The sequence below is a fragment of the Mesoplodon bidens genome (assembly GCF_964165515.1).
Source record: "Mesoplodon bidens genome assembly, chromosome: 7".
Lineage (NCBI taxonomy): Eukaryota > Metazoa > Chordata > Mammalia > Artiodactyla > Ziphiidae > Mesoplodon > Mesoplodon bidens.
Window position 1 is genome coordinate 106,097,941 of NC_138164.1, and position 141,486 is coordinate 106,239,426.

At 50.0% G+C, this 141,486-nt stretch overlaps 4 protein-coding genes across 9 annotated transcripts; 3 read left to right on the plus strand and 1 right to left on the minus strand.

Moving 5' to 3' along the window:
* Positions 1–9,372: 9,372 nt before the first annotated feature.
* TMEM109 (transmembrane protein 109) lies at positions 9,373–17,813 on the plus strand. 2 transcript variants are annotated; one of them, XM_081238664.1, is made up of 4 exons: positions 9,373–9,529; positions 14,557–14,801; positions 15,709–15,811; positions 16,232–17,813. In XM_081238664.1, the coding sequence occupies exons 2-4, from the start codon at positions 14,565–14,567 to the stop codon at positions 16,621–16,623; spliced, it is 732 nt and encodes a 243-aa protein (XP_081094790.1). In that variant the 5' UTR covers positions 9,373–9,529; positions 14,557–14,564; the 3' UTR covers positions 16,624–17,813. The 2 variants fall into 2 exon arrangements, with proteins under 2 accessions (XP_081094790.1, XP_081094789.1); XM_081238663.1 differs by lacking the exon at positions 9,373–9,529 and adding an exon at positions 9,536–9,724.
* Positions 17,814–18,731: 918 nt separating this feature from the next.
* TMEM132A (transmembrane protein 132A) lies at positions 18,732–31,144 on the plus strand. 2 transcript variants are annotated; one of them, XM_081240358.1, is made up of 11 exons: positions 18,732–19,109; positions 21,566–21,780; positions 21,975–22,193; positions 22,953–23,284; positions 24,974–25,123; positions 26,191–26,389; positions 26,474–26,617; positions 27,689–27,891; positions 28,634–28,910; positions 29,257–29,448; positions 29,867–31,144. In XM_081240358.1, the coding sequence occupies exons 1-11, from the start codon at positions 19,010–19,012 to the stop codon at positions 30,908–30,910; spliced, it is 3,075 nt and encodes a 1,024-aa protein (XP_081096484.1). In that variant the 5' UTR covers positions 18,732–19,009; the 3' UTR covers positions 30,911–31,144. The 2 variants fall into 2 exon arrangements, with proteins under 2 accessions (XP_081096484.1, XP_081096485.1); XM_081240359.1 differs by having other exon boundaries at positions 18,735–19,109; positions 26,194–26,389; positions 29,867–31,143.
* A 58-nt stretch (positions 31,145–31,202) lies between these two features.
* SLC15A3 (solute carrier family 15 member 3) lies at positions 31,203–42,961 on the minus strand (the record flags this gene model as incomplete). Its single annotated transcript, XM_081240360.1, has 8 exons — positions 31,203–31,362; positions 31,842–31,997; positions 32,778–32,936; positions 34,391–34,559; positions 35,286–35,396; positions 36,848–36,995; positions 38,923–39,212; positions 42,404–42,961. 8 exons carry the CDS (start codon positions 42,959–42,961, stop codon positions 31,208–31,210), a joined length of 1,746 nt encoding a protein of 581 aa, XP_081096486.1. The 3' UTR covers positions 31,203–31,207.
* A 17,607-nt stretch (positions 42,962–60,568) lies between these two features.
* On the plus strand, positions 60,569–101,276 carry CD6 (CD6 molecule). 4 transcript variants are annotated; one of them, XM_081241407.1, is made up of 13 exons: positions 60,569–60,723; positions 89,066–89,134; positions 90,080–90,430; positions 91,070–91,381; positions 92,124–92,426; positions 93,601–93,666; positions 96,138–96,278; positions 96,633–96,731; positions 97,815–97,937; positions 99,620–99,691; positions 99,910–100,170; positions 100,462–100,566; positions 101,070–101,276. In XM_081241407.1, exons 1-13 carry the CDS (start codon positions 60,663–60,665, stop codon positions 101,132–101,134), a joined length of 2,028 nt encoding a protein of 675 aa, XP_081097533.1. In that variant the 5' UTR covers positions 60,569–60,662; the 3' UTR covers positions 101,135–101,276. The 4 variants fall into 4 exon arrangements, with proteins under 4 accessions (XP_081097533.1, XP_081097530.1, XP_081097531.1 ...); XM_081241404.1 differs by lacking the exon at positions 92,124–92,426; XM_081241405.1 differs by lacking the exon at positions 92,124–92,426 and having other exon boundaries at positions 100,465–100,566.
* The last annotated feature ends 40,210 nt before the right edge of the window (positions 101,277–141,486 follow it).

The following is a 141,486-nucleotide window of genomic DNA, read 5'->3' on the forward strand; positions in this document are numbered from 1 at the left end:
GCCCAGCCGCTCCGCGGCATGTGGGATCCTCCCGGACCGGGGCACGAACCCGTGTCCCCTACTTCGGCAGGCGTACACTCAACCACTGCGCCACCACGGAAGCCCACGGGATACGCTTTGAAAGACCCAGTGAAGAAGGCGCAGATGCAGATGGGTAGAGAAACTAACACTGGCCAAGAAACTGTCCTGGTCTTGCCTCTGCTACCAATTTGCTGTGTGATTTTGGGCAAGTCCTCACCTTCTGCTCATCCACACTGGCCTTTTAAGTCCTCAAACTTACCCACTCTGGCTGGTTCCAGTTGTTTGCCCAGAACACTTTCCTCAACTCCCTCTCTTTTTTCCCTCCCCGCCCATCCGCTCCAAAGTAAACTCAATCACACCTTAAATGGTACTTCCTCTGGAGCATCTTTCTTGACCCCCGACTGAATTTTAGTCACGGCACCCTGTAATTCTCCCCTGAGCCACTCTGGATAACTATAATCATTTAATTATTTAATTATGTACAAGTATCTGTTTGCCGTCTGGGTTCTCCGCTAGACCGTAAAGTCCGTGATGGCAGAAGCCATGATTGTTCCGGTCACATTTGTTTCTCAGGGTCTAACACGGTGCCCGACACAGAGCAGGAACCTCGTAACTATTGTTGGTTGAATGACAGGCTGCGTGACAGGCCAGGCATCTTAAGTACTTGGATGTGGTAGGAAATGAAATGGATCCGTTTAGAGGGGACCTTGAACCAGAGGTGGTTAGACTTGATTGGGTTCACAGCCGGACAGCAGATCAGCTGTGGAGTGATAACCACATTTCCAGAAGATTCCTCTGGAAGACTTAACTGGATGGGTTGGAGGGGGAGAGAGAAAGACCCAATAATTCATTTGTTGGACAAATCTATTGAGTATCCACTATGTGCTAGTCAGGCTCTGTACTTGATATTGGGGATAGCACTCTGAGCAAACCCAGAGGTGTCCCTGTGCTGGGGAGCTTATGGCTGTGACAGAAGATGGAGGAAACGGGGAGTCATTTCAAGGCTTTAGAGTTTCAAAACAAGCCCCTCAGGGAATAGAAAGGATTCAGGGCAATTGATTTTGGAGTAACTATTACAGGTGAGAACGTGATCTCAGGTTCCTCCCCACTACCCCCAGTCTCAATCTCCCCACGAAGGAGATAAAGATTACCTAAGGCTGGGAAGGAAAGAGGTGGGAGAATGGGCTATATGCATAGCTGTCAGTGGGTTCTTGAGACTGGAACTCTATGCCCTGCTTCCCCAGGCCAAGGCTGCTGCTCCTTGGGAAGCAAAGGTACACATTGGTCAATAACCCAGAAGCTCCATTTCCCAGGTAGATTTAGTTGCAACCTGTGTGGACAACTGACAGAGGATTAACCAGGACAATGCAGCTCAAACAACTAAGAGGATTGGGTGAATTCTTCCCCTCCACCCTTTGGCCCTATGTTAATTTTCCAAAAGGTGTGTACAACCTGTAAAACAAGGGTGGGGAGAACGCTGAACTGTCTAAGAGTGTTCTTACCACTCAGATGGAAAAGAGAGTTGAAAAGAAATTAACTTGTCATAAGAAAAAAAAAAGTTATATTTCCTGCACAGGAAAATCCAAGTGACATGAGATTGGTAGTCCTACAAATCAAAAACGACCTCACAAGCAAATGTGAAGTCGCAACTGTGAGAAAGAATGGAAGGTGTTGCCCAGGATGCTACCAGAGCCTGTTCTGGAAGAAAGAGACCCTTAGCCAAGGCAGGAAGTGATGAAGGTCCAGAGGAAGATGGATGTGCCTGAGAAACATCTGAAGGAAAGAAACAATCTGACATGGGGACAGACCGATTGCTACTCATGTGTAGTCTGTGTGCAACAAAGAATGTCACTTATCATCCAGTCCTATAAGGATTAAATCATTAGCCACTATAATCGCAGCCCTACAGTACACCCTGAAAGGAATTCAGGACAAAGAACATGATGAGGCACGCTGTGCTTTGGAAAAATGCACAAAAAAGGCCCTTAGATGTAACAGGAGAATTTTTTTGACCCCAATTCTTGCATCTTCCTATACTTTAGAAAAGCACTAAAATCATGAACTGAGAGGGACTTCCCTGGTGGTCCAGTGGTTAAGAGTCCACGCTCCCAATGCAGAGGGCCTGGGTTAAATCCCTGGTCAGGGAACTAGATCTCGCATGCCGCAACTAAAGATCCCACATGCCACAACAAAGATCCTGCACACGGCATCCCCTGTGCTGCAACTAAGATCCAGTGCAGCCAAACTAATAATTAATTAAAATGAAATCCCAAACATTAAAAAAAAAAATCATGAACAGAGATACCTGTTCCTCGTGACTAGCAGTAACCTTCTACTGAGATGTCAGATACTCCTTGGCCAAAATCACACATATACTGGCCTCTCCCCCTACCTCTTTGGAGCAGTTCCTCAGAGCTATTGGAGAGGCTGTCTCCCGGGCTACAGTCCTCAGTAAGACAATGCATAAAACTCAACTCACAGCTCGTATGTTGTGCACTTTTTTGTCAGTTGACAGTTTTGGTGACCATGAGGGGAGAAACCCAGAGCAGACTTCTCTCCTTTGTCTAAACTCTAGGATGATCCAGACCCTTGGTACCAGCAAGGGCCCCTTGTGCCTGTCTGCCTCCTTGGTGTGTCCAGATGAATTTAGCTGAGTCTCTCCTAAGCTCAGATCTCTCATCTTGGTTGACAATCCTGAGTTTAATTCAGAGTTTGTTAAACTCCTTGGTATGAGTAGCGGGTTATCCTTCAACTTAGGTTCAAGAAGAGGTGCCTTATTACCCAGTTGAGAGGCACTGGGAAGATTTTGCTCAGTTGTTGAAAGACACTGACTGAGGAGTCTTTCAGTGTGATTGGACTGGGTGACTGGGGGGGAGGCTGACCTGATGTCTTTCCTCAAATCAGCTTCAAAAACTTTAACAGGGTTTGTCAGAATAAAAGTGAAGATAGCATATGAGAGCTTTCAGCTCCAAAGATAAGAGACATAGCTCCTCCCAGCTGGTTTCAGCTTTCTCAGGCAACTGAGAAAGTTATGGGAGAGGGGGAGGTGAGTCCTCATACCGTACCGCAGTCCCATAGGGAAACCCACTCATTAATTTATGTTATTTTTTTCTATAGATTTTTGGGGTCTTTTTTGTTCTTTGTTGTTTTTATTTTTTTAAATTTTGGCCACACTTTCTAGCATGCAGGATCTTAGTTCCCTGACCAGGGATTGAACCCGTGGCCCCTTCAGTGGAAGCACGGAGTCTTAACCACTGGACCGCCAGGGAAGTCTCCCACTCATTAATTTAAAAAGTCACTCATCCAGGGATGCACACATAAGGATTGGCCGCACCTGCGGGGGTTTTAGATTGCTGTAAGGAGAAACCGAGACAGGTAAAAGAGCTGAAATGACTCTAAGGTGACACCTTAGAGGAATTAAGCTCACAAACAGCACATGGGCCCACGATACAGTTTTCAGTAGTAATTTTATCCTGACAAACCAACTTTAAAATGTGGAATCGAGTTTCCCAAAAAGAAGGAAAGAGGAGCATCAAACAGCCAACCTCCAACTAACACCAGAGTCAGGTTCATGTATTTACAGAACTTATACTTTTGCAAGTACTTACTTAATTGGGAACTAAAGGAAATCCCACCCTGAAATGGCCAGGATGGAGCTCTTTTAACATTCCAAACCTGGTTTTTGCATTCTTAGAGAAATCGGTTTGATAAAACATCTTTTCAAAATTCTGAACCTAACAGAACAAAAGTCCTTCTAGGAGGAGCTTGCATTTCTCTCCCTGTGCCTTTGAGATGTAAATGTTCTACCAGGGCTCTCAGGAACTCTCATCTATCTAGACAGTCTCTAATTCCTGAGACTGGAGGGGAAAAAATGGAAAAGAGGCCTTTTTAAACTAAAGCAGGTAAACAACTTATTTAAATAGGAAAGCACATGTTTTTAGAAATTATAAATAGAGTTAATAAGTTTAAATAGAGTTAATAAGTTTGCCATTCTACAGAATGCTAATTAAGAGACAGTTCATAATTGCTTACTTCTTAGCTTTTACTAGAAATTAAGGTTTTTAAAGGTTAAAGAATGTAATTAAAATATATAATTAAAACTTCCAAAAATTAATAAGGAAAAAATATTTGTGTGCAAAGGAAAAAGAAGGTTTAAGGAATGGAAATGAATTTTGTTAAGGGAAAAGGAAGTAATTTTGTCCTAAAAAGAAGTTAAAGAGAGAGAGAGAGAGAGAGAGAAAGGGAAAGCATAGGACAAAATCTGAAGGTATAAAAGTTATAGAAGGTTATCTAGGAAAAGAGTTTTGTATGTGATAAGGACTGGTGAAGATTGGAATGAATTTAATTGGTTGAATGAGTTTTAATATTAAAAATAAGCTGGTACACAATTAGAATTTGGTTTTCTCTCTCTGTTAAGAGGGGCAAAGTTTTCTTGGAATATTGATCTGCTTTCGATAGCAGAATGTAAAGTTTCTCTACCTTTTAAACAATCTGTTGCAATTTTTTGTATTTGCCTTTGAAATCTTCTATTGTCACTTGATTAAGTGAATAAATATTGTTTCACAGTGACTGATGATCCTATTTGACCAAGTGTTTTGAAATCTTTTGATATCTTTGACAAACTTCCGTGTGTGCATCATGGGGTGTCTTACCAGGGAACTCCCGAAGTTCTTTTGACTTCTAGCTAAATTTGGGATACTTCAGAGAATACTAAAACATCTCAAGGAAAGAGATTAAACTAATATCTAACATAATATTTGGTATGTTTTGTGTGTTTTTTTTATTTTTAAATTTTATTTTATTTTTATACAGCAGGTTCTTATTAGTTATCTATTTTATACATATTAGTGTATATATGTCAATCCCAACTATTTGGTATGTTAAATTACAGGGGAAGCATTGTCAACCTTCTTAGGTTATAGTTTATGGGTAATTGTTATTAACATAAATGTTCTAGAAATTATATGAAATTTGAATGTAGATATAATGTTACATTATAACATTAATAATGTTATCAGTCATAATATGTTACCAGTCATAATTCTAGTTATTATTTCAATATTCTATGTCACAAAAATAACTAAATTTCTCTGACAATTGCATTGTAATCAGGTCTTTAACTATGCCTTTTAAAGTCTCTTGTCATTTATAGATAATTACTGTTTTGCTCTGATGCTTTTGCAAAAATGCTTCATTTTCAAGAAGATTCATAGAAAGGACTTTCTGATAAGTACAGGTTTCTGATAACTTTCAGATTATACTGCTGAATTGGGTAAGAAATTAAAGAATTCGAATGGAAAACCTGACGGCTTCATAAAACTATGAAGTATCAAGATCAACAAGCGTGACTTTTTGTCTGAAATATTATTGACTTTTAATCTTTGTTTTCCAGATATATGCAAACCTTTCCCCTTAAGCTGTGACTTACAGCAATTTGGTAAATTATACCTGTGTAAGCAGAACTGAAACATTTATCTTTTCTCTCTACCTGATCCCTCCAGAATTTGGAAACTCTTAGTATTCTTATTTTCATGGCAATATGGTTATTTGCATAAGTTCAATAAGAATCTACTCTCCTTATAACAGCACACAATTGGAAACATTCGTTATACTATCAAGGCTTTGATTGGAATGTCATAATAGAGAGAGATGTGCATAGGCTCAGATATGACCAGACAGCTTTAAGGAACCAAGATTGACTTTATGGAGCCATAAATCCCTTGAAAAAACAGTCTGGTATCTTGCATACAGGGTCCCCAACAGCCTTATGAGGTGAATAAAGAAAGCCACTTCCTGGCAGATGCAAGGGCCTCAAGAAGAAAGAGATTCACCCAAATTTATAGGTATTCCAAACAGAATCTGATGGCAAGTCCTTGGCATGTCTTTCCTGGCCTTGAGAGGACTTTTAAAGTTCAAATCTGAGATTCCTTATGAAAAGTTCCAACAAAGCCAATTTAAAACAGCATATATGATCAATTATACTTATGTAAATAATCAGGCCAGGTTTATTGAAACCAGACTCATTTTGCAAGCAAATTAGTCTTAATTTGGCTATATTTGGTAGAGATGAGGGTGGTTTTGGAGATAAGAATTATGTTTCAGTAATATACCTTTGTGGATATTAAGTTCTAGTGCTGTTAGTTGTCTTTGAGTTTTGGTATTTACTGCCGAAGACTCACTTCCTAGATGGCTCCTTTTTACTAAGTTGCATTATTGTAAGGTTTAATTGAACTATTAGAAGGACATTCTAATCTTGTTTCTGAAGCTTACCCTAGTTATGTTTGGATGAAGATCAGATGCCCCATGACCTGCAACAAGGAGATTGTGCATACTGGAAAAGACATCATTTAAAGAACTCTCTCCAACCTAGACGAAAGGATCCTTATCAGGTACTCTTAACTAGCCTATGTGCAGTGAAACTGAAGGGAATTGACTCTTGGATTCATTATCTCCCACTTTAAAAAGGACCTCTGTACCAGACTGGTCTATAGAGAGGACTGCTGACCTCAACATCAACTTAAAACGACACTCAGAGGAGAAACTACACCCACACCAGAAAAAAAAAGACAACACCAGAAGTAGACAGCTATTCCAAGATTCTGGGCCTGACCTGTGTGATCATTTATAATGTTTTCTTGGTTTCTACAACTGGTACATAAGTCCTATGCAGAGTTTAAACATCAATCCAGTTGTTGGGTTTATGGTCAATTACCTATGTCCAGTACTTCTGGTTTACCTTGGTGGATTTCTCCACTCCAAGGCTCTGATTGAATGACCCTTAGGAAATTTTTTCTAGAAGAAAGAAGTTATAGTTCCATTCAGGCCACTATTGATATTACTAGATGAGACCCCCTCACTTGGCCAATCAATCATACCTGCTCTGACCCTGGCCATAAAATACAATTTTTTTTTTAAAGGTTACTCACTCAAGCTCAATCGGAACAATGAGCTAAATTTCAGTCAAAAACCATAACCTCCTGCTTATTGGGAGAGACTGTCCCTCAATTATGGGATGGATTTATGTGGTTAACGCCAGGCTACAGTCATTTAAATTTAAAAGCCCCCTTATGTTGGGAACAATTAAATTATACTAAGGATAATCAGATTAATAACATTGGGAAATTGGGCTGAGTACCTTATGAACAATGTCACAATTTATCATTACCCTTAAATATAGTGACTGGTATGGAACAGACTGGGTCAGATGACCAGGGGCTGCAGCTAATGAAAGTTCTTAGTTTAAATTCCTACTTCAGACTTTATTAATGCTGCTAGCTATACTACTTGTACTCCGCCTATTCTACAAGATTGTTATTTCTTGTATTACCCAATGTGTAATTGAGCCTCCAACAAAAATAATGATGACTAAGCAACTTGAAACAGTTGACCAAATACATAGTTCTATAAAAAATTAAAATGATGGTAACAGTGTAACTCTAGATATGGGAAGAAGTAACAAGAGAGAATCATTTCCTGAACCATAACAGACTAGTAATACAGGTGGTTCAGATACTTCTATGGCTACAGTTAACAGGGTCTAGTCCAGTAATTTCACATTAGGCGGCATATCCACGAAATCCTCGCCTGACCTAGAAATAAGCCTTACTGGCCCCATGGGACAAATTGGTTATGAAATGCCTCCCAAACTTTGGTTAAATTTATGACCACAGGGGGGCACTGTAAAACAAGGAATGCTACTCACCATCCAGTTCCACTAGTCTACTAAAGATTAGTCTGCTAGTCCTTAGCCACTGTACTTGTGGAACTACAGTACACCCTGAAGGGAATTCAGGGTGAAGAACAGGATGATCTACTCTGTGCTTTGAGAAAACAGGTAAAACAGGCCCTTAGATAGTTAGACATGACAGGAAAATTTTTTATGAACCTAAATTCTTGCATCTTCCCATACTTAGAAAAGCCCTAAAATCATGAACTGAGATACCTGTTCCTCATGGCTAGCGGTAACCTTCTGCTGAGACGTATGCTGGATTGCACATACCCTTTAGCCAAAGTCACAGATACACTGGCCTCTCCCACTACCTCTTGGGATCAATTCCTCAGAGCTATGGAAGGCTGAATTAGACAGCTGATTCAGGGAGGGAGGGAAAAAAGAGTTCTATTTTAGAGTGTTGAGTTTCAGAAACTGTTTTAACATCAAAGGGGAGCCTGCCTATGGCAGCCAATGTGATAAAAGCATTTGGACAGCTACTTGGATGTTTTTAAAAACATGTCATCCCCCTTACTTCATTGAATCGCCACACCTACTGTGCATTGAAGAGGTATTTTTAGGACTTTCTAGTACTTTATACAGTTAAAAAACAAAATTCAACCCAGTAAATTTCCAAGATCTAATTGGCTATAAAAGATTCATGAATCAGGCAGCATGCCATCTCTCCAGAGGGCTACAGTAAGGGAAGGGTTTTTAAAGGCAGGACATGGAAGTCATAAACAGAAAAAAGGAGATTATTTTAGGCATAGGTAACCTATCCATGGGGAATGGAAGGGGTCTATATAGCAGATTATCTCATCTTCCTTTGGGGGCAATAGAGAGCCCATGTGACAGATTGCCTCATTGGTGCTGACGAAAAAATTCCTGACTGACTAGTTAAGACTACATTTCTGGGGGAGGTTGAAAGTTCAACTAGGTCAGGTATTAATCCCCAGTTTGGGGGCTTGTCCTAGCAATAAGTGACTCCATTTCGAGCCTATAGTTTTCTTTCTAACAATAGCAAAGTTGAAACAAGGAGATCCAGAGAGATGAAGTGACCTGCTAGAATCACAAAGCAGACCAAAGATCACTTCATTCCAAATCCCCTGGCGTTCCCCCTCATAATGCTGCCTTTAAAAATATATATATAGAAATGGGTCTGGGAGTCGGTTCCCTTCCCTTTCTAAAATTCGGAGAATATTTAGGAGCCATCTGCAGAGTTTGGGTGTGGAAATGCTCTCAGAAGGAAAGGATGCATTTTCCCCGTTGTGCGCCTCTTACTGCTCCTCTAACACCCTTTCCCTTTGTGCCTTTTTAGCGCGAAAAGTTTCTCAAAAGACCAGGTGCTCTGAGGCGCCTCTAGAACTACATTTCCCACAATGCCACAGGAGGCACTACGTAGCTGGAGAACTACATTCCCCGAAATGCCAAGGGGATTTTTAGAGGCGGATAAGCTTCCACTCCAAATTCAAGATCCAGTTTACCCACTCTATAGCCCAGATATAGTCACCTCTTTCCCCTTTCCTGCCAGAGACTTCCGTTCCCAGCTCGAACTTCCGACCCCATTCTTTCCGTGGGAGTGCTTGGGGAAAAAAAGGTAATCAGAGGGTAGGGCGCATGCGCTGACCGGCACGAGGTTTGGGCTGTGAGGAAGGCCGGCCGGTCCTTGGGCGCATCCCGCCTCGCGCGTGCGCAGACGATAAACCAACGCCCCAGTATTGAGGCGCGGCTTTAGTGGCGCGGCTTTAGTGGCGCGTTTTAGTGAAGTTGCACGTGAAGAACAGCTGTGGCCGGAGCCCGGTGAGTGCGACCCGAGACCAGGGCTCCGGGCCTGTACCCGGGACTGGGTTGCGGCGGCGGCCGCTACAGGCGGGACCAGGGCGGAGCCGCGAGGCCTGGCGAGCACCAGTGGAGAGGGCTCCGACGTTGCGCGGCGGGGAGACTAGCTGGGGACTCGGATCCTCGTTGCTATGCAACAGGGGGCGTCGTTAGTAGGTAACAGGGGAGGCGCGCGTTTCCGTGGAGAAGAGTTCCCAGCGCTGCTCCGAGGTCCGGTCAAGGCCGGGTGGCTGTCAGGCTGGGGGACGAGGCCAGCGCTGACCCCTTCGCCCCCGACTCCCGCCCACGGCCCAGCCTGCCGGGGCCCCGCTCCGAGCCCTTTGGGGTACCCCGAACCCCTGGGCCGCGCCGCATCCCTTGCCGGTGACGCCACCCAGCAAGCTTGGCAGGGGACACGCGGTTCGAAATAGCACATGCATGCCACTGACACCCTGTCTCGGGGAGGATGGGTCCGGGGGGAAGGCGTCGTGCGCCTGGGAGGCTGCCCCTTTGCCCGTCGCCCGGTCCCCAAACAGTTGCTGGGCAGCAGCAGCTGTCAGAGGTTTAGCGGGGGCTGCCCCACCTGCTGGGACGCTCACTTCATTCTTCTCAGGGGCAGCTTCACCCGGTCTAGCAGCTTCCTTTCCACGCAGCTGTGCTTTTCGGGTGGCCGCTGCATATTTGGATCAACTTTAAAATAGCCTCCTCTCCGCACCTCTCCATGGCTCTCCATTGCCGCCCTCACCGCTTCTTGGCGGGCTTCTAATACTCATTTAACAAGCATTTATTAGTCATTGTTCTGTGCTAGGCGCTGGGGATTCCAAGAAAAGTTAAGTCTGACGAGGAGGTGCTCAAAGTCTAATGGGGGAGCCAGGCATAGAAACTGGTCAATGATGCTGCAATGCAATGAGTGATATATTGGCAATTTGTGTACTGCAACGTTCCTATAGATGTTTACAGTTTACAAAGTTCTTGCAGAAACATGTTAACTCCTTGCAATAACTCGTAACCTTGCTTAACCCCATTTTACATTTGAGGAGACTGACACTCAGACAGGTTAAGTAATAAGACAGAAGCTTTTAGTGTGTGGCAGAATTGAGCCTGGGACGGAAGCAAGTCTAGAGTCCTCTGCCCACTGCTGCACTCTGGGGGCTTTGCCCAAGTAGACTTTTCCCTGCTGATCATTTGTGGCAGCTGTCCCATTATGCATCAGAAATCCCCGGGGAGCTCTAAAAGCAAACGCCTGAGCCCGTCTCTGGGGAGGGTCGGAGTAAGGAAGCCCCGGGGTGGGGTGGGGCAGACCCTCTAGCTTAAACCGGCTCAGGCCCTTCTCATGGGCAACCAGAGTCGAGAACCGCTGCTCCAAAGGAGCAAGTCCCACAATGATGGTGGAGAACCGCTGCTCCAAAGGGGCAAGTCCCTCAATGATGGGGAAATCAGAGCCGGCAGAGGGTACTAAGTCAGCTGACCCTCCTGCCACGTCGTGATTCACAGCGCAAGAGGAAGCTACCGGGAGGAAGGAGCCTTGGCAGGGGGTGTGGGGACCCCCCCACCCCGCCCTCTTAGCAAACCACAGCTAAACATATGTGGTTCCTCACTACCATAGTTCAATGAAGCAGTTTCCCCGGCTCAGCCCATCCCTTCCTGAGCCCCGTTGCAGCTGCCTGAACAAAAGCGGCGGGTCTAGTCCCAATTTTTTGCTGTCCTGAACCTCATACATGGTTCTACCTCATGTAGAACCATGATGTGTGAGCCCAGCAGGTGGGTCATCTTCTGGTGGGTGGTCTCCTCGTGGGAGTCTGGATAGTCCTGTAACTTTGTGATTGTTGATTTGGGGACAGAACTTTAAGCACCTTGAGGGCAGGGACCATGTCTTACTGAGGCAGAGTGGAGGTGTGGAAGGAGCAAAAGGGCAAGGTTTAGATCCTGGGTTCTGGAGTCAAGTCCCAGTACCGATGTGTGTACTTTAACAAGTCACTTGATCTCTCCAAGCCATTGTTTTCTGAGTAAAATGTGGAGAGTAGCAGTATCTTATACGATTGTTATAGGAGTTAAATGAGATGGTGAAAGAACAAGCACTTTGTAAATTATAAAGCAACACACACACTATGCACATCACACGCACTGTACACACCACACACACACAATTTGTTGTGGTTGTTGAGTGCCTGCTATTTTTCTGAGGTCAGGCATTGCAGGAGGTGAAGACGTTTAAGACATCCTTCCTCTCAGAGCTCAAGACTGCTTCGGCTCCTGACTACCATGGCTTCTCTTTATTAAAAGTATTTGATCGGGCTGAAGTGAGGAGGCGTAATGGTGGTGGGTTAGACTCTCGCTGCAGAAGAAATGAGAAAGATGTTGTAAAGCAGAAACTAACACACCATTGTAAAGCAATTATACTCCAATAAAAATGTTAAAAAAAAATGAGAAAGAATCCTGTTAAAGAAAACAATTGGATGAAAGGGACGAGCCAGTAATCTGCTCTCTTATCTGCAAAGGGCACACTCCAGAATCCTGTTAGATTTGGTTTCCGGTGCCCTTTGGAAGGTCAGCTGGCACTGCAATGCCAGCCTCCCCATGGAGAGTTTATTTCAAGGTCCCCCAGCTCCCCTCGACTGGAGCAAATGGCCGCCTGAAAGTCGAGGCTGGCAAAGAACGCAGAAGTCTGCTAAGGGGGCAGCAGCTCATGTCACCCTGACCTTCCAGAAAGGAGGAGACGACATCTGATCCCTCCTGGTGGAGGTCCTTGGATGTAGAATCCAACCCAAGATAGCAACCCTGCTCTTTATGTCCCCAGTGTGGTCATGACCCAGATAGACCAGGAACTGACCTATGCTTTCCTCATCTCTGACCACTGGCAGGCAGGAACCATCTGGTTCTTGATCTGTGCCAAAAAGAGTAGAAGGCTTCCCAGCCTGAGGTCGTTCCCTATGAACTGCATGTCTTGCAGCCCTGCTTTACCTACAGGCCTCAGGAGGGACTTAGAGCAGCTGTTTGTGGGCCAGAAAGGGCCCCGAGTGTGATATTTTTATAACCCCTTCTTGGACCCCGCTCCTTCCCACTAAACAAGAATAGGAATATCTTCTCTTCGCTCTCCTCCATCCTGATGGCTCCAGATTTCTGGCCAACTCCCGGAGTGCCCTGGTAACTATAAAAACTTCAAACACCTGGCTGCTCCTACCTCAGGGACATGGCTTAGCCTCTCTGCTCATCAGGTCTGAATCACAGAAACACCCTGGAGCTGCAGGTTCATTTCTGAGCCTGGAAGAGAGCGGGATTTGCTGGTGCCATTTGACTTTTCTCAGGCGTGGTGGCAAATAGAAGTTGGAACTGAAAACGTTTTTCTTGGCCGAACCCTCGCGTACTTCAATGAGTCGATACTTCTTGGGTCTTAATTTGCCTACAGTATCACATTACAGATGAGATCAGAGCACAAAGTGGTTAAGTGAATTGTCACCAGTAATTCATGGAGTGGATTGGTAGATGTCAAGTCTGTTTTAGCTCATGAATAATCTATTGTAGGACTTTCCAAATCACTTCTGAGACTGAAGTTGGAGAGGATACAACACAGTGCTGTGTGTGAGCGGGTCTGATGTCAGATGCACCTGGATTCAAATCCTGGCTCTCCCGCTTACTACTTATCCTCCCTCAGTTTCTTCATCAGGAAAATGGGGGATAAGAACAATACCTGACTGATGGGTTGTTGTGAGGATTAAATGAGATAGGTGGTGCATGGTTAACTTTCTGTTAATAATAATAATATCTTTCTGTAAAAGTTGTGCTTTAACTTCTTGCCTACGTTAGGGGCTGGGGAGTTGAGCTCATCTCTGTATCAGTGGGTCTCAACTTTGCACAGTGGAATCCCCTGGGGCGCTTTTGCAGGTCGAAGCCCAGGCCACACCCAGATGGTGATATCAGAAGCTCGGGGCTTGGGGCAGAGGTATCAGAACTTCGTGAAGCTTCCAGGTGGTTCCAATGAGCAACCACCTTCACTTCTGCATTTTGGAAGCAGAAGTTTGGGTTTAACGCCTGGCCTTTCTCCTTGGGCAAATGCTTAACTCCTAAGTCTCAGTTTCTTCTCCTCTCTCCCCTTAGCGGTGAGGAGCATAACACCCACCTCATGTGATGGTCCTGCAGAGCGAATGGCCTATGTACAGGGGGTTCTTATTTGAGCACCTAACTGAGCACTTTTCTTTACATCGTTACATAGCGATAATCCTATTCGAGTGCTATTTTTTAAGGTTTTTAAAAATATAAATATCAGCTTTATCTTAAGTAGATTATAACCTCCTTGAGGACAAAGCTGTATAGTCTTTTTCTTTTTAATAAATTTATTTATGTATTTGTTTGTTTTTATTTTTGGCTGCGTTTGGGTCTTTGTTGCTGCGCGCAGGCTTTCTCTAGTTGCGGCGAGCGGGGGCTACTCTTTGTTGCGGTGCCAGGGCTTCTCATTGTGGTGGCTTCTCTTGATGCAGAGCACAGGCTCTAGGCACACGGACTTCAGTGCTTGTGGCTCGTGGGCTCTAGAGCGCAGGCTCAGTAGTTGTGGCGCACAGGCTTAGTTGCTCCGCGGCATGTGGGATCCTTCCGGACCAGGGCTTGAACCCGTGTCCCCTGCATTGGCAGGTGGATTCTTAACCACTGCGCCGCCAGGGAAGCCCAAAGCCATATAGTCTTATAATTTTTTTTTTTTTTAATGCCCAAAGCACCTAAGACACAAAGGCAGGCCTTCGGGTTTTTAGAACTGGAATAAGCCTTAAAGAGATCTTCTCATCCACCTGAAGGCATTGACTGATACTTGCTGGCTAGTTAACATGCAAGTGGTAAAGAACGTGAGAGAGGAACCCGTGAATGAGACGGTTGTGCCCGGCTTAAGTTGAAGTCCGAGTTCTGCCTCTGTCAGCTAACAGGGAGGGGCGGAGGGGGGTGCTGGGGCCCGTCATGCTCGGGACAGTGGGTTTCTCGGCCAGTTCGGGTCCTCTGCTCACGCCATGCTTCTTCTCTGGCAGACTCAGCCATGGCAGGCTCAGGCAGCACTTCACCGTGGGGCAAGCATCTGTTCAAAGCCGTCCTGATGTTCCTAGTGGCCCTCGTCCTCCTCCACTCAGCGTCATCCCAGTCCCATCGAGACTTCGTGTCACCAGGCCAGCAGAAGAAGGAGGCCCCAGTTGATCTCCTGAGCCAGATCGGTCGATCTGTGCGGGAAACCTTGGATGACTGGATTGGGCCAGAAACCACGCACCTAGCTTCTGAGGTAAGGAAGATGTTCCCTGCTGTGGCTACGCGCATTGAGGACAGGGGAGCCATTGTTCATGGCCGCCCGCCTCGGCTCCGCATCCTCTGTGTATCCCAATCCCTGGGGCAGAGCCCCCAGTTCCACAGAATGAAGCCAGACAGCCCCGGCCTTTTGCACTCTCATTGTTTCATTCCTACCCCAGGGCCTTTAGCTCCACCCCCAGCTTTGCCTTTTTCCTGCCCTTTCTTGCCAGAAAGGCTGGGAAAAGAGCCATCTTTATCAACCTATGTCACCGGTGACTATAGAGTCTGGCTTTGGTCTAAATCTGACCTAAAGTCTTAAATTGGCAAAATATCAAGACCTGAGTTCATTCTTTCACCTTTAGAGGTGGCGGTGAGGATGACTCAGGGTTCTTAGGCAGGGCTGTCTCTTCTACCTAATGGCGTCCCAAGCATGCTGGTGCATACTTTTGATAGGTCGTACTAAACGGCTGAAACAATCATTTATAAAATGCATAATATAGAAGAGCTGATTGACTTCTTTTTCACTGAAACATCCTAGCCCTCCACCGATGTTACTTCACACACCTTCATGATTCCCTGGGAGGCTAGGAGGACCCCAATTTTACAGGGTGATTACTCCAGGGATTGGATGATCCCCCCCACATGCCCACGTTCACCCACTACTACCACCAAAGTATTCCAGCACATCAGTTGAACTAGGGCCCAAGTGTCCTGGGTTCCAGTTCAGACAGGAAGGAGAAATGGCCCGCCGTCCATCCCCATGCACTGGAAGGTGGCTGTGGAAGGGACCCCTCAGCCAGGCTGAGAAGCAGGTGGAGATGTTCGTGGGCAGCGGTGGTGAGACTCAGAAGAGAAGAGCATCATTAATCATGGCCTCAACTCATGCCCTGCTCTTTCCACAGACCTTGGCTCAGGTGATCTGGGCAATCTCATCGGCCATCTCTGTGGCCTTCTTCACTCTGTCTGGGATTGCCGCACAGCTGCTGAATGCCTTGGGGCTAGAAGGTGAGTGGCAGAGACCTGGTTAGGTCAGCTGGAGCTTAGCCTGTCCCTTCCTGTTTGTGGGAATTTATCTTTTCAGGGTCTAGACCTTTCCCTGGCTGTTCAGCATCTCCCAGGTCTCCCCAGAGACGAGCATAAGAGCGGGCTGCTAACTGCCGCATCATGCTAAGCCATAACATCTCATCTAACTGTCACCCACAGCCCAGAGATTTACTCCCATTTCATAGATGCAGCAGGCTCAACCAAGGGAAGTAGTCTACCCACAGTCAGCTGGGACCGGAGCTGAGATTTAAGCTCCGTGACCCCGTGGGAAAGGATTTTTCCTTGGCACGGGGGTTTGGCCCCTCCCCCTTTTGGTTCTTGACCAACCCTCTCCTTTCACGGCACCAGGTTGGCTGATTCTGTGACTCTCTCCCCTTCCAGGAGATCACCTCACCCAGGGCCTGAAGCTCAGCCCCGGCCAAGTCCAGACCTTCCTGATGTGGGGAGCGGGGGCCCTGGTTGCCTATTGGCTGCTGTCCCTGCTCCTTGGCTTGGTCTTGGCCTTGCTGGGGCGGATCCTGTGGGGCCTGAAGCTTGCCCTCTTCCTGGCCGCTTTTGTGGCCCTGGTGAGGTCAGTGCCCGACCCTTCCACCCGGGCCTTGCTCCTCCTGGCCTTGCTGACGCTCTACGCCCTGCTGAGCCGGCTCACTGGCACACGGGCCTCCGGAGCCCAGCTGGAGGCCAAGGTGCGGGGGCTGGAGCGCCAGGTGGAGGAGCTGCGCTGGCGGCAGAGGCGAGCGGCCAAGGGGCCCCGGAGCGTGGAGGAGGAGTGAGAGGGACCCCGGACGCTGCCACCTTCGTCATACCAAAGAGCCGAGCTGCTTCCGGGTCGCACAGCCCTCCTCCCAGCCCCCTGCCCCTTTCTTGTTCTGTCTCCGAACCCTGTCTCTGCACCAGCCCCCTTAGCCGAGAGAGGGAGAGAAAGACCATCCTCCCCCGCTGGTCCTCAGGGGCCCTGTCCTCTGTGGTTCTCTGTCTGGGGTTGGTTCTCCTCACCCTTTCTCTGCTCCCACCTGTCTCAGCCAGGGGAAGGTGGGGGTCCTCCCGCCAGCTTCTGCATCTCCTCTCAGCAGACACCTCTGATCACTTCCAGTGGCTTCCCATGACTCAGCTGCTGCCTTGCCTTCCTCCGACGCTCTTGCTCTCCTGTCCTTCTCTAGCTCCTCCCCTGCCAAGTCCCCAGCTTCCCTCCTGTTTGTCTTCTCCTTCTAGCCCTGTACTCCAACCAGACCACAGTCCCTCAAGGCATGCTCCCGTCCCCTTCATTGCCCAGCGTGGGGAAGAGGCAGGGCATTTGGGGCCTGAGGGGAAGGGAAGTGGGGAAGTTCCCGCCTGGGGCCCAGGCCGGGATGTACATTGAATCTGTTACAAGTGCCTTAATCCGAGCCAGCAGGGCCCTCTGCTTGCCCGCTGCCGTACTGTATGTAGGAAACTGCCCTGTAGCTGCTTTGTGTCAAGAGGAAAGTGGTTCCCCTCAGAATCTTGATTTTCCTTCAGCCAGAGCAAAAGATGACTGCTTCGTAGGCTTGTGCCTGCAAGCAGGACCCTGCAGTGGCCATGAGATCCCCTGTGGGGATTTCAGAGACCCTGAAGGAGGAAGGAGGGTTCATCTTCCTGTCTGCGCAGCTCCGGGCGGTTCTCCATCTCTCTCTCCATCACTGCCACCAGGGAGCTCGCTGATCAGTCGCCTAGGAGGAGCGCAGAGCAGACGGCAGAGATGCACCTCACAGCCCCTTCCCTTCTCGTGCTCTGCAGCTGCACGCTCCCCACCAGGGCGCTCATTCTTCCTTCGAGGCTTTGGTGGAGGTGGGTGGCCTCTGCCAGGCCCCACACGTGATGTGAAGAGTAGAGAAATGCCCAGTTCTTACTGTTGAGGTTGGATATGGAATCACAGCTGCAGTGAAATATATTTTTATCAGCGCTTGGTTGGTTTTAAATAAAGTGCACGCTATTTTATTATCTAGTTCCGGATCAGATGTATTTGCTCGAAGTCTGGCTTGCTTTGATTGCTCCCTCTCCAGCTAAACAAACCCATTTCTGTGGAGCTGCTCAGCTTTCACGACTTCTCCCTGCAGGTGTCAGGTAGTGTGAAGCTGGGAGAAAGGGAGGGAGTGCGAAAGGAGGCTGGTACCAGGCACCCTTCCCTCCGGGGTGTGAGGAGTGAGGAGGGCACACGCCCCCATTACCAGACTTCCAGGAACTGACCAGCTCTGGCAATAGTGTGCTTGTGGGGGATGGGGAGGAGGGTACCTCCTCCAGCCCTGTGTGCAGGAGTGGCGAAGGCTGGCCCGCAGCCAGAGAGAGGCTTGCCTGCCCTCCCAGCTTCCCCACCAGACAGGAGTTTCTGCGTCGCGGACCCGGCCCATAGATTGGATCAGGCATTTCGGGGAGGGGCCTGGGTGTGGTTTTTCCTTTTTACGCCGCCCAGGAAAGGCTAACGTGCAGCCAGGTGCCCCGCTCTGGACCTTCCCCAACGCTGCCTGGCGGGCAAGTCTGCGCTGAGAGGCCGGACCTGGGAGGCAGGCCTTCCCTCAGCAAAGAGAGCAGCCCTCCCTCTTCATAGACCCACAGGCTTCTCCCAGGGATGGGGCTGCCTGCATCTGGGGCTCTTCTTCTGTCAGACCAGTTGTCACCTGGCCCTACTGGCCCCTCTCATCCCCTCTCCACCCCGAGCTCGGTTCTCTACATCCCCCCCCACCCCGAATTCTGGTTCTGGTTCAAGTGTCAGATGCCTTTATAGGAGAGCTGCTTGTGGGGTGGGGGTGAGGCAGAGGAGGTGCTTTTTCCTTATTGGTCAGGAGCTTCCGAAAGGGAGCGAACCGAACACGTCATCGTGTCCCTTTTGGCAGAGGCAAGTCAGTCCCTGGGGAAGTGGCCTTCTGCCCGACCTCTAGCACAGGGGCGCTTGGGGCTTTGGCATCCGTAGGGCACTAGGACCCGGCGTGGCTGAGGGACAGCCCGTGAGCCGCGTTCGCTCCCTCCCACCCTCCTGCTCCAGCTCTAGCTCCCGCTCCATTGTCTGGGAACTGCAGCCGCGGGGCGGGCGGGCCCGGGGATTGGCGGGCGGCGGGGACCCAGCCGGCCCGGTAGGGCTGGGAGATGCCGGGAGGACCCCGGCCACCTGAACCGCCCGCCTAGTCCCGGCCTTGCGTGGGAAGGATGAACGTCTGGATGGCGGGGCGCGTGGCAGCGGCTCCCCGGGGGCCCTGCGGCCCCTGGCTCTGCCTGCTGGTGGCCCTCGTCCTGGACGTCGTGAGAGGTCAGCGGCAGGGGAGGGGCGGGGCGGGGCGAGGGGCAGCCGGGCCCGAGCAGAGGCCGAGCGCGAGGGATGCTCGGGAGCCGGGAGCCCGCGAGTTCTGGGACTAAACCCCGAGCCGGGTCGCCCCGCAGCGTGCCCTGAGGGTTGGAGAGGTCTTACCCCAGGGATCTGGCCCCCAGCCTCGCGCCTCTGGCTTTCCTCACTTGCATAGCCTGGCCACTTCTTCCTGACCCAAGGCCAGCGGGGTCCCCGGGCTCTCACCGTCTTCCCCCCATCCTCGCCGTGTCCCCGCACCTTCCACGAGTTTCCCCTCCAGTCGCGACGTCTAACCTGCTGCCCCCTGTCCCGCACGCACCAGCTCCCTAATCTGCGGTACAGAGAGCTGTAGCCCCGTGGCTCCTAGCCTCCTTCCCTCAACCATCAACCCAGCCCCCACGGAACGGGAAGCAGCCCCTTTGCCCAGGACCTGCGAGATCCGCAGCCGCCTTCTCCCTGCCCCAAGGAGCTCTTTGACCTTGGAATTACTTCATCGGTGCCTTCCTGAGTATGGGGATCACTGGAGGAAGGGGCAGCGCCTCCCCTGTGCCCCTGCGTGGGAGACAGACTGCCCTTGTCGTGGGCTGAGGCTGCTAGGTGGATGATGCCACAGAGAGCGAGGCATTCTCTGCCCCCTCCCCCCACTAGAGAGCTGAGCTCTGAGTGATGCGAGTCCGTGGGAGTCAGGCCACAGAGCATGTTGTAATTATCCAGGCAGTGGAGTATGGAGTAGGAGAAGGACCAGAAGCCAGGGTCTGCCCCCAGGGAGCCATAGTCACTCACCTGTTACACTTGGGGGTGGGGGGCGCGGGGAGTGGAGCTTCTCAGCCACATGCTCCTTGCTGGGGAGGGTCCAGAAGGAGGTTGAAACCGTCAAGTCCCCCAGCCCAGCAGTGGGGCTGAGAGCGAACTGGCTCTAGGGCTGCTTTCAGCCACCTGCTCCCCTCCCCAGGGGACCCAGCAGGAGCCCTAATAACCCCTCACACAGAGAGAAGAGGAAAGCCTTGTCACATCTATTATGCAGCAGCAATAATCCCTCCTCCAGACAGCGCACCATAGTTTACAAAGCCCTCCCCTGTCCACTGTGTCACTAAATGCTCGCTCGTTCTACAGGTGAGGAAACTGAGGCTCCAGGATGTTACATGACTGACCCAAGCCTAATTGAGGAAGAGTTAGGACGTAAACACACGTCTCCAGGCTCCCAGAACATCCTCTCCAGGGATGGGGGATGCTGGGATGAGTAAGACATGGCCCCCAGCCGACAGACAGGAAGATGACTAATTCAGGGGTGCAGAAGACTGAGGGGACTGGTGGGAGGGCAAGCAATCAAGAGGGGCTTCCTGAAGAAGGAGGTGACAATGACTCTTGACCCTGAAGGAGGAGGGAGGCGCTGCCCAGCAGAGGAGGAGAGACCCACACTCTAGGGAATGAAGCCTACAGGGTGCACGGTGGAAAGCAGCCCAGGGTGGAGAGAGTTGGAGGGTGGAGAGACAGGGTGTGTAATGGTTGGTGCCTGGGCTCTGACTCCCAGCTCCATCACGTTCCTGCTGTGGGACCCCAGGAAAGTCCCTGAACCTCTCAGCTTCATTTTCTACAACCATAAAATGGGATTAATATTAATAGAACCTAGTTCTTAGAGCTACTACAAAACCCGAAAGAGTTAATACATGTAAAGTATTTAAAATAGTAGCCAACATATAGCTTGCTGTCAAAAAGTGTTAGCTATTATTTTTAGGGCTAACTAATAGTCAGTTGATACAAACCAAATATGGTCTTAGGGGTCCTTTGCCCTTCTGACTGTTGGTTGAATACTTTGACTCTCTCCCCAGGCTTATGGTTCCCGCCCCCCTCCCCCATCCTAGACTTGCACTCCAATACCCAGTTGGGATGGGGTAGAAAGGAGCAAGTTCGGGAAACCAGTGCAGAGTTGCCATGGTGATGATGCAGAGCGAGGGGGGATGGATGCCCAGCCAAGTCTGGCCAAGGATCCAGGGGCTGAGAAAGGGTCTCTACTTCTACAAAGCTCACCTCATCACCATCTTTTACTACATAGACCCTGTCTTGGGAGGTCTGTACCCCACAAATGCCTTGGTGTCAGAGGCAGGTAGATAGGGGGCAGGAATGGGGGAGGAGGAGACATTGAGAAGGTTCTGCTGGCCTGAGGAAGGCCTGGGTCTGTGGAAGGCAGAAGAAGGAATGACTCAGAAGCTGGCAGTCAGTCCTGGATGTAGATTCAAATCCTGGTCCCAGTTACCTCATCTGTGAAATGGGGAGACTCCCCCTGACACCCTGGGAAGATGGGACATTTACAACCCTTTTCTTCCACCATCGCCCACCACTGCTGTGCCCCGGGACAAAGCTGAGTTCAGCCCCTGCCTGCTCTAAAGCTGTCACTATCCCTCCCCCTTCTCCCTCTTCAGTGGACTGTGACCAGGACCCCCTGGACCCAGTCTACCTGCCGGCGGCCCTGGAGCTCCTGGATGCCCCCGAGCACTTCCGTGTGCAGCAGGTGGGCCACTATCCACCTGCCAACTCCTCTCTGGGCTCCCGATCTGAGACCTTTCTGCTCCTGCAGCCCTGGCCCAGGGCCCAGCCATTTCTCCGGGCCTCCTACCCACCCTTCGCCACTCAGCAGGTAAGGAGGGGCCACCAGAGTCTCCTGGGCTAACCGGACTCAGAGCCAAGGTCTGCTGTGTGTGGCTCAGCCCTAGCTGTGCTCCCCATTTTCCAGAAGGGGAAAAGGAGGCCCATAAAGGCTCTCTCCTGCCAGCCTGAGTTTTTGCTTCTCCCCACCCCTTGCTTTGTTGAGCACCCCCGTTCTCCCTCCAGGTGGTCCCCCCTCGGGTCACTGAGCCACACCAACGGCCAGTCCCTTGGGACGTGCGGGCCGTGTCAGTGGAAGTGGCTGTGACTCCAGCGGAGCCCCACGCCCGCGTCCTCTTCCATCTCAAAGGGCAGGATTGGCCCCCGGGGCCTGGCAGCCTGCCTTGTGCCCGGCTCCACGCCACACACCCTGCAGGCACTGCTCACCAAGCCTGCCGCTTCCAGGTGAGTGGGAGGGCCCCACCTGGGCTGGCCCTGCTGCTGTGTCCGCCAGAGGGTGGTCCCGGAGTAGGGAAGAGACGGCTCACCACTCCTGGGAGGTTTGGAGGTTATGGACCACCTAACTCCATTCCTGCTCTGCTGGCTTTTGCGGGTCCCTCTTATTTAGGACCCCCTTAAGGAGTTCAGTCCATTGCACGTGACTTTGGGCAAGTAACGTAACCTCTCTGAGGCTCAGTTTCCTCATCAGTAAAATGGGATAATAACAATTTTTACCGCATATTGAGTTGGAATAAAGAATAAATGAGATGGGTGCAAGAATAGCTTTTGGCACAATGCCTGGCACAAGAGCAGTCCCTCAGTGAGTGTTGTATTATTGTTAGCATTACCTTTATTATTGCAATTTCTGCTCTTTTGCAGTCTAAAACAGGATTCCACTGGAGAGAGGTGTTCTGTGGGCTGTGGGATTCTGAGAAGCCTGAGGATTCTGAGTGGTCATCAGGGCGGTCCTGGAGCATGATTAGGGGCAGGCGTTGGGGTTGGTTCCCTCTGGAATGAGACTGTTCCCAAAGGTAGAAGAACGGCCAGTGGACGCGTTCTGAGACCTAGCCTCAGTCGCGTTGCCAGTTGGCTATGTCACGTGGCATGCGCCTGTGGCCCGTGCTGGCCCTGCTCTCATGGACCCCTGCAGCTCTGGGTTTCCCGCCCTAGGTCCTGGGACTCCCCTCCCCCGCCACGCTGACCATGGCCGTTGTGTCTTTGCAGCCATCCCTGGGCGCCTGTGTAGTGGAGCTGGAGTTCCCCTCCCACTGGTTCTCCCAGGGCTCGGCCACACGGGCCGAGCTGGCCTACACACTGGAGCCGGCAGCCGAGGGCCCTGGGGGCTGCGGCCCCGGCGGGGAGGAGGACCCCGGAGAGCAGGCCCTCCCAGTGGGCGATGTGGAGCTGCGCCCCGCGGACCCCCCACAGTACCAAGAGGTGCCCCTGGATGAGGCAGTGACTCTGCGGGTGCCTGACATGCCCGTGCGGCCCGGCCAGCTCTTCAGTGCCACCCTCCTGCTTCAACACAATTTCACAGCCAGCGTCCTGACCCTGCGGTGAGCACCGGGCCCCTGGGGGCGGGTCAGAGGCCGGAACCTCTGCAGGAAGACTGCACAGGTACCTCTTCCTCTTGGGGTCTTTAGTGGAATCTTTGACCTCTGCAAAACATGGGTCCGCCATACCCACTCCAGGCCAAGCACTGTGATTGCCCTGGCAGCAGGCAGGACCCGGCGATTGGGCACAGCCCTGAACTTGGAATCAGAAGGAGGAAGCTCCCCTCCCCTGGCACTTCCCTGAGACTCCTTTGTCCAGTGGGCTAATAACGTTGCCCACAGGGCAGTTGCAGCTCCAGGGAGGGGAAATGGGAGAGGGCTTAAAAACTGGAAAGTGCAGTGCCTGGGAGTGGTTAATGCTCGGACGCCCGGCAGAGGTATTTGCCCTAGTCCCATTCATCTGCATCTTTTCCCTCTTGCCACCCTCACCATGGGTCCTTAGCCTTTGGACAGAGCTGGCTCATCCCTGTAGGAAGGCCCTCCTTTTGTGTCCCTTTCTTCAGGAAGTGCCCCACCCCCAGCCGTCCCCCACCCCAATCTTTTTTTTTTTTTTAATGTATTTATTTATTTTTGGCTGCGTTGGGTCTTCGTTGCTGCGCGCAGGCTTTCTCTAGTTGTGGCGAGCGGGGGCTTCTCTTCGTTGCGGTGCGCGGGCTTCTCATTGCGGTGGCTTCTCGTTGCGGAGCACAGACTCTAGGGGCGCGGGCTTCGGTAGTTGTGGTGCGTAGGCTCAGTAGTTGTGGCTCACGGGGCTCTAGAGCGCAGGCTCAGTAGTTGTGACACACGGGCTTAGTTGCTCCGTGGCACACGGGATCTTCCCAGACCAGGGCTCGAACCTGTGTCCCTGCATTGGCAGGCGGATTCTTAACCACTGCGCCGCCAGGGAAGTCCCCCCCACCCCAATCTTACTACTGCCAAGGATTTGCAGAGCGTGACTTGCCTATCCCATAATCGGGTTTGTGTGTGTCCCATCCCTGTGTCTCACAGGTGCCCGTCGCATCTCCCTGTCTCTCACGCCCTCCTCTCTCACTCGTATCATCGTTAGACATCTTAAAATATGTCAAGCCCTGTGTCTCCACTCTGGACCTTCAGAAAAGACCAAGGCCCCGTCCCCCTCTGGCACTAGGGACCCCTAGTGGTAGGGAAGGGGACTGGATGGGCATGGACTGGATTATATGCTCTGATGAAGGTACAAAGTGCTGCAGGGGCTGGGGTTAGGGGGCGTGGAGGCAGGGGAGATTCGTCCTGCCACAGGGAGAGCTTTCTAAAGGAAATGGTATCTGTGTTGCTGGAGTCTTGAAGAATGAGCAGGTGAAGAAAGGAGGGGCAGACCAGGCTGAAGGCACAGCCTGAGCAAAGGCTTAGAGGCACAAAGGGCACCGTGCTCGTGTACTTTGGGTGCAGCTAAAGCTACGAGTGTGTGGAGAGATGTCACAGCCAAAGAAGAAACTGGACCAGACCCCAGAGGGCCTCGGATGCCAGGCTAAGACTTGACCTTGTGGGCAGTGGGGAGTCATAAGTGGTCTTCGAATGGGGGAGAGCTGTGTGGCGGGACCTGCAACGAGATGAGGTCCTTCTGGGTCAGAGGATGGCGAGGAGGAGATTCAACCTGGAGTCCCTTATCTTCCCGCTCTGATCCAGTCCACACTTCAGCACCCCCCTGACACACTGGACCTGTGTCCCCTTCCCCAGGATCAAAGTAAAGAAGGGGCTGCATGTGACAGCTGCCCGCCCAGCCCAGCCAGCCCTCTGGACTGCCAAGCTGGACCGCTTCAAGGGCTCCAAGCATCATACCACGCTCATCACCTGCCACAAGGACAGGCCCGCGGGGCCAGACTCCAGGTGGGTACTTCCCTCCCACGAGGGGTAGAGCGGGGAGGGATGGTACTAGAGTGCTAGTGGGCAGATTTAGGGGGCCCGAGGGGAGGGGGCTGCCGGCCCCCATATTCCCATGTAGGCAGGCACAAGAGCAGACTCCTTCGAGGAAGCAGCACAAAGCAGATATATCTTTTGTTCATTCAGCTACTATTTATCCATCCCCAGGTACGTGCCAGGTACAGTTGAGTGTCTGTGAGTCTTATTCCAGGTGATGACAATCTATCCTGGCCACCCAGTCACAACCCTCACTGCTGCTACCCTGCCTCCCACTACCAGCAAATGGGTCCCTTTTTCCTGGCCATTAATATTCCCCCAAAAGCCCAGTTGCAGTTCTTAACACTTATGAACTCTTCTTATTCATGCCCTGAGTCTGGGTCAAGGCCATGCGCTTTGTAGCCCCTGTTTGAATCCTAGTTCTGACACTTTTTGGATAAATAACTTGGGCAAGCCAGTTAAGCACACCCCTGCCCTACCCCACCAGAACCTCTGTTTCCTCACTTGTGAAATGGGGATAATGATGCATCCCTTAGGGTTTGTGAAAATAAAGTACCACCCAGCAAGCATCTAGGCTGGTTCCTGGCACATAGTAGGTGCTCGATCAAAGGAAACCGTGAGGTTATTTATTATTCAAGGTGTCAAGTGCCAGTTCTGGGACTGGGAAGTGAATCTTCCTACTTGGTAGAAATTGACATTGGTGCTTCGTGCCACCCCAATGGCTGTGGGAGACAGAGGCCTGAGTGCAGGGGGCCCAGGAAGGCAGGAGAACCAGCAAGCATTCTAGGGGTTGGTAGAGTGGCTCCATGGATCTTGAGCGGATAAGAACTTGGGCTCTGGAGCCAGGATGCTTGGGTTTAATCCCAGCCCTACCACTTTTCGCTGTGTGACCTTGGGCAAGTTACATAACCTCCAGACCTCAGTTTCCTCATCTGTAAAATGGGGATCATCGTAGGACCTACCTCACAAATACAGGAAAGTGCTCACAACAGTGCCTGGCCGCTCTCAAGCACTCAGATTCTCTCTCTTCTGGCCAGCAGCCCCCTTGAACTGTCCGAGTTCCTGTGGGTGGACTTTTTGGTGGAGAATGGCACTAGTGGGGGCGTGGCGGTCACTCGCCCTGTCACATGGCAGCTGGAGTACCCAGGCCAGGCCCCCGAAGCAGAGAAGGACAAAATGGTGTGGGAGATCCTGGTGTCGGAGCGGGACATAAGAGCCCTCATCCCACTGGCCAAGGTAAGGGGTCCCCAGCTCTTCCCAGCCAGGCTGGGGGCCAAGTGAGGTGAAGAGCTCGGGGCTGAGCTCCTCCTGCACCCCCAGGCTGAGGAGCTGGTGAACACGGCGCCGTTGACTGGAGTGCCGCGGCACGTCCCTGTGCGCCTTGTCACCGTGGACAGTGGCGGAGCTCTGGTGGAGGTGACAGAGCACATCGGCTGCGAGTCAGCCAACACTCAGGTCCTGCAGGTGAGTGGCACGTATGCGTTTGTGTACGCGTGGCGCCCACAGCGTTCCTCCTTCCCCACTCAGGTCCCCAAGGGAACAGCTTCTTCTTGACACCAGTAACCTCATGAGGGGAACCACAGCTTTGGTCCCACCAACCCCCTCCAGAGTCAAGTGGGAGCTGTGCAACCCCCAAACCCCCAGCTTAGGCACTTTCACGTCCTTACTGCACTGGCAAATGAACTGATGTGGGAGAGTTAAGAGCGTGTACTTTATGGTGGGAAAGTTTTCATTTGAAACCCATCTTTGTTATCAGCTAGCTGCGTGATTGTGGACAAGTCTCAACTTCTCTGAGCCTCCGTTTCCTAAGCTTTAAAATGGGAATCTATTTTAGGGATGTTGTAAGAATTAAAAGCACTCTAAGACAGTATCCAGCAGAGAGCAGGGGCTGAACGGCAGCTACTGCTGTTATAATCATAATACAATATAATCATTATCGAATGGTAGAAGTAATGACAACTATTATTACTGGAGCCTCATAATGACCCATGAGGTTAAAAAAAAGGCAGGGCAACATTCCCCATTTTGAATTCCCCTAAGAGGGGAAGCCCAGAGCCTGCATTTCCTAAATTCTGGCCGCCTGAGTGGAGGTGTCTTTGGCTACCTGTGCCAGCACTCTGCCTCTGTGTAAGTGGTTCCTACCTGAGAGGGTTCACGGATGGATAGGTCTGCCTTGCCCTCAGCCTCTGCCTACCCACCCGTACCTGGTGGCTCCAGCACCAAAGCCAGAGGCCAGCACTAACGAGGAGCCAGAGTTGTGGATTCAAACCCTCCTCTGCCAGGAGAAAGATTTTCTCCTGTGCAAATAGCCGGTTCCCCCAACTGAGCCCCAGGTGAACTCAGGGAAGGGCCGTTCCTGCCAGGGGAATGGATCTTGGCCGCATGGGGAAATCTTAATCTGAGGACACGCATTACAGAAAAATACAGAATGAATTTCAACCGTACCCCTTTCTTATGGTATGGGGTCAAGGGATGCCCCTCGGTCCATACCTGTCCCGGGTGGCTGAGCCCACCCCGTCCTCTGCCCTCCCACAGGTGTCCGAGGCCTGTGACGCTGTGTTTGTGGCTGGCAAGGAGAGCCGGGGTGCTCGGGGGGTGCGGGTGGACTTCTGGTGGCGCCGGCTGCGGGCCTCGCTGCGGCTGACCGTGTGGGCCCCGCTGCTGCCCCTGCGCATCGAACTCACCGACACCACCCTCGAGCAGGTCCGAGGCTGGAGGGTACCTGGCCCAGCGGAAGGGTAGGTGGAGCCCTGGGGAAGCTGGCAGGCCTTGGCAAAGTCGCTCTGGGACTGAGGGTGCAGGGGACGCCGCCATAAGCCCGAGCTGGGGTCTGAAACACTGCCCCATTGCCTGCGGTTCCTTCTCCCCCTGCCCGCCCATCGTCACCCAGCTTCTGACCGCTGTTTGTGATTGCCGACCTCCACTCCTCCTTCCCTGCCTTATTTCTCTGTAGTACGTATCACTTTCTAACATACCACGTGATCTGATTAGTCTTGTTTGTGGTCTGACTACCCTCCACACTCCTCCCCTAGAATGTAAGCCCATGAAGGAAGGGATTTTGTCTATTTGGTTCCCTGCTGTGTCCTCAAAGCCTAAGATGGCACTCAGTAAATATTGAGGGGATCCCACCAGAGCGCAAGGACAAGGTGGCCTCAGGCCTCTGGAATCTGAGCTCCCAGGCCCTCCAGAGAGTGGGCACCATGGGTCTCCCCCATAAGAGAGGGTCTCGTCACGCATAGCCAGAGTTCCAATTAGGAGTAAGAGGAGGGCGAGAGCGGCTCGATGCATAGGCAAAGGCACCACTGGGGCGCGGCGCCGGCGGGTGGGAGGACCTGACTTGACCACCGAGGTGCGGCTGCGAGCGGGGCTTGGGGAACGTGCGCCCGCTAGGAGCCGGGGGCCTCCCTTGGGCGGGGCCCTCGGCCGGCTAGGGGCGGGGCCCGCGCTGACGCCCCGCCCCCGGGCCGCCGGTCCCCGCAGGGTGCTGGAGCCCGAGGCGGCAGGGGCGGAGGAGGCCGAGCGGCGCGTCCGCGGCTGCCGCCTGCAGTACCAGCGCGCCGGCGTGCGCTTCCTCGTCCCTTTCGCGGCCCACCCGCTGGACGGCGGCCGCCGCCTCACCCACCTGCTCGGCCCGGACTGGCTGCTGGACGTGTCCCACCTCGTGGCGCCGCATGCCCGCGTGCAGGACCCGAGTGTCGCCTCGCTGGAGGGAGGCCGCGTCCTGGTGGGCCGGGAGCCCGGTGTCACCTCCATCGAGGTGAGCAGACGGCCTGAAAAGGGTGTAGGTGGCTCCCATAATGTTAATGGGCAGGTGTGAAGAGTGTCGGGAGGCCCAGGGTGTACCTGGGGAGGTAGGAACCTAGGGGGGTTGGGGATTGGGCCAGAATAGGGCGGCCCGTGTAACGGGGGAAGTCCTCGAAGTATGAAGGGCTGGGGTTGGGTATGTGGGAGCCAGGTCTTGAGGTGCCAAGGGTAGGAAAGCAGCCTGTGCAGATGTTGGGAGCACAAACCAGATCCCTTTGTAAGGGTGCTGGGCTCTCAGAGGGCGGAGGCTGTCTGCGTACGAGCACCGCCCCCCACTTCCAACTCCCTCTCACCCTCAGGTGCGCTCCCCACTGTCTGACTCCATCCTGGGGGAGCAGGTGCTGGCTGTGACGGATGACAAGGTCTCGGTGCTGGAGCTGCGGGTGCAGCCAGTGATGGGCATCTCACTTGCCCTAAGCCGGGGCACTGCCCACCCCGGGGAGGTCACAGCCACGTGCTGGGCACAGTCAGCCCTTCCTGCCCCAAAGCAGGTGACAGCTGGGGGGTCAGGGGGCTGAGGTCAACATCTCCAGCTGGGGGTTGATAACAGGGGGATGGGAGGTACCTCCACCCTTCACCTTAGGGTTTTCAGGATGAGGAGTGACTCCCTGTAAGGTAGTGAGCTCTCTGTGGCTGGAGGTGATCAAGCAGTGGCTGGCTGGAGTGTGGCAGTGGGAGGTTATTAGATGGCTCTAAACTGAGGACCCTCCCGATGACTCACACCCCGGGGCCGAGTAGAAGGCAGGTGATTGACGCATGTCCCCTCTCTCCCTGTGTTTTGTCCCTCTGCCTGTGTCTGTTTTCTCTCTGGTCTCTCCTCCTCCGTGTGGCCTGTCTCTGTGGGAGTGGTCTCTGTGTGCATGCGTGCGTGCCCTCGCGTGTCTCTGCCTGTGTCTGTGTGCCCGACAGGAGGTGGCCCTCTCCCTATGGCTGTCCTTCTCTGACCACACCCTGGCCCCCGCTGAGCTCTACAACCACCGTGACCTGGGACTGTCCGTCTTGGCCGAGGAGCCCGGCGCTGTGCTGCCAGCCTATGAGCGGGGTGCCCAACTCGGGGTGGTGGTGAGTGGGGTGGGCGTCAAGGGGCTGCCCCTGCATGTGGCTCTGCACCCGCCTGAGCCCTGCCGCCGGGGCCGCCACCGTGTGCCCCTGGCCTCTGGCACCGCCTGGCTAGGGCTGCCCCCCGCTCCCACCCCAGCCCCTGCCCTCCCATCCAGCCCCGCTCAGGGCTCAGCGGCCCCAGAGGCCAGCGTGGGTGGAGAACGGCGGGCGGCAGGCAGTGGGGGGGGCAGCGGGGAGGGGAGGCGCAAGTTTGAGGAGGCAGAGGAGGAGGAGGCCCGGAAGGAGAAGGCAGAAGCTAGGGAGGAGGCGGAGGAAGACGAGGAGATGGTCCCCGCCCCACAGCGGGTCACCGAACTAGAGCTGGGCATGTACGCCCTGCTGGGCATCTTCTGTCTGGCCATCCTCATCTTCCTGGTCAACGGTGTGGTCTTCATGCTGCGCTACCAGCGCAAGGAGCCCCCCGACGGTGCTGGCGCCCCTGCCGCCCCCCAGCCCCACAACTGGGTCTGGCTGGGCACCGACCAGGAGGACCTGAGCCGCCAGCTGGACCGCCAGTCCCCTGGCCTGCCCAAGGGGGAGGGGGGCTGCCCCTGCGAGAGTGGGGGAGGAGGGGAGGCCCCGACCCTGGCCCAGGCCCCTGCCGGGGGCACCACCAGCTCCTCGAGCACCCTGGCCAGGAAGGAAGCCGGGGGGCGGCGGAAGCGAGTAGAGTTTGTGACGTTTGCGCCAGCACCCCCAGCCCAGCTGCCCGAGGAGTCCGGGGGGGCCCCTGCCGTGCAGTCCATCCTGGTGGCAGGCGAGGAGGACATCCGTTGGGTGTGTGAGGACATGGGGCTGAAGGACCCCGAGGAGCTGCGCAGCTACATGGAGCGGATCCGGGGCAGCTCCTGACCCTCCCCGGCCTGCCTGGCCTGGCGCCGTCCGCCTCTAGCCTGGGCAGCCTCCTGCTCATCCTCTGGTGCTTGTTGATGCGAGTCCCCTGCCTGGTCCCTCGCAAGGACTCCCACCCAGGCCCCCTCTGCCCTGCCCCTTGTCGTGGACCATGGTCGTGAGGAAGGGCTCATGGCCCATATTTATGAGAACCATTTCATCCTAATGTTGGGTACAGAATAAACTGAGAAGGAAACCCCAGCTGGGCCTGCGGCTGTCTGTTGGGGGAGAGAGGCAAGCGGGGAGTGGGAGCCGTGTTCAGCCACTGCCCCTCCTGGGACAGCTTTGGGAGGCTGGGCCCTGGGCCACCCTCTCATAGCGACTAGCGATCCCGATATACAGCAAGGCTGTGGCAGCCTGAATGCCGGCCAGCAGGAAGAAATAGAGGTCCATCCGGCATTTGTTGATGTTCCCTGGGGAAAGGAGGGGTTGGCATTCGGGTCAGGGCAGGGCTCCCCCAGCGCTGGCAGCTGAAGCCAAAGCGGGCAGTGGGTGAGGTCTGAAAACAAGGGCAGATAGCCCACTAGCATCGGGCTGCCCTAGGTGTCTCCTGTGGCATCTACAAGGCCCTGGTAGCTAGCTGTTCTTTCAGGGTCTTAAAACATAAGTACCACAGAGAGAGGTGACTCTTAGCCAGAAGGGCAGAGTTCCGGAAGCAGGAAGGTGCCTTGGAGGTCTGCTGAGTTCACTGATTCCTTTTGGACGGTTAGGGTACCTGAGGCTCAGGACAGGACCGTGCTGTGGGCGCTGGGCCAGGTTTGGGCGAGAGCCCTGTTCTGAGTCTAGCATGCCATTTCCATCTGCCTGGGGTCAAAGCACTTGGCAGTTGCCATCACCTTTCCAAGTCGCCCTCCACCCATGTCCCATTCCCGGGGAGGCCCCCCACACTCACCAAAATCCTCCGGGCAGTGCAGCCAGCCCCCCGGCAGTGACAGTAGTGCCACCAGGCTGGAGCCTAACAGCGAGCCCACCCCAGACAGGCAGAAGAAGATGCCCATCATGGCGCCCTGCATGGACCGCGGGGCCTCTGAGTACGCAAACTCCAGGCCTGCGGAGAGGGAGGAAGGACGACCCACGGGGCTGGTGGAGGAGCAGAGCCTGCTGGGCCACGGCCCTCCCCTCCCCCAGCCAGGCCTCCCTCCTGGCTTCCCCTGGGTGACCCCTTGCCTCTGCCCTGCTCATCCGCCCTGAACACCTCCACCTGGATGCTCCCACACTGCTCTGTCTCCCCTCTTCCCCCTCCTCCTGGGTCTCCCATTTCAGTGACAGAAGCCCCGTCCTCATCCTCTCTCTCTCCCACCCTCTCTACCCACCTTCAGCATCATCATCAAATCATTTTGATTCAACCTCAGAAATCTCCCAGTGTCTCCCCCGCCCCATTCCCTCTGCCCTGGGCCACATGGACAAAGGGAAGACAGAGAGGACCCCCTTTGCCCAGAGGCCTTGGAGAGGGCCTCATGGCGGAGAGGGCAGTTAGACTGGGAATTGAAGGGGAAATGGGAGTTCACTTCCAATCTGGGAAATGGGAAGGCAGAGGGAACAGCAACCGCAAAGTCACAGAGGGTGGGGGACATGGCACCAGGGGGACTGTGGGGGAAGGCGGTATGGGAAATGTCTTATTCACCTCTAATCCCCACTGCCTATCGCAGTGCCTGGCACAAACCAGTGCTGATAAGTCCCCACGGGGTGACTGCAGCCCCGCTCAGAAAACCCTGCCTTCCTCCATGCAGACAAGCTCCAGAGGCTGTGCCCGTGAGCCCTCTGACTTCGAGGCACCACCAGGCAGAGCCCCTCACCTATGCGAGAGCAGGGGAGGGGTCCAGGATACCTGGGATGCTGGCAAAAATCTCACTGATCCCGATGAGCAGGTACTGAGGGGTCTGCCACCAGATGGACAGTGGTGCTGCATAATATGTGTTCTGCCCAATCTGCTGGGACACCGTCTGGTTGTGACTGATGTACTCTAAACGCTCCATCTCCAGGACTCCTGGTGGTGGGGAGAGGGGCTACAGTCAGGCCCACTGCAGGCAGCTTAGCCCATGACAGAGCTTGGCATGTAGTGGGTATTCACTAAGCAGCCAGTCATCAACTAGGCAGCATGTAAGGAAAAGAACACTGGCCCTCCATCTCTTCCCTTTTTGCCTTGGCTGCTAGGAAGCTCAGAACTAGGTTTTGCACTCAATAACCGTAACAGCTCTCGTTAATTGAGAGCCTGTTATAGGCGAGGCATTTAATATGCATTCTTGTAAGTAAGAAAGAGAAATTTAGGTTAAGCAATCAGCCCTGGTAAGTGACTGGGGCTGTATTTGCACCCCAACGTGTCTGGTTTCAAAGCCAGCCCCATTCCCATGATATCACATGACTCCTCTACTGCAGCATCAAGTATTACAAAAGCGTTTCTAACCTGGCTTTCAAGTATAGTTTATCTCCTTCCCCTTCATTGCTTAGGAGACAGCTGTGCTCTAGTGGAATGAACACCAGATATGGACTTAGGTGACTTAGGTTCCAATCCTGGTCCTGCCACTGGCTAGCTGTGTGATCTTGGGCCAATCACTTAACCTCTCTGAGACCCAGTTCCCTTATGCAAGAAGTAGGAATAAAAATCCCAGGATTATTGTGAGGATGAAATAGGACAAAATGCACTAAAGCATGTAGCTGAAAAAGAATCTAGTTTGGTTTTCATACTTGCAAGACAATACTACTTATTGAGCTTTAATTCCTCTGGCTCCTACTTGTGTTCCAGGCATGGTGCTGGGTGCTTTACCGACTTCATCTTGTTTAATCCTCACAACAGTCCTGCTAGACCACATTCCGTGAGGGTAGAGCCTGGCCTCTGCACAGGGTCTGAATGAGTCACTCTCCCCATTTTAAAGATGAAGCTCAAAGACACTGAGTAACTTCAGGATCATTAAGTCACAAAGTGAAAAGGGCTGAGGTTTGTGCAGTAGCATGCAAGGCTTCTTTACCAGAGCTTCTTTCTTATGAGTGGCTTCCAATCCTTTTGAAATGGAAGAGGGAAGAGCATAAATAATAGATACTTTTTGAAAAATGTCCCCCAACTGCTAAATGGCTGTGTGTCTTTGGAAAATGCATTCAACACATTTTTTGAGCACCCATGTGCATCATTCATAGTGAATAAAAAAGAAAAAAATCCCCTGCCTTCAGAAAGCTTACATCCCCCTAGGGAAAATCTTTTTTCCTCTCTTGGCCTGAGTTTCCTCATCTGTCAAAATGAGGGGAGGCTGGACTCAAGGAGGAGGGTCTCTTTCAGCTCACATCTTCCAGAAGCCAAGACTGGCACCCACGGGTGGAGGGTGTACTTGGCCCAGGCCCACAGCTTCAGCATCAGCCCCTGGTGGATCCAGCCTCCCCCCCAGCCCCAGACAAAGGCCAGACAAAGGCCAGCCCCCTCCCCAAGGCCCTCCACTGAGACCGACATACCTGCCACAATGACCGAGGTGAAACCAAAGAACATCCCCAGCGCCATCTTCTGCAGAGCCGAGGGAAGCAGCTTGCAGCGCAGCAGTAAAGGATCGAGCAGGTGGTCCTTCACAGGCACCAGGATCAGCAACACCACGACATTGGCCAGGAGGAGCCAGGCTTCTGGGATCTGGGAAAGAAGGAACCAAGAGAGGCAGGTTAGCAGAGCGGAAGGAGCTCTGGGCTGGAGTCCGGAGACCTGGACTCCATCCAGACTGTCCCTGGGTGACCCAGAGTCAGTCCTTTCCCCTCCTCTGAATACACACTCCTCGGCTGTGTAACTAGGGGATGGATTAGATCAGGGATGGCAAATAGGTTCCTTTGACTTCTGTCAGTTGGTAGTGGCTGCCTGGAATGTTCATGAGCTCAGCATGAAAGAATGCCATGATCGATTAATGATGTCTGCCATGGGCAAGGAAAGGAGGTCTAGTAGCAGATAGGTCATTTATCTGCCAGCTCTGAAGATCTTTGATTTTAAGAGTCTCTGAAATGCCAAGGAACTGGTTTGGAAAGTCCTGGTGAAAGGCAGAGATCTGAGCATCCAGGAGTCCCACAGAGGGAGGGAGCAAGGTAGAGTTGAGAATGCCCCAAATGTGTCTGATCTGAGGGCCTGGTGCAAACTGGGCAGTGAGGCCCGCATCAGAGCAGCAGGGGGTGGGAGTGAAGCTGACCTGAAGTCTTGTATGCACTTGAGCCTTTTGGCAGGATGTCTGGGCCTCCAGGTGCGTTTCCTGTATCCTGAGGATGCCATGCCGCTGGAGGACGGGAGTGTGGCGGCAGCTTCGTTTCCTCCTTTTCTTAGAGGAAGCCCCCAGCCCGGCCTGAAGTGGGGGCTGATCACACGTGTGTCTCTCACCTTGTAGCCACCGCTCTGGGCCCTCAGAGCCGCAGATCTGTTGGCAGGGTAGTCTGGGAAGATGTCCGGGATTTGGAGGTGAAGACCTTGCAGGACGTAGGTGGACTGCATCTGCCGAGAGAGCTGGAGGTGAGGCTGGAACAGAGATGGCCCCCTCACCTCCATCCCAGGATGCTCCCTGCTCCAAGGCAGGCATTCCTCCGCAGTAGCACAGGGCAGCTGGGCAGTTGTCCCCTCGCCCAGCTTCAGGGGGCAAGTGACCTTCCCACCCTCCTCCCTCCCCGGGAGTTTCCTTTGCTCTGTTCCCAGGCCTGAGGGCTGTGAGTGCAGCTTTGCTCCAGAGCCCAGGCCCAGCTGGTCTGGCTCACATTCTTGTCTCCAGGGCCTGGCACGGAGTAAGCGTGGATAAACATTTGTTGACACAGGCAAGATAATGCATGGCTGTCCCCGCAGGGAGTGCTCATCTGACACTGAGGCCAAGCTGAGCCCCACAGGTTGACACAACTGGGGACTGTGTAGGCACTGACCCACCAGAATGGCCCTGGACAGCAGCAGGGGCAGGCTTCAGGGGTCCCCGCCATACCGGCCGTTATCCCATTAGTTGCTGTATGAGGGAGGGGGCTCTGGGAGAATCCTGCAGGAGGGCCTGGGGTCAGAGGAGGGCACTTGGGTTGCTCAGGGCAGCAGCTGTATGCGGACTGGTATGGAAGGATGTCAGTATTCTGACAACTGGTACGACTAGGGATCAACCATGCACACACATGTCCTATCATAGACACCTTCTGCCTCTGTGCCACCCCCAAGTAGCAGGCTGGCCCTGCATGACCCTCACCCCCTGCAGCTCGCAACAAGGTTCCTGCAGAGCATGTGTGGGAGGCAGTGACCTTGTGGACTGGGGATTAGAGGCTGGGGTTAGGCTGCTGCCCACCCTCCACACACCCGCACACACATTCACTGCAGTAACCTTCCCCTTGGGGAGCGGGCGGGAAGCAGCGGTTTTCAAACCTGGCTGAGCGTCAGCATCATCTGAGAAGTTTATTACACTAGAGACTCCTCCAGCAATTCTCTTTCAGTAGTCTGCGGTGGGACCTGGGAATCTGTATTTTTTAAAAGCTCTGCAGGGGATTCTGAGGCGCGGTCAGGGTGGGGAACCACTGTTGCAAAACACTCGAGGGACTGAGCTTGCCCCTAACTTGCTGTGGGGCCTCGGGCAACTGACACACCTTCTCTGGACCTCCGTTGCCAAGCCGGAGAATCTGAATGCTGCAGAACTGTTAGAGCCTCTAGTCTAACAGGAAACTGAGGCCCGGAGAGATGGGGTGACTTATTCAGTCACTGGGCCTCAGGCCCGTCTCCAGAGTTCCTTGTGCTCTACCACCCAGAGTGTAATTACTGGGACGGCTTAGCGCCAGGCACCACCCCAGCTGCTACGTGGCAGCAATTCACTTTGTGAGTCGCCCCCCCACCCTTTCCACATACCCTGAGCATCTACCGTGAGAGATGAGACCAGTGAGGGGCCTGGGGAGCCAGTCCCCCCAGAGAGAAAGGGCAGGGGTGCTGACCTGGAAGTATACCATCCAGTAGGGCACCAAGGTCACCATGACGGGCAAGATCTTCACCAGCACCTGGAAGTTGGCGATGTCCTCCTGGGGGGAAGGGCCAGGCTGGGGAGACCTCTGGTCAGGCAGCAGCTGGGCACCTCGAGGGTCTCTGAGGGGCCATAGAGGCAGCAGATAAAATGGCTGCTACCGTCACCACCACCATGGCCGCCTTCCCACCTCCCCCATCACCCCCTACTTTAATCCCACTCCCCTATCACCAGCTATCGCAGACATCATCTCAGAAATCGCCACCCTCATGTCCTCCACTCCACCATCGGCATCCCTTTCACCGTCATCACCATCATCACCAATGCCAGCATGCCTATCATCGCCATAAATACGGTCATCACCATCACCAAAGCCATCCCCTCCATGGAGTTCTCATTCTATGACCGTTATTTTTTCTGTGCTGGCACTGCCACTGTCAATACTATCACTGTCATCCCTGTGGCAGAGTTGGCGATCAAGACCCATTCCATCCTAGAGCTGTGGCCTCTCGGGTCCTGGGGGACGTAAGACCAGAGGCTGTGACGAGCAGAGTCTTGGGGGATTTTTTGGCTTGTAGGGTTGATGTGCCATGGGAACCAGGGAAGCCCCAGTCCGTGCCTGACTCAGAGAGAGAGGCTGTCACAATTTGAGACACCCCAGTCCCCCCAGCGCGCTCTCCAAGTCCATCCTCCTCAACAGGCGACATGGGAGCCCTCTCCCTACAGAACAAGGGATGGAGAGGAAGGGGTGGAGGGAACATTGTTAGGAGACAGGAAAGATCAACCTTTACCCTTTACCCTTTGCCCTTTGTCCTGAGAGGCTTCTAATCCCTACTTGCCCAAGAGCCTTGCCTCATCCTTTGAGATTCCAAAAGGGACGATACCGGTGTGGTGTGACAGCCACCATCAGCTTCTCCCCTACCCAGTTTGTGATGTTGCTCTTCCACTAACAGGTGGATTTTAGCTGCCCTGCCCTTGAATCTGAGCTGGGCTGTGGCTGTACTGACCAACAGAATGAGGAGGCAGTGATGCTTTGGGACTCCAAACCTCCAAAAGGCCTTCAAGGGACCGACAGCTTCCACTTCTTGCCCTCTGGAACATTCCCTCTTGGAATGCTCCCTCCTCTCGCAGCCCAGACACCTTGCCGGGAGAGGCTCCAGCCACCTGGGGGGCAAGGCCACACGAAGCGGAGCCGAGGTGTCCTCGTTGACAGCCAACATCGACTGCCGGCCAGGAAAGTGAGCCGTCTTGGATGTTCTAGCCCTCTCAAGTCCTCAGTGACTGCAGCCCCCCGTGATATCATAAGAAGCAGGACTGTCCAGCTGAGCCCAGTTATCCACAGGATTTTGAGGGGTAAAAAAAAGGTGGTTGCTTAAGCCACTACGTTCTGGGGTAGTTAGTTAGGCAGCAATGGACCATTCAAACAAAACCTTACAGCGATGCACCAGGTTGGGGAAAAGCATGTTCTATACCTTTTCCATCTAGATCCCACTGACAGGAGCTGTAACTGGGTCCAAGGTCTGGAGACAGGTTTGCTTAGCATAAGTAGTCAATTAACTCAGGGAAGAGAGGGGCAAAAGGAAGCCATTGTACACATGCAAGGCCATTCAGAACCTTCCTCCCTTGAATGCCAGCTAATGGGAAAGGGAGCCCGTTTGGCTGACATCTTAGCCTTTCTTATACTTAATATCCAGGTAGCGTAGACTGCTATCCCGACAACCTTCACTGGTAGATCATCTTCGTAACCACCACTCTACTGCCATGGTTATCACCATTGCCAGCGTTTATCTTCATTGTCGCTAATTACACCATCATCCCTATCTTTATCACCAGCGTCACTGTCAAGACCACTAACATCCTCATACTTTCTACAGTTAGTCCACTGCCAATACCACCACCATCACCCTGACCTCTGTCAACATCCTCAGTCATGGCTGGCAGCTCTAGCCCACTGGGGAGCTGGTCATCATAAAGGGCTACCACTGGAGCTGATCCAGAATGCCTTTAAACTGGATCATGTGGCCCCTTCACCCAGAGCCCTCCCCTTACCTGGCAGAGTGTCGGCGCCACCACCTGGGACAGCAGTTTTGGAGAGCAAGTTTGAGCATGGAGGACACTTGGCTGCCTGTGGGGGGCTTGGTAATGAAGCTGGGGGTGGCGAAGAGGAAGATGAAGAAGGCCAGGCCCACACAGCCCACGATGATGCTGTAGCCCAGCAGGAAGTTGATGTTCTGTTGGATAAAAGCCACCACCAGCAAGGACAGCACGGCACCCACATTAATGCTCCAATAAAACCAGTTGAAGAAGCGGCGGTTGGCATGGCGTCCAAGATCCATCACCTGCCAGGCAAGGGTGAGAGTGAGGGCCAAGGAGGTGTGAGGGCACCCTGCCGTGTGCCTGTACCCCCTCTCCCACAGAGACACTTCTTGGATCAGTGGGTGGGTGTTCTGGCACTTTCCTCATCCTGATCACTAAATAGATGCTCAATAATATTTGTTGAATGAATGAATAAACCCTTTTCTTGGGCGTCACCTGTTAATGATCAGGACATTTTGACACAGCTGTTTCTTCCTGCCCTTGGCACACATTGCTTTTTCTTTTTCTTTTTTTTTTTTGCGGTACGCGGGCCTCTCACTGTTGTGGCCTCTCCCGTTGCGGAGCACAGGCTCCGGACGCGCAGGCTCAGCGGCCATGGCTCACGGGCCCAGCCACTCCGCGGCATGTGGGATCTTCCCAGACTGGGGCACGAACCCGTGTCCCCTGCATCGGCAGGCGGACTCTCAATCACTGCACCACCACAGAAGCCCACACATTGCTTTTTTATTGTCACTAACTAGTACACACAACAGATGTCTCTGGTGCCACTTTGTTCATTTCTAGCTGATTTATCCCTTTGTCTTTGAGTAATCCATACTGTGCATCAGCTTCATAGTCAGAAAAAAGCCAGTCAAGGTCTCAGGTCTGTTCCACATTATTAAATATGATTTGTGCAGATTACTGAAAGAACAGTTAGAAGTCTAATTGAAAATTTCCTCTGCAGTTTGAAGATGCAAATGGAGTTTTCCATTGTGCTCCCACCACAACTTGCCTCCCAGTCAGACAAAGTTGGCATAATCAGGGAAAGCAGAAGTGGTCCCAGACACGGCCCCAAGAGCGGGTTCTGGCCTGGTGAAAAAAAAAAAATTTGGGCCCCCCAGCAAGGGCAGTAGGGCTGAAAATCTTTACCCAGGATTTGGATCAATCTGCAACAGCCAGGCCCCAGGCCCCCTTCCGGTCTGCTGGCTTGGATCAACTGCACTGGCTGCCCATACCTCTCCTAGACCCTGGTCCCAGATTCTGACTCAGCAGGTCTGGGTCAGGGCCCGGGCATCTGTACTTTTTAAAAGCAGTGATGTCTGGAGGTCACCTCTCTAGATAAATGATTCTGTACCCCATCACCATTTCAGTAACTCCCCAAATCTCAGAATCCATTATTCTCCTTCCACCCAGAGATACATATATCCATTAGTTAAGATTTTATCAAGCTTTAATTTCTGTAGTTGCATTAGGAAAAAGGTAACCAGGTAGTTTGTTCATTTTCCAAGTGTAAAATTTTAGTCCACACAGGTGCGCTTAAAACTGCATCCCCTTGGAGATTCTGAGGGGTCCTCTTGGGGATGAGGAGGGAGGGGCCTGTCCACTCACTGAGAATTCTCACTCACTGAAAATCCTTGCTGTAGACTTTCGAGCAGAAAATTGAATAAGTCCCATTATGAGCAGGCACTCCATTTATTAATTGGATATAAATGAATATGACAATTGCAACTCTAAGGGGAAGACCAGGCAGCCCATTCAGGATATAAATGAGCTCTCCCAAAATGAGCAGCCACTTTGTCGAGAATGATGGATGGCCCTTTCTGAAATCAGCAAGTGTGTTAAACACTCAGGTCCTGGGTATGGCTGTCTGCCAGATGGTGCCACCCCCTCCCACCTGCACTCCCCATCTGACTGCCCCCCCCCCCGAATTCTGCAGCAGCCCCCTCACTGCTCTGGTGTGCCCACTCGAGTTACCCCCATCCACTGCCTACCCTGTAACCAGAGCCATTTTAAAGAACTCAAACCTAATCTAATGATGTCCATCCCTGCCTCAAATCATTTTAGTGTTTCTGAACTGTCCTAGGGATCAGGCCAGACCCCCAGGCAGCCTTCCAGCCTGGCCTGGCCCCACCCAGAGTCCATGCTACCTAGTGGCCAAGCCTCTGAGAGACCAATTCTGCCACTAAGAGGAGGGACAGACAGGAGGCAGTAGATGGCTGAGGCCCTCTGGAGGTCAATGGAGTCAAGGGCACCTGTGGGTGGAGTGGGATGTCAATGAAAGAGCAGAATTAAGGGAAGATGAGAGATTCTCACTGGCAGATATTGGGGGTCTCCTGGTCTGCAGGAAGGTCAGTGGTGGCTGAGAAATGGACAGGGCTGTCCTGGGGGCACTGACTCCCCCATCATCAAAGGAATCCAAACAGGCTGGATGAGTCACTCCTTGGTAAGGACTCTGGAGATTGTGTTGGATGCTGGATTGTGGATGCCACTGGATGCAATATTCCTTCCAAAATGTCCCCTTTCTGATTGTAATACATGCAATTAAAGAACATTTTAAAGCAATTAGGACAAAAGTACAACTAGTCCAGTGGCACCTGATCACACTACTGTCAGAATTTTTTCCAGTTTCCCCCTTTTGTTGACACCTGCTCTTTTCACATGGCTGTACTCATATTCTGTATTCAATTTTGCATTGCTTTTGCTCATTAACACTGTATGTGGTTTTGCTCAAGTCACGTTACATATTTTAAAAAATTACTGTCTAATAGCCCACTGAGTAGAGCTATCAAAATATAGCCATGACATATATGACACAGTATTTACTCATTCATTTAACAAATATCTACTGAATTTCTCCTATGTGCCGTGTTCTGTCCAAAAGGGTACAGAAAAAGGCGCAGAGGTTAAGATATTGGCCCGAGTGCCTCTGGCTGGTGAGTGGCAGAGATGGGATCTGAGCACGTGGGCCTGACTCAACCTCTGGCACAGCTGGCAGGAAGAGGCTCCCGCCTGCCTCTAGATCCGTACAACACACAGAGATGGGGCCCAAGGTGTGGGGCCTGAAGTGCAGCTACCCTTACCCTGCTCTTCGACCTGCTGTCTATGAGGCCTCAGCCAGGCTGATAAACGTCCTGAAACTTCAGTGTCCTACTCCGTAAAATGGACATAAAAATACTACCTACCTTCTAAGTAGTTAAGAGGATGAAATGAGTTAAAACACTGAAAGTGGCGCATAGTCCAAGGCCAACCATGGTTATCACTATTGTTGCCATCGTTTTTGTTGTAGGGGTCCGCACCCCCAAACCCCCAACCCCACAGCTTCTTTCAAATAAAGAAACTGGGCCCGGAGAGGGGTCACGCTGGCTGGCAGCCAGGGCCTCTTGACTCCCGGGTCCATCGCTTTCCCTCCGCACGCCCCGGGCCTCCCGACGGGGCGGGCCCTCTTGCTACTCACCTGGTCGGCACCGAAGGAGGTGAGGTTGCTCCTGACGGAGCTGGCGGCCAGGGCGAGCAGCAGCAACACCGCGTAGAGGGTGGGGGCGCAGTAGGGGGTGGGCGAGGTGTGCAGGCAGCCGGGCGAGGGGCAGGCGGGCCCCAGCGGGAGGGAGAGCATCTCGCCGCAGAAGGAGCTGCGGCCGTCGGGGAAGGCGGTAGCGGCCAGCAGGCCGGAGGCGGCCAGGTAGAGCAGCAGGCTGAGCGCGATGGCGCGGTAGCGGCCCAGGTATACGTCGGCCAGCCAGCCGCCCACGGGCGCCAGCAGGTAGGAGGCGCCCAGGAAGACCAGCGCGGCGCGGGACGCCTGCTCGCCCGCCCAGTGGAAGTCGGCGCTGTTCAGGTAGAGCACCAGGTTGCCCGCGACGCCGAAGAAGGCGGCGCGCTCCAGCATCTCCACGAGCAGCACCGCGGCCGCCGCCGCCCGCCACCACCGTCGGGGCTCCCGCGGCCTGCGCTCCAGCAGCGGCCGGCGCTCCCCGGACTCTCGCGGCTCCACTCGGGCGCGCGACCCGGGCATCCTGGGTCCCCGCTGCGCTTCTCAGACCCCGCCCTGTCCGCAGCCCTCCGGCCCTCCCCCGCGGCCTCCCTCTTCTCGTCTCCTCCCTTCCCTCCTTTCTCACCCCTTTTGGTCCCCGTCCCTCTCCCTTTTCCCCTCTGCTCCCCTGTCCCCTCTCCCTGTCTTTCTCGCCCCCTGGGGCCTCTGGGGCTACCCGGATTCTACTTCCCGTTCTTAACAGTTGTCCCCTCCCCTGGTGACACCTGGCCCACACTCCGGAGACAAGGGTCCTCCCACCGCCCCGCTGTCTCCTCCACCTCCTCCCCTTCCCGAGACTGCCTCCCCTGCCGCCCCTCCCAGGCCCTCTCCCTTCGGGCTCAGCCTCTGTCCAGCTCTCTGCTCCTTGAGAAACTCTGGGAGCCCCTAGCTTCCCCTTTCGCTGCTTCTGTGACCAGGCTGCTGCATCACATGGTGTTCTGGGGTGTTTAGGAGAAGCGAAAGTCTGGGTCACAGGAACCCTGCCAGGCCAGCTTTCTAAAAACCTCCCTCCCCGCCCCCATTACCGCCCCCCCCCACCCACCAGCTCTGCCTACTTTTCCATCTTTCACTTTCGTTTCTCTCCTGGATCCCACTTCTGCTGCATCCTCTTCCAGTCACAAACCAAAGCTAGAGTGATAAGACCGGAAACGCCAGATGCATCATTTGGTTCTACCCGCCCACTTCGTGGATCCGGAGACTGAGGCCCAGTGGAGGCGGGGAAGGGAGGTCCGGGGATGACTGGTTCATGGTGGCTGAACTAGGGGTAAACCACTGCTCGGGCTCCTGAGAGACACAGGAAGCTCTCAAATGCAATTCAGATTGTGCAAATGCTATCATGAGGAAGGAAGTGGGGGCACCTTCAAGAAGCTTGTGGCGCCATAGAGGGCCCACAAGTAAGTCGAGATTGAGAGAGGCTGACCTCAGACTAAATCAAAATCAGGCCTTAGCCCTCCCCTCCTCAGAGCTCTGCAGTGCACTTGGGTTAAGGGCCAGCCTTCACCCTGACCTAAAAGCCCCACGGCATCTGGTCCCTGTCCTCCTCCAACATCACGCAGCCCCACGTCCACTCAGGTCCAGCCACACTGACCTACTTTCTCTGTTCCTCTCACATACTGAGCCCCTTCCTGCTTCAGGACCTTGGTCTCTGCTGTTACCTCTGCCAGAACTGCTTTTCCTCCACATCTTGGCATGGGTGGCCTTTTCTCTTTATTTAGATTTCAGCTGGAATGTCTCCTCTCCATGGAGACCTTCCCTGGTATCTTATCTAAGCAGTTGCCTACTGGATTCTCAGCATCCTCTCTCTGTTTTAATGTCTTCGGAGCACATAATACTTGTTCAATTACCAGTTATCACCTCCAGTGGAATAGAAGTGTCATTGGATCAAGGAACTTGTTGAACTTTTTTTTAAGACTATATTTTTTTAGAGCAGTTTTAGGTTTATAAGAATATCAGGAGGATGGTACAGAGATTTCTCATACGCACCCCGCCCTGCCCCACACATGCATAGCCTCCCCCCTTATCAACATCACTCACCAGAATAGATACTTTTTTTTTTTTTTTTTTTACCAAGGGTGAATCTACATTGACACATCATAATCACCCGAAGTCCATAGCTACCTTAGTGTTCATTCTTGGTGTTGTATGTTCTGTGGGTTCGGACGAATGTATAATGACATGTATCCATCATTACAGTATCATACAGAGTATTTTCACTGCCTTAAAATTCCTCTGTGCTTTGCCTATTCATTCCCCCACCCTCCCATCCCCCGGCAACCACTGATCTTTTTATTGTCTCCATAGTTTTGCCTTTTCCAGAATGTCATAGAGTTGGAATCATAAAGTACGTAGCCTTTTCAGATTGGCTTCTTTTGCTTAGGATTATACATTCAAGATGCCTCTATGCCTTTTCATGGCTTGATAGCTCATTTCTTTTTAGCACTGAATAATACTCCATTGTCTGATAGACCACAGTTTATTTATCTATTCACCTACTGAAGGATACCTTGGTTGCTCCCAAGGTTTGGCAATTATGAATAAAGCTGCTATAAACATCTGTGTGCAGGTTTTTGTGTGGACGTGCGTTTTCAGATCCTTTGGGTAAATATCAGGGAGTGTGATTGCTGGATCAGATGTCCAGCTGTTCCAGCACTATTTGTAGAAGAGGTTTGTGTAACTTTTCACTGTTTTAACCTAATGACTGCCCAGTGCTTGGCAAATAGTAGGTGCTCAATAAACTTTTGGTTGAATAAATAAATGAAAGACTATCCCAAGCCAAGATTTGTAAGAATAGCATCAGGAAGGCTAAAAGCTAAAATAAATGGAGTCTTGCAAAAGCTGTAGATACCACCAAAATCTGGGTTGTTAAAATTTTCTATCGGGTAAGAAGCCAAGCTGTGATGGATGGGACAAGCCCATGCAAGGGCAGGGGTAATGCAGGGTGATGGAGAGACAGCAGAGCTCTCCACCCTGGATTCTGTTTCAGTCACGTCAGTCAGGGACAGTGCTGTGGATGAGGTGGGCAGAGACTGGAGTCTCCCAGTCCCTCCCAGATACTTGGACTAATCTGCCTCTACCTCTAATTGGTAGAAGCTCAGGATCACGAGGGCGTGGTGACGAACTGCACATCTCATTTAGACTCCACTCTGCCCTCTCTTGACAAGGTCACTAAGGTGGCAGAGGTGACAAATGCCATCCCAGAGAGCTGGGCCTTGCCAATGAGAGTGGTGACCTGCCACCAGTGACCTTTATGGGGTGGTGAACGAAAGGAAAGGTCCTAATAACAATGTAGCCAGCGGAGATAAACCAGGAGAGGAAAGCAGCCAAAAAAATAATAAGTGCAGTTTCTTCCTTGTTAACCAGTCTCCGTCCCCGGAGGTGTGTGGTGACCAGGAACTAAGGCGGGGTGACTGGCAAAAGTCCTGGAGACCTGGTTTGTTGGGTAGGGGCGATTTGTGTCCTGCAGACAGCAGAAGTAATGTTCTGGAGGTACTTGTGACTACCACCCAGGCACGAGTTGACATCGATTACCCATGTAATGGGCTAGAGAGCAGACTTTTAGTCTGAGGAGACCCAGAGCCGGTGGCCCATGACCGTGACCCATAAACATATGTGGTTTGGCCCAAACAGCCTTTGGCCCCATGGTGTGTAATTTTAGTTCTTGTTTTGTTTTTTAATTTAAAAAAATGTTTAAGTTATGTCCTTAAAAATTCAGAAATGTTCACATGAAAATCAGGCTTTCTGGCTGCTCTGGAAATTGGGGATGGTCTGCAACTCTACCCCGGTCTAGGGAGGCCATCACTGAATCACTGAAGTGGCTCTGCAGATGTCGCAGTCGGAGGCTGGTGAAGGAGCCTTTTCACATACACACCGAGCGGCAGCTACTGGTGAACGTGAGAAAGGCAAGGACGGCACTGTCTGCAAGCTGGGGATGTTTGGTGGCAGTGGCTTCACCCAGGTCCTCCTGACAACCTCTGCCAGGCCAGGTGAGAGACGCCAGGTTGTGGGAAGTCCCAAAGTGGGGTTTGCCTAACTTCTTAGCCCTCCAGCCCCACCTTCTAAAACCCAGCACAATTACTTTATGTGGTCGAAAAAAGGAAGCGGTGACACCTAGATCTAACTTCTAGCTTTGCAGGTACGGTTTCTTAGCAACGCCCCAGTGCTGTCCTGCTACATCACCTGCAGGTGATACAGACCCCGGTAAGCATCATATATGCACAGCCTCACTGCAACTCTGTAAGGATGACCAGGATGCAGCCCCTGAAGTGGAGCCAATTTTGTCTCCCAGGCCCACCCAAGGCCTGCCACACACGTGCAGGACAATTTGGGTTTTTCTTATACTGGGCCAACCTATTCCCTGTACCTGTAGGGGATCCTGGGTTAGAGGATAGGTAGGAATCAAAAACAGAGCTGGCTGAAAGCATAGCAGCGGTGGAGTGAGGAGGGGCGGATGAGAAGGAAGGACAGCGACAGCCCGGGGCAGTTCCTGGACAGCTGTGCAGGTGTCCACCCAAGGCAGCTTCCTATGCCAGGGGTGGCCAATCCCAACACATCCTGGGGTGTAGCAGGCGCACCAGGAATGGCATGTAACCTGCAGCTGACATGTCTGTGTAGGACTCACATTCTCCACGAGGTGGGTAGCAGCACACGGAAGACCCTAGTTCCTAGTTGGGTTGTTGTAGGACAAGGTTGAAAACTGCTGGTTTATTCCATTCCCATGACCATCAGGAGAGCCAGGGTCCTTTAAAGGAAAGGAACAGAGTGGACGCCTTTCCAAGGCAATGAATGAAAGCAAGACATTCCCAGGGCTGAAGGTCTGGCATGGCTGCGGACTGGCCTGTGGAAGGCCGTGGCCCCCAGGGGGCAGATGGCAGGAGGGGATGCGTCCTCGCATTGTCTTCCTGTCCCCTTAGCACCCATGAGTGTGAACATCCATGGATTGGGGTTTGGGTGGGGCGGCAACACATGGCAGATGACAGTTGTTACGTATTATTTCCTTTTACTAAATGTCCATTCTCAACCTTTTACAAAACTGATGGGCCAGCAAGCCTGCTCCTCTTTCAGAATTTCCAAGGGTCCTGCCCCCAAGTCCCAGTGATTTTGCCAGACAACCCTGTCTCATCTCCACCCACCTCTCTCTGTCCCGTGGCACTTGGCCCATTCAGGCTGCGTCCTTCCGTGCCTGGACCACTGCAGCGATGCCTTCTAGTTCATGGTCAGCATTGCAGTTAGTGTGCTCGAAACCCTGCAAGGGCTCCTCCCACCCCCTGCCAACTCCTGAGTCTCATCCCTCGCAGCTCCCTCTCCACAGCCCCTGCCCCCACTCTGCCTTCAGCTTCCAGTCCTGTCTCTCATCTAGAAATTGGCACATGCTGCCCCAGCCTCCCCAGCCTAGAACCTCCCATGACTAATGAATCCTGGTCCCTCAGGACTTGACTGAGATGTCACCTCTTCCGAGAAGTCCCCCCTGATTTCCCAAGGTTGTGTTAGCCCTCAGAGCCCCCTGCATAACTCATGTCATAGTTGTCTGCTTACTTGTCTGTTTCTCCCACTGGACTAGAGACTTCTGGGGACAGGGATTGTGTCTTCTTCATCTCTGTGTCCTAGAGCCTGGCACCCTGCCTCCACAAGGGAATATACCCTGGGGTTGGACACCTGAGAAAAGGCTCTGTCTTGACCTCTTAAGAGCTGTGCGATCTTCAGTAAGCTACTTAACCTCTTCAGTTTCTTTATCTGAAAAATGGGGGAGAATAATACTCCTTATCTTACGGGGTTTTTTGTGAGCATCCAAATGAGATAACCCAGCACTGTGGCTGGTGTACAGTAAAGGAAATACCTGCACTTTATTTAATTAATAAATTAATTAATGCATGTTTTGAGATTGCTTACTATGTGCTGAGTGCTGTTCAAGGGGCTGAGGACATAACAGTGAACAAAACGAACACAAATCTTTGTCTTCATTGAGTTGACATGTTGGGGGAGATAAACAAATGAATAGAAGAGAAGAGAATAAAATAAAAGAGAATAAGATGTATTTAGTGTCACATATAATAAAGGCTATAATGAGAAAGTTGGATAAAGAGATGGAGATGACAGTGGAGGTTTCTTAGAGAGAGTATAATATATATAATAATAATAATTTATTATAAATCAGAATTTCTCAACCTCAACACTACTGACACTTCAGACCGGTTAATTCTTTGCTATAGGGCAGTCCTGTGCATTGTAGGGTATTTAGCAGTATCCTTGGCTTCTATTAACAAAATGCTAGCTGCATCTCTCCACCTCCGTGTGACAACAAAAATGTCTCCAGACACTAGCAAAATGTCCCTGGGCGGTAAAATCATCCCTGGTTGAGAACTACGGCCATAAATGAATGTCTGCTGTGAGAGGGTATCATGGGCTGAATGGTGGCCCCCCAAAAGATATGTCCACATCCTAATCCCTGGAACCTGTGAATATTATCTGATAGGGCAAAGGGTGTGATTAAATTAAAAATCTTCAGAGGAGGAGCTTATCCTGGATTATCTTTTTGGGTCCTAAATGCCGTCACAAGTATCTTTATAAGAGAAAGGCAAAGACAAGAGATAACAAGTATTGGTGATGCTGTGGAGAAAGGTAACCCTCACACACTCTTGTTGGGAATGTAAATTGGTACAGCCAGTATGGAGGATTCTCAGAAAAGTAAAAAATAGAACTAGCAGATGATCCAGCAATTCTACTTCTGGGTGTCTATCTGAAGGAAATGCAATAAGTATCTTGAAGAGACACCTGCACCGCCATGTTCACTGCAACATTATTCAAGACATGGAAGCAACTTAAATGTTCACTGATGGGTGAATGGATAAAGAAAATGTGGTATATATACACAGTGGAGTATTAGTCAGCCATAAAAAAGAAGGAAATGCTGCCATTTGCAGCAACATGGATGGAACTTGAGGGCATTATGCTAAGTGAAATAAGTCAGACAGAGAAAGGCAAATACTGTATGATTTCACACATATGTGGAATCTAAAAAAAATGAATTCATAGAAACCGAGACTAGACTGGTGGTTGTCAGAGGCAGGGGATGGGGAGTGGGGAAATGGGTGAAGAGGGCCAATTTAAAAAGGGAGAGAGGGCTTCCCTGGTGGAGCAGTGGTTAAGAATCCACCTGCCAATGCAGGGGACACGGGTTCGAGCCCTGGTCCGGGAAGACCCTACATGCCGCGGAGTGACTAAACCCATGCACCACAACTACTGAGCCCTAGTGCCACAACTCCTGAAGCCCAGGCACCTGGAGCCCGTGCTCTGCAACAAGAGAAGCCACCCAATGAGAAACCCGCCCACTGCAACAAAGAGTAGCCCCCGCTCGCCGCAACTAGAGAAAAGCCTGCGCGCAGCAACAAAGACCCAAAGCAGCCAAAAATATAAATAAATAAATAAATAAATAATTTTTTTTAAAAAAAAAGAGAGAGAGAGAAAGGCAGAAAGGCAGAGGGAGATTAGACAGACCCATACAGAGGAGAAGGCACTGAGAAGACAGAGGCAGAGATTGGAGTGATGCTGCAACAAGCAAGAAATGCCAAGGAACTCCTGTTGTCACAAGAAGGTGGAAAAGGCAAGGGACAGATTCTCCCAAAAAGCCTCTGCAGCCCTGCCAACACTTCGATGTCAGATTTCTGGCCTCCAGAACTGTGAGAAAATAAATTTCTATAGTTTAAGTCGCCAAATCCTTGGTAATTTATGACATCAGCCACAGGAAATATATCTAGAAGAGATATATTATCATTGAGTGTGGTTTCACCGTTAAACGTTATAATCCAAGATTCACATTTCCATAGGAGAACTTATGAAAGAGGCCGTTGACATGGATGATGGGGACCCCATCTGCAGATCACACAGAGCTGTAAAAACTTTAGCCGCTGGGCTCCAGACACCAAAAGATGTCTAAAGGGCAGCTCTATATGGATGAAGTATACAGATTTGAATGTCAGGCTCTCTTCTTGGGACCCCAGATCCAGCTAGAAAGGGCCAGGATGACGTGGCTTAGCACTAGTAGGAAAAAAAAAGCCTTAGGGATTTTCATCAATGGTAAATTCAGGATGAATCAACATTGTTTGAGGTCACCCTTGGCTACAACCTAACAGTGGTTGTCAAGGTGATGAGATTATAGTGATATTTTTCTTTTCTTAATTTTCAGAGTTCCTCTACTGTGCTTCTAAGGCTTTGATTGTTCACAAAGGTCAAATCTGGTATCGGGGGTATCATTCTGCTCAACTCCAGGCTGATCAGACCCAATATGGAGTGTTGGGTTCAGCAGGTACCACATTAAAATTTCAGTGGGGAGTGATCAGGAGGGGGAGTGGACTCGAAATCCTGCCCGTGGGAGAGGAAAGACACCTGGGCAGCATGTCTCCATTGTCAAATCTCCACAAGGCTGCTCCTCTGAGAGGGCTTACATGTCACTGGCAATGCTTGGGAGAAGAACCAGGATATTCAAGATGCTGGGTTTCAGCTCTAAGTACCATAGCCCTTCCCACTGAACCAGCAGTTCTCAAAGTGAGGTCCATGGAACCCTAATGGGTCCCTGAGACCCTTTCAGGAATCTATGAGGTCAAAACTATTTCCATAAAGAAAGTAATTTTGAGATAACCAACAAGGACCTACTGTATAGCACAGGGAACTCTACTCAATATTCTGTAATAACTTATATGGGAAAAGAATCTGAAAAAGTGTGGATATATGTATATGTATAACTGAATCTCTTTGCTATACACCTTAAACTAGTACAACATTGTAAATCAACTATACTCTAATATAAAATAAAAATTAAATTAAAATTTTAAAGTATGAAGACATAATTTACCTTTTTACTGACGTAATTTGCCTGGTACAAAAGCAGTGATGGGTAAAACTGCCGATGTCTTCGCATGAATCAGAGGGGGGGCATTAAAGTTTACTAGTAGTCATTGAATTCTTCACCCCCATGCACCCAGAGTAAAAAAAAAAAATTGCTAACTTTACTTAAGCATGTCCTTAAGGAAGCAATTAAAATGATTAATATGATTAAATCACATTTCTAATGTACACAATTTTTAATATTCTACATGACAAAATGAGCGGTATAATATCATAATAATGTATAAAACGTTTCTGCTGAATATTGCAGTATAGTGGTTGCCTCTGGGAAGAGCAATTGTGCTAGTTTGCTTTGCCAGCTGAACTAGGTGTTTTTTTTTTCATGGAACTCCATATTTACTTGAAACTATGGTAATTCAGACTTAAGGACTGGCAGACAATTTTTTGAAAATCAGTGAAGTGACCGTGTCACTTCAGAGAAATCAACTGACAGTATTTGTTGCCAATGATGAAACTGGAGCTTTTAAGTGAAAATTGGAATTTTAGAAAACTTGTAGTAGCCACCATGATCTTGACATCCTCCCAATACTTAAAGTTTCCTGATGGGATCAGAGATGATATTAATGAATGTGATTTTTTTTTACATTGTATAACGAAATATGTCAACCTTTGGAAGATCTACATAACTCTGTGAACCAGTATGTTCCAGAATGACTGATGCGTGTTATTTCAAAATCACGCATGGATAAAAGTTCCATTCAAGTGCAAGACAGACCAATGGATTTTAATTTAATAGTGTATTAAAGTTCACTGATATGATTTCAGATTCCATATTGCAACTAACCTTTAGAAATTATCACTTAAGTTTTGTAGTAGTGCCAGAGAAGACTATCTAAAATTACCTAAAAGACAATTAAAATACTCCTTCTTTTTCCAACTACATATCATGAGGCCACATTTTTTCCATACACTTTAACCAAAACAACATATCTCAGCAGATTGAATGAAGAAGCAGATGTGAGAATCCAAGTGTTTTCTATAAAACCAGACACTAGAGAGATTGGTAAACATGCAATACAATGTTACCCTCCCCAATAATTTTTTTTTGGTTTGGAATATATATTAATGTTTTCATAAAAAGTGTTACTTATGTTGATATGTAATGAGTTTATGGTTACTATTTATTTACCTTTTTATTGAGGTATAGTTAATTTACAATGTTGTGTTAGTTTCAAGTGTACAGCAAAGTGATTTAGTTATACATATATGTATTCTTTTTCAGTATTGTTGCTATTTTTGAGCAAATCACATAAATATTTTAAATCTCTCAGTTTAATTTCTAACATGGTAAATATGGACAGATATAATCCACAGAAACAAAAGTTCTTTGGTGTGCTTGATAGTTTTTAAGAACATCAAGAGATCTTGAAACGAAAAGAGGTTGAGAGCTGCTGCCCTATTTGTGCTGAACGATAGCAGATAAACCACACAAAGATTTAGGTGGCTGCCAAATTGAGGAAGATTTGGGAGATCCAAAGGTTTGGGGCGTGCTGGGCCATTGCCTCTAGGGTAAAGAACAAGCTCTGCCACTAAGAACAGCACAGTACACGGTGGACCTCTTTGGAGTTTGGAACATAGATCACCTTTGGGGATTCTGTTCTGACTACTTCTCACGTGACCTGGGGAGCTGCTCATTCTGAGTGGGGCTCAGAGCAAGAGAATGTTCTTGTAGCAGGTCCAGGCAGTGGTGCAAACAATTGTGCCATTCTGTACCTAAGACCCATACAGTTTAATCATGCCAGAGACACCAAGGTGGATAAGGATGCTGTGTGAAGTCTCTGGAAGGCTCTAATGGAGGAGAATTTGTAGCACAAACCTTTAGGGTCCTGGGGCAAAGCCATGACTCCTGCCACAGAGAAGCACTTGTCATTTGAAAACCATCTCCTGGTATGTTACCGGGCCCTGGTAGAGATTGTGCCTGATGATGGGTCACCAGTGACCAGGCAACCTGAGGGCCCGTCATGATCTGGACATTATCATACACACCAGGTTGTAAGATCTAGGGAGAGGGTAGCAGTGATTCGCTGTACAACAGCTTCAGGCCCAAAGAGGCCCAGAAGGTGCAAGTTAGTTACATGAACAGAAGGTCCCCACCTCTGTTGTCTCCATGTTTCTCTTTTAGCTCATACCTCTGGCTTCAAGGGAGCTGCCCTCGTTGGAGGAAAACTTCAGGCCTGGTTCACAAATGGGACAGCACAATGGTTGTTACTAATTTGAAATGGACAGAAGCTGCCTTAAAAACCTCACTTAGAGGTGGTCCTAAAGGATAATGATGAAGGGAAATGCTCCCAGCAGGCAGAGATATGAGAGTACAGTTGGTCACCCACTGCCCATGGAAGGAAAAGTGGCTGGAGGTGTGGATATACATGGACTCCTGGGCAGCAACCTGGAAGGAGCATGACTGGAAAATCAGAGATAAGGTTACTGGGGTAGATGAATAGGGACCTGTCCGTGGGAGTGAGCATAAAGCATGCAGTTCTTGATGTCTTATGTTAATGCCCAGCAGAGAAGGTGTACACAGGGAGACCTCCAACAAGCAAGGGGGCATGATGTCTTTTCCTGCAGGTGTTTCCAGCGTCTCTCCTTTGGCCACACCGGTGCTGCTGCAGTGGGTGACAGGAATGCAGGCCACATGTGGGGTGGACATTTCTGAGGACCATCTCATAAGTCTGAGATGGAGCACTAGCTGCACATAGTGTGACCAACTCAACGGTGCATCCTTTTACTGACTTTCCTTCTTTGCCTATTTCACTGCTTCTTGCTCCTCTCTCTGCTCCCTGGGATCCCATTCCCAAATAACCTACCTGCAAGCAAAGGCTCTATTTTGGGGGGGTGGGGGCAGGCTAAGATATTACCCTATTTAAAATTATAACCTCTTCCTGGCACTCCTAACCTCCCTTACTCAGCTCTGTGTCTTTTCTCCATATAATTTATGTATTTATTATGTCTACTGTTTATTATGAGACTCTCCCACTAAAATGTGAGCTTTATAAGAACAGGAACATCTGTTTGTTTTGTTCAGAGCTGTGTGTCCCCAGCACCTAGAACACATGATACAGTTGTTTGAATGAATGGCTAAGTGATTAGGGCTAATGGCATGTGCATTAAGGGGCTGAATATTTAGACTGTGGTAGAGAACTCTGGACCTCAGGAAAGACAAAGGGTTGGCTGTGGCTGGTTTGAAGACTGTGGTCAGGACTCAGGAGTCCCAGGACTTGAGACTCAGCAGTAGGCTTGACTTGGGCTGGGGGCAGGGCTGGTCCAAAATTCAGAGTCCCACGGAGCCAGAGCCTTTCCTGACAGAGGTGCTATGTTTTGGCCCAAGTCTTTATTGTTGTCTAGTGACAACTCCCCCCACCACCACCCCCAGCAAGGCTGAATTGCCTGTGGTTAGAGGCAGGGTCTTGGGTCAGACAGACCTGAGTTCAGAGCCCAGCCCTACTACTCTTACGTATGGGAACTTGAGCAAACTACCTCTCTAACTTCAGTTTTCTTGTCTGCAACGATGTGTTAAGGTTGGTACCTATTTAGTTGGGTTGTTGTGAGATTTGAGGGGGGAATCCCATGTCAAGTGTTTAGTACAATAGGAAGTGCTCACTAAGTATCAGTTGGCATTAAACTTTCCCCTATGTCACATGGCAGGGGGTGCAGCCCTAGGGCCTCCCTTCCTTCTGGTCAGAGTCAGATTTCCCTCAATAATGTTGCTTGTTCTTCTCTGCTGGGCCAAGGTCAGGAGAGAGATTCAGTATGGATGAAAAATGCCTGGTTGTCCACATGATGCAGGAAGATAAGGTGTTCTTGCAAATTGAGTTTAAAAAGTCCTGGCTCCAAGAGTTCTAAAAATGAGCACATAGATTTGGGCACCCAGCTGGGTACATCTGCCAGCTTCCTGTTCAGAGTTTTGTGTCCATGGAACATAGGCTACTTCAGGTGAATCATATGAGTTCCCAGTGATGCTTCCACCATGTGGTCCTCCCTCATCTTACCCTGTACCCTCCGCCAGGAGCACCCTTCCTGCCACCCTACACCTGTCTCTACCTGATGAACCTACCCATCCTACGGTTTGTCCTGCCTTTCTTATTTCATTTCTTTCCCTTTCCTTTCTTGGTTTTATAGAAGGCTTTCCCCACTAATTGTCCCACATTTAACATGCACATTTAATTTAACAAAGTTAAAAGCTACTCAAAAATTTGTGTTCCTGCAAGTAATAGACCTTTTTTTTTTAACTCTGATCACTCCTTACCAATTCCTTTGTTATTGTTTCCTGGTTCTTTGTTTTTATCTTTTTTATTTTCCTAACCCAACAAATTAGACATTCTTACAATTATTTTATTTATTTATTTATTTATTTATTATTTATATTTTAGTGGCTCCTGTCAGAGGCTATTTATTTATTTATTTTTTAAATAGACACCAAGCCATTTTATTTTATTTTATTTTGCCACACCACGCAGCATGCGGGATCTTAATTTCCCAGCCAGAGACTGAACACGTGCCCCCTGCAGTGGAAGCGTCGAGTCTTAACCACCTGACCACTAGGGAAGTCCCTGTCAGAGGTTATTTAAAACATAATCTTAGGGGACTTCCCTGGTGGCGCAGTGGTTGGGGGTCCGCCTGCCGATGCACGGGATGCGGGTTCGTGCCCTGGTCTGGGAGGATCCCGCATGCCGTGGAGTGGCTGGGCCCGTGAGCCATGGCCGCCGGGCCTGTGTGTCTGGAGCCTGTGCTCCGCGGCGGGAGAGGCCCGCGTGCCACAAAAAAAAAAACCCCAAAAAACAAACAAAAAACCCCATAATCTTAGACCTTCAGGGTCCCCTAGTTCAGTGGATGAGACACCATGAGGTTCATTCTTGCCCAAGGTCCCCTTTGCTGCCACTGGGGTCCCCTGCTCCCAGCTGTTCTCAGACCTTCTAAGAACTGTCCTTACAATTATTTTATACCACTGATGCTTATTTAATTTATCTCCATGTTCACATATTCCTTTGGTCACTATTCCTACTTGAATCTTATACTTTCCTTCTGGGATTATTTTCCTTGTCCTTGAAGAACATCTTTTAGAATTTCCTTATGTGAGGGGCTGTTGTAAATGTTTTCAATTTTTATCTGAAAATGTATCTGAAACATATTCAAGGTTAACAGTTATTTTCTCTTTGCACGTTGAGATGTTATTCCACTGTCCTCTGGTTTCAATTATTGATATTAAGAAGTTAGCTCTTTGTCTACTTTATAGTTTGTCTTCTCTCCAGTGATTAGCAGTTTCGCTACTGTAGGTGTTGGGTGCAGATTTCTTTTTATTTATCACACATGGATTGGGGGAGCTTCCAGGATCTGAAGATTTTGTCTTTCATCAATTCTGGAAATTTTCCATTTAGACCTTTTCAAGTCCTTGCTCCATCTTCTATATCTCTTAAGCTCTGTTTCCCATTTTCCATCACTTTGTTTCTCTGTGTTGCATTTTCCATAAGTTCTTCAGATATATTTCCAGCCCATGAGTTTTCTCTGTAGCTATGTTATTCTGCTGTTTAATCTGTCCATTGGATTGCTAGTTTTTTTTTGAAGATTATATTCATCATTTATAGAAGTACTATCTTGTTTTTTTTCAAATTTTCCTAGTCATTTAAAATAGTCTCATTCCTCTTTTTAGGATCAAGTACAAGGTTGAAATGTTCCTTCTTTCAGGTTTCATGCAGCATGGTCTGGGGAGGAACTGGGCACTGAGTGGGGCTGAGGAGGTGACCCAAACCAGCAGGTCAGCTTAGCCCTGGGTCCAGCCTCAGCCTGAGCTCCACCTTGGTCCTCAGTATTCCCCATGTTTCTCCCCCTCCTCCCCAGTTCCATTGGGAAAGTCCAAACCTCCAGATCTACTTCTCCTTACAAGACCATCGATTGACCTGGCTGGAGAACCTAAGTGTAAATCAACATCAGTCCAGAGGGGCCCGGTGGTAAAGCAGAGTCCATGTCTGTCTGAAGTGCTTAGCAATAAAGCAGACATGGTGAGTTTTAAAAATTAATGATAATAAAAGATAAAATAATCTCATTCCATATATATACCACTGATAACTAACTTTTATTTCTTTAAGCATATGAAATATCCTTATTTTATATTATGTATACCATAATTCCAATATCCAAAGTTTATGAAGGTTTGAGTCTATTATTTTTTGCTATGTGTAATTCTCACTTAAAATGACTTGTTGTGATGGTTAATTTTATGTGTCAACTTGACTGGGCCATATGCCCAGATATTTGGTTAAACATTATTCTGCGTGTGTCTGTGAGGATGTTTCTGAATGAGATTCACACTTGAATTGGTAGGCTGAGTGAAGCAGATTGCCCTCCCCAGTGTGCGTGGGCCTCATTCAGTCCATTGAAGGTCTGAATGGAACAAAAGGACTGAGTAAAAGAGAATTGTCTCTCTCTGCCTGTCTTTGAGCTGGCATACTGATCTTATCCTGCCTTTGGCCATGGACTCAGACTGTAACTTACACCATCAGCTCTGTTGGTTCTTAGGTCTTCAGACTTAGACTAGAAATACACCCCCAGCATTCCTGAGTCTCCAGCTTGCCAGCTGAGATCCTGGGACTTCTTAGCCTCCATAATCACGTGAGCCACTTCTTATAATAAATCATATACATATATCCTACTAATTCTGTTTCTCTAGAGAACCTTGACTAATACACTTGTGTTTTGCATTTTATGATTTTTTTTTCTTTTTTTTTTTGGGCATATGAACTCATGTTCCTGTGAAACTTTTCTGTGGGGGTTCTTTGAGGCCTAAGTTTAAGGTGAGTTACTCCAGAGAGGATTTTCCTATTTGATTCTGCTGAGTACCTAGGGAACAAATATCTACTTTCTTTAAGTTCTCCTGTTGTTTTTGTTTTCTGTTTGTTTGTTTGTTGCGTTGTTGCCACACACATGCTGTGAATTCCACCTCCAGGCCCGTTTGGGGTCAGGCTGGTGGTTAGGAGAATTCAGGGGTGACGTTCCTTTTTCTTTCACTCAGTATCAAGGCTGAGCTTAGCAAGTTCTGCATCAGCTCCCTTCCAGAGGTTTTCCTCTCCTAGGTCATCCACTGTGGGTGTTATTTTTCATCATTTTGCTTTAAGTGGGAGCTACTGATTCTGCTTTTCACTTTGCTCAAGCTCTAGGTTTTGACCCATTAAACTGAAGTTCTTGGCCAAGTGGGGTCAGTAGGTCCCACAGAACAACCTGTGCTTATGCTCTCAGTGATCTCTTTGGATGTTTGCTTTTTGTTGTTTCTGGCCTCTGATAATTATCCTTAATTTCTTGCCACCTCTGCTAGGCATTTCTAAAGATGCTTTAAAATATTTTTATCCAGATTTTTTTTTTTTTTTAGTGGTTTCTTTCAGGAGAACTTTCCAGCACTTGCTATCTCCTGTATTGCCAGAAACAGAAGTCTAGCCGTCTTTCCTGTGCGATCAAACATGTGTCTCTCAGGATGCTGCTTATTAGCAGGAGACCACCCACTGTGTCCATCCTACCCTGGCCTGCGGTTGGTCACCTGTGTTTGTGAACTACCTGTTCTTTGAGGGTGGGGCTGTGGTTTCCTCTCTTCCTCCTGAAGGAGGTCTCTCTAAGCGTCGGTTGAATGGAGTTGAGAATGGAAGCGGGAGGTATCCACCTGCTGCCTGTGCTACCAGAACTTTCCACAAGAGGGCAGCCTCAGCTGGTGCCAGAACTCCATCCACCCCACAGGGAGGGGCGGGGGGGGTGCCCAGTTCCCTGTGGCTCCAAAACCTGTAACTTCAGATACTCCCTCTCCATTCCACAGGGCGGGGAGATGAAGACAAGCAAGGATGAGGGAAGTGTCGAGCCAGGCCAGGTGAGTCTGAGATGGGGTCATGATGGAGAAGGGTCAGGACAGAAGCAACCTCCTCTGGACTCAACTTCTTCAAGGGTTCTGTTTGGACGACCAAATTAAGTGACCTGTTCCTTCGTTCACTCAACAGCATTTGTTCGGCATCAACTGTAGGCCCCACAGGGAGCGCAGTGGTGAATTAAACACCCTTGGGGCTTCCCCGGTGGCGCAATGGTTGAGAATCCACCTGCCAATGCAAGGGACACGGGTTCGAGCCCTGGTCCGGGAAGATCCCACATGCCGCAGAGCAACTAAGCTTGTGTGCCACAACTACTGAGCCCGCGTGCTGCAACTACTGAAGCCCGCGCGCCTAGAGCCCGTGCTCCACAATGAGAGAAGCCACTGCAATGAGAAGCCCATGCACTGCAATGAAGAGTAGCCCCCGCTCGCCGCAACTAGAGAAGGCCCGCGTGCAGCAACGAAGACCCAACACAGCCAAAAATAAATAAATAAATAAATAAAATTAAAAAAAAAAACACAACAAAAAACCACCCTTGGTCCCTGCCTCTTTCCCAGTGTCCACTGCAGCCCAACTGAACAGCTCAGCATTTCCCAAACAGCCCTGGGCGGCCTGCCCCCGCCCCTTTGCTGCTCCTGCTGCTTCTGGCCCAGCGATGTCTGCCCGTCACTGCCTGTTGAAATCCTGCTTATGCTCCTGGGCCCGCCTCCTGTGCCTGCTTCCACAGAGCAATGAACCTCCAACCCAGGACCCAGGGGAGCGGGGACTGGAGCCTTCTGCGCCATCGCCGGGGATGGTTCCAGCCTGCAGAGGGGGTGGGGAAACCATCTATCAGACCCTTCCTGCTTTACCATTCTCTGAGGGGAGGTGGAGGTGCTCCCTCTTGAAAGTGCAAGGCCACGTCCTCCTTCTTCCCAGCCATCTTTGCACCTGAGAACAAGGTAAAGCTTGGGATTCAATCCCATGAGAGCCAGATCCCATGGACTAGGACAGATTGGGTCACTCATTCACCCTTCTAATATGTACTGATGGAGCGTTCTACTTACTATGTACCAGGTCTCCAGAAATGAGGCATGCCCCCCCTGCTTCCCTCTTCCTTAGGAGACCCTTGAGGCCCCTGTGTGTGTGTGTGTGTGTGTCTCACTCTGCGACCCTTGGGGTTCAGCCAGGCTTGGGGGGCTCACAGTCGAGGCAGCTGGGTTCTCCTCGCCTATATTACCAGCCTTGCTTCCTGGAGACCAAAACCACAAGTAGAGCACAGAGGCGTGAGAGACACTCACAGGCTGGGTTTGGCCGCATGCGTGCAAAGGGGAGCTGTCTCCTGCAGAGAGAGATACACAAACGGGAGCAGCTAAGGGCAGAGCAGCTGCGAGGGGCACTCGGTAGCCTGCCCACCTTCTGGCCCTAGGATGGTGCTTCCCACTGGCGGGCATGCATAGCGGTCGGAGATGACACCAGACATAATGCTCTTCTTCGTGGTTGCTGGATTGCTGATGGCAGCTCTCTCAGGTAGCCCTCTCCCCACCTCCTGTGGCTCCTGCAGGAGCGCCTGGGACCTGCCCTCCTGGCCCCTTTTCTGCTTGTTTTCTCACGCTCACCTGTCTGGAGCCTTTTAGCCAAGACTATACTCTGGTACCAGGATGGTCCCAGCTGTGTCAACAGCATTAGGGGCCCAGAGAGGGTACAGGGACCCCCGTGAGGGGCTGAGGCTGTGCCTGGGCAGTGCTAAGAGGACCCTGAGGGTCAGATAATGTGGGTCGCATGTGGGGTGTCTTACCAACGGGCTCCCAGGCTCGGAGGAGGGAGACACCTCCCACCCACAGGCTCAGGAACCCCTGCATCCCTATTTCTTGCCAACTCTCAGGAAGGAACCGTTTGCCTTCCAGAGAACTAGGACCACTGACGATCGTATTTTCAACCCCAAAGCTGAGGCCCTGGGTTCACCAAGCTTGTACCGCTCACAGCAGAGCCGTCCTGAAACAGAATTCGGGAAGCTAAGCAGAGCTGGGGACAGCTGGCCGCTGGTTGCTCCACTGGGGGTAGTTTAGGGCACAAATGAACAGAAAGGCTCTTGAGGCTCCGATCCTCCCTGATCTTGAGCTCCGCCTGGGTGCCAAAACACCCTTGAAACCTGGGCCAGGCATCGGGTGGCAGGAAGTTTTGGGCACTGGGCTGTGCTCATCGGATGCTTGTTGGCCCCTGTGGAGTGCAGGGTCCAAAGTGGCAGAAGCTGAGCAGGAGATGCTGTTGCTCTGGGCCCTCCCACTGGGGGATAAGGAGGTGGGTATGGAAACAGAATCCTGGGCCTGGGGGTCTGGGTCCACCTGGCAGCAGAGATGCTAAATGCTTTGAGTGTGGTGTTAGGGAGACCCAGGAAGGCCCCATCAGGAAGGCTGGAGCATTCGGGGAGCCATGAGGGGCTCTTCTCCCTGCCTCTGTCTATCTAGAGGCACGTGCTCCCAGCCTCCTGAGCTCACACTGGTTCAAGGAAAGCCGTTTAGCTCTGGGATCAGGAATAGGTGCTCCTTCGGCCCCATAGGGGCCCTGGAAGAGAGGCTTTGCCTGTCTCACTCTACCAGGAGCCCCTGGAGCTTGGCCACTTTCTGCCCCCGAGCTGAACAGACAGATGGTCCGAGAGTGGGGCCCTCGCTCTGCGTCTCCATCCTCTGTTCTCCATGAGCTGCTGGCCTCGGCTCAGAATTAAGTCTGGGTCTGAGAGGTCTGCGGACCGGCCCCTGGGCCCTGGGATCTGGCCTTGAACAGTGCCTGAGGGAGGTGGGAACCTGGGCTGGGCAGAGTCCAGGAAGGTGAAGCGGAGGGTCCCTTGGGGCCCAGTTCCTCACACATCACCTTGTCCCTGCCCGGCCCACTCCACTCTCAGGATAGTTATTTACTTACTTCGTGTTTTCAAAACTGTACTTATAGTCAGTTGACTCACTTGTTACGAATACAAGTTCAGTTTTGAAAGGAAACTTTATGTCACAATTATAAATGGAAAACTGACATCATTTGCCACAAATAAGAGGTAAAGGTAAGCATAAAAATAAATGGCGGTGAGGGCTTCCCTGGTGGCGCAGTGGTTGAGAGTCCGCCTGCCGATGCAGGTGACACGGGTTCGTGCCCCGGTCTGGCAGGATCCCACATGCCGTGGAGCGGCTGGGCCCGTGAGCCACGGCCGCTGAACCTGCGCGTCCAGAGCCTGTGCTCCACAACGGGAGAGGCCACAGCAGTGAGAGGCCTGCGTACCGCAAAAAATAAATAAATAAATAAATGGCGGTGAAAACCAGTTCCTCTGATGTGTTAGTGAAAAGTTAAAAGAATGTAATAGCCCTTGAGCCTGAAGCCTTTGCCAGCCCTCTTTGTTAAAGGGAAGATGAGGGGATGATAAAGAGATCCTGCCTCCAAATTGTTATTTTCTTCTTGACTTTTCAGGGAGTCTGAAAGCCCTTTGGGCGGGAATAGTCTCCTCGCTATACGATTTAATGGCATTAAACGCTGCTCCCTTCGACCCTCCTGAGGGTGTGCAGTGGTATAGGTCCTAGTGCTGGGAAATAGTGCCTGGCAGGAGGGGCACTCTGGGCAGAAGGGAACGTGAGAAAAGAAAAGGAAAGAAAGAAAAACAACGGGGAAGAGGGGGGAAGGAAAGGGAGCTGGGAGAATGAGGTCCCTAAGGGAGCTCCAGGGCATCACCCCGAGGGCTGAACGTGGCCTGGGCGGGTTACCAGGCTGTGCCCTCAGACCACAGGCACGTGGAGTCTGGCCCTCCTGGGTCCTGGTAGACCCGGCCTCCCCTTTCCTCCTTCCCTTTGCAGTCCCCCCTCCAGGCTCCATCCTGGGCCTCACACAGCTGTTTCTCTGGCCAGGCTGGTCTGGATTCTGGGCCGGCTTCTCGGCAGGCCTTGGTTTGTGCTGATGAATGACCAGGGCCTAGAGAGCCATGCTTCTGAATGCTCTGCTGGTGCTCCATGGAGGCCTGGGTCCAGGACCTCTTTGTCCACTTATCCTCCAGTTCTGCCTCAGTTTTCAGATCAACCAAGTGGTGATGGAGAGGTGGAGAGAATGAACTAGAAGCCCCTGACCGGGGAGGCTGGAGGAGAGGGGAGTCAGGAGACCAGCCGATTGCTGCCACCCTGCCTTTAATTCACCTTGTGACGGTGCTTCTCGGCTCTGGACCTCAGTTTGGGTGGAATGGGGCTCTTTGGGCAGATGAGCCTTAAGAGCTTGGTCAGATCTGACACTCTGCATTAGATGCAGGAACAAAAGACCCGGCCATGCCCACCAGGGCTGAGCAGAGGTCGGTGACTCGAATTCCACCCGGACCGTGGTTGGCGAGGTCCTCAAGGGCTGCTGTTGTGCACTTGAAAAGGCTATTTGTGGTTTTACTTTTAAAAATAGTTTCTTTTTTTTTTTTTTTTTTTTTTTTTTTGCGGTACGCGGGCCTCTCACTGTTGTGGTCTCTCCCATCGCGGAGCACAGGCTCCGGACACTCAGGCTCAGCGGCCATGGCCGCTCCGTGGCACGTGGGATCTTCCCAGACTGGGGCACGAGCCCGTGTCCCCTTCATCGGCAGGCAGACTCTCAACCACTGCGCCACCAGGGAAACCCCTAAAAAAATAGTTTCTTAAATTAACACATTTAAAAATCTATTTTTCCTTACCTTGTAAATTCAATACACAGATCTCATATTTTTTGCAAGTCCAGTAGTTTTTAACAATGGCTCTCAAGGAGCCTTTGTTTAATATTTCAGCAAGTCAGGTTAACAGAGTAAGCCTCCTTAAATAATAAATACCACTGACAAATGTAGCTAATTGAGTTCCCTTAGGTCTGTGATGTCTAATCTAGCTGCTATTAGAATGTGCCATTTGGAATGCGGTCATCTGAATGGAGATGTGTTAGGAATATAAAATACACAGCAGAGTTTAAAGATGTGTTCAAAAAAAGAATTGTAAAATATCTCATTAGTAACTTTTATATGATTACATTGAAATGATAATATTTTGGATTAAATAAGTGTTACTGTTACAATTAAGTTTACCTATTCCTTTTTCCTTCTTAAAAATGTGCCTCCTAGAAAACTTAAAATGACATATGGAGCTCACCTTACATTTATACTGGCTAGCAACACCTTAGATACTCTACACTACATTTATAAATTTAATGAATTTGATTTTCTTATAAATGCTTCAAATACCTCTAAGAAACACAACCTTCCCAAGGATTTAAAAGAATGCTTATAGATCTGAAAAAATAACTTATTAAGAAAGTGAATATTAAGTTCTCTTAAGTAGGCTAATCAAGTTTACAGATTTCAACTGAAGTCAGTTACTCAGTCACAAACATGAGAAACTCTATGGCCAAAAGTTCTTAAACATTAAAATACAGGATTTTATACACCAACATACAGAACTTGACCCAACATAAACTTAACAGAAAGGTACAGATACTATGGGTTTTTGTTTATTTCACACCTCTATTTTTTAAATTCTAATATTCCTGGGCTTAAAAATCACTTACCAAGGAGAAAAGAGTCATACCATTGCATGTAACTTGGCTTATCCCGAGCAGGTTGGAGTTTCCATCTCAGTGGACTGAGATGAGGATAGCTTTTTTGTTGTTTTGCCAAAATATAAGATATGATTCTCTTGTGCTGCTGATGGATAGCCCATGACCTCTGATTGGGCTGGTTGCTCGACTCACAATCCAGGTTTCAAAATCCTAGTTCTCTCTGTCTCCCCCCAGCCCAGGGAGTTTTACCACTTGATGGGATTAAATTAAACAAATGTTTACTATTCTTTTTTTCCCCCCATGTTCTTCCTGCCTGGCAAGACTCCAATTCATAGATCTATAAATAACATATGACAGACACCTGCATATTTCTCCTAGCTTAGTCTGGCTCTCTGGTCATATGACTGGTGGGGACAGTTAGCATGGCCGTGACCATGGTGGTAATGTGAGACAAGGCAGCTCCTAGGGCGTTGGGTCTGGCATATTTAGCCAAACATAGATGATTCCAGAGGGATCTAGAATGAGTGAGAAACGCTGCCCACAGCCTCCTTCGTTCAGTTCGCATTTATTGAGGCCTGCTCCGAGCCAGCCTCATTTCTCACAGGAATGCTCGAAAATTAAATTGGGCCCCCAGCTGTCAGATTCTGAGGCTGAAGCATCAGCCGTCCCCCTGGGACAGGGAGGGGTAAGCAGGTGGCTCCAGCTGAGGCTTTGGGACAGGGACCTGGAGGAAAATACCCGCCTGGCATGGGGCCCACCCTCCCCCTGCCTGGATCACAACTAAATCCCATGCCAGATGCTCAGCCCTGCGCTGAACAGACGCTGGTGGGGCTGGAATGCCTGGGTCACTTGCCTGCCCCAGTCTCAGTGTCCTCCAGACCATCCATCCCACCCTCAGCACTGGCCTCCCATCGGCCAGGTCAGGGCGAGGTGTGTCCGAGGAGCAGCATTTCCTGGGGGCCCTCATTCCTTCCCTTCCCGGTGATTCCTAAGGCTGCCATCCTACCTGACAATTTGCTTGATACTCTTAATGGATGTTTTAAAGTAAAAGGACATTTATTTTTAGAAAAATCTTTATATTGCTGCCTTCAATATAAAGCCATTGTAAATCACCTAATGGTAACAATGGTGAAAATAAACATCATGGAAACAATGTTATTCATTTCTGGCCAGACATGTGGCATTTAATACCCTGTCAGTGACCACCTAAATGTGAGCTTATAAATGTTACCCAGACAGGACAAAGATCTCTTATACGTAAATACAGGATTTAGGGGTTAACATGATGCCATTTGCACAATAAACTCATTTACCCAAGTGACAACCCCATGGTGTAGGTGAGGAAACCGGGGGTTAGCAAGGCTGAGGCCTGCCCAGAGTCTGGAGCTAAGATGTGCCAACGCTTGAGCTGAGGTGTCCTGACGGGAAAGAGTGGCCCGGCCTGTCTCCTGGCTGGCTGCCCCCGGGGTTCCCTCTGAGGATGAGGCATCTCCCCAAGGTGCTGTACCCTCTAGGGTTTGCAGCCTCAACATTGCATCCAGGGACAGCCCCGAGGGGCCTCTGGGGTCCTGGGACCCCATGGAAGACTTCTCAGGATCAGATGGGAGCAAATGGGCTGCCTCTTTCAGCAAAGCCCAGCCTTCATGGGTTTGCTGTGCACTTACCCTGCCCACCCAGTCCAGGAATGAATGAAGTGAAGCTGAAGAGACACAGTGAGCCAAAGGAAAGATTGCCTGGCAGGGGATCCATCTACCCACAATTTATTTAACACCTGCTATGTGCCGGGTCTGGGGCTGGCACTGAGAATATGAAAGTTTGACCTTGAACATATTAAATGTTGAGGAAGGTGGCAAAACATACGAGGGTCATTCTGGGATATATGTGACAACAGGTGCAATCCGATGACAGCCATAACCACCATCCACTGCAGGGGACTTACATTCTCCAAGCGCCAGCCATGCTTATCCTGTCCTACACTGACACTGGGGCACTCGTCTCCATTTTACAGGTGGGGAAATGGAGGCTCAGAAAGTTCTGTATTTTAGCCCAAGCTACTGTCTGATGCTGAGTTTAAATCCATGTCTGTAGATCTCCAAAACCCATGTTCTCCATCACTGGGCTGCACTATTTCTGGGAGCCAGGAGTCAGAACAGGGAGAGCTTGAGCTTCCCGGAGAGGGGGACATCACTGTCCCAGAGGGGCTGGACATGGGGGATAAGAAGGCTTTTGCATACAGAAGAAAGATGGCAAAAACATCCTAGGCACGAAGACATTTTTTTAAATGTGTTCCTGCAAAGGCTCGTGAGATAGTCGCGTTGTGCCAGTATCAACTTCCTGGTTTTGGTAATTTACTGTAGTTACGGAATAGGTCACTGTCAGGGAAAGCTGGAAGACGAGTGCATGGGACTTCTCTGTGCTATTTTGGCAACTTCTTGTGAGTCTATCATTTCAAAATAAAAAGTTAAAGGGAAAAAAAAGGCATTTCAGGCAAAAGGGCCCATTTGAGCAGAATCTGGAGAGCATGGTCTAAGGCCTATTGGGTAGGTAGGGCCCCAATTCCCAAAGGAGCTGGGCTCCAGGCTCTTTTTCTGCTGACTCATCCAGACTGCTGTGCCATGAGGATGCAGTGAGCATGCCAGGCACAGAGACCGGCCCAGAGAAGGCCCACACAAACCGTACATTTACATTTACATTTGCCAGGCCAACAGATGTAAATTCATATACCTGTCTTCTCCTCATCACAGCCCTGTGAAGTATGAGTTATTGCCCCCATTTTACTGATTAAGCAACTGAGGCTCAGAGAGGTGAAGTGACTTTTCCTGGATGGCACAGTAAATAGACTGTTAAAAGATAAACTGAGGCATATTAAAATTCTTAAACTGAGCAAAAATCGATTCAAAAAGGCGGCATACGATCTAGCAGATAGAAAGGACGGGTATAAAAGGGGACTTTTATACGCAGAAGGGAGTAGGAACAAGAAAGTTATACTAGGCAAAAAAGCAGATTGGTTACTGCAAAGTTACTTTCTTTTTGTCGTTTATCGTTATTTTATTTTTTTTAATTGAAGTATAGTTGATTTACAATCTTGAATTAGTTTCAGGTGTACAGCAGAGTGATTTAGTTATACATACATATATATCTATTTTTTTTCAGATTCTTTTCCCTTATAGGTTGTTACAAAATATTGAGTATAGTTCCCTGTGCTGTCCTTGCTGGTTATCTCAAAGTTACCTTCTTTTAGGGGATGGCGGGGTCTAGCAGGCAGATGACCTAACTAGTGCTGGTCAGGTGATTCCTGATTGACTGGTTTAAGATTCCATTTCTGGGAGAGCTGAAACCATAATTAAGTCTCGGCTTGGTGATGTGGGGCTTTAGCATAAACAACTCCACTTGGGGCCTGTTGTCTTGTTTTTTGTTTTTTGGTTTTTTTTGCGGTACGCGGGCCTCTCACCGTTGTGGCCTCTCCCGTTGCGGAGCACAGGCTCCGGACATGCAGGCTCAGCGGCCATGGCTCACGGGCCCAGCCGCTCCGCGGCATGTGGGATCCTCCCGGACCGGGGCACAAACCCGTGTCCCCTGCATCGGCAGGCGGACTCTCAACCACTGCGCCACCAGGGAAGCCCTGTTGTCTTGTTTTTAACAAGACCCACAGCTAACTAATAGGCGCCAGATCTTTAACTTGACTTTATGACTCCAAATCCACTATGTTTCCCAGCCCTGGAAGATGGGCGGGGTTTGGAACTCCAGCCACCTCAAGATTTTTATAGGAAAGGTCCCCCATTCTCTGGGGAGTTTTCACCTCAGCTACCAACAGCTGGGCTGTCATGGAACTTGGGTGAAAAAACCCTTGAAGGAACTTATGTGTCAGAAGCCACTTCCTGGCCAAGCTTCCACTCAGCCTCAGTTTCCCCAGCCATAAAGTGGGGTCAGTGGCAACCTCCAGAGCCCAGGGCTGGGATGAGGCTCCATGAGACAATGGCTGTGAAGTACTTGGGGAAACACGGGGCTTCTTGGGAGCCAAAGAGCCCCATGGCCACAGCTACTGTCGGGCCTGGGGACAGGGCAGGAGCTCGCGGAGGGAAGCCCGGGTTTCCGCCCACCATTTTGTAGACGCCTATGGCCCAGCTGCCTCTGCCTGAAAGTGGCAGCTGAGACAGCCTCCAAGAAGCTGGGCAGGGAGGCAGGGCTGAGGGGCTGAGGAGGCGGCTGCGGAGCCCTTGGGAGATGCTGGATTAGGGTACCATAATGGGAAAGTGACCCCCTTACTTTCCCCTGCAAGGGGGTTGCCCCCGGATCTCCACTGAGTGTTAGAAGATGGCAGGGCACATTAGAAGTTCCAGGCTGTAAGTTTCCAGGACACCCCCGACCGCTCTATCATGACCCTGAGCTGGGCTGGGCTTTCCTGGCAGGGCAGCAGAGCCCAGGGAGTCTGCACCCGGAGCTGGGGGCCAGGGCTGTGCAGGGACACAGGCTGTGTGAGTGAGGGGGGCTCCTCAGAGCTGAGAGCTTCTCAAGGTGTCCTGGCGATCCCATCTGTGTGCCCCACTTCCAGTTTGGAAGTCACCTACTGAGCCCCGAGCCAGGGAGAGCACAGAGGTGAAATCACTGTGTCATCAGCCGTGTGCAAAGCCAAGCACGGCTCTGTCCATCTTGCAGAAGCACAAAGTGATGCTTGGAAAGCTGGAGCCACACAGCGAGTTGCCAACAGAACTGGGACCAGAGTCACTTTCTGGGCACCAACCAACCCATCCCCGCCAGCTGCCTCTGCCTAAATGGCGCTTGGGGAAAGATTTTCTCTACACTTCAATAAAATGTTTGCTAGGATGTTCATCTTTTCCAGAAGGGGTGCCTGGGACCTGGGCTGGGGCGGGGGCAGAGGTGGAGAAGCATGTCCCGGACAGGGAGGACATCTGCTCCCCATTCTGCTCAGCGAGACCACCTTCCTCTCTTTCCTTCAGCTAAACTAAGTAAACACACTTGCCAAATGAATGAAACTCCTTGGAGAGATGTGCTGCACTCTCCAGATGGGGTTCTAGAAATACCGCAGCAGTATCTGAGCTGGAAGACTCCATCCCCAGAGGGCTGCCAGTCATTGACATCTACCCATTTGTCAGAGGAGGAAACTGAGGTGCAAAATGGGGAGTGAGGCACCCAAGGTCAGGAGCAGGGGCGAGAAGGGTCTGCAGGCTCTGTCCGGGGCCCCTTCCCCACATTACCCAGAGGGTGTGGCGCTGGCCTGTGTCCACAGATGCGTCCTCAGCGCCCCCCGCCTCGATGTGGAGACGGCAGGAGAGGGCTGTGGTCTGACGTGGGTCTGAGGTGAGCACAGCTGACCCTGGGCTCTGATATATCAGCTCTGTGAGGCGAGGAGCTGGCTTCCTGCAGCCACTTTGCCCCCACCATCTCAACGGCTCCTCGACTGTTTTGTTTAGTTTTATTTAAAAAAAAAATTATTTCAGCACAGTTTTAGACTTACTGAGAAGTTGCAAAAATATACAAAGATTTTCCATATGCTCTTTACTCAGATTCCAGACTAGTAATATTTTTATCATTTTCTCTATTTTTCTGTCTATTACATTTTTCTTGAACCATTTGAGAGTAGGTTGTAGACGTAACTTCCCTTTCTCCTAAATACTTCAACATGTCTTAAAAAAAAAATAAGGTCATTCCCTTATGTAACCACCGTACACATATCAAAATCAGATGATGAACATTGCTACAAAAATAATCTGTAGAACTTTTTCAGATTTTGCCAATTGTTCCAAAACAATTTGCCTTAGAGGCAAAAGAAAATTCCATTGAATGTGTTGCATTTCATTCTCTTTATTTTCCTTTAATCTAGACCAATTGCTCAGATTTTTTTCTTTCAAGATATTGATCACTTTGAAGAGTACAGGCCAGTTATTCTGTAAAATGTTCCTCAGCGGGGCTTGTCTGATGATTCCTCATGATTAGTTGGGTTGTTTCTGGCAGCAGTATCACAGAAGTGAAGTTGTGTCCTTCTCAGACATGGTATCAGCTTGTCCCATTACCCACGGTCTAACTCTGATTGCTTGGCTAAGGTGACGTCTGCTAGGTAAAGTCACTCTTCTCCTTTGTAATAAATATGTCTCTTGTGGGCAGATTCTTTGAGAATACGTAAATTTTTTGGTTCCCTTCAAACCTTTACCCACTCATAGTATTATGGCTGATTCTGGCCTGAATCAGTTATTATCATGATAGTTTCTTGATGGTGATGTTGTGACGCCATCATTGTTTTACAGATACAGTGGCCGACTCAGCTTTCTCTGCTGGCTCAGTGAGTGGGAACCAGCTGGCTCAGTGTCTTGAAGGCTGGTGCTGATGGGGCCAAGAGTGAGCTCTCAGGCTGAGCCTCTGACGGCCGCCATCTTGCCTTGCCTCCTTGTGGAGCCTGGCGGGGATCCTCCGTGCTCCCCGGCCCGTCCTCCCTCCACCTTCACAGCTTCCTGCCATTCATTTGTGGAGCTCCTATTACGTGCTGGGCACTGTTTTTAGCCACTGAGAATGTAAGACAGAGTCCCAGAATTCAAGGAGCTTATATTCTAGTGGAGAAAACAGACAAATGAATAAACGTTTAAAAAATAGTATCGTTTCAAAGCAGAAATAGAGACACAGACGTAGAAGACAAATGTATGGATACCAAGGGGGAAAGGCCGGGGGGAATGGGAGGAATTGGGAGATTGGGATTGACACCTATACACTATTGATACTATGTATAAAATAGATAACTAATGAGAACCTACTGTATAGCACAGGGAACTCTACTTAACGCACTCTGGTGACCTAAATGGGAAGGAAATCCAAAAAAGAGGGGAAATATGTATATGCATAGCTGATTCATTTTGCCATACAGTCGGAACTAACACAACATTGTAAAGCAACTATCCTCCAATAAAAATTAATTTAAAAAAATGACTACCAAAAAAATATAGTATCATTTCAGAGAGGAATATGTGCAACAAGGGATATAGAGCAAAGGAAGGAAGACAGAGAGACTGGAATGGGGATCCAGGTAAGGCCTCTGATGACACGTGAGCAGAGATCTGATTGATGGGATGAGCTGGGTGTGCCAAGATCAGGGAGCAGGACATTCCAGGCAGAGGGCATGGCAGGTGCAAAGGCCCTGAAGCAGGAATGAATTTCACATGCTGGAGGAGATTACAGAGGGAAGGGGAGAGTGGAGGAGATGGAGATGGAGAGGTTGACACATGTCAGGGAAAACAGATCACGTATGGGCTTGGAATTAATCCAAAGGAAATGGGAAATCATCAGAGAGTTTTAAGTATAAAAGGATGTGATTTGATTTGCCCTTATGTATATACAATTATTTAACAAATATTTTTTATAAAATCAACTTCGTATGTAAGCCTAAGTAAGTTTATTTAAACCTAGACATCTTCTAGGTTTCATATATCTCAGACCAGTGTTGCTTCAATAAATTGAATATATCTATATAAACAGATAAGACACTCAGAACAACTGCGTCATTCATTAGCCTGACAGCCAAACCCAAGTCAGCTCTCCCTTTGTTAAAGGCTTGTAATCCCCAGGACTGAAGAATTGGAAAAGGAATCATCTGCTTACTGTGTGATTCAATACTATTTAATCTTGGATCTTAAATTGGTCTGGTGTGGGATATACTGCATTAACTGGTGGAAAGAGCAGTTTGGGGGGGGGCAGTGGGGACAGCGGGGCTGTGTTGTGAGGGAGGGAAGCAAGGTCTTCTTGGCAACCTCACATCAGGGGCTGTCGGAGGAGGGCAGAGGGGACAGGGACTCACCCAAGGTCACAGCAATGGCTGGTCTCAATTCTACCATCTCTCCTTGTCACTCCCACCTGGTTCCAGCTGAAAATTCAGACACGATGTAAACATTAGTCATCCTTACTGTAAGAATGTTATAACAGCCACATTAAAAGAGATCTCACCCAGCACGCGCACACAGTGAGGCCTTTCGTTCCTGAGGGAAGGAGTGTGTAGGTCTCTGTAGCGTCGTGGGCGTTTAGTCGCATCAGCGCGGGGGTGGGTGTGCTGAAGGGCACTGTGTTGGTTATGATGAATATTTGTCAGAACGGCTGTGAGAACGTGGATTCTGGGGTCTCGGAGACCAGCATGGGATCCCAGGCCGCACCACCTTCTCTGTGACTTTGGGCAAGTTTCCAAACCTCTCTGAGGGGAAATGGGTACAGCCGGAACGTCAACTCCCCAATTCTCGCTCTCTAGATAGACTCTAGAGCCCCCCCGTGAAGATCTTTAGAGACCATTTTTCATCACCTGCATCTGTGGGGGCTGGCTCAGTTCCAGCCATGTGTCCATGTAGCCATGAAACTCAGTCCCACAAAGCACTTGTGGATTTTTTGACTCTGGCGATCTGGAAGTGAAGGCCGGCACATCGATCCGTCCTGCGGGTTCCCCTCCTCCTCTCTCCCAAGACTCCCTAGAAGCAGCTGTGGGCTCTTGCCAGCTTTTGCCTCCCAGAGGTGACCTTTGTTGCAGGTACGTGTGTGACTTAGTTTCCTAGGGCTGCAAAGTAATACAAAGGGGTGCATGAACAACAGAAATGTATTGTCTCACAATTCTGGAGGCTGAAAATTCAAGATCAAGGTGTCAGCAGGGTGGGTTCCTTCTGAGGCTGTGAGGGAGAATCTGTTCCACGCCTCTCTCCTAGCTTCTGGTGGTTTGCTGACAATCTTTGGCATTTCTTGGCTTCTAGAAACAAATCCCCATCTCTGCCCTCCTATGTGCATACGTGTGCCTCCAAATTTCCCCTTTTTATGAGGACACCAGTCATACTGGATTAGAGCCCACACTAGTGACCTTATTTTAACTCTGGGAAGACCCGATCTCCAAACAAGGTTGCATTCTGAGGTGCTGGGAGGTATGGACTCCAACATATCTGTCTTGCTGGGACATGATTCAGCCCATAGTAGTGCACGCGTGCGTGTGTGTGTGTGTGTATGCACATGACTCAGGAGTGGAATTTCTGGGTCACGACTATGGAAATGCTTTCTAGAGTGGTTGTGACGGCTTTGTTCCACGCCCCCCCCAGCAATGCACAGAGTCCCTACTGTTCCCCATTCTCACCAACTCTCCATATTACCACCCTTCTTAATTGTCGACAATCTAGTGCCTGTGCAAGAGTCTCTCCCTGTGGCCTGACGTTGCTTTCCTCTGTGGCTGTGTGGCTGGGTGTTTTTCATATGTTCAAGGGTTCTGTGTGTTTCTTCTTCTGTGAAGGGCCTCTTCCTGCCTTTTGCCCATTATTCTATTGCTTGCCTTTTCCTCACTGGTTAATGGAAGAAGATTCTTTTCTGAGGAGGGTTTCCACTGGGGAAGGTGAGGAAAGAAGAAGATAAAGGGGGAAGTTAGGTCATCATTTCTGGCCTTAAATTTCAAGAACTCATCCACACAGCTGCTCCTTCAAGGGAAAGACAGGAAACCATTTCAGGCCCTGAGTCTCTTTCTGGAATCTCTGGGGCCAGGTTCAAATCAGAATCTAGAATGTTAGGATTTTAGAGAGGTGACATGTTTATGTTATGTAATGTCTCAGCAGGGGCCTGAGCAGCCCCTGTAACCAAATACCTTAACATTTCTGCAACAAAATATATGATTTTTCACACCATGTAGAATAAATAAAGACCATGGACAAGCCGGCATCATTTCAGGTCAGGAAGGCCACCCACAGAGTTATGAAAAATCCAGGGGTATCTGGGGCTTCAGAATTGCATTAAAGATTGTGCAAGCGTGTTGCCAAATAGCTATTAAGAGTCAGGCCCCATGACGATCATTTTCTCTTTTAATCTCCCAATAGCCCCAGGAGGTGGCTATGAACATCACCGCTTACGTGGACAAAGGTCACTGATGATACTAGAGTTTAGGAAAAAGAGTGCATATATGTATACGTAAAACTGATTCACTTTGCTGTACACCTTAAACTAACACAACATTGTAAATCAACTATATGCCAATAAAAAATTTTTTAAAAAGAAAAGAAATCCAGATCCTGGTATTAAGAGGAAGAGATGGGATTCGAACTCACATCTGTCTGACTCCAAAGCCCACCTGCTTCCAGCTCTGCTGTGCTGCCCCCAACACTATGGAGGTGGCTTCTTGACTTCTCTGCTCCCCAGGACTCTGGAGTTTAGAAGCAGAGTCACCAGCCAGAGGGGTGGATTGGGAGGGCGGGATGCGGCGGGGAGGGAGTAGGTGGGAGGTCTGTTGGCTGAGCCAGACCCTCACCCCAAAGCAGTGGGTGCTGGTTGCCAGAGCTAGAATGCCCACCTCAAACCTCTGCAAAGCTTCCCAAGGGTCCATCATACTTTGGCATTGACCAAACATTCAGCTGGCTCTCTCCTTGCCCCAGTGTGAAGGCCTCCTTAGACACCGGAGGGGGAGACACTGACCAGAGATCTTACCTGTTGCTGGGGTTCAGGGACTGAGAAAGCAACAATGTCTTCCCAGCATTTAAGTCAGAGCTCGAGCACCTTTGCAAGGAAGGATAGGGAAGCCCTGTGGCGTCAGGCCACTGGTGGGGAGAAAGGGTGGCATGGAGGGTGGTAGGTCACTGCCCCACATGATCTCTCCTCGGAGCCTGCTCACCCCCTGGAAAGGTACAAGTTAGATCTCCCAGGTTGTTTGGCAAAGGCTCGGATATTTCCTGTTCTCCATCATGTTCTCATCCTTGAGAACTCCTACTCATCCTCTAAGGCCCCTCCCAATTGTCAGAATGATTCCCTCTCACCTCTACTCTTCCCAGAGCACTTTATTCTGACCCCTGGGATAGCACTTCTACCTTATCATAATCAACTCTGAGTATATCTTCGTCCTCTACCATGGCTTGGGGCCTGGCCCAGAGTCTGGCCAAGAATGAGGAACAAATGAATGAAGGAAGGAATCGCACCTCCCTGCCTAAGGGCTAAGATAGGCAGAAACGTGAAAGATTTTGAGTCACTTCAGAAGTGCCCTAGACGTGACTTATGGAGGGGAGTGTGGGGTGACCGTATCACCAGAGAGCTAAGAAGTGGGCTTGAATTTAGAGAGACCGGAAGTTGAATTCTGGTTCCGCATCTTAGTAACTGTGGCCTCGGGCAATTCGCTCAGGTTTCTTACCTGGAAAACTGAGACTTCAGTGGGCCCAACGGAGAGTCATAGGAGAGTGCGTGCTGTATGTAAAGCAGGGACACACACATGCTACCTCCTCCCAGGGAACCCAAATTTATTTCCTGAACATGAATTCATGGGCCTGGTTGACCTTGTGGCCGTTGGCTGCTGCCGGCCTTCAGCTGCTAAGGATACAAGGTGGCCGTGGAGATTCAGGCTGAACATCCCCCATGCCTCCCCAGTTTCCCCTTTGAATCTGGATTTGGGCCTGGATTTGTTTAGAGAGAGGAGGTGGGTGGTGAGAGGGGAGGGGGCCCTTGGAGCTGATGGGCACGGCAGCTGAGCCAGGGTTGGTCCCTACATCCCAGGAGACATTCTGGTCCCAGCCTGCTTGGGAAGGGCTGTGTTTCCTTCCCAGGAGGGATGATGATGATGACTTCCAACAGCTGCTAGATGCCTGATATTAAGGGGGCCCTTCTCTTAAGGGGGCTTTTGGCCACCTCAGGAAGGTGTCAACATCACCCCTGAGAGCTGGGGGATTTTCACCCCTTGCCCACACTCAAGTGCATTCACCCAGAAACTGCTGCTCCAGCAGCTATCAGAGACTTCGAACCAGAGTCACTCCTGAGAGCCAGTGGGTGGGGACGGGCCCCCTGGAAAATCCTGCATGGCCCAGCAGAATTTCAGCTTCCACTGAAACCCAGAAACCCAGCCCTGCCCTTCGTACAGAGGCCAAACTCTGGGGGATTTTATTCTTGAATTTCACAGACTTGAGTTTCTAGCTTAACACAGCAGGCCCTGTCCTGCCTCCAGGCCTTTGCATGTGCTGTACCCACTACCCAAAATGCCCCTCTGCCTTCTCTCACTTGTGGAAGCTGCCTGACACAGTGGAAAGAGTGAATCTGGGGAACAGGCTTGGATTTGAATTCTGACTCTTTCACCACCAAGCTCTGTGACCTTGGAGTAGTAACAATTTCTCTGAGCCTCTTTGTCAGTTAAATGGGTTTCATAATAGCACTTCCTCACAGGGTCATCATGATGCTTCTGAATGACGTCTATAAAGCTCTCTGTTCAATAAATATGGATCTGCTCCCTCTGCCCCAATGAAATGTTCCTAGACCCCAAGCCCTGGCCCAAAGGTCACCTCTCTTGCAGTAACTTCCTGAACAGGTGTAATCAAGGCAGCCCAGGAAACCCTTTGCCTGGGTTCAAATCCTTCTTTGCCTTTATTTATTGGCTGCATCCGGTCTTAGTTGCGGCACGCGGGATCTTTCGTTGCGACGCGTGGGCTTCTCTCTAGCTGTGGCGCAAAGGCTTCTCTCTAGTTGTGGCGAGTGGGCTCCAGAGCACGTGGGCTCTGTAGTTGTGGCACTCGGAGTCTCTAGTTGTGACACACAAGCTTCGTTGTCCCGTGGCATATGGGATCTTAGTTCTCCGATCAGCAATTGAACCTGCGTCCCCTGCATTGCAAGACAGATTCTCACTACTGAACCACCAGAGAAGTTCCCCTGCTTTGCCTCTTATGAGCCCTGTTGTTCTGGAAAGTTCCTCCACACCTCTTGGACCCTATATTTCCCCATTTTTAAAATGGGGATAATAATACCTTCCTCTGAGCATCATGATGGGGATGAAATAATTTAAAACTATTAAAAACCCATGTAAGCATACAAGACTCATTGGCAGGGAGCATTGATATGATTCAAGCAATTTACAAAGGCTTTTTCACATATGTTGTCATTTAAAAAAACTGTTGTTTTCATTTTCAACACTAAAATTATATATAATGTAAATAGTACAGAATTTAGCAACTACAGGAAAACAAAGAAAGAAATTTACCTGTAATGGTAACTATTGTTGCCACCCTGTTATAGAATCTTCCAGGCATTTTGTTAGAGAGAAATATTGAAAAACACACAGAAGTACAGAGAGTGTTTCAACAACTCCTAGGCATCCCCACCACCCAGATTTAAGAAATGTTTACATTTTTGCATATTTGCTCAGATCTATTTTAATAAGGAAGAAAACCATACAGATGCTGCTGAAATATTTCCTTATCCCTCCCTCCCCAGAGCACTCACGCTCCAAGGTGTGGTGTGTGTACCTTTCTTTTCCATGTTTTTATACTTTTATTACATAAATATATATCAATACCCAATAGATAGTACGTGTGCCATATTTTCTATAAATGGTATCATATTGGATGTATTGTTCTACAGCTTACTTTACTTGCTCAATGTATGTTTCAAAGATCTATCCAAGTGGATAGATATAGATCTAGTTCATTCTTTTAACAAAATAATTCAGTCTATAAATATAACATAGTATCATTAATTATTTCCTGATGATGAACTGTTAGATTACTTCTAATTTTCTTTGATTACATACAGTGCTGCAGTGACAATCCCTGTATATGTCTGCATGTGAACTTGCCAGCAAATATTTTTCTAAGTTATATATAGAAAAGTATCGTTTTGGAGTCAAGATATCAGCATCCTCAACCTTATGAGGTCTCTTTGGCCATTTTTCTATGCATTGTATTTACAAGAATATGATCATCCTGTGTATCTTGTTTATAATCTTTTACTGCCTATTACTCATATGCACACACACATCTATCACATATATACATTTGTCCTTGTTGATTCTGCAGGATCTTCTTCGCTACTTACTGGGGCCAGGTATTGGATTTTTGTGTGATTTTGTGTCAGTCCTGTGAGGTTTTTATACCTGTGAGGTGAGGGAGACAAGTTGGGCATATGAAGAGATTTGCCCAAGGTTTCCATAGTAAGGAAGAAGCTGGTTTTCAGACCCAGGCTTGTTCAGTTCCAATCCCATGCTCTTTCTGCTGCCCAAGACCTGGTAGACAGTTTTACGCAATCCACATGCTAGGGCCCCATCCAAGACCTACTGAATCGGAATTCTAGAGGAGGAACCTGGATGTCCATCTCCTGCATGCAATGGTCTGAATCCTTACGGGAGATCAAGAAGATGGGGCTTGTAAAAGGCCAGTGTCTCTGGCCTGCTGAGCTCACTTGGAGCAACTCAATCATGAGTTGCTCATGATTCTCTATGCTTGGTGGTATCCCATCTTACCATCTGGTAGCTGCAAAGAAGGTAGAGTCTGGCATGGGAACCTGAGCAAGCCTTGGGGCCAGGTCCACAGGAGCCTTTGCTTTTAGAGGAACTCCTGTTACCATGGCAACTTCAGTCCACATCTCATCTCTAGGAATGCTGGATGCCATGTTTGTAGAGCCAAGGAAGGGAATAGCGAGTTGTGAGTGTGAGGCAGCTCTGCTAAGCTTCCTAAGAAAGACAGGGAGGCAAGAGGAAAGAAGGCAGCTTTGGGAGAACTGGAATTGTCCCTTTGCAGAGAAAACTGAGGCACCCTCAGAGCCATCATTATGCCTGGGATGAATGAATAGATAGATAGTCAAGGGCCAGCTGCCCTCCTATGTCTATTGGGGACTGAACAGAAGAAAGCAGGGTGGGGAGACATAATGGCAGTGGCCATGTACCACGTCCTAAGCATGTTACATATGTTATCCATGCACCCCCTCAAAGCGATCCAATGTGGCTTATGTATTATGCCCAGTGCCAGGTTAAAACTGAAGTCTAGCAGGGCTCAGTGACTTTGCCAAGGTCACACAGCTAGTGATCGACAGAGATGGGTTCGGATCACTATTCTGTCTGTCCGCAAAGTCTCCGTTCTAAATCATGAAAAAAGAATTTCCTGTTTGTTTCCAGTTTGGCTATCACAGATAAGTTTACTATGAACATGTACATAACATTCTTTATACGAACATACGGTTTCTTGTTCTAAATGAATGACTGTACCCATTTGTATTCCCATCAAAAGTATGGGGACAGTCCAGTCCCCCTGTATTCCTCACCGGTTCTTAGTTGATATGATCAGTACTTTGAATATTACCTGTTTTAAAAGTGTAGAGATGGGGCTTCCCTGGTGGCGCAGTGGTTGAGAGTCCGCCTGCCAATGCAGGGGACACAGGTTCGTGCCCCGGTCTGGGAAGATCCCACATGCCGTGGAGCGGGTGGGCCCGTGAGCCATGGCCGCTGAGCCTGCACATCCGGAGCCTGTGCTCCACAACGGGAGAGGCCACAACAGTGAGAAGCCTGCGTACAGCAAAAAAAAAAAAAAAGTGTGGAGATGTATCTCACTATGGTTTGATTGCATTTCCCTAATGATTCATGACATTGAACATTTTTGTGTTCATTGGCCAGGTGTATGTCTTCTTTGATTAAATGTCTGTTCTTTTATTAGTAACTGAGAAGACAACAAAAAAAACTTGAAAGTAAAAAAAAATTTCCCAGGAGTGGCAACTGTGAAGCTGATACATTGGTGCTGGGAAGGCTGTGGACTCTCCTACTCCTGGGATCATCCCATTTACGCTTACTTCCCTAATACTTACTCCAGGCCCCACCATGTGGTACAAGTTCAGCAAGTGTTAATGGAATTGAATGCAGAACAGCCATAGACTCTTTTCTCAGCTTTCAGGAAAACGTCGCTCACACGCCCTCACTTTCCTGAGCATGAGAGTAGGCAGGGGAGTTCCAGAAGCAGACTGTACCCCAAAGCCAGTGGTGAACCTTGATTTGATCTTGGAGTTTCCTCTCACTGCAGATTATGAACTCTTGTCTGTTACCTCCCCTGGGTTTGGTGATGGAAAGGAGGGGAATTCAATCTGGCATGTAGGGAGGATGTCATGCAGGTGAGCATCCTCTGTTACATAATATGGTGACACATACAAGCTAAAAAGTCTGGATTTCTCTGACCTGAGTGACTGAGGACCTTTGGGGCTGGGACTCTTGAAGCCTTTGTCATCACTTTTCTCTGTCAATCACGTGCTGCTTTAGCTTGGGCTGCTATAGAAAAATACCATAGACTGGGTGGTTTAAATGTTTGTGGCTTAAACAACAAACGTTTGTTTCTCACGTTTCTGGAGGCTAAGAAGTCCAAGATCAAGGTGTCAGCAGCTTCTGTGTCTGGTAAGGGTCCTCTTCCTGGTCTGCAGACAGCTACCTTCTTGCTGTATCCTCACACAATAGAGAGATCTTATGTCTCTTGCCTTTTTTTTTTTTTCCATCACGAGGGCTCCATCTTTATAACCTCATCTACCCCAAATTATCTCTCAAAGCCCCCACTTCCTAACGCCATCACAGTGGGGATTAGGGCTTCGAATATGAATTTATTCATATATGAATAAACTATGAATTTTTAGGAAGACATACACATTCAGTCCATAGCCTGTGCATTGAGTTTTCCTTGTGTCCCTAAGCCCTTCCTAGGTATGATGAGAGAGAATGAAAACAAACAAACAAAAATCCTGTAAAATAAGTTAAATAAGCCTAAGACACCAAGTTGCTGACTTTCTCTTGGGTTCCCGGGGGGAGAAGTCAGCTCAACCTTCCTGGGTTTCGAAAGTCCCCAGTGGGTACAGCCTGGTCTAGTCACATAGACATTGATGCTGGTCACCTCTGGAAGCGAGGACCACAGTGTCCAATCAAACCCCCAGGACAGCTTCAGTCTCTGCGACAAAATAAACTCCACCTAACCTCTCCAAGTCCCTTCAAAGACAGGACACAGCTGTTCCCTCTGAATCAAGTCATAAGTTATTTGTGCGAGCCAGCACTCTGCTTCTTTCCAATTTTAATGGAATTACAGACGGTTTGTCTTTTCTTTCCAGTTGTTTTAACAATTGCTCTCCATCGAGTTTCGGACTGCTTGTACAGACTGCTCTATTTAAAATAGATAACCAACAAGGACCTACGGTAGAGCACGGGGAACTCTGCTCAATACTCTGTAATAACCTAAACGGGAAAAGAATTTGAAAAGGAATAGATATATGTATATGTATAACTGAATCACTTGGCTGTACACCTGAAACTAACACAACATTGTTAATCAACTATATTTCAATATAAAATAAAAATTAAAATAAAAAAGCATTTCAGAGGTTTACTGTTCCACTAAAGATCACTAGCTATTAGTAAATAAAACTAGTATTTTTTTTTTTTTTTTTTTTTTGCGGTACGCGGGCCTCTCACTGCTGTGGCCTCTCCTGTTGCAGAGCACAGGCTCCGGACGCGCAGGCTCAGCGGCCATGGCTCACGGGGATCGCGGACCGGGGCTCAAACCCGTGTCCCCTGCATCGGCAGGTGGACTCTCAACCACTGCGCCACCACCGAAGCCCCCAAAACTAGTATTAAGCTTAAAAAACAATTGCTCTCCATCAACAACCTCAAGAGAGTCTTTCAAAGAAAAACATTCGCTGTAGGACCAGCACCCGCCCACTCGGGGCTCCTCCCCCTAAACTCCCTGGGGCTATTAGTCCTTGACTCTTCCAAGTAACCCGTTTCTCCTCTGGCCTCAGAATTGAAACAAGCGGCTTCAGGGAGTGCCGGAGCCAGCCTGTGTGGGAGAGTCGGTGGGGAAGGGGCGGAGCAGCTCATGGCTGGGCTGCCAGACCTCATCTTGTCCTTGTTGTGGGGATGGCGGGCAGAATGCCATCTCAGGGGCTCCTGGCCTAGGGAAGGACAGCTTCCTCACGGCTGCGCATCTTTAGAGTCAGGGCCCTTTTGGGAATTGGTCCCTGGGGCTTGACTGAGTGCTGAGTTGTATCACCCTTGGAGGTGGGCTATCTAAGTTCAGGGCTGGCTGAGTGTGGTAGAGCTGGAAGGAGTTTGGAAGACCACCCGGGTTGTCAGAGCTCCCTGCCCCTCGCCTTTGGCATGGTCAGTCACTGAACCAGAAACCAGGATGTTGGATTCCAACCCAGTGGAGTACAGTGGTTAAGAGTGTGGGTTCTTGAACCATGCAGCCTGGGTTCGAATCCTAGCTTTGCCATTTTCTTGCTGTGCCATCTTGAGCAAATTACTGCTAAACTGTTTTGCACCTTGGTTTCCCCACTTTGTGGACTTGCTGTGAGAATTAAACTGGTTAATTCATCTAAAGTATTTTGAAAAGGCCTGGTATGTGCAAGTACTGAATACATGTCAGCTATATCGCTGAGCTGTGCCAGGAAGTTGTGGTGGGTACCTGGCATGTCTTGGGGCCTCCCCTTCCCGCATCAGAGCAATGGGAAGAATCACAAAGTCCTTCCCTTATCTCTCTACATTTCGGACTCAAGATGCCTGAAATGGGTAACGGCTCCCATCAGTGTGGGATGGAAATAGAACACTAGTTACCCATCTGGTTGTCTCCCAAATGTCCATCTGCAAACTGGGAATGGCAGTCCAATGCCCACCCAGTGAATCTCAGGACTAGGGGCCAGTGGATGTTTCTGGACAGCTGCCCTCTTTGAATATCTGGGCCCCAAGCTAGAGCCTGGGAGGCAGGTCCTCCTGGGTTCAACTAGTCTTCATCATCCTTGCTCAGGACATGAAAGGCTGGTCTGCATGAACACAATTCATGGTGGTCTCCCAGACAACGCTCCCATGCCACTCCCAAAACTTGTGGGCACTGCAGTCCCTGGGGCCTGGTCCCAATCCTGGAGAGGGGCACACCCCACCCCCGGCCCGGCAGTGCCCTGGAGCAGCAGCTGGGCCAACTTGGGAGACCACTGCACTAGGAGTCTGTGGGCCTTGGGGTACACATGGGACTGTGTGTATTCAAAATTCAGTGGGACTGACAGCCACAAAACTGCTCATAAATAAAATACGTAATCACCTGTGGCTGGGGTCACAGAGGAAAAGCCCAGGGTACGATGAGAAGCTAGAACGAGGCATTGAACTTGGGTGCCTCTGGGTCCTGGAAGACCTTCAGAAGCTTAAAGCCAAGGCTGGGGCGGGAGCCCTGGGGAGAGAGAACTGTGTATCCTGCTTCCATCACTGAACCTGGCAACATGGTCTCCCCCTCACATCCTTAAAAACTCTTGGTAAATTTTTTTTTTGCAAATAATTTTAATATGCTGTGTTTCCCTAACCAATCCTTCGATCCCTTTTAGACAATTCAGTTGTCTCCTTGTCTCCAGTTTTGTTTTTGTTTTTTAACTATTGGAAGCCACATGGCCGCAGGCTTTTTGTCTAACAAGGCAGCCACTCAGGGCGCCCCGGCTACACCATCTCTCTCTTTTTTTTGTGGTACGCGGGCCTCTCACTGTTGTGGCCTCTTCCGTTGCGGAGCGCAGGCTCCGGACGCACAGGCTAAGTAGCCATGGCTCACGGGCCCAGCCGCTCCGCGGCATGTGGGATCCTCCCGGACCGGAGCACGAACCTGCGTCCCCTGCATTGGCAGGTGGACTCTCAACCACTGCGCCACGAGAGAAGCCCTACACCATCTCTCTTAATCCTCATGGCGAGCCCGCAACATGGGTGCTTGTTGCTCCCGTTTTATAGGAGGGCCACCGAGGCTCAGAGAGGTCAATGATTTGCCTGAGTCACACAGTTAGAAAGGGGCTCAGCTAGCAAAAAGAATCGAGAACTTTCCAATTCCGATGCGTGGACACTAACCGCTGTGTAGTGTGGTATTCTGGACCGTTTCTTTAGGATAGGTTCCCAGAAGTGGAATTATGGGATCCAAAGGGGCTGGTTTGTTCCTTTTTGTTTTTAAGGCTGTTGACACACGTGCTCACAGACGCTTTGCACTGATATTAAGGAGAGAAAGATGAGCTTCTGGCCAGTGCTGCCTGCCACCCTCCCCCCACTGGTTCTTTTTGTGGGTTCCTCCCCCCATAGTTCTGTAGCCCTGCTCCACCGTGCCTTCCCCTCTATACAGCATCTCTACATCCATCGTCCACTGGGTGAGCATTTACTACGCGCCTACGTGTTCCTCGGCACACCTGATGGAGCCAGGGCCGAGGGTGCCCTCAGCGGTAGCTGATGTTTATCTCACCCCTCTATGGGTGTGTGGCCAGGCTGGCATTCCACAGCCCCTACAGGGACCGGAAACTCTCCGTGCCAGCCTTGCTCTGACACTGGGCTGGCCAGCTGGGGCCTTGGCTGGGAGAACACCTCCCTTTCCTTCAGTGTCTGTGCCTCCTCCCTCCCTGTGTCACTCACCTTCCAAAAGCTACAGGGAAATCCCATGGGCCTGGGTGACCCAGAAAGGGGACGAGAGGCCCATTTTCTCGGGTTCCTGGCAAGGTGGCTCTGCAGGGCTTTCATTTTCCCCGGGACGAGTGGTCCATTTTCTCAGGTTCCTGGTAAGGTGGCTCTGCAGTGCTTTCCTTTGCCCCACACTCTGTCTCCTTCACTTCATCCCCCCCTGGCATCTTCCTCTTGCTGCCCTAGCCAACATCCTGCCCCACTCTGCTTGGGACCAGCCTAAAAAAGCTGTCACCTTCCTTGGGGGTGCTGAGTAGCTCTCCCAACTTTTTTCGCCACCCAGTCAGAAACCCTCCCCTCCCTCCCTTATCCCTCTTGGTCCATAACTTTCCAGAATGTGAAGCTCAGCCCAAGATGGTTTTCTGGGCACACAGGAGAATTTCAAGTGGTAAATGAACTGAGCATTACATAACACTGAACAAAGTGGTAAAAAAGGTATTTAATTATTTTATTTTCAATGCTCTGTCATCCTCAGAGATCATCTGATCTCCTCAAAGAGTCTCTATTTGATGATGACATGTCTTTCAGTATTTCTAACTTGGCTTTATTTCTAGTATACTTATTTTTACAATTCCCTTGTATTTTAGGCAAGCAATACAAAAAGCCCATTTATCTTGTTATCTTTTCTAGTTTTTCTGCATATCTACTCTGTACCTAATCTTATATAGATTGAATCTATATAAAATGATGTATAATCATCTGTATATGTGATTTTTCTTAGTACAGCCTTTCATCTCTTTCTTTCACCACTTGTTTCTTCTCTCTCTCCCGCCTCTCTTCTCCTGGTGGCATGACTCACCCCCAGGACCAGCAACATAATTTGCAGGGCCCAGTGCAGTATGAAAATGCAGGACCCTTTGTTCCAAAATTATTAAGAATTTCAAGATGGAGACGGCAGAGCATTAAACCAAGTCCAGGACACTTAAGTGCAGGTCACACGGCCACGGAGCTGGCCCTGCTCTGTCCTTCCCTTGAAGCCCTCCTTTTTTTTGGGGGGTTGCCTTTTTTTGGCTTGCAGGACATTTGTTCCCCGACCAGGGATTGAACCCGCCCCCTTGGCATTGAAAGCACAAAGTCCTAACCACTGGACCGCCAGGGAATTCCCACCCACCTTTCTAATTTACCCATTTTCATAACTTGGTTTGTGTTCTTCCATACTTCCCTCCATGTTCACATAGTCATACCAGTTCGTAAGAGTGGTTTTTTGGCCATTTTTTTTACAAAAGATGTATCATATTATATTTTCTTCTTCGTATCTTGCTTCCTTACTCAACAGAGCGTGGAAATCTCTCCAACTGGTATAAGCCTATTTCATTCTTTATAAAGGCTGCATAAGATGCCATGCTGTAAATAGACCATATTTATTCTGCAACTTTCCCAACAGATGGGCATTCACTCTTTCCAATTGTTTGCTGTTCAAAAAACTGCAATGTATACTTTTACATTTGGGCATCTTTGCATTGTAAAATAAATTCACAGGATAGGGTAAAGGCTCCTTTTCAAATAAATTTGTTGCAGCAAAAATGAGAATTAAATTTATAGAAAAGTCTGAAGCACAGGGCCAGGCAAAGGCAGTAACAAGGTTTGGGAAGTGCCGGTCCTGCGCTGGGTTCTCTGTGAACCGAGGCCTGGATGGAAGGAGGCTGAGAGGTGACTTCTGTTCCTGCACACAGAAGTCAAAACACAGAAGCCAGTCTCCCTTGTTGGGATAGGGGACAGGAAAATGCCTGTGACACAGAAAACAAACCCTTGAGTATATCTGGTATCAATGAGCTGCCTCGGCAATGGCTGTCCTTGGAGCTGGCGGCCCCTGCTCACTCTTTCACTCATTCAGTCAATCAGCAAACACTGTGCTGGGCACTCTGGAGGTATGGGGCTGACCCGGCCTTTGGCCCTGCCCTCCAGGGTTTTCTGATTTAGCAGAAAACATGTGTGCCTTTATGCATGAGAAATAGTTTCTCAGACCAGAGATAAGTATACAGAGGCATGTAGAGACCCCCCACAGACACATAGGCAGTCACAACAACATACACACTCACATATACACGCAGAGACATACACATAGTGGTACACACACTGTCACAACCACATACACACACACACACCACAATCACACACACACGCACCGCAGCCAGCATCCCAGTCCCTCCATCCCCCTCCCCACCCCAGCACATGTAGAAATAATAACAACTTCACAGGAGCACCGGGACCGTTGCTGTGGGAACCGGGATTCTGAAATCCTAACTTGGGAGCATTTGAATCCTCGCTCTATGACATTAGCTGCAGAGTTTGTGCTCTGAATTCTGAGTCATTTCCCATTCAGGGGGTCAGGCTGGGCAGCCAACCGGGGAGTTGGTGAGGACAGGCAATTAAAGGCTTGATTACTTCTGTCTGAGTGATGGAGTAGCCCAGTTGGATACTTGTAGGAGAGCTGTGTCTGCAGGGGTGTGTGTGTGTGTGTGTGTGTGTGTGTGTGTGTGTGTGTGTGTACGCTCATCTAGGTGTGAGTCCATGGAATATTCTCAGGTGAGGCTGGGAATGCATAGCAGTCGTGCCTGAATCTTCAGCCCCTGCAGCAGTCAGGCCAGGTCAGGCTAGGCTGTGATAATAAGTACACCTCAAAATCTTCATGGCTTAACACTAGAAAGGCTCACTTCTTGCACAAAATTCAAGGTGGGTCAATGTCCCCCTCCACCTTGTCTTTGCATCAGGAACCCAGGGCCTCTAATTTGGCCACAACAGAGCAGGAAGAGATGGAAGAGGCTCACTGCCTCTTATCTACCTTGGTCCTTCTGCCTAGAGGTCAATGGCTCCAACCTAAGGGCAGGAGAACCCAGAAGTGTAGAGTAGCTCCATTATGAGCACTACGGTCCTAGCCATATCCCTCCTTTTATGTTTCTGCCAACCGAAATATCCCTGTCCGGCATGGATCCAATTCCTCGGAGACAGTTCAAATCCTGGCTTGCTAGTTTGCTAGCTGGGCACTTGCTAGCTGGGTGACTTCAGGCCATGTATCAGCCAGGGTCCCAACAGGAAACAGGTGGCACGCTCAAAATAGGAGTTTGAAGGGGTCTCATTTAGAAAAGGACTATTTAGAAAGGCTAATGCAGTAACCAGGAGCTCAGAGCAGCTGAGCTGTCATCACCCTGAGCCTGAGCAGACAAGACCACAGAGTGGTCACTGAGACCCAGAAGGAGAAATTCAAGGAGAAGTGACCCCGTGGAGAGGACCAATGACCTTCAGATGAGGGACACAACCTGCCCAAGGGATCCCACCGGGAGGGAACCAGGAGGATAAACACCACGACTTCACTCTCTTCCTTCCCTCCTCTCTCTGCTGGGACTCCCCATTGGCTGAGCCCAACAGAAGCCCAAGTGCCCTGGAAGATGCTGATTTAATCGAAACAGGTCAGCCTCCCAGGGCAAAGTGGACAGAGGCTCTGGAGGGACAAATGGACACAATCTGGCACAGTCAATTGATTTCTATTCTCTGGGCTTCCCTTTCCTAATTTCTAAAAAGTGGATACTGATACCTACCTCACTGTGTTGTTGAAGGAAAAGGGAAAAACATATGCAAAGACCTGGCATATAATCGGTCCTCAGCAAATGTTAGTTTCTTAGTGTCTGAAAGTACTTCATAGTCCAATGGTTCCCAGCTCAGGATGCTCCAATTACCCTAAAGTCTGGTATGAATTTCTCAGACAAATTTTCCAAACCGAAAATGTTTTTCCTGATAATAACTCCCATTTTTGAGCTTCTTCTGTATGTGAAGTATTTTACAGGTATTGCCTCCTTTTAGACTCACTAAACTTTTGTAAGTGTTATTGCCAACAAATTGGGACTCTGGCTGAGAGCAGTTAGTAGCCCCTCCATGGTCACTCAGCCAGTAAGTGGGTCTGGCCCCAAAGCCACAGCTGTTCCTCTCTGTTCTCCTCTGATTTCTGAGGATGCGTGCACGATTAGTAGATGAAGTGCAGGATGCTGCAACTCCAAAGCTTGAGAATTTCCCTACCCTGAAAGGAGGTAAGGGCACCCAAGGTCGAGGACCCTGTCCTACCAGAGGCCCCATGTAGCCACAGAAGGACCCAGAAAGTGCCCCCTACCTTTCAAGGCACCTGTGTGCCCTCCAGGCCTGAGCTCACTCACGGCTGTTGCTGGTTAATTTCAGGTCACCCAAGTCCAGCCCCATCTGGCCAGCCCAACACCACCAGTGAAGAGAGCCAGCTCTTGGAGCCAGGTGAGGAAACAATCTTGCGGGACTCACAGTCAGCTTTCTGAGACCAAGTAGGTGGTATGTTGGGGTGATGGGAAAGGGAAATGGGTTTTTATGGTACCAGGGAGGCTCCCCGACTTCAGACAACACTTCTCCTTCCTGACCCAATGCCTGAAGCTCCACCACTAGATTCACTTTGAGATCTTCGCGCTACCATCTTTGGGAGGCCACTGATGAAAGGTCATGCACATGCGGGCAAGGTATTCAGCGGGCATTTAAAGGGGATTTGTTGAGAACAAGCTAAAGGACACTTGGTAGGAGAGGTGGGGTTCCATCAGATGGGTCCTCAATTAACTCAACAGATATTTAAGGACCTTCTCTGTGCAAAGTTGTGTGCAACCCTGGGCAAAAACAGGAGGTGATTCCCCCAGGAGGGGCTCTGGGGAAGGGGGGACCACCATCCACTGAGGCCACCCATCTTCAACCCCATCACCAACCCCATGTCCATCCTCCAAGGTTCGGGTGTCACAATGGCAGCATCCATGGTAGTACCCTCAGGATAGCGGAGGGGCCTGGGAGGGGAAGCATGGCACCCACAGTAGCGGGGGAGAGGGACTCTCAACCCAGAACCCTGCCCTCCTTTCACACAAGAGTGACTCTGGAGACAGAGGCAAGAAAGAAGAGTCTGTAGGGACAAAGTGGACACCCCAGGGCTAACCCATCCTAACCTCCAGTCACCTTCGGCCCTACCTTCTCCTGTCTCTAAGGAGGACCAAAGGGTCAGGGGATGAGGCAGCCCAGCCCCATTTGGCAGACTGGAAGGCTGAGGCTCAGAGCGGGTAGGGTATGGTCCAAAGTCATGCAGCAGATCAGTGCTGGGACCCTTGGCAGCTGTCCGCCTCCACCTCCATCCCTGAGGTCGGCAGAATCCGAATCAGCCGAGGCTCAGCTAGGGTCTGGCCCTTCCAGGGGAGCGACTCCAGGTCCGCCTGATGAACGGGAGCAGCCGCTGCAACGGGACGGTGGAGGTCTGGTTCCGGCAGTCCTGGGAGCCCGCGTGCGGGGCACTCTGGGACCTCCGCGCCTCCGAGGCCGTGTGCCGCTCGCTGGGCTGCGGCTGGGCGGAGCCGCTGGAACAGCCCGTCCCGCCGACCCCGGCGCTGCCGCCTGGTGCAGCCGCGGGAAACGCCAGCTGGGCCCCGAATACCACGTGGGCCCTGGCGCCCACCGTCCAGTGCAGCGGCCCCGAATGGCAGCTCTGCAAGGTGGTGGAGCACGCGTGCAGCAGCGACGAGAGGCCGGTTCAGGTCACCTGTGCAGGTACGAGCGGACCAACCCGCTCCCGCCGCCGGCCTCCTCCCTGTCCTACCTCCCAGTCCTTCGGCCACTGCCCCGCCTCCTGTCCCCAGCCCTGGCCACCGGACCCAAGTCTCGCCCTCCGGACTTCTACCCCGACCCACCACCGACGCGAATACAATTGGTTCCCTCACCGGAGGGCTGCAGCGCCTCTACCCCCCGGTACAGAAATATGCCAGGTTCCCAGGATCTCTTAGCGCTGCCGCTCCCCAGCCCCGAGACCTGCTCTTCAGGCCCCGCCCACCCGGTCTCTTGCCCCACCCACTAGTCTGCCGCTCAGCCTATTCCGCCCGCAGCCCTGAGCCGATTCCTCAGCACCGCCCACCAGGTTACTAGCCCCTCCCAAAAGGCTCCCAGCCCCTCCCACTAGGTATCCAGCACTGCCCCGGGTCCCCAGTCTTGACCAGTTCCCCACCTCCTCCCCACCCCAGGTCCTCAGCCCAGACAGGCAGTGTTCCCCAGTCTTGCCCACTGGGTTACCCGCCCCTCTCATTGGGTCCGCAGCCCCAGGCACAGCTCTCCTGCCCAGTCCCAACAATCCTCCCCCTGACTTCCCTTTCCTCCTTCCTCACATCCACAAACCCCTTCTCCTCCTATCCCCAGAAAACTTCGATTTGAAATTGGTGGGTGGTGGCAGCCCGTGCGAGGGCCGCGTGGAGATGCTGGAGCACGGACAGTGGGGTTCGGTGTGTGATGACACGTGGGACCTGGACGATGCCCACGTGGTGTGCCGGCAACTGAGCTGCGGCTGGGCAGTCCAGGCCCTGCCCGGCTTGCACTTTGCCCCTGGCCAAGGACGCATCCACCGGGACCAAGTGAACTGTTCCGGGTCGGAGACCTACCTGTGGGACTGCCTGGGGCTGCCGGGAAACGGCTACTGTGGCCACAAGGAGGACGCCGGCGTGGTGTGCTCAGGTCAGTGGGCGATACTGAACCACGGTTATCCAACACTTACTGTAGGCCTGCTGGGCGCCAGGCCTGCAGTTAGTGCTGGAGAGATGGTCCCTGCCCATGGGAGGTCATAGTCCAAGAGGGAAGATGAGACCCAGACAAACATAATCCAGGAGAGAGAGTGGCAAATGCCTTAAGAAAGGAAGCCAGGTGGAGTTAAGAGACAGCAGGCAATCCAGAGCTGGAGGGCTAAGCCTGCCCACCTCCTGGAGTAGGTGACATTAGAGGTGAGGCTTTTTCTGAGTAGGAGTTGGTCACCTGCTTCAGAACAGCAAGAGGAGATGGAGGCTGGGAGGCCCTGTGGAGGCTGTCAGCAGCCCAGATGAGGACAGGAAGTTCTGGTCCAGCCATTACTTCTCTTAATGTGCCCAAGAGTGGGCAGGGAGGCAGGTCTCGTCCAATGTACATGCTGATTCAGTAGGTCTGAGACAGGGCTTGAAAGTCTGCATTTCTAACAAGATCCCAGGTGACACGGAAGCTGCTGGTCCAAGGACCACATTTGAGCAGCCGGGATGTAGACAGCAGCAGGGCCAGCTGGAGCAGGTGGGGGCAGATGAGAGGAGGGGTGCAGAGGCAGGAGGGAGGGTACACAAGATCTGGAGACCAATTGGCTCAGGGGAGTTTGCATTTGTGGGTCGGGGCTGGTGAGGGTTTCTGCCCAAAGGATCCTGACCTGACTCTGACCCCCCACCCCCACCCCCTGCAGAGCACCAGTCCTGGCGCCTGACCGGGGGCGCTGACCCCTGTGAGGGGCAGGTGGAGGTGTACTTCCGAGGGGTCTGGAACACAGTGTGTGACAGTACGTGGTACGAACCAGAGGCCAAGGTGCTCTGCCGGGACTTGGGCTGTGGGACTCTGGCCCGGGTGCCCAAGGGGCTGCCACACTCCCTGTCGGGCAAGATGTACTACTCATGCGAGGGAGGGGAGCCCACGCTCTCCGAGTGCTTCTGGCGGTTCAATAACTCCAACCTCTGCAGACAATCACAGGCAGCCAGGGTCCTCTGCTCAGGTATCCCTCCTCCCACCCACCCTACTCCCCCCACCCCCAGATTTGGACTAGGAATTGCATCTGAATCCATAGCCTAAGAACTTATAGCCCAAGGACTACAGCTTGGGCTAGATCAGGAATGGCAAATACTGGCATAAGGGGGACCGTTGCCCTTACCCTGCCCAGGCAGACATTACTAATTAATCAGGGAATTCTTTTCCCCAGATCCTTGACTCAGTCCCAGAATCATGGATCCAATCTTTATTAAGGCATTCTTATATGCGAAGCAGTGTTCCCTATTGACTGGAGCCGGCTCAGGAGATAAAACCAATTTGCCGTCCCAGGGCTGGTGATCATAATAAAAAGAATATTAGGAGACACTAATAATATTAGCCACAGTGTCTGGAGCCCTAATCAGGTGCCAGGCATTGCTGGGCACTCAGTATATATTTCAGCAGAGCCTCCCATCTGCTCTATGAATTGGGTTTCACGAAGTCTAAGATGGCATTGATGATAAGTCACACTGTTAGTATTTTATGTACCATAAAGGACAAAAATGCTGCCAAAATAAACTCTTGAGGTGCCATCAGTTGTAACAATAGATGTCATCACCCCGATTTCTGAGGTGTTAAAAAGTGAAAAAGCAAGAGCGTTACACAAACACAGCGTTAGCATCTCTATGGAGTTCAGACACCAGGCTATGAATTCCAGCTCTGCCAGTTACCAGCTGGGAGGCTTCGTCTTGTGAATATGTGGATGCTGATACCAGGCACTTCACAGGGTAGCAGGGAAGTCAGATAATATCCACCAAGGGACGTGGTAAGCCCCATCCCTTACCAGTCAAATGATTGTGATAGTGACGAGACTGTCAGATTCCCACCTCCTGAGGCAGGTGTGAAGACCAAATCCAATACTAGATGGAAAAGGGAAATACTCGTGTTCTATAGCAGATTATACAGAAGGAAGGGCTAATTCTTTCATTAGCCCTTTATTTAAACCAAAAAGCCTTCCTGGCATTTAATCCATGAGATCCTCCTTATTGTGGGGTGTGGGAAAGACTCAGCCATGGGCCCCGGTGGGAACACACCCCCAGTTGCAGGCCACTTGTCTGTCTTGTCCAGTTTCTAGCACAAGGCCTGGCCACAGTAGGTGCTCGGGCACGTGTGCTGAGTGAATGAACAGTGCTTTCTGACAGGTGCCCGGAGCCTGCTCAACCTGTCCACTTCTGAAATCCCTGCAACTGGTCAGCCGGTCACTGTGGGTGAGTGTCCCTGGGGATGCAGTTTCTCAGAGGCTCAGGTACATGCGTGCGTGTGTGTGTGTGTGTCTCTGCGGGAGGGGTCTGACGGTTTGTCCCCCATCCCCTACCTCCAGACAGTGAACTTGACTCCCCCCACCATCCCCGGGGCTCTCTGGCTGCTTCGTGCTCCTTCACCTCTCCTGCCTCTATCATGTCAGCTCCACAGCTCCCTGAAGCCTGATATTTCTTGGACAGGAGTCCTCTCCCCACTCTCTGTGAGCTCCTGTAGGGCAGAGGATAGAGCTGTAGAGAATTGGAGCTGATCCGACACCAGCCAGGGGGTTGGGGACACTGAGGGCAACAGCCAGTGTGTTTATAATGTTCTGGGCACCTGCCAGTGCTTTATAGTCATTATTTCCCAACCCATTAATCTTCCCGGCAGCCCCCTGGGGGAGGTCTTCCCACAGCCCTTACATAGAGGAAGAAGTTCGGGCTCAGAGGGTGAGGTGATGGCCAGCAGTGTCGGCTGGAATTTACCTGCAAGGCTCTGAACTCTGAATCCACACTTGGTCTGTCCTCCACTTGTGTGTAGCCAACTCCTGGGGCCCAGCCCCCAGCTGTGCCTCTTGCTAGCTGTATAATGTTGGGCAATTCTTAACCTCTCTGAGCCTCAGATCCCTTGACTATAAAATGAGGATGATAGGGGCTTCCCTGGTGGTGCAGCGGTTGAGAGTCTGCCTGCCGATGCAGGGGACACGGGTTTGTGCCCCGGTCTGGGAAGATCCCACATGCCGCGGAGCGGCTGAGCCCATGAGCCATGGCCGCTGAGCCTGCATGTCCGGAGCCTGTGCTCTGCAACGGGAAAGGCCACAACGGTGAGAGGCCCGCGTACCGCAAAAAAAAAAAAAAAACGAGGATGATAATCCTAGTACTTCTCTCCTAGCATTGTTGTGAGTCTCCAGTAAATTAATTTTTATAAAGTACTTACAACAGGGCTTAGTACATAGTAAGCGCTGTCTGGGCCTCAGTTATTCTTATTTATTGATTATTTAGTCCAGGCAGGGAGCCCTGTGGCAGCCCCGAGACAACCACAGGGGCTGGCCCGGATTCACAGGCTTACCCCTTCCCCTGGCTCCTGGCTCCCTCTCTCAGACCCTCTCCAGAGGTGGGTGGGCGGCTTGGGGAGGAGACAGAGGGGCCCCAAGTCCTGCCAGGGAACCTGGCAATGGCTGAGGGCACGGAGAGGGTATGAAATGCTGGGGACTGTGCAGGCCGGAGGGCGAGCTCCTGCCAGGACCCACACACCCTCGCACACTCTCAATTGCTGAGGTCAGGGTGGGGAGCCACGTCGCCCTCAGAAGAGCAGAGCTGTTATGGAGAGCCGGTCTCCAAGGAGCACACTCCAGCCCTTGGTTCTGCCGCCCCTCCCTCGGCCCCTGACTCTCTTGGCCCACATTCACGGGTCTCCCCATAGACCCCCACAGTCCCGTCTCTCCTTTGCACTTGCTTGCTGCTGCTAAAGCCAGTTCCTACCCCAGCCCAGTCTGCCCCATTTGCAAACAGAAAGGGAGAGGGGAGAAAATGAGGATGGGGGGTTGGGGGTAATCTCCCAGCGGGAGCAGACACTGCCACCAGCCAGGGAGTCTGGGTGACCTCATCCCGCCAACCTCCTGCGTTACTGTCACTACCCTTGCTCCAGCTCTGTGGCCTGCGCACCCCAGGCTTTCTGTGCTGAGCAGGAGACGGTTCGTGTCTCTGGGATGATGAGGGTTAGGGCCTCATTGCAGCTTCCATCCATTCTCTGCTTTGGGTTCCTTTCAGCAGGGCCGAGGCTAAGAGGGAGGGGAAGGTAAGAAGTCACACCAGGGCTGCAGAGCTGGGAGGTCTGGAATCATGGCCCTCAGCCCCGCCCTCAGGGTGCATGTCTGGTGAGAAGGATGCATCTGGGGCAAGGAAAGGAGATCTCACTCTCCTGATGGTCTGTTCCCTGCCAGCAGATGCTCAGAGCCACCTTCTCTGGGGATCCAGCCTTGGTCTTCCCCGTAGAGAATCAGGGGCCCCTTGGAGGGCCACACGCCTGTCTATACCTTCATCACAGCAGGAAACTTACTGAGTTGGATTGAGTCGGCTTGTCAATCTTCCCACTAGACAGAGACTCTCAAGGCCTGTGACACTGCCGGCACATTTGTCTCCCCAGGTCTAGTGCCTGGCACACAGTGGGTGCTCAATAATTGTTGAGCAGAGACAGATCTCCTGGCTTCGTGGCCAGGAGAAAGTTTCATTCAGCCAGTTATTCATTCAATATGCATTTCTCAGGCACCTACTATATACCAGGCACCTAAAAGCAGATGGGAAAATTCAAAAAAAAGAAGGGAGGAGGAGGATACGTCCAAAAGGGGAGTGGCTCAGATGCAGAGAAGGAGAGGTGAGAATGGCAAGGAGAAGTCCATGTCCCTTCCTTTTTCTCCCTGATTTGGGGTTCTTGCTTCCAGAATCTTCTCTGACGGTGAAAATGGAGGACTGGGAATCTCGAGAGCTAATGCTCCTCATCCCTTGCATCGTTCTGGGAATTCTCCTTCTTGTCTCACTCAGTTTCATAGCCATCATCCTCTTGAGAATTAAAGGAAAATACGGTAGGTGCAGAGTCCCAGGAGCCACGGGAAAGGCCCAAGGATGAAAAGAAGCGGACCTGAGGCACAGTCCTCCCAGGGGGACATGAGCCATGGGGAACCTCAGCAGGAATGGCAGTAATCCAGCAATGGCCACCCAGCCCTGGCCCCAAGAAGCACCTCCTGATGGGAAGGATTTTCCCAGCATGCCCCCCAGAAGTTGTCCACAAGAGGACCAGATTGTGTGTGTGTGTGTGTGTGTGTGTGTGTGTGAGGGCGTTTGGGGATGGGGGAGGTGAGGAGGGAGGTGTCCCCATGAGATCAGAGCCAGGAAGACGCAAAAAATGACTTGTAGGATCTCTGCCTCCCCTTCCTCAGCCCTCCCCGCTATGGTGAACCACCAGCACCTACCCACCACCACCCCAGCGGGGACCACACGCTATCAAGAGGTTCCCATCACCATCGCCAAAGAAGAAAGTAGGATGTCACCCACCCTGGGGGTGAGGAGGGCGGGGGAGGACAAGAAGGGGATATTTTCCGGAGGGTCAGTACTGCTTAGGTCAAAGCAGTACCCCAGCTGGAGATGAGACCTGGGCCAGCCCACGAGTGGCTGTGGGACCTTGAGCAGCTTCAGCCTCAGTCTGGGCCTTGATAGGCCGATGACTTTCCAGTGCACTCATTCTAGAACTCTAAGCTTTTGAATTCTGGACCAAAACAGGCCCAGGGCATTTTGGACCTTGGTTCTCAAAGGAAAGCTCTGTTTTGCTAATTGGCCAGTTGGTTTGTAACACCACTGCCTCTTCCAATGGTCTGCCCAATCAGCCTCCCTGCCAAACCCCATCAAGATTTTCCTGGAACATAACTTTATTTCATATTTTCCGAGTCAAAAAAAATGGGATCAGTCGTCCATCTTTAATGATACATCAATGCATTACCTCTTGAGAGTCTTGTGAAGAAGTTTGAGCTTAATCACACTGCATTATGAATATATTAAATCGCCTTTATTTGAAAGAGTCCAGGGACACAAAAACCAATACAAAACTCAGCCATGTGTTATAAAGATTCTTTGCACACAGGATATCCATATATTTGAGAAGAGAGTATGAACAGAGATCTAGCACAAGAGTAGACACAGAGCAGCCACTCACTGAATATTATGGTCTAGAGCTTAAGAGCCACATTGCCTGCTTCTCTAGGCAATGTGAGAATCTGTCTGTGCCTCAGTTTCCCCAGCTATAAAATGGGGACACTAACCTAGCTACCTCACAGAGCTCTTATGAGCATTAACTGAGGTAATATTTATAAATGTTGGAATAGTGCCTGGCCTGCAGGGACTACTATGTGTTTGTTAAGTAAATAAATGTTATTTAGTTCCCCGTGTTTGAAATGGATGCGGGGGAGCTTGGAAAACCCAGGCCCAACGGTCTTGTACAAGATGGGCTGCCTGGCACACTCCCTGCCCCTCTGTCTCCAGTCCCCACTGTTCACGCTCTCTGCTGCCTCTCTCTGCAGCTTTCTGCCCCCTGCCTTGCCATGCTCCCCACTCTGTTCTCTCCCCAGTTCCCAAGCTGCCCATCCAGGTCCAGGCTCCGCCCCCTGAAGACTCGAACTCCAGCTCGGACTCAGACTATGAGCACTATGACTTCAGCAGCCAGCCTCCTATGGCCCTGACCACCTTCTACAGTGAGTGCCTGGGCCCGGACTCCCAAGGGCCCACCGGCCTGCACCAGGGAGAGGGCCAAGCTGGCTGGGGGACCTGCACTCGTTTCCCCCCTCGGTGACCCCTGCATGATGAGAGTGGCATCTCCCTCGCTGTGACCACTGGACTGACTCTCAGTGGTCCCGCACTGAAGTTTTCAAAGTGCTTTGTGACCCTGGAGACATCTCAAGTTATTTCCCCTTGGACCGCCTTCTCTCCCATGCTTGTCTGTGGTCATGCAGGTCTCAAGATCAGTCCCTTGACAGTCATCTAACTGTGGCTGCGTCTGTGTCTGACGCGAGGCACTCCAGTTCAGATGGCTTCTCGCGTGCTCTCACCCCTTCTGTGTCCCGTCCTGCCCCGTCAATCTCACCTCCTTGTCCACCTCCACCACGAGCCCAGCTCGCACTTCTCATCCGGCTTCTCCAGCTCTGCTCTCTGCCTGTTGCGGATATAGAAGGAGGAAAGCCAGTGCTCAGGCAGGGCCCAGGCGAGGCCGGGAGGTCGGACGAGAGCAGAGACTCTCACATCTATTGTGAAATCCCTTGGGAGCTCATCGAAACTTCCTGAGCCCCACCCGGGACCTCCTTTATAAGCTAGGATGAGAGTTTGGCTGTGTGTGACACAGACTCCAAATGACATCATCCGGAGAAGTTGGAGGGGGCCTGGGCTCCTTTCTTGCTACTCTGCAGTCCCTAAGACGTTGCCCGGTCCACATGGTCCAGAGTGGCTCACCACCATGTCTGCATTCTAGGCCGCCGGAAGGGGGAAGGTGAGGCATGCCCTGCCCTGTGTGGCAGGACGCCAGGGGTGCCCACACGGCTCCCACATACCTTCCACCCGTCAGAACTTAAACCCAGCAGCTGCGAGAGAGGTGGGGAGATGAAGCCTCTGTCCTGGGCAGCTGTGTGTCCAGATAAAGCCCAGAGGTCTCCTAGTACCGGGGGTGGAGCAGTAGGATGGGTACTGGGGACAGCAGCCATCTTTGCCCCACCTGCGGAACCAGGGCCTCTGGGGGGCAGTGTGGATGATTCCACTCTGCGGGGGCCATGGTCCAGCATTTGGGAGCCACAGAGATGAGTGTCCTTAGAACCTGAGATTCTGAGTCCAGGCATGTAAGATGCAAGACCGGGAGTCCCAAATCCTGTGACACGGAGACTAAAAGTCAGTAGTAACACATTCAAAAAGCTGACTCCCAGATTCCAGACACTCAAGTTCTTAAGAGGCTATGAATCTGCACCGCTCTGATTCTGAAACAGAGGTACCGCAGAGCCCAGGATACAAAGATTCCAGACCCTCAGCTTCACTCTGGGAAGGCTCCTCAGGGGCAACATCTGGCCTTTTCCTGCCCTGAGCTGCCCAAGCAGAAGAACTCCCCGTGTTCCCTTACATGGCAGGAGGGACGGCCTGGGCTGGGGAGGTACAGGGCACTAGGGTTTCTGGCCAGAAGCAGCCTGTCCCCAGACCGGTTTCAGATTGAGGCTCGGGGTCTGCCTGGACTAGGACTTGAGCCTGGGATCTGATGAAAAAGACGAAGCCATCAGGGTTGTCCTCCTGCCCTGTTCAGCCTCCCGAATCCCACAGAACACCAGCCTCTGCTCCGGACTCCCCGGACAAGGAGGTGGAGCCTACCCATCTCCTTCCTCACCGCCATCTCTGCTTGTAGATTCCCAGCGGCACCGCTTCACAGATGAAGAGGTCCAGCAGAACAGGTTCCAGATGCCCCCCTTGGAGGAAGGTGAGCCAGGCTGGGGAGGGACGTGGAGGGTGGTGATTAGGATGCCAGCCCTGCCTCCAGACTTAGCAGGTCACTCGCCTTGAGAAGCATCAGCGCAAACTCCCTCAACAGGTCTTTCCTGACTTTAACAATTCCCCTTGGCAGTAAGTTCTTTCTCAAGTTTAACTTGAAGCCCTCTTGCTGCACTGCATCTTCTTTATCATGATTCTCTCTTTCAGGCCCAGGACTCGAAGAGGTGCATGCCTCCCAGGTCCCACCTGCCAACCCTGAACACTGCATTGCAGACCCCCGCTCCACGGGCCCTCAGCGCCACCCAAGGAGCAAGGGCGGCTCCAGCACATCTTCAGGGGAGGGGTACTGTAATAGCCCTAGCAGCAGGCTACCTCCGTGGAACTCTCAAGTGTTTTCTTCAGAGAGGAACCCCCTGCTGGGGCAGCCCCCGAACTTGGAGCTGGCTGGCTCCCAGGCAACTTTTCCAGGTAAGGTGGGCCCAGGAGGATTGTGTGCCTGCTCCAGCCTCCCATCCTATAGCCGACCTGGCCAGAGGAAGCGTAAAGCTGGGAGCCCTGAGTCAGTCTGAGTTCAGGACTCTAGTTCCAGCTCGGCAGCCACGTGCTGTGTGACCCTGGACAAGTCTCCTCCCCTCTCTGGGCCTTCATTTCCTCAGGTGTCAAGCTAAGGACCTGACTCTACTGAGTCTTGAGGGCCTCCCAGCTCTGGCACTTTGTGAACTAGCCTGGCAGAGGGTGACTGGCTCTGGGGGTTTCCAGCAGGGCCCTCGGCTGATGACAGCTCCAGCACCTCCTCTGGAGAGTGGTACCAGAACTTCAAGCCACCGCCCCAGCTCCCATCTGCTGAGCAGTTTGGATGTCCAGGTGCCAGGGGCAGGGGAGGGGGATCTGGGAGGGGGCACAGAGAGGGACTGGAGGGTGGATGAGTGGGGTAACTCTGGATACATTGGCCCACAGGGGAAAAAAGAGAAGTAACGGGATTTTTTAAAGCAAACAAGAATATAGGGAGGTAGGGAAAATGGATGTAGGTGGAGCAGAGAAAGATTCAAAGAGAATGCCTTGAGAGGAAGTGAGCTCCCCATCAGTGGAGGCATTCAAGCAGAAGCAGCCAGATGGCCCCCTGGGGGAGATGGTGGCAGCAGAGAGGCTCCCAGCACTCGGGGACTATAGCCCTGAACTACACAGACAAGGCTCTGCCTTCAGAACTGACATTCTAGCGAAGGAGGTAGCCATGAACAAGATTATGAGATGGTCTCACACAGCATCCCGGGGGAGAGGAATGTGGACCCAGACCTGCTCAGCTCTGTCCCTGCTCAGCAGGCACAATGACTGGGCCTCTCACTGACCTGAGTCTCCCGGCCACACAGGGTCCCTCACTCCCCAGCCTGACTCCTCCTCCAATGAAGACTATGATGACATTGGAGCAGCCTAGCCTGGGCCCGGCGTGGCTCTGTGTGGGCTGTGTGTGCTCCCTGTCTCCGGACTCTGGCTTTGCCTACTCCCCCTGCCCTCCCCGCACCCTCCCCCTCCTGCCCCAGGAGCTGAGAGTCCTCCCCTGGAGACGCGAAAGGAACCTCCACACCTAATGTGGCCCAGCCACCATCCATCGACAGAACCTGCCAGCACAGCCCTCCCCCAGCCCCAAGGAAGAGGTGCTGCCTCTGACAGGGGCCGAGCTCTCCGCCTCAGGGGTGAACAGGCAGAGTCTAGGCCACTGCTCGGCAGGCCGCGTGGAAGGTTTGAACTGGAAGATTCCTGAGGCCCCTTCCGACCCTCATGAGTCTGAGGCTTTGGTTGCCTGAGTCTCTGACAGCTCAGGGCCCAGAGGTACTCTGCGAGGAGCAGGGAGGCCCCATGTGCAGGGGCCGTTGGACTGCTGTTGCTCTGACAGGGGGGTGCTAGGGCTGGTAGGGGGAGCCGCCAGCTGACCCAGGCTAAGCTCAGGTTGGCACCTGCACCCGGCAGGGAGTCCAGCCTTCCTGGGCACAGCCCAGGATGGAACAGGGAGCAGGATGGCTGCCCCTCCTCGACCACCTGGGGCCTGAGGCCAGCCCTGCCTCTAGAGAGCCTCGGAGCCCACCAGAGACACAGCCCTGATCTGCAGTGACCATTCCTGGGCAGCAATCCTTATTCTGAGCTTCCAAAGGTTTACAAAGATGGTCCCATCCAGCCCCGCCAGAGACCCAGAGTGGGGCTCAGGCCCCGTGGGGCAGAAGCACAGAGATGTCTTCCAGGAGGGGCCCAGAGGCTGCACTAAGCCCCGAGTCCCCATCTGTCTGCTTGGATGGATGGGATCGTCCCCGATGAACACACAAATATCAGTGTCACTCCTAGAGCTGTAAACGTGTCCAAGGCAGCCTCCAGGGAGAGGCCTGAGGGCTCAGGGCCAGCTTCTGGTGTCCTGCTCTGAGTATCCCAAGATTAAACCAATTGTGGAATGAAACCGGGGGTGGAGTGACAAGTCCTTGAACTCACAGAACCCAGGCTCTGCCTCTGTGTGTGTGTCAGTGTGTGTGTGTGTGTGTGTGTCTATGTGTGTGTTGGGTTGGAGGCAGCTCTATCCATCGAGGTGCAAATGTCAGGGTGAATTGGAAATGTATTGAATACTGTGGCCCGGCACCATGGAAAATGCTGGGGATGCAGCAACAAGAAGACACAGGGCCTGCCCTCCTGGAGGTGATGGACAGATGCCTGTGAGTTCAGCACCCCCTTCCTGATCTGCCAATGAGCCCTGGATCAGCGAGGCCAGGCTTGCTGCACTGAATGCATTTTGACCTGGGCCTCCAAAAGCTTCTGAGGTAGGGGAGGGTGAGTAGATTTTATCTCAGACCTGCCTGGAAAAGGCATTGATCCCAGGTTGCTCAGAGGCTGGGGTTTTAGCCCAGCTGCACCAGCCAAAGCCCAGCTCTGCCTTCAGGGAGAAGGCCGGGGGTCAGGTTTCCTCTGAGCCCTCCCAGAGCCAGGGATGGTGGAGAAGGCCACTCAGTGGATCTTGCCCTGAGCGGCTGAGCAGGGCCTGTTTTCCGTTCACCTCTCCCAGAGGTGCAAAGAAAGCTGGCACTCCCCAGGGCAACCGTCACAGGATGTGGTTGCCCTGTGATGGGGCCCCCTCCTCCGGCCCTCTGAACCCTCCTGGGGGTGCGGGGGATTCCTAGGGGAGGAGCTAGTGCTGGGGTGGGCGGGATCAGACTCCCAGGGTCTGTGGGATTTGTGGAAAGCCCATTTTTTCAGACAGCCAGGGTTCAAATCCCAGCTCCACCCTGTCCTGGTTGTGTGGTCTCCGGCAAGTCACTCTACATCTCTGAGCCTTTGCTATAAAGTCTGTCTGTAAAGTGCACACAGCAGTGGGTTAGAGGCTTGGCAATAAGTGTTCCCTCTCATTGGTAGATGAATCAGTGGAGGCAAGAGATCTCCGTAAAAGGAGAAAGGGGAGAATAGAAGACAGCAACTCATGGGGTCTTAGCACATTGGTGCTGGAGGAGGTTTGTCTCACTCTCAGTTTACAGAGGAGGACGCTGAGCCCTGGCAGGGGAAAGGACTTGTCCAAGGTCACTCAGAGAGTTAGTAGCCAATTCACAATTTGGCCCTACCCCTCCCCACCTTTGCCCCTTGGGAGTCAGACAGGGAGATGGTGACACCCTCTGAGTTCTCCCTCATTTCTCACCAGAGCCACCTCCCCATCCCTGGGCCCCTCTGTTCCATACACACTGAGAGAAATCGAGGAAACTCTGAGACATGTCTCCCTTGCTCCCTCCCAGCCCCCAGGCAGCCTGGGACCACCAGGGTCACACATGGCAGGGGACTTTCTGAGGGCTGGCATCCTGAACCACAAGGTCTCCTGCCAGAGCTATCCTCCTGGGCCTGGTGATGGGAGCTGCTCCCAGGAAAGACCTTCCCCCCATCTCTATGCCTCCAGAGCACTCAGACCATGCCTTACAGAGGCAGGCCCTGAGCTGGGACTGGAGAGGCTGGGTTGAATGACATCCCTGTGACCTGAAGGAACGGAAGCCGGTCAGGGGAGTTACAATCATAAGCGGTGCGCTTACCCTCCACTCTTTAGAGACCTTGCATTATATATGCCTCAGTGGTCTGGGAGAGGAAACACAAAGATGTTAAATGGATGTGGCAGCTGAACCCCGATTTCAGAAACACTGATATGGGGGAGGGGCTGTATCTGAAATGAAGGCGCTCCAGCAATTTTCCGGCTCTGCGAGTGCAGTGAGCGAACGAAGCACAGGGAATGCATGGGGCCCACAAGAGCCCCTGACCCTGCTGGAGGCAGGCCATCCTGGAAGGCTTCCTGAGGAGGTGATGCCTGAGCTGGGTCGTAAAGGATAGGTAGGAGTTAGCTATGGGAGTGGAGAAGGATGGGCATTCCAAGTTGAAGGAATAGCATAAGCAAAGACAGAGCAAGAAACCAGGTGTCTTTCAAGGTAAAGGGTGGTCCAGCCTGAGAAGAGGCTGAGGACAGCCAATGCTCATACCAACTCTATTTCATATGCGAGAAAACTGAGGCTCAACGCAGTTAAGTAAAATGTCCAAGTCACACAGCTGAAAAGCAGCAACACTGGGATTTTTTTTTTTTTTTTTTTTTTTTTTGTGGTACGCAGGCCTCTCCCTGTTGTGGCCTCTCCCGTTGTGGAGCACAGGCTCCGGACGCGCAGGCTCAGCGGCCATGGCTCACGGGCCCAGCTGCTCCACGGAATGTGGGATCTTCCCGGACCGGGGCACGAACCCGTGTCCCCTGCATCAGCAGGCAGACTCTCAACCACTGTGCCACCAGGGAAGCCCAACACTGTGATTTTAATATGTGCCATCTGGCTTCAGAGTCTGAGCGTAAACCATAGCACTTCCAGTGGAAACCCATCCCTGTCCCTGTGCCCACTGGAGCTACACTGCTGGGTACAGAGCCCCAGCCAGCTCTGAGATCTGGAGACACCAGCCTGTCTGTCCACGACAGCACAGGCACCTTCTGGGTGCTCAGATGCTAAATTCAGGGATGGGATAACTCACTGCCTGGGCACTCATATGTGGCCAGGCTCTATGCTGGCCCTGGGGCATGGAGAGGAATGAAACCTGGCCCTTCCCTGCAGGAGACAGATACAAAGACCAGTAACTGCAATATTCCATGGGTGTGGTGGTGGTGACCATAATGGTGAAAATGATGACAGTGAGTGGCAATTACTATGTGCCAGGCATGTATTATTTCTTATAATCCACAAAAGAGCTCTCTGAGAAGTTAGTATCCTCCCTAATTTATAAATAAGGAAACTGAGGCCCAGAGAGGTTAAGTGACGAGCCAGAGGTCACACAGCCTGGCAAGTAGTACAACTTTTCTACCTAACTCCAAAGCCCAATGTGAAACCACCACACTGAACGATGGGGGCGCGTCATGGGCATATTTAAACCACAGGAACTTAAGTGTATCTACTCAGCCTCAAAAGAGAAAGAAAAAGAACAACTGAGCCCATCATACCCCTCAGTGAACAAACACCCGGGAAGAGAGACGAGAGATGGGAGCTGGGACTCTGTTCCCTCAGACCCTGAGAACCATTCACTGAGTGGGCATCTTACCACACCGGATGGGATCTCGGTTATTAATGATTCACATTTTTCATATGTGATGGGCTTGAAACACAAGCCCGTTGCTTCATCTGGCTGCTCTAACATTGGAGGGAGAAACATCTGGTTGGAGGCAGCACAGGACAGACTCAAATACAGGAGACTTCATAAGGAGCTTGCATTTTCTTTTCCTTCCTTCCTTCCTTTCCTTTCCTTCCTTCCTTCCTCCCACCCTTCCTCCCTTCTTTTAAACAGTAAATATGTTCACATGCTTCAAAACTCCAAACAACATACAAATGTATATCATTAAAATCTTGTTACCCACCCATCTACCCTCTCCCCTCTCTTCCCCATCCCCAAGTAAACACTTATTTCTCTGATGCAAACACCAGCAAATAGGAATACCTCTTGCTTCCCCACCACCCATCCTTATACAAAAAAGGGCATTCTGTCCACATTCCTAGGCGCCTTGCTTCTTTTCACCTCTCAAGGGATTTTCAAAAGTAATATTGACCGTATTCAAATTTTGTCCCATGTGCAACCCAAGCACGTAAGCTCTGCCTCATTCAGGACTCCAGAACATTGTAGAGAGTGCTGTGTGGACAGAGGGGAAGAAGCCACCAACTGCCAGAGTTTGTTGGAGATAGCATGACAAAGAGGGAACAAATGAATAGGCTATTGAAGGATGTATAGGACTTTGCTGAACAGTTGTGTGGTGCATGTTGGCTGAAGCCTGGGGCTGGGAAGGGAGTGCATAAGTGGGAAAGGTCACTGCAGAGCATCTCAGAGGGTCTGTGAAACTTTCCCAGGAGTTTGGTTATTGTTCTAGAGGCACTGGGGAGTCATGAGTAGTTTCTAAGGCAGGGAATTGATCTGATGAGATGGATGCTCTAGAAAGATCGCTGCTGCAAAGTGGAGGTGGGTTTGAGGAAGGCTACCTGGGAGGTGGCCATGGAGCACTAGTGGCCAGGACTGGAGAATGGGGAAGGAGTCTAAGATTTGGAGAGTGATCACATACATGGGAGGTGATTTCCCAACACAGCAGCCTCCAGCCACGATGGTAATAGGACAGTGACATTAATAATAGCTTCCATCCCTGAGTACCTACAATGCATCAGGCACCGTTCTGGGCATAACACAGGTACTGACTCATTTGTGCTCACAACAGCCCTGTGAGGTGTTATTATTATCCTCATCTTATGGTGGAGAAAACTGAGGCCCGGGATGCTTCTGAGTTTTTCCTGTAGCCGCCAGCTCATCATGGTGTGGCTGGGCCCTGCTGCTACTCCACGTGGCCTCCTGAAGTGGTCAGGTCCACACTAAAGGCTCGTTTCTGTGCTTACAAATCGGAATGCCTAGCCGAGCATCTTATTGCTCACAGTTCTTCTGTGTCCTCCAGATCTGGCTCAGCCAGGGATGAGGCCAGTAGGAGACTTGGGCAGGATACCCCACTAGGGTCTCTGGCTCCTGTCTGCTCTTTGGGCCGCACTGACGTGGTTCCAAGTCTCTGAGACGACTCCCAGGGGCACAGGCTCAGGCTTCCCAGCCCTGGCTGGGCATCGCCTACTGGTACCTTTTCCACTAGAAACCTCACCTCCGAGGCACATCTGCTCAGCTCCCCATCCCTCCCTATCACCCCACCTGTGGTTTCCACTGCCGCCCCTCCCTGAGACCCTCTCGGAGGTTCTGGAGACGGGCAGAGGGGACTGGAGCCCTGTGTGGCCACTCGGCGTGGATGCCTCTTGGCCGTGGCCCCAGGCCCTTGTCCCCACTTCACAAAGATGGGACGGAGTCTCCAAAGCGGGAAGGAGCTGGGGAGACCCATCAAGGAAGGGATGAGTTCAAAGCAGCCTCAGTGGAAAGTTCATCTCCCACCACATCCTTCAGCTGTTTACCAGTTTGACGGGGTTCTGCATCCTGACATGAAAAGAGGCTCATCCCTCACCGCCAGCATCGAGGAAGGACCAAAATAGCAACAGAGGGAGACAAAGAAGACAGAGACAAAGAGAGAGGAGAGGGAGTGTGTGTAATGAGACAGAGGCGGGTAAGAGGAGGCAATGCTGGTCTGAGCAGACAATGGAACAGACAGCAAGGCCCCACCAAGCTGCCTTCCTCCTTTATCTGTGCTTCCCCCGAGCCAGGCGCTGTCCCGCATCCCTCATGCCTGTGGCCCCAGTTAATCCTCACACCCTCCTAGGACAGTGAGGTATCCTAATTTCCATTGTTTTCCAGGTGAGAAAAGTGTAGCCCAGAGAAGTCAAGGAACTAGTTCAAGGTCACCCAGCTGCGGCTTGGGAGGCAGATTCTCAGCCAGTCAGCAGGGCTCCACACAGCACGCAAGAAGAGGAACAGAAAAGAAAATGGGAAGGTCAATGCTGGACAGCAACGGGGATAGGATGGAGGCCGAGGGAGGATCGAGATGCATCCTTCCTTGGGGAAGGATTCCTCCCCCACCCCGCCCCAAGGACCGCAGCCCATCCTGGCTGAAGGCAGGTGCCCCTTCCTGGCTCCCTTTCCCCCGGCCCACACACCCGGCCACCCACAAGGGCAGAAGGAGGGGCAGCTGCCCCCCAGGGCCATGGTTCTGCTGGAGATTCAGCTTCCTTCTGGGGGACTGGTTCCCAAGCACCCTCCCTGCCTGTGGGGTCTCCTGCCCTCCAGGCTGAGCAGAGCTAGGCTCACAGTCTCCCCTCCACCCTCACACGGCGGGCAGAGAAAAATGATCCACGTCCTGCACTCACGAGCACGCTGTCCCCCACGGCCCCCCAGGCCATGCATTGCTCTCCCTCCGGAATACACGAGCGTCCAGCGAATCCAGGTCTCCCCTCTGGGGTATGGCCACCCCTCCCCTGGGCTTCACTCAGACTCCCAAGCCCCACATGGAGGCCAGTGGAGGTGGCTCTCATCTGAGGATGAGATGCTGAAACACCCAGGGGTCAGTAACCACCACTACCCCAGCTCTCCTGCGCAACCTGGACACAGTGACACCCTTTGTGTCACCCTTGTGACGGTCACCCTCTTCTCCCCCAGCGCCGTGGCCCCTTCTGTGGCAGGCCCTGACTTCCCAAAGTTTGCTGTGTCCTGCTCTTGCCCTCGTGCATTAGAGGCACCCAGCAGCCCCAAGACGTAGTAGGCCTGGCTCCCTGTGGACCAGCCGGCTCATGCCTACACTTACCCTCTGGCAAGAGCGGCCCATCCCTCGAGAAGGCCCTTGTGGGGTCCAGGGCCACAGAAGACCATCCTGGCCGTCAGTTCCCAGGCCACCTATCCTGGGCATAGGGCCAGAGATAGGCCAGTCACCCTGCATCTCCGGCTGTGGGGAACCTCCCAGAGCGTATGGGTGACGGCCACAGCATGGACTCTGGAGCCCTACCCAGTAAAGATCCTGAGATTCCCCCACTTCCGGTTCCAGGAAACTCACCTCTTCTCCTGTCCACACACGAGTCTTCCAGCTGCTTTGTCAGGCTTTCTTCTCCATCCCTGACTTTATGGCCTGTTCTCTGGTGACCTACACAGCTGGGATTTGCATGCACTGTGGACCCACACGACAGTACACCTTCCTCCCAGCCACTCACCAGCACCCAGGAGAAAGCCCAGCACCCGATCCCTTCCCCCCTAGGGTGAGCTCACGCCCAGAGTCCGGAACAGCCTTTGTCCCACGCTTTACCCACCGTCCTTTACCCAGAGTGCCAGCCCTGACCACTCCAGAATGAAGTTGATTTAAACCAGTAGTTCTCAAACCTCGGTTTTCTGTGTGTTTGTGTGTTTTTCTTTTCTTTATCTGTGAAAGATTTGTTCTCTTGCTTACTTAATAGTTTTTCTTTAAGTAGAGTCATGTTTTTTAAACTTTATTTATAAAGAAATCTTAGCCATTTTATAAAATATCTAGCATGCACTTCAAAAATGCTATTATCACAAAATACAAAGACTCAAGAACTGTTTCAGATTAAAGGAGCAAAAGAGACACAGCAGCTGAATGCAAGGCATGAGCTGGGATTTTTTTTTTTTTGCTATGAAGGACATTACTGAGACAGATGGTAAAATAGGAATGAGGTCTGCAGATCAGATAATAGTATTGTATCAGTGTTAAGTGTACTATAGCTATGTAAGAAAATATTCTTGCTTTTAGGAATTACAACTGAAGTATGAAAGTATTTAAGAGTGAAGGAACAGCCTGTTTTTTTTTTTCTTTTCTTTTCTTTTTTCTTTTTTTTTTTTTTGCAGCACGCGGGCCTCTCACTGTTGTGGCCTCTCCCGTTGCGGAGCACAGGCTCCGGAAGCGCAGGCTCAGCGGCCGTGGCTCACGGGCCCAGCGGCTCCGTGGCATGTGGGATCTTCCCGGACCGGGGCACGAACCCATGTCCCCTGCATCGGCAGGCGGACTCTCAACCACTGCGCCACCAGGGAAGCCCGACAGCCTATTTTTAAATGGTTTAAAAAAATAATCCGTGTGGGGCCGGGGTTGGGGGGAGGGGAGAGAGCCAGGTAGACAGACAGACAAGTGAGACAGAGAGTGGGAAAAGCAGTAAAACATTAACTCTAGGGGAATCTGGATGAAGGGCATCCAAGAATTCTTTGTATTATTCTTTCAACTTTTCTCTAAGTATGAAATTGTATTAAAGTTTAAAACACATTTAAAGGAAACTTTATCGTTGCGATTTTAAATGGAAAACCAGTATCACTTGCTACAAATTGAAGGCAATTCTAAAATAAAGCAACGCTCTTACTCTTGCTAGATACATTGGTTTGCTGAATCTGAGCCTAAGACCCACCTGTTCTTGGTTACATGTGGGGATGGGCAAGGGTGCGAGTGAGACGTTCTCCTTGATGTCAGAGAAAGGCTGGCACAGAGTTTAAAAGAGCATCACTTTCTCACTATGTGATCTGATGGTGTTTGGAGTCCTGTCTCACGGCTATGAGCTCAAGGATGTTCATTTCATGACATTTTAACGGGCACCCTTGGGGCCAGGTCCATGAGGGAGCCCTGGAACCAAGAAAGGACGGGGTCCCTGCCTTCAGGAGGCTCACAAGCTGGGCAGAGACAGTTACAGGGGAACCTGGCATGGAAGTGTGTCCGGGCAGAGCTCACGTCTTGAATTCCCAACATTCCTGGGCTCCCTGGAGTCCAGAGGTGGCGACCCAGGGCTAGCAGGTGCCCGGGAGCAGGCACACAGCAGGGGCAGCTCAGGCTGGTGAAAACAGAAGAACATCATCAGTGTGAGAGAAAGGAGGTGGCAGGACCCAGCCCCCAGTCTATCACACCCAGGAAGACGGAGCCAACTCAGGCTTTAGCGTCTGTGCCGATGGCTCCTGGTCCTCATGTCTGGCCTGCTCTCTGCTCAGATTACAAGCAAGGCTTCTTCGCATTCTTCTTATGGCATATTTCATTTTTAAAAATTAACTTTTTATTTTAGAATAGTTTAGATTTACAGAAAGATTGCATCGATAGTACAGAGTTCTACACCCCACACTCAGTTTTCCCTCTTATTAATCCCTTACATTAGCATGCCAAATGTATCACAATTAATGAGCTGATATTGATACATTATTATTAACTAAAGTCCGCATGAGGACGGACTTTAATTTTTCTTTAATTTAATTTTTTAATTTTTAATCTTTCTTTAAATTTTTCTTTTAAAATCTTTTCTTTTAATTTTTAATCTTTCTTTTAATTTTTTCTTTTAATCTTTTAATTTTTAATCTTTCTTTAATTTTTACCTAATGTCCTTTTTCTGTTCCAGGACCCCATCCAAGATACCAAATGACATGGAACCAACATGTCTCCTTAGACTCCTCTTGGCTCTCACAGTTTCTCAGACTTTGTTTTTCATAACAATGACAGTTTTGAATACCGGCCAGGTACTTTGTAAAATGACCCTCAATTGTGGTTTTTCATTTTTCTCATGCTTAGAGTGGGGTTATGGGTTTGGGGGAAGAAGACCACAGAGGTAAAGGGCCGTGTGCAGCCCACTCCATCAGTGGTCCATCTGTCATCATGACTGTTATCACTGCTGATATTGACCTTGATCACCTGGCTGAGGCAGTATTTGTCAGGTTTCTCCATGTAAAGTTCTTCTTTCCCCCCTTTTCCATACCATCCTCTTTGGAAGGAAGTTTCTATGCACAGCCCACAATTAAGGAATAGGGAGTAATGATTCACCCCCTTGAGGATGAAGTATCTCCATAAATTATGTGGAAGTTTTCTGCATGGGAGATTTGTCTGTTTTCCTCTATTTATTTACTCAATCATTTATTTATGTCAGTGTGGGTTCATGGGTTTTTTACTTTGGGCTCTAATCCAACACTGCTTTCTTTTGTTGGTCAAAGTTGCCAGCTTTGGCCACTGGGGGCTCTTTCCATTGGCTCCAGGACCACTTCACTGACCCCATCATGGTATGTTTCTTTGCTTGTTGAACACTTCCTCACTTTTTGGCTATAAGATGCTCCAGGCTCATCTGGTATAATCCCTGCACCAGTCCTAGAATCAGCCATTTCACTAAGGAGCTCTGGTTCCTCTTGTTGGAGAATAATCTTAGGAACAAAGATATGCACTGGCTACTAGGTGTACTCACTGCCCCTGGAGCATAGATGTCTCTAGGCCCACGTAGCTGACAGAGCAAGGAAACTGTATGTGTGTGTACTAACCTGTGTGCATATACAAATCCATAAACCCAGCCACCTGCAGCCACCTGTATGCGTATTAAAATAAGCACGAGCTCACACGAATGCCTCCAACTCTAATCCAGTACCACGTGGATACTCCAGCCTCCTCCTGTTCACCCATAACCTGCCTCTCCAACAGGAAGAAACCAGGCCCCACCACCCACTATCCATTTACTGTATTGTTCGATTCTGTATATTATTTTACTTTCTTATTTTTTCATATTTTCTCCATCAAGACGATAAGTTCATGCTGTATACCTGAAACTTACACAATATTGTAAATCAACTATACTTCAGTAAAAAAATTCTTTTAAAGATTATAAGTTCCTCAAGCTGTTTTTTTCTTCTGTCTTCACTGCCCCACCCCCGACCAATGTCTTTATATATATATATATGTATATACATATATAAAAAATTAATATTTTATGAGTGTCCACTATGGGTCATTCTCTCTGCCCGTCTCTAGGGATGCAAAGACGGGTAGGACATTGTGCTGACTCTCCAGTTGCTCCTGGTGCTAATAAATACTTGTTAAACATTCAGTGAAAGATCTTGGCACCTGCCTGGAATGATGAGACTTACACATCACAAGCAGAGAACCATACAGAGAGGAGAGGCAGGCTGGAATGGCGGCCCCACGCGGGCAGGGATTTTTTTGCCTACTTTGTTCACTGTTGTATCCTCAGTACCCAGAACAGAGTCTGGCAGGTAGTAGCTGCTCAATAAATGTTTGAGGAAGGGAGGGAGGGAGGGATGGAGGGACGGACGGAGGGAGGGATGGAGGGAGGGAGGGACGGAGCGGTCACTTCAACTTTTGTCCAAGTGCCTTTCAGGCCCTCTGCGCTTGCATTCCTTGTCCACAGACACCTCTAAACATCCCCTCTGGTGCTGAATCTGAATCACCCACATCAGTGGATGAATGAGCATTGGAGCTACCACTGCCTGCCACCCACCTTCCTAGCGTGGTGGGCTTGTGCCGTTCTTTGATGCTTTATAAAGCATTACTCTGTCAAGATGAATAGAAAATGGAAACACAAAAGGGCCAGCTGTAGTGAAAAGAGTAGGTCTCACTAATCTAATACATTTAAGGCAAAGTGGAAACCCTCTGGGCCCCTTGCTCTGGGAAGATCCTTGAAATGGGTCCTGAGCCCCCCTGTTCCCATGGCGTGGTTTCTCCCTGTCCTGGGGAGGGGCTGGAATGAAGAGGCTCCGCCCAGCTTTTGGCCCTTGGAGAAATGGAACTGGCAGCCTTTATAGGCATCAGAAGGTCTTTGGTTCATCATCTGTCTGAGAAGATGTCTTGCTCATTCCTTTGACGTGCGTTTCTATAGCTTATGCAGCAATCCGAACATCTGTGCCCCCAAAAGGTTTTTTTTTTTTTTTTCTTTTTGTGGTATGCGGGCCTCTCACTGTTGTGGCCTCTCCCGTTGCGGAGCACAGGCTCCGGACGCGCAGGCCCAGCGGCCACGGCTCACAGGCCCAGCCGCTCCGCGGCATATGGGATCCTCCCAGACCGGGGCACGAACCCGTATCCCCTGCATCGGCAGGCGGACTCTCAACCACTGCGCCACCAGGGAGGCCCAGGTTTTTTTTTTAAGTTGTAAAAAGTTGTCACCATCATCCTTCCTTTCTGCCCCAATTTAAAGCAATGAGAAGACTCCTGCCCACCCACTCCAGCACACCCCGTCACACCCCCATCAGACCTGCTGGGGCTCCTGAGGGTCCCAGCCCAGCCCCGGGTTGTTTTGGCTTGTCGGTGAGCCCAGGCCCTGCCCATGGGGTGAGGAGGCCGCCCACTCAGGCACAGAGCCCTGGTGGGATGTGAGTGCCACTCCTGAATGCCATATCCCTCAGTATATTACTTCTTAGTGAAGCAAGATGAGAAGATGAAACACAATTAGAAAGCAAGTCCGTGGGGCATGGCATTAGAACTCAACATATTCTGAGAGCAGAGATAAATCATTCTCGTACAACCCAGGGTTTAGAACAAATGTTCCTCCTCATTCATTTGTTTTTGCTTTCATTCCATTGGCAAATCTTTATCCGGTTCCTGTTCCAAAGGCTGTCCTTCCACATGCCCACTCCATGCAAGCACTTTACCTACATGATGGCATTTAATCCTAACAGCCCCACGTGACAGCTACTGTTATGATCTCGTTTCTACGGATGGAAAATATTTAGAAGCTCGGGGAACAACCGACGACTAGCAGAATGAATCCAAAAGTCCAATCGTGGGGTCCAAGGCCTTGCTCTACGCCCACACCCGCTAGGTTCTCGTGATCAGGCCCCGAGCCAGGGGCTGCAGGCCTTTCCTCCGGACGGCCTCACACTGGTTAGGGCACCCTCAGCAGGGAAGAGACGACTCAAGGACATTGAATTTTCCTCTAAGGGGGAAACGCCCACATGGAAACCGGAAAGCAGTCTGTGTGCCTGAGCAACGAGGTTATCAGTGCTGTCTCAGCAGCCAACCCCTCCCCAGGGTCTCGATCAGGGAGATTTAGATCATCTCTGGTCTGAGAGGCTTCCTTGGGTTGGGGGAGGGCTGCCAGGCAGGCCTTTGCAGCACCTGCAAGGGCAAAATGAGACGGCCAGCTGGCACCTTGCCCTGGTAAGTCTAGCTCTTCCTTCCAGAAGCCACGAGTAACAGAGCGGTGGGCAGAGCCTCAAACCCACCAGATCACCGGCCCCAGCTTCACTTCTCTTGTCATCAGGAAACACTGGCAAGTTTCCCACTCAGGAAAGGAAGGACAGTCATGAGGCCTTCCACACACACATGTGACCCTCCCACTGCAGGTGGTGCTACCTCAGGAAATGCCTGCAAAGTCTGGGACCATGATCCCACTTTGGAGATGAGAAAGAAGATGCTTTGGTGACAGGCCCATGGGCCGCACTGTCAGTGCCAGGCTGAGACAGGAGTCCCAGCTCCTGAGTCCAAAGCTTCAGATTTTCCTTCTTAAATTCTCAAACCAGCAGCCTGGAACCCAAATTCGACCTACAGATGTGCCCTTTGAGGCCAGCCTGGTGTTTTTAATTTTTTGGAAACGAACTGCCAACATTTGAAGATCAGGAGATTTCACATAGGATTCTAGATTTCTGATTTCTTTTGAAAAATCAGAAACTTTTGCCATGCCAGGCCTGGAACCTCAACAGCCAGCTACAATCGGCTGGGGATGCAGCAAGGAGACGTGGCCCTCTGTGATGGGGTAGGGCCACTTGTCACTCAACTTGTCACCCTCTTGGCACTAGGTGCACCCCCCACCCCCCGATTCCTCAGGGCTTCTCCCTCCACAAAAGCCGGCGTGGCCACATTTGACACGTGGGCAAGCAGAGCATGGCTGGTGCCCTGGCCAGAGGAAGTCGGGGGGAGGCAGAGGGAGACCCTGAACACCCAGCCATCGCCCCTTTCTGTTTATTGCACCTCCCTCTGGCCAAGACCTCAGTGCACATCTCACTGGAGTGGGTGGGGTGTTGTACAGTATGCTTCCTGGGGACCTGGAGCAGCAGGGCCTGCCAGGTGTGGTCCATCCCTAGTCTGCCTGTAACTCACGGGGCACCTCCCACCGCTCCTTGCAAGCCTGCTCAAGAGGGGAGCTTCCCATAGACAGAGCCCGTCCTGCCACCTAGCCTGGCACCAGAGCAGGGGCCAGCTAGAGCTCAGCTCTGTTTCTGGTCTGTTCTGTGCCTGGCTTTCCCTAAGGCATCTACAGGGCCCAGGAAATTTACAGGCTGGACCAGGATTGGTCTCTGGGGAAGGTGGCAAGTGTTTGTAACTGGGCAGATTGATTTGTTTTGTTCACAGCAAGCACTGAAATCCAGTGATGCTGAAAGGAGTCCCTTTACCAACATCACCACCACCAACCCATGATGCCTGAAATCCTGACATTAACGCTTTATCCCTTTGGGTTAAGGTCTCTTCAGGTGTAAAGGCAAGTCCTCCTGGGAAGTATCAGTCATTAACACTTGAGTATGAATTGCTCTCCCAGACTCTCTTGAATTTTTAGAGCTGGAAGAGAACTCAGAGACCATTGTCCAAGCAGCGCATTTTTTTTTTTTTTCAGATGAGAAGCCTGAGGATCGAAGGGGTGAAATGATTTATCCACGGTTAGGAGCAGAGCTGGAGTTACAATGAGGCTTTCCTGAATCCATGGTCTAGGGCAGCAGTTCTCAAACTTTTTCTGTAAATGGTCAGATAGTAAATATTTGAGGATTTGCTGGCTACATGGTCTCTGTCGCAAATGCTCCACTCTGCCGAGGGATGGGAAAGCAGCCACAGACCAGACATAGATGAATGAGCATGAATTAGCATGAATGAGCTAAAATGTGAATTTCATATCATTTTTATGTATCACAAAATATTCTTCTTTTTAATTTTTTTCACCCACTTAAAAATGTAAAAACCATTCTTAGCATTCAGGCCATACAGAAACAAGCACCGGGTCAGATTTAGCCCAAGGGTGGGAGTTTGCTCACCCCTCCACCCCACCCTTGTGAAATGCTTTTAAGAAAGCTGCATCACGGGCCCGCACACATTTTTAAGTCATTTTCTAAAATGTTACACCCAAAGTCTGATGAAGCAGGATGTGACTCACATTTCATATTCAATGTCACATTTTAAATACTGACATTTTAAAAGAAAACTGTTACATCGTCCTTTTAAATGAACCTAGCGTTGATATCCACCATCACCTTTTTTTTTTTCAAATTTTTAATTGTGGTAAAAGAGACTCAACACAAAATTTACTGTCTTAACCATTTTTAAGTGTACAGTTCAGTAGTATTAAACACATTCATAATATTGTGCAGCCATCACCACCATCCGTCTCCATAGCTCTTTTCATCTTGTAAAATTGAAACTCTAAACCCATTAAATGATAACTCTCCACCCCCTCTCCCTCCAGCCCCTGGAAACCACCATTCTACTTTCTGTCTCTATGGTTTTAACTACTCTAAGTATCTCATATAAAGGGCATCATACAGCATTTGTCTTTTTGTGACTGGCTTATTTCACTCAGCATAATGCCTCAAGGTTCATCTGTGTTGTAGCATGAGACAGAATCGCCTTCGTTTTTAAGGCTGGATAGTATTCCATCGTATGGATGGACCATACTTTGCTTATCAGTTCACATCCATCAATGGATTGCTTCTCCATTTTAGGTATTGTGATAAAGTTGCTGTGAACATGGGGGGTGAAGGGTGGCAGAATATTCCACCCCCAAATATGCCACTTTGGTGTAAGAATTATTTTGAGTTAAAGGCACTTGAAAAACAATAAATACAAGAAAAACACTCTGACCTTCCTTCTTTTTCATAAAATCAGAAGATGAAACTCCCATATGAAAGATGTCCTCCTACTCCAGAAGGAAAGTAACGCACTTATCATGTCAAGGACAAGAAGATGAGACCGAGAGAATTCTATACAAACAGATCTTGTTAAAATACTGTAATTCTTACCTTCCTTCCTCTCCCATAGAGTTTAGTTCCTTTTCCACAATTACCTCCCTTTGTTCAAACTACTATAGAAGCATGTAGGTAGGGACTTCCCCGGTGGTGCAGTGGTTAAGAATCCGCCTGCCAATGCAGGGGACACGGGTTCGAGCCCTGGTCCGAGAAGATCCCACATGCTGTGGAGCAACTAAGCTTGTGCACCACAACTACTGAGCCTGCGCTCTAGAGCCCACGCACCACCACTACTGAGCCCGCGTGCCACAACTACTGAAGCCCGAGTGCCTAGAGCCCATGCTCCGCAACAAGAGAAGCCCACGCACCACAACAAAGTGTAGCCCCTGCTCGCCACAACTAGAGAAAGCTCGCGCACAGCACCAAAGACCCAAAACAGCCATAAATAAATAAATATAAATAAATAAATAAATGTATCTCTCTCTTAGTGAGGTGTGTAAATTTTTCCCCTCTCATTGAGCTAAAGTATCCACGGATGGATATTATTTATTGCTCAAACAAGACAGGCATCATTTTTCATTTTTATAGGTGCGAGTGCTGACTGGACGGAACTAAAAGGAAATTTTTTAATGACGCCACTCAATTCTTTCAACTGTGTCCAAGTTAGATGCCAAACATTGCAAAGCAATCTAGCATCATATTACTTCTTAATTGTTAAGATGCTGTTGAAAATAAAAACTAGAAACCATGTGACTTGTAAGATGATGTGTTATCTGTCTTAGAGTCATTTACTTCCTTGTCACCAGCACCGATGCTTCAAATTGTCCCTTTGTCGGTGCCCCAGTGGTTTTTCCCCACCGGAGGATCTGGAAAGGTGGGGTCTGCATGGTTTTAGTAAAGTGGAAGAAAAACAATTATGAAAGGGGATGGGAAGGACTCGGACTGGGAGGGGTACAGGACATGAGGGACCTGGAAATCGATTCCCCTACAACCACCTGGGTCCCTTCCCATCTGAAGGCCACCAGCCTAGCACAAAGGTGAAGGAAGAAAAATCCTCTGTGTTAAGAACTTCAAAAACTCACAGCATGAACTACTAGGTCCAAAGCCCTGCCCTAGGAGACTAGACCAGGGTCTAGCATGGCTTCTAGAAGCCTAGCGCCACATCCCTGGGATGACCCAGCCCCACTTTGAGTTCCTGTCTGGGAAAGCTCAAGGCTCCAAAAGAATTTACTGTTGGTTGTTACCGACCAGAGTTCTTGGCCTTCCCCAATGAATAGAAATTGACTAGAGGCCAGACAAGAAATTCAGGCAAGGCTTTATTGGGGCCCCTGATGCAGCAGCGGGGAGAGAGAACAAACAACAGGTTCCCTTGCTTGCTCGCTCCCCAAGGGGGGCAAGCTTGCTTTCCATATGGGGTGAGGGTAGGGGTGTGTCCAGGGGTCAGGCCGGAGGGGTGGCTTAGGTGTTTTGCCCACCCCTCTGGTGGTATGGTGTGCAGGGGGCATGCACAGTACCCAGCTTTTGCTCCCGACACCCTGTTTTTTTCTCCAGGCTCTTCAAAAGTGACAGTTGGGTTTTTTGGTCTCTTTGTATCTTTGGGGTTCAGAATTTGCCACAAATAACTGAGCGTGCATGCAGTTATTTTTAGTCCCATACAGTTTCTTTGTATTTTGTTGCCCGAGGAGAGGCGTATCCAGGTGCAAGCATTGCAGCACTGCAGCAAAGGGTCCCAGGTCCCAGCCTGTCTCAGTTCCAGCCAACACCTGAGGATGGACCCCCAACCTCCCTTTCCGTAGAGCATTTATTTTAAAAACCTACAATTGTAAATCCTTTCTCTGTCCCTTTGAGATGTGCACATATCTCCCGCCACCTTACAGTGTCTCTCTCAAGGACCAAGAGCCATTCCTTCAAATGTTATCATCAGGAAGGATGGGGCCTCTGTCTCCCTGTCTCTGGGGAGGAGGCAGAAACCTAACTCCATAACTGCCAGCTAGCAGACACAGCTGGCCTAATCACACAGACGCTGACCCACCCTCTTACCTGCTGCGGGCATTTTTTCACTTCCCAGACTCTGCTATAGCCCCCTGAGTCCCCCCCCAAGCTCCACCTCATTCTCCCTTTGAATCGCCCAGTCACCCTGGGCGAATCCACGTGGAGCCCAGTCAACACTGGACTCCCTCCCCAAGGCAGGATTCATCACCAAATAAAATCTTTATCACCATCAGTGTCCGGCTTTGCTTACGTCTGACAATGTACACGTCCCTTCCCACAAAGAACCCCTGATCAACTACAGTGATCACCACCGATCACCACTGTGGGGCAAGTTCTGGACCCAAAAGATACAAAGAGACCAGTGATCAGTGTTGAAGGACCTGAGTCCAGATGGGGCCTGAGATCCCTTCTCCGGAATGCTCTGGGCGGGTGGACACCGACCCACCCATCCAGCCCAGATCAGACAGCGGGGTTTCACTGGTCAGTTGCTCCCACGAGAGCCCACCCTGCCCACCGGAGCCCCCTCCTCCTCCCAGCAAGGCAGACTGAAGTCCTGTGCTACGGAAAGTGCCTCCCGTTCTGGATGTGGAGAGCCAAGACCCTGACCTTTTAGGACCTGGACCAAACCTCAGGGACCCTTAAAGATCACCTAGTGCAGGGATGTCATTGTTCAACAAAGGTGGACGCCAAGGATCAGGTGACTTTCCTGGGGCCGTGAAGCCAATCAGAGGCCATCACTCACCTCCATTTCAAACGGCCCTGATGGTTGTAAACAAACGTTGGCCGATGTCCCTGCGCCCATCACTTCCTCTGACCCTGAGGGCTCGGCAGACCCTCAAAGCCAGTGGCAGGAGGCCGGAGAGGCTGTTGCCAGCAGGTGTGGGAACCAGCATCAAGCTGTATATGGTAAAAACACAGGTTGAGACTTCCCCTCTTTGAAATGTGGCCATATCCCTCCCCAGTGAAGATCTAATGCGGTTTTGTGGTAGATTCTGGAAATCCTGAGGCTGGGAACCCTTCCCAAGTGTGGCAGGGCTGCGGGAAATGCAGCGAATGTTTAGTGATAATCCTACCAGGGCAGAGGCATGGACTGCTTGACCCCCGGAACCTCATGGCAGCCTTGATTTCTAGCCTGGGGACCTCCTTCAAGGTCCCCGGAGGGACAAGGCATAGTTTGGGTGCAAGGGATCAGGTCCCACGGGCCCCTGGAGGGGGAGGGGTGGCAGAAGTCTCTGAGCTGAAGAACGCTGATTAGAGAGACCTACCCACTCTATTTAAAGTTCAAGAAAAAGAAAGCAGGAAGGGAAATACAAAAGGCAATCTTTAGGCACGTCAGAGATGGTGTCCTATGTGGGGAGGGGCCCAGGCTGCTGGGAAAAGGCCTAGAAATGTCTGTGTACAGAGGCCCATACTGTGTGCTGGCTGGGTGATGATACTGTGAAAAGTGGAAAAGATCCTAAAATGCTATCAAAAGGAGATGGCTCCTTCTGGCACACCCCACAGGGCAGTGCTCTCAGGAGTACAAGGTCCAGCTAGATTTATTGGCTGGAAGAGGTGACCTCAGCACATTATTGAGTTAGAAAATGAATTTTAAAAAGTGTTTGTAGGGGGCTTCCCTGGTGGCGCAGTGGTTGAGAATCTGCCTGCTAATGCAGGGGACACGGGTTCGAGCCCTGGGCTGGGAGGATCCCACATGCCGTGGAGCAACTAGGCCCATGAGCCACAACTACTGAGCCTGCGCGTCTGGAGCCTGTGCTCCGCAACAAGAGAGGCCGCGATAGTGAGAGGCCCGTGCGCTGCGATGAAGAGTGGCCCCCGCTTGCCATAACTAGAGAAAGCCCTCGCACAGAAACGAAGACCCAACACAGCAAAAATAAATACATTAATAAATTAATAAACTCCTACCCCCAACATCTTAAAAAAAAAAAAAGTGTTCGTAGGGAGATCCCATTTATGTAGCATAACACACACACACACACACACACACACACACACAGAGTATGTGAAAATATCTGAAAAGTCAGGAAGAAGAATCAGGGCCAGCTTCACGGGTGTGGGACCCATGCAGGACCGCACACGCAGAAGGGCCCTGTGCACAGAATAAACTCACTTTTACATAGAATAAAACATACCCATTTTAAGTGGACAATTGAGTTTTGATAAGTGTAGCCACCATTTGTCATGTAACCATGTAACCAGCACCACAGTCATGACACAGAATGTCTCAAAAAAAAAATGATACAGAACATCTCCACCATTCCAGAAAGTTCCCTCCTGTCCCATGCAGTCACACCCCTCACCCCAGCCCCAGGCAACCTCTGTTCGGCTCTCTGTTGCAACACCTTACTTTGTCACTTCCAGAATTCTACAAAAATGAAATTGTACAGCATACGTTTGTGTTTCTGCCCTCTCCCCTCAGTGCCATATTGGGAGATTCATCGTGTTGCTGTACTACTGGTTGTTTGTCCTTTTTTATTGTTGTGAAATATGGATACACCCCGGTTTGTCTCTTTACCTATTGATGAATATTTGGGTCATTTACAGTTTGGGGCTTTTCTGAGCTGCGCTGCTGTGAAGATGTGTGTGCAAGCGTGTCTGGACATATGCTTTCATTTCTCTTAGGTAAATACCTGGAAGTGGAATTCTCATGTTGTATGGTAGATGCATGTTTAACTGGATAAGAAATTGTCAAACAGTTTTCCAATGTGGTTGTAATGTGTTTATATCCCCACCAGTTAAACTTTATTTTTTTGGCCGTGCCACGCGGCATGTGGGATCCCAGTTCCCCGACGAGGGATCGAACCCACGCCCCCTGAATTGGAAGCGTGGAGTCCCAGCCACCGGACCTCCAGGGAAGCCTAAACTTATTTTTAAACATGCTAACATTTCAAATACTGTGTTCAATATGCTTTCCTTCATCCTCCAGTGCAACAGATACATTACAGAGTGTCCAGAAAGTCTGGAAACATGCATGAAATAGTGATTATTTATTGCACTTTTTTCAGATTAACAATTGGACCCATTGCTTCAAATTTAGAGGTATTTCATGAGAAAAAAGTGCCTAGAGGTTGAAGAGAACAGATTGGAAATGAAACTAACAATGGTTTAAAATAAACTTATCCTGTTTCCTGAGTTTTGAGACACTGAAATGCAAAAATGACTGGAAGGGTTACCTAAACATTTCAGGCATTTTATAGTAATGGATGTGGTTTACTTCCTGGCTTAAAAAGCTACAGTTATTTGTTGTAGAAAATTTAGAAAATATGGACAAGAATAAAAGTACAGTTCAAAATTTGAATCATCATAATGCTAGTAAGTATTCCTTCCTGTGTGTTTTGTTAATTGCACTTTTTATCTTATGTTATCTTCCTAAAATAGCTCCTGTTTACAAAAGCATTACTTCCTCATAGCAAAATTTTCAAAATAAAGTACTGGCTGTAAAACAGAAATAAGAGGTTCCTCCCCAAAGTCAACAACCTGCTGTGCATCTTTCCAAACTTTTTTTACATCTGTTCAGTCCTTTAAATATATACACATATAGGAACATCGTGGGTTTTTAAACACATAGAATTTAAATATTTACAGGGTTTTATAACCTAGTTTTTCAACCTACTAACATGTCATTATTCTTAGAAAACAAAGTTTTCTGATGTCTATGTAATATTCCATGTATAAATGCATCTTAATTTATTAAAATATTACTCCAATATTGAACATTTTGAGTCCATTTGTATACGTGTGTGTGAGTGTGTGTGTGATGATGAAGCTGTGATAAACATCCTTGTCAGTTTAACCTTGCCTGCACCTCTGATTCATTGCTTAGGATACAGTCCTAAAATTTCTAGATCAAATTACATTTTTTAAAAAAATTTGTATATTTTATTTATTTTTGGCTGTATTGAGTCTTCATTGCTGCGCGAGGGTTTTATCTAGTTGTGGCGAGCGGGGGCTACTCTTTGTTGCGGTGCATGGGCTTCTCATTGCGGTGGCTTCTCTTGTTGCGGAGCACGGGCTCTAGGCGCGCAGGCTTCAGTAGTTGTGGCACGTGGGCTCAGTAGTTGTGGCTCTCGGGCTCTAGAGCACAGGCTCAGTAGTTGTGGCGCAAGGGCTCAGTTGCTCTGCAGCATGTGGGATCTTGCGGACCAGGGCTCGAACCCGTGTCCCCTGCATTGGCAGGTGGATTCTTAACCACTGCACCAGCAGGGAAGTCCTTACGTTATTTTTTAATCATAAAAAACTACTATCAAATTATCTCCAAAATATTTTAACCAATTTACCCTTCAATGGGTCAAAACTCAGCTGAACTGCTCTAAAATGTTTAAGTTATTTTAGAGTGAAAAATTATTTCTCATTGTTGAATTAATCTACCTGCTCAGGATTATTAGGGAGTAGGGTTTTTTATATGCTTATTGGTTATTTCTATCTTTTCTTTTGTAAGTTGCTTACATGTGCTTATTTTTCCGCTAGGGTCTTATCTTTTTTTATGGAAATATCAAAGCACTTAATACGTTACTGAATCCCCAGCATTTATAACAGTGCCCCAACCAGTGTAAACACTCAATAAATGTGAAATGAATGGATAACTGGGGATATTAACCCTTTTTCCTATATGTGCTCTTAGTTATCAAAGAGCTTACATTTTTGCTCATGATGCTTTTTGATTTACAGAATTTTAAAATCTACTTCTACTTTCCTTTTGTAGCTTCCCTTCATTATTTTGTGTTTAGTAAGTCTTTCCTTCATCCTTAAATCAGATAAACATTGGCCTATATTATCTTCTAGGTCTATTTTTATGGAACACTGAGAGTTTAATATCTGGAAGGACAAGCTTTCTTTCACCGCTCTTATTTTTCAAAATTTCTTGGTAATTCTCACCAGCTTATCCTTTAGGTGAACTTTAAAACTACTTAACTCCACCCTCCCTTTCACCACATACACCAATACCATATGGGTTTAGGGAGAATTGCCTTCAATCTCTAAGTTACAATACTTGGTCTTTCCCTCAAATACTTCGGGATGCCTTTGCACGGGGATGAAAAGACATCCGGAAGTACTGGGATGCCTTTGTAAAGGAAGGGATGCAAAAGGTCGTGAAGCCAATTTTAGATGATGCCCGCAGCATCCCAGAGCTTTGCACCGGCCTCCTGATTTAGTCTGACAGAACTCTAATAGCTCAAAGATGATTAATTAGTTTAGTAAATATTTTTAAAAGACAGTCACCACATAGGTGAGATTGGGATCAAATAGGCACTCTCCCATATTTGAATTGAAATGTAAATGGATAGATTGTTTTTAAAGCAATTGGGAAATATGTACCGAGGCTGCACCAATGCCTGTACTTTTTTAATCAGAAGACCCACATTTAGGAACTGCTAAGAATACAGTGTAGACGAGCACATATGCGCAGGGTTGTCCTTTACCATATGTGTTATGGAGAAAAACTAGAACTAGATGTCCAACATCTGGGAAAACCAGTGAGTAAATTCTTGTATGTAGATCAGATCAAATTTTATGCAGTTTTCAGAAGTGATTCTTTTTATAAATCTCCACAAGATACACAGCAAGCAAACAACTGCCCGTGATACTCTGGATGGTAGGAGTGGATGGGATTTTCTTTCTTCCAACCAGTTTTAAAAAATAGTTTTCCAAGTTTTCTACTATGAGCATGTATTTCTTTGATAACTTTTAAAAACCTATTTTATTTTTGGCAGCCTCGTGCAGCTTGAAGGATCTCAGTTCCCCGACCATGGATTGAACCTGGGCCACGCCAGTGAAAGCACCAAGTCCTAACCACTAGACCACCAGGGAATTCCCTAAAACCTATTTTAAATGAGCAATTGGAGCAGTTTTCAAAATTAGCATATCTTTTCGTATTATAGCAAAGTCACACCCATTGAAAGAAAAATCTAAATGCTGCACAAAACTTATAAAAGAAAGTAAAAATAATCTAAGGTCCTACCACCTGGAGATAATCACCTCTTATATTTTGTTGTACAATAACACACACACACACACACACACACACAGAATGCTGTCTTACAAACTGCTTCTTTCACTCATTAATATGCCATAGACATCCTTACACATCAATAAAAGTCCATCTACCTCATTCTTTTTTTTTTTTTTTTTTTTTTTTTTTTGTGGTACGCGGGCCTCTCACTGTTGTGGCCTCTCCCGTTGCGGACCACAGGCTCCGGACGCGCAGGCTCAGCGGCCATGGCTCACGGGCCCAGCCGCTCCGCGGCATGTGGGATCTTCCCGGACCGGGGCACGAACCCGTGTCCCCTGCATCGGCAGGCGGACTCTCAACCACTGCGCCACCAGGGAAGCCCCTCATTCTTTTTTAATGGTCTGCATTAAAATATTTCCACTCATACACCTGGCTATAAGAATGTAGCATTATTTATTTAACCAATCCCCTACTGATGCATATTGAAGTGGTTTGCAGTATTTCACTAGGAAATTAACATATCCATGAGTGGGCTGGACTGGGAGTCAGCCTCCAGGCTAGTAATCATATCTATGGTTGATCCACTATGTCCATCGGGGCCTCAGCTTGCCCCTTTGTAAGATGAGGACATGGGGGATGTCAGGTGAACCCTGGGATGCCTCCAGCTGCAGCATTCCCTGATTTCTTGAGGTGGCAGCCGATTTTTCAAGAATAGGAAGTGTCTGGTGTAATTTAGAATAAATGGCACAGCTAAGAATATTGTTCCTCTCTCAAAAGATATCGTGAAAGCCCTCAAATACCCAAGTATAGGCTTAGATGGTACCTATATCCTGATCTGCACAGTGACTAGAAGGTGACTTCCAACTCCACCTTGGGCTGTACACACATAGGAATGCAGCTCTGTCTTCAGCCAGGCCAGCATCACTGGAAGAGGTACAGCAAGCACCTGCCTTTCACCCAGTCATCTAGTTCTCTTTTTCTACACACGACTCTCAGAGTCTTGCCCTTTGCTCTGTCTTCTCTTGAACCTCAAACATGTTAGGATGTCTTGGGTTCCATGTTTGCTCTGCAGCAAATCTCTCAATAATCCACCTGCTAGCAGCACCATCCCCCAACCCCACAAACGCTCCTCAAATGGGCCTCTTCTTAGCAAAGAGCTTTTGATGTCGTGTAGCAAGTGGGCTTCAACTGGGCACACTAGCTCTCACCCAAGAGCATCAAAAACAAACTTAACTGAACAAAAGTATAATCCAAAAAGAGACATGCACCCTTATGTTCATAGCAGCACTATTCACAATAGCCAAGACATGGAAACAACCTAAATGTCCATTGGCAGATGAATGGATGAAGAAGATGTGGTACATATACACAATGGAATACTACTCAGCCATAAAAAAGAATGAAACAATGCTATTTGTAGCCACATGGATGGATTTAGAGATGATCATACTAAGTGAAGTAAGTCAGACAGAGAAAGACAAATACCATATGATATCACTTACAAGTGGAATCTAAAATACGACACAAATGAACATATATACGAAACAGAAACAGAGAACAGACTTGTGGTTGCCAAGGGGAGATGGGTGGGGGAGGGATGGATTGGAGGTCTGGGATTAGCAGGTGCAAACTATTATATATAGAATAGACAAACAACAAGGTCCTACTGTATAGCACAGGGAACTATATTCGATATCCTGTGATAAACCTAATGGAAAAGAATATATATATCTGAATCACTTTGCTATACAGCAGAAATTAACACATTGTAAGTCAACTATATTTCAATTTTTTTTTAAAAAAAGGAAACTTAACTGAGTACCTACCATGTGCCAGACACTTTGCTAAGCACATTTCATGGCTCAGTCATTTTGGAGGACTGGGCAGTTCCTGAAGACAGTTAGGGGAAACCCTCGTCAAGAAACCCAGCTTTAAACAGTGTCTCTGACTCTAGAAACCAGACGTAGCAAGGCCCAATTCTCTGTCTGATACATAAATCCCTGCTGAGACAATAATTACATCTAGCCATTTATAAGTATCTTTCACAGGCATTAATTTGCTTTGGCCCCTGAAGAATTGCTTTCACTGAATTGTGCTTTGGGGCGAACTTTCAGGCCTTGGGGGATTTCATAAGAAACAGCCCCATGAAACTTGCTGCTGATTGCTCATCTTCATGATGAGAATGTCCTTCAAGACAGTAGAGAGGGTCCTCAGGCTGCTGGTTTACCTCTTTGCTTTGGCCACCAGGAAGCTCAGAAGCAAACCAGTGCCCCACCAGCTACCAAATGGACAGACCTTTTGGTACGATGTATCATGTGGATGACTTTCCCACCAAATTCACCTTATTTTCTATCCTTATTTTCCTATCATCCAGACTTTTCTTATTATTTTTTTTAACCTGTTTCCTTTTAGGCACTGCTGTCTCATATCCTTGGTGGAATAAGGAGGGGAATAAATAAATGGTGGAAGTCAGAGACAGGACAAAGGACTGGCTCCCTGCTTCCCAGCCCCTTCCCCACATTTGATGCTTAAGGTCACCTGAGGAGGGGGTCACCTTGATGAGCTGACCTGAGTCATCCCATCCCTGCCACTTCAGAACAAAGTGCATCATTGGCCCTTTCCAAGCTGTCTTCAGCTGCTCCACACCGTGTTCTTAACCATCAAAGCAGACCTATTCTCCCTCCCCACCCGGTAAAGGTGACAACGTCAGTAAATTAAAATTGCCCTTGAACAAAATCTCTCATTCGTAAAGATACCTGCACCCCAGCGTTCAGAGCAGCACTATTTACAATAGCCAAGACATGGAAGCAATCTAAATGTCCATCAACAGATGGATGGATAAAGAAGATGAGGTATACACACACACACACACACACACACACACACACTGGAGTACCACTCAGTCATAAAAATAATGAAATAATGCCATTTGTAGCAACATGGATGGACTTAGAGATTATCATACTAAGTGAAGTAATTCAGACAGAGAAAGCCAAATACCATATGATATCACTTATATGTGGAATCTAAAAAAATGATACAAGTCAACTTATTTACAAAACAGAAGCAGACTCACAGACGTAGAAAACAAATTTATGGTTACCAAGGGGGGAAGGAGAGGAGGGATAAATTAGGAGTATGGGATTAACAGGTACACAGTACTCTACATAAAATAGTGAAACAACAAGGACCTACTGTATAGCACAGGGAACTATATTCAATATCTTGTAATAACCTATAACAGAAAATAATCTGAAATATATATATATATATAACTGAATCACTTTGCTTACACCTGAAACTAACACAACATTGTAAATCAACTATACTTCAATAAAAATGTTAAGCACGTGAAATAAATAAAACAAAATAAAATAGCCCTTGAAGGGCCGTCTCCTAGGATGAGACCTCTTAAATGAGCAGCCTACCAGGCCCCAAGGTGATGGAGAGAAAGTCTGAGTTAAAAAAGCAAAACAAAAGAAACAAAAACCCTCCCTCACCTACAGTTCCCACGCTCCTGCCCAGGCACGAGCCAGAAATTCACCCCAGGTGCACATCTGCACCAGACTGTATAAAACATCACTTTCCTTCTGGTCATTAAGCTTCTGTGCTTGCTGCCTCTCCACCTGGCACCCCCTCCCCCGGGTCCTACCCTCAGGTACGGCTCCAGGGAGCCCCTTGTCCCCCAGTGACACCTTCCCGACGTAGCTAGGCCCTGGGGACCACTCTCTGGCAATCTCAGCTCAGCTGGGTAGGTAAGTGCTTCCAGTCCCCACCCCCCACCCCCCTCACCCCCCACCCCCGCCGCAGGTCCGGCCTCAATAGGAGCTGAGTGAGCTGCCTCCTCTTGAATCACGAGCCTGGTTTCAACTGACTTCACGGAAAACTACCTGCTTGTCTGCACGCACCCTTTCCTCTTTAAGTTTCAGCCAAAGCTGTCATTAGACCTGGCCTTGGCAAAGAGTGTGATGGTAAATTCTCCACACTGTGTCCCTGCGGTTCAAATTAAGATGAACCCCAATGCCCAGCCAAGCAGCACAAACCAAGGCTTCTAAAGAAACACTCCTAAATACCACGTGTACCAGCAACATGTTTAAATTCTCATTCCACTGACGTGTACTGAGCGTGTACCTCTGACCCTGAGTTAGTTACCTCACCTACCTCAGCGGCTCACTTCTTACCTGGTGGACTGGAGATAACCCTGGTACCCTCCCCACACAACGGAGTAGCTGTTTATTTCCCTTCTCTGCATCTGTCTGTTTCCTCATCTCCTGGGGCTGTTGCGATTCAAAGTAAGCAAAGGCATGAAAGGTGCTTAGAACAGTGCTTGCGCACTACAAATGCCCGCCACCAATAATGATCCAGTTATCAGCATTGTCCCCAACAAGTTATTGTGACCACGTGGTGATCTCTCTGGTCACTCCCGGCTCAGTGCCCAGCATATAGTAAGTGTCAATAAATCCTAGCTGTTGATGCTCTGTGGTTATTACTGCTTCGAATTTTTCAAAGGCTTTGACGTCTATTTTTCACACACTCTCACAGCACATTCATCTGAATTCTGTTTTCTTTGTACAACCAACCACCGCAGTTTCATCACTGTGGGAAGAAGACCTTTTCTAGTCTTTTTTATTTTGTAATGACACAATGCTTTGTGATGGAAAAATCATTCGTTTACTTTGATTTTCTGTGTTGTCCTTTTTTAAATGAATTGACTGACTTTTTTTTTTCCCTGGGTCCCTCCAAGTTTTAAAACAGCACAAATGAAACATCCAGTGCAGGGGTCCTAGGCAGAGAGAAGCAGCCCGCTGCCCCAGTCTGTGTCACCCACAGACCACTGTGCCCTGAGCCTGGCCCACTCTGGTCCTGCTCCGTGTGGCCTCACTGGTTTCTGTCACCCTCGTGTCACATCCCAGGACTTCACTGAGCTGCTCTCCCACCTCCCAGCCTATTGACATTTTTTTCTTTTTTTTTTGGCTGTGTTGGGCCTTCCTTGCTGAGCGCAGGCTTTCTCTAGTTGCGGTGAGTGGGGGCTACTCTTCGTTGCGGTGCATGGGCTTCTCACTGTGGTGGCTTCTCTTGTTGCGGAGCACGGGCTCTAGGCGCACGGGCTTCAATAGTTGTGTCTCGCAGGCTCAGTAGTTGTGGTGCAAGGCCTTAGTTGCTCCGCGTTATGTGGGATCTTCCCGGACCAGGGCTTGAACCCGTGTCCCCTGCACTGGCAGGTGGATTCTTAACCACTGCGCCACCAGGGAAGCCCCGGCCTATCGACTTTAATGGTTGCTTCATCTAAGTGGCTTTGGGGTCCTTCCCTTAGTCACACCTTACGTGACACATCTGTTTCCTATCCAATAGAAGAGTCCACAGAGAACATTTCTTTTTTCTTTTTTTTTTATTGGCGTATAGTTGCTTTACAATGTTGTGTTAGTTTCTACGTACAGCAAAGTGAATCAGCTATACATATACATATATCCCCTCTTTTTTGGATTTCCATCTCATTTAGGTCACCACAGAGCACTGAGTAGAGTTCCCTGTGCTCTACAGTAGGTTCTCATTAGTTATCTATTTTATACACAGTATCAATAGTATATATATGTCAATCCCCATCTCCCAATTCATCCCACCCTACCCCCTTTCCCCCTTGGTATCCGTATGTTTGTTCTCTACGTCTGTGTCTCTATTTCTGCTTTGTAAATAAGATCGTCTATACCAGTTGTTTCAGATTCCACATATATGCGTTAACATACGGTATTTGTTTTTCTCTTTCTGACTTACTTCACTCTGTATGACGGTCTCTAGGCACAGAGGACATTTAAAAGCACAACTCTTTCTCCTTTAAATCGTGTCCTCAAAGTTAGTACATTTAAAACAAGAAATATAATCACATTTTTCTTGAGTTAAATTTAATATACAGTTGAAGGAGATTGAAATATGCCAAAATAGGCCACTTTGGCGTAAGGATTGTTTTGAGCTGAAAGCAATTAGCACTCTGCCTTCCTCTTTTCTGCCTAAAAGCAGGGCATACATTTCCCTTTGTAAAGATAACACCAATTCTCATTTGTACAGGTGTCTCTCTTTCCCATCCCAGGAAGAGGATGACCCTGGTCACTGGAGATGACTCTTATCAATGGACAAGGCACCAACCTGAGTCTGCATAACAAACTTACTAAATAACCTTTATCTTCCATTAGTTTCCTCCATATATGTACCTTCCCACAATTTACCTCAGTGGCCTTAGAAGCTCGGCCCCCTCCCTTCCTTTGTCTGCTTAGATCTCCATAATTTATCACTCTTTTTAAAATGGTATCTAAGCTCCCAAATCTAACCCCTTCCTTGGGTTTTCACTTCTTTCCTGTGAAGAAATACACATGAAATAAACTTTTTCTCCTGTTAATCTGTCTTTTATCAGTTTGATTCACAGGCCCCAGGTCCTGAACCTACGAAGATAAAGTTTGGATTTTTTTTTAACCTCCTCTACATAGTCATATGTTGGCATTTTAGAAAATGCACAAACATTAAAAAAAAATTTTTAACTGCCCATAAGCAAGCTCTCCACCCCGAAACAATCAATGCTCCCATTTCTACATCATTTTTTCAAGTCTTCCCATCCTCCTTCTGCATCGACATACACGATGTGTGTGTCTATAGAACAGGGAAGTGTGTGTCAATAAAGCAACGTAAAGAACAGAGGAGGGACTTCCCTGGCAGTCCAGCAGTTAAGACTTCGCCTTCTAATGCAGGGGGTGCGGGTTTGATCCTTGGTTGGGGAGCTAAGAGCCCATATGCCTCGTGGTCAAAAAACCAAAACATAAAACAGAAGCAATATTGTAACAAATTCAATAAAGACTTAAGAATGGTCCATATCAAGAAAATCTTAAAAAAAAAAAAAAAAAGAGCAGGGGAGCCAGAGATGCAGAGTTGCTGGTACTGTTCTGGCCACTTCACCTCCTATCCATGCAACCTTGGGCCTATCTATCATCTAACCTTCCTCAGCCTCATTTCCTCGTCTGTGAAATGGGGAGAAGAGGGTCTGCCTCACAACGTTGTTGTGAGGGTTCTGTAAGATGAGACACAGCAAGGATTGTTCACAGCACCTGGCACACAGTGAGTGCCCACAAAGGGGGAGCTATTTAGGGATAAATATTCATTTTAGTAAATAGATATTAGTAACCTATACTTTTGAAATTAAAATTATATTTATACATTATATATTTAGTATTTTTATAAGTTAAAAGTACAAAGTTATAAATTACCACTGAAAATATATTACACCATAAATCCACACATCTAGCTTGAGTGTCACTTCACACCATATCAATAATATTTCCTGTCATTACAAACTCTTATAAGAGTTTTAAAGGCTGCATAAGACTCACTCCACTGTGTCTTTAATTTTTGACAGAAATGCTCGTCTCAATGCTATAAAGACACAGCCAGGAGAGGAGCATCATTATGCTTCCCCCCTTCCAGCCCCTGTAAAGTCCATTTTCCACCTTGGCTCCCTTTGGCTGCATTAAAATCTCTATGAAAGTGCTTTCTGTGCATTGGGACCTTTGATTTATAATCACCAGCTAAAATGAATAAATCATCTCTGGAGGAAATTAAATAGCAAGCATTTCAACTCCAAGGGCTTGGCCAGAACCATTTCTCTTCTCCTCCAGGCCCTCCAGGCACCCACAGTTGCCATTTCCTAGGACCTTGGAAGGAGTCCAGAAAAATGAGAGGCCTGAGCAGGCCGCACTGCAACCACTGCACCTCTTAGGCACGAGGCACAGCGTGCTTTCTCTTCCCCTAAGGATGCTGGAAACCCACTCAGCGGGAGGTGGGGCAGGAGTCCGGCCCCCATTCCACAGGTGTGAACACTGAGGTTCAGAAACGTGAAGAACCTGGACCAGGGTCACATGGATGGTGACAGAGCCAGGATCCCACCAGGTCTGGCCAAGTCCCTGTCCATGTTCTCCACCGACCCATGTTGTCCCCCAGAAGAGATGGGTGTCCTCCCAAGAGAGCAGCTTTGAGGCAGGAGTTCAGCACAGCTGAGGCATGGAGGTGAGGGGTATGGGAACCCCTATCACACCCACCCTTCCATTCCTAGCCAGGGTCCCCCCATGACACTGAAGAGCCTACTCACATATGCCAGCGTGAACCCCACACTGGACCACACATCACCCTGGGATGGCTCCGGGCCAGCCCTTGTGTCCACCCAACCCTGCCTCCCTGGAGCAGACCTTCTAAACCTGGGAGGACAAGGGGAGCCCAGCTTTTGCCCCTCCTCCCGCCCCATGACCACAGGGACCTCGGCTGGGTGGTCGACCCACAGATGGAGACCCCTGCCTTGTTCCCATCTCCCCAGCCATGGCCTGACCCCTGGACCTTAGAGGGCTCCTGCCCTGAGGCCAGAGACCAGCCCAGGTAGATGTCCCAGGGTGATGCTATGAGCATTCGGTCCCCAGAATGGCCAGAACTGTCTCCCCTAACTCCATGGAAAGAGAAAAAAAGACCAGAAAATGCCCTCTGTGTGCCCTGGAGCGGCTTGTTTCTGGGTCTAGTTTCTCAGCACCTGAGAGCTTTTAAATCAACATCAAAGAGGCACGGGTGGTGTTTCAGTGCACTCCCAGCTCTCCTAGCCAGGAATGCTGGGTCAGGCCCAAACCACACATCACTGTCCTCCTTCCTGCTGCAGGAAATTAGCCCGTCTCTTAGGAGAGAGTGAGCCACTACTCAATTGAAATTGATTTCCAGGCCTCAGCAGCCACTGGAAGTTCTTCCCGCTGGGCTGGAAGTGGCTGGCTGATGGGAGGTGGATGCCCTTCCCCAGGGATCCTGGAGGAGCAGAAGGAGGAGGGACTTTCAAAAGCAAATGGGAAAGCAGCTGCCAGGGCTTGTAGCTGAAACCGGTGGCTTTAAGGGAACCACAAGTGCGTTTGGAATTGGGCTGACGGGGCTCGAGTCTGCCTCTGACACTTCCTAGCAGGTTAACTGTAAGACATTTCAGCTCAATCCAAAAATGGGCAGAAGACCTAAGTAGACATTTCTCCAAAGAAGATATACAGATTGCCAACACACACATGAAAGAATGCTCAACATCATTAATCATTAGAGAAATGCAAATCAGAACTACAATGAGGTATCATCTCACACCAGTCAGAATGGCCATCAGCAAAAAATCTAGAAACAATAAATGCTGGAGAGAGTGTGGAGAAAAGGGAACACTCTTGCACTGCTGGTGGGAATGTGAATTGGTACAGCCACTATGGAGAACAGTATGGAGGTTCCTTAGAAAACTACAAATAGAACTACCATATGACCCAGCAATCCCACTACCAGGCATATACCCTGAGAAAACCATAATTCAAAAAGAGTCATGTACCAAAATGTTCATTGCAGCTCTATCTACAATAGCCAGGAGATGGAAACAACCTAAGTGTCCATCATCGGATGAATGGATAAAGAAGATGTGGCACATATATACAATGGAATATTACTCAGCCATAAAAAGAAACGAAATTGAGCTATTTGTAATGAGGTGGATGGATTTAGAGTCTGCCATACAGAGTGAAGTAAGTCAGAAAGAGAAAGACAAATACCGTATGCTAACACATATATATGGAATTTAAGAAAAAAAAAGTCATAAAGAACCTAGGGGTAAGACAGGAATAAAGACTCAGACCTACTAGAGAATGGATTTGAGGATATGGGGGGGGGGAAGGGTAAGTTGTGACAAAGCGAGAGAGTGGCATGGACATATATACACTACCAAACGTAAGGTAGATAGCTAGTGGGAAGCAGCCGCATAGCACAGGGAGATCAGCTCGGTGCTTTGTGACCACCTAGAGGGGTGGGATAGGGAGGGTGGGAGGGAGGGAGACGCAAGAGGGAAGAGATATGGGAACATATGTATATGTATAACTGATTCCCTTTGTTATAAAGCAGAAACTAACACACCATTGTAAAGCAATTATACTCCAATAAAGATGTAAAAAAAAAAAAAAAGACATTTCAGCTGTAACATGAGGATTGCGGTAACTCAGCACTCACTGTCTTCAGCTGTAAGATGTCACAAGAACCTGGTGGCAAGACTGAAAACAAGCCAAACATCCATCGACTGGAGAATGGATAAACCAAAAGTGATAAATGCGTACAATGGAATACTACCCCGCAGTAAAAAAAAAAAAAAAAAATGAGGTACTGACACCTGCGATAATATGGATGAACCTCAAAAACATTCTGCCCAGCGAAAGAAGCCAGGCACAAAAGACCACATGTCATATGATTCCATTTATATTAAATATCCACAAAAGGCAAATCTACAGAGACAGAAAGTAGATCGGTGGTTGCCTAGAGCTGCGGTAGGAATGGTTAGTGCCTGCAAGTGGGCACGAGGCATCTTTCGGATGATGGGAAGGTCATAAAATTGGATTGTGGTGACACAAGCTTTGTGTGGCACAGCTTTGTAAATTTACTGAAGAGTATTCAATTGTACAATGAAAGTAAGTGAATTCTACGCTATGTGAATAATACTCCACTAAAGCCTTTTTTTAAAAAGTACCCAGTGAAGGGCTTCCCTGGTGGCGCAGTGGTTGAGAGTCCGCCTGCCGATGCAGGGGACACGGGTTCGTGCCCCGGTCCAGGAGGATCCCGCATGCCGCGGAGCGGCTGGGCCCGTGACCCATGGCCACTGGGCCTGCACGTCCAGTGCCTGTGCTCCGCGGCGGGAGAGGCCACAGCAGTGAGAGGCCCACGTACCGCAAAAAAAAAAAAAAAAAAGAAAAAGCATAGCCGGTAATTCTTAAGAAGTTTGAGAACCATCAGCCCCCAATAATGCAGGGAAATAGAAAGGCAACTAGAGTAAGATCCGGATATCAGACTAGATCATCAGTTTGCTGTGTCAAAAGTAAAATGAAGAGGAGCCCCCAGCCTGGCGAGAGGGCTTCAGAGGAGCATGACTCGGGTGCTACAATGTGCGTGGCCGAGCAGAAGCCTTGCACTGACTTCTCACGGGGCCCCACGCCTGCAGGCACACAGAGCCCCAAGGACAAACTGAGGCCTGGACAGGAGAAGTCACTTGGCCGGTAGTGACAGAGCTGTCCCACCAACCCAGAGCCGGAGACCACACAAAGCCCATCACCACACCACTGCCTGCCAGCTCTGGTCAGTGAAGACCCCAGGTCAGCATCCTGAAGACCCCAAGGGCGTTTTTCCTCATCCTGCCCTTGCTCTGTTACTCCCATGTGTGACCAGACCTATCCAAGGAGTAAATGCCTAGGCGGGGCACCTGATGCGACTCATTTGTCAGCAGGATGCGGTACTGTTGGATGGATTGATGGTTATGACCTTACGCCTACATGGCCCCTGATGGCTCACAAAGTGCTTTTCCAGCATTATCTGCATTTGCTCACAAGAAGAATTAGTACTCACGGTCACAAATGGGTCTGATCATAATTTGCAGAATGAGGGCTGAGCTCGGAGCGTGCTGAGCCCTGATCTCTGCGGCCACCCCAGGAATCCTGACTTAATTGGTCTGGGGTGCAGCCTGGACAGAGGATTCTTTTAAGCTCCCCAGGGGATTCTAACGTGTGGCCAAGGTGGAGAGCCACTGGGCCCTAAAGGGAGCCAAACTAGATTTCAGGTCCTGGCGCCTCTCAACCACAGCGTGGCTGCGTTCTGGGTGCTTTCCCTGGGTGGCGTGGACAGTGCCCACCAACCCGCGTGTCCCATGGGCCCCGTGGCCCTGGTAAGCTCGCCTGCTTTGCGCTTTCCTCTCCTTGCCCTTAGGCCTTTCTATACCCTGACAGCCATGCAGTTCTGGGAAAACACATCTTAGCCGAATCCCAAAGTGCACCCCAGCCAACCCGCCACCTCCCACTCAACTCCAAACCCACCTCCTCAGTGAGACAAGTGCAGAGTCACGAAGATCGCAGAGGGCCCCTCCCCACCCCCACCCATCTCACTGAGCTCCCATGCAGCCCAGGCACATGGCACCAGCACTCCTGAGCGTGTGGCCAGTCTGGGGCTTCAGGCCTCCAAACAGGTCAGTCCATGTCTCATGACCACCGGCCAGTGATTTTGGCTTCGAACTGCCTCAAATGTCTTAGACTGTGACAATTTCCCGACAGGGGCCAAGGTTAACCAATTCCAAACACTCCTCATCCACCCCGTAGTAACTACCAATGTCAATGCAAGCTGTGTTCTAAGTGGTTTTCCCGCATCCTCTCAGTTAATCCTCAAACGTAGGCTGTGAGGTCACTGTTATGATTACCCCCATTTCACAGATACGGAAACTGAGGCTCAGAGAGGTGAAGTAGCTTATGTGGGTAAGTGGCAGGGTCTGCATTGGAACTGGGGTCAGACAGACCCCAGAGCCTGTGCTCTCCTTAAAAGCCGCGTCGCCTAACCACTCCCACTTAAGTGCCCTTGTTGCTGTCCTTCCGAGGACACAGCAGAGGAGAGAGACCCAATCAGGAACCAGAGCTGCTCGGCCATGTGCGAGCTGTGATGCCTCAGAAGGTCAGGGAAAAGGGCCAAGTCCAGAGCCCCCAGGGACCTTCTAGCTAGTGTGGCCGGTGATTTATCCCTTGAGCCAGGACACTTTGGGAAGCAAAAGGAGCTACTAATACTGATGGTGGGACAGTCAGTGTAAGTCGGGACTGTCCTGAATGAGCAGGATTTACAGTCACCCAACACGGAGTCGAAGTTGGTTAAGCTTTCTGAACCTTGACCTCCACATATTTAAAGTGTGGATGACATACTTTGAGGACCCACTAAAATAGTTGGTGGGACCACACACTTCATAAACTCTGAAACCTTACATGCAAATGAAGGGCTTTTTGAAAAAATTTACAAGAACAGGGACTTCCCTGGCGGTGCAGTGGTTAGGACTTCCACCGCAGGGGGCTCGGGTTCGATCCCTGGCCGTTGGGGACCTAGGATCCCGTGTGCCGCAAAGCAGGGCCAAAAAACAATTTACAAGGACAAACTCATGAATTAATTCATGGTCTAACTGGATGCTGGGAGGCCTCTGTCACCCAGAGCTTCAGCTCTCCTGCTGGTACAATGAATTTCTGGCCACATTTGAGGGGCAAACTGACAGCATGGAGCCAGATCTGCCCAGAATGGCAAGTTTTGGTTTATCAGCACAGAGTTTTGAAGTTTCTGAATTTGAATGCCACAGCCCTGCCACTCCCTCTCGGCTTACCCCTGGCTTCATTCCCATGGCATAGCCACCTGCCTGGCTCCTTGGGCATCTGAGTTTGTAACCCTAGGACCAGACACATTCAGAAGTCCCTTCTAGTCCTGCCACGTTCTAGGGTCCTCGTAGCCTGGCACTGCTGTATACCCGCACCGAAGCTAGATAGCTGGATTAGTTGTCCGGTATTAACCTGTTAGATAGGTGATGTTTAGCATCAGTCAAAACACAAGACCATCTTCCCTCACACCACACCAAACGTTCAAGTCACTAGTCAACTGGGAAAAACAGAGTCACAAAATCAAAGGGTCATTACATCTCAAGTGGGCATTTTGGTTTTTCACCTGGTGAGCAACTGCCAACCTCTTCAGGTTAACCTTGAACCTGACAATCAAGGAGGGGGGTGGGGGAGGGGGAGAGCATCTACCTTCTGTGTGAGCCCCGGTCTCCTCTTCCGCAAACCCCAGAGAATAACATGCACTTGGCTGGACTGAGAGGCCTTGGTGACCCTGCTGGGCACAGAGCCCAGCACACTGACCCCTCCCAGTCACTTTCACTCTCACCGACACCCCCCTCTCCCGCCGCCGGCCCCAAGTGGAGTTCAAGTTCAGTCACTCTCCAGAAGGAGCAAATACTTGTCAGCAAATCTATCCTGGTCTTTCTTGCATGCAGCCTCTTGGAAAAGCAACATGATGGCAGTTAAAAGAGCACTGAATTTGGAGTTTCAGCAACTTGGATTTGAATCCTGGCTGTGCCTGTTAGTGCCATTGTGACCTTGAATGAGCTCCTTGACCTCTGGGTCTGTCTGTGCACCTGCTGAAAGGGATAATAATGACCCCTGTCCTGCCTGCCTCACAGGTGGTTGTCAGCTCCTTGAAACTCTACCTGTCTTGTAGAGGACCGTGTGTGTGTCAGCTGTCACTGTCAGCTGAGAAACTCCTTCACACTTACTACTCTCCCTGCCATCCAAGCTAATTCAAATGTACATCACGTCGGACTACCCACAGTTATTATCTACACAGGTGTCATACCTTGGTCCCTAGGGTATGATTCTTTTTTTTTTAATTAATTAATTTATGGTTGCGTTGGGTCTTTGTTGCTGCACGCAGGCTTTCTCTAGTTGCGGCGAGCAGGGGCTACTCTTCATTGCAGTGCGAGGGCTTCTCACTGCGGTGGCTTCTCTTGTTGTGGAGCATGGGTTCTAGGCGCGCGGGCTTCAGTAGTTGTGGCATGCAGGCTCAGTAGTTGTGGCTCGAGGGCTCTAGAGTGCAGGCTCAGTAGTTGCAGCGCATGGGCTTACTTGCTCTGTGGCATGTGGGATCTTCCCGGACTAGGGCTCAAACCCCTGTCCCCTGCACTGGCAGGTGGATTCTTAACCACTGCGCCACCAGCGAAGTCCCCCTAGGATCTGATTCTTATCTGGGGTATTAAGTACATACTTTTCATAACAACTACAAACAAGATGAACAAGGCTGTCACTAGTTGGATCCCAGATGAAGCCAAGGTTCCAACTCTTAAGGCAACAGAGTCAGCTCTCGATTATTCATGATACATGATCAGGGATGGATCTGGGTTTGGGGGCCTGAAGCCTATACAGTTTATGGGCCCTCTTTAAAAAGAGTCTGACAGTATACAAAATTAGGACCATGGAAGGCTCCACGCAAGTAAGCATCCCTGAGGTTGACCTTGTCCAGCTTCAAGGTCAATCTGCCTGGAGCGTGAGGATGGGCACAGGGAGCACCAATCAGAGTAACCATGTTTCGCCCACTCCGTGCCAGGACCCAAAGCACGTTGTCCCTTTAATTCCTTCCCACGGATCCTATCTCACCAATGCGATATTAAAGATGCAGGTAATTGGTAACGATGAATGGAAAATAAATTTGAGGTGAGTTTCAGATTCACCCTATCCATGCCATACCTGACTCCCACCAGGACTCCTGAAAATCACAAACATTCAGCCAGGACCCCACACAAAAAGTCCCGGCTCATAACGCTATTCGAGTAATGGAAAATGAGAAAATGGAAAAAACCTCCGTCATTCCCAGCAAACACTCGACTGTGCCCTCGCAAAGCTCCACCTTGCTCCCACTGAAGCAGCTTCCAGCAAGTGTCTGTTTGTACCACCAGCGAGAAACAGAACTCGTGAGCTGATCTGAATTTCTTACCCACACTCACTTGGTTCTCTTATGATGACAGGCAACTCTGTCGAGTTTCACAGCATCCCCCAAAACGTGCCAGAGTAGGCTGGTAAGACTCTCAGGGGTCAGAGTCTATCATCAATCACATCTTGGTTGTGACCACAGAGGGTTTTTGTGTTCTTTTTTTTTTTTAGCACCAGCTCAAGGACAGAAGAATTAGTCAGGTCTCAGAGGTTCAGGAAGGCTACTGTATAGGACCCATAACATCACTGTAAGGTCCCACAGCTCAGCCACCAACGTTGGGTGGAGCAAAAAAAAAACTCCCAGGTACTTTACCAGACACAGATAGCAGCGTCCTGTTTGGGACACAGTCATTTGGTGTTCCAGTTTCTCAACCTGTAGTAAGAGTGTTTCATGCTTTTGAAACTGAAAGATGCATCCAAAAGATCTCTATGACACACCATGACTCACGCATCCCCCAACCCCCGCTCGGCTCTCGAGGGGCTCAGTTTCTTTCATTCACACCTGAAGTGAAAGGGGGTTGGTCAGAGTCTGTCAACTTCACTTCCTGTTTCCTTGCTTCCATCAGCCACCCAGAGGAGCTGCTGGGAGGGATGGATGTCACACTGCAGTGTGTGTGTGTGTGTGTGGGGGTGGTCAGACAAGCCCACCTGCTGTGCCTCCAGAAGAAGCCAGCTTGAAATATCTAGTTGATCAGGACTCCAGCCCCCCATTCATTCAAGGTCCATCTATTCAGCCAGCTTCCACGGAGGCCTCTTCTGGGCCGGGTGCTGTTAGGAGTTGTTCCTCCTCTCCAGGTGCTCAGTCAGTGGGAGACTGAGACGCTAACAGCCAATACAGTGAGTTGGGTGCTGGCATGGCGGGGGGATCGTGTGCTA

Coding starts and splice junctions, on each gene's coding strand:
- TMEM132A (XM_081240358.1), top strand. CDS start 19,010: ATGAACGTCTGGATGGCGGGGCGCGTGGCAGCGGCTCCCCGGGGGCCC. Junction 21,781..21,974: donor CACCCTTCGCCACTCAGCAG/GTAAGGAGGGGC, acceptor TTCTCCCTCCAG/GTGGTCCCCCCTCGGGTCAC. Junction 22,194..22,952: donor ACCAAGCCTGCCGCTTCCAG/GTGAGTGGGAGG, acceptor GTGTCTTTGCAG/CCATCCCTGGGCGCCTGTGT.
- CD6 (XM_081241407.1), top strand. CDS start 60,663: ATGACACCAGACATAATGCTCTTCTTCGTGGTTGCTGGATTGCTGATG. Junction 89,135..90,079: donor GAGCCAGCTCTTGGAGCCAG/GTGAGGAAACAA, acceptor TGGCCCTTCCAG/GGGAGCGACTCCAGGTCCGC. Junction 96,279..96,632: donor GAGAATTAAAGGAAAATACG/GTAGGTGCAGAG, acceptor CCCCTTCCTCAG/CCCTCCCCGCTATGGTGAAC.
- TMEM109 (XM_081238663.1), top strand. CDS start 9,700: ATGCAACAGGGGGCGTCGTTAGTAG. Junction 9,725..14,556: donor ACAGGGGGCGTCGTTAGTAG/GTAACAGGGGAG, acceptor CTTCTCTGGCAG/ACTCAGCCATGGCAGGCTCA. Junction 15,812..16,231: donor GAATGCCTTGGGGCTAGAAG/GTGAGTGGCAGA, acceptor CTCCCCTTCCAG/GAGATCACCTCACCCAGGGC.